At 34.1% G+C, this 144,179-nt stretch overlaps 4 protein-coding genes, 1 long non-coding RNA gene and 1 pseudogene across 5 annotated transcripts; 3 read left to right on the top strand and 3 right to left on the bottom strand.

The window, feature by feature from the left end:
- Positions 1-11,942: 11,942 nt before the first annotated feature.
- Positions 11,943-13,431, bottom strand: LOC127150394 (uncharacterized). Its single transcript, XM_051088101.1, has 2 exons — positions 12,380-13,431; positions 11,943-11,946 (listed from the first exon to the last, which is right to left on the bottom strand). The coding sequence occupies exons 1-2, from the start codon at positions 13,252-13,254 to the stop codon at positions 11,943-11,945; spliced, it is 879 nt and encodes a 292-aa protein (XP_050944058.1). The 5' UTR covers positions 13,255-13,431.
- A 22,653-nt stretch (positions 13,432-36,084) lies between these two features.
- LOC127143806 (uncharacterized) lies at positions 36,085-43,184 on the top strand (annotated as a pseudogene).
- A 19,581-nt stretch (positions 43,185-62,765) lies between these two features.
- On the bottom strand, positions 62,766-63,878 carry LOC127150395 (uncharacterized). Its single transcript, XM_051088102.1, has one exon. It carries the CDS (start codon positions 63,876-63,878, stop codon positions 62,766-62,768), a length of 1,113 nt encoding a protein of 370 aa, XP_050944059.1.
- A 31,353-nt stretch (positions 63,879-95,231) lies between these two features.
- LOC127150279 (uncharacterized) lies at positions 95,232-95,736 on the bottom strand. Its single transcript, XR_007822507.1, has 2 exons — positions 95,660-95,736; positions 95,232-95,545 (listed from the first exon to the last, which is right to left on the bottom strand). It is a non-coding gene; the product is annotated as an uncharacterized LOC127150279 (long non-coding RNA).
- Positions 95,737-115,031: 19,295 nt separating this feature from the next.
- Positions 115,032-122,850, top strand: LOC103501162 (2-oxoglutarate-dependent dioxygenase 19-like). The gene is made up of 4 exons (XM_008464663.3): positions 115,032-115,367; positions 115,535-115,770; positions 121,960-122,287; positions 122,457-122,850. Exons 1-4 carry the CDS (start codon positions 115,134-115,136, stop codon positions 122,709-122,711), a joined length of 1,053 nt encoding a protein of 350 aa, XP_008462885.2. The 5' UTR covers positions 115,032-115,133; the 3' UTR covers positions 122,712-122,850.
- Positions 122,851-129,197: 6,347 nt separating this feature from the next.
- On the top strand, positions 129,198-132,202 carry LOC127150281 (uncharacterized). Its single transcript, XM_051087686.1, has 7 exons — positions 129,198-129,390; positions 129,476-129,565; positions 129,642-129,749; positions 131,093-131,371; positions 131,460-131,540; positions 131,624-131,885; positions 131,977-132,202. The coding sequence occupies exons 1-7, from the start codon at positions 129,235-129,237 to the stop codon at positions 131,982-131,984; spliced, it is 984 nt and encodes a 327-aa protein (XP_050943643.1). The 5' UTR covers positions 129,198-129,234; the 3' UTR covers positions 131,985-132,202.
- The last annotated feature ends 11,977 nt before the right edge of the window (positions 132,203-144,179 follow it).

Here is a 144,179-nt window from a genome sequence, read left to right on the forward strand (position 1 = left end):
TGTGCACATAAGAGTAGAGACTACCATGTGTTGAGTGGTTTGCTTGGTAGAATGATGACTGAATGTGTTGAGTGGTCCATGTTCAAGTCAATCGCTGGAGCAACTAATATTGCATGAAGGTCCATGGGAATGCTGATGGTGAAGTGTAATCAACATAGTAGTTCTTGCATTGAGGAAGTTCAATATCTAGGTGTAATAGAAATAATTAGAGGCCAAAAGCGATTATTATTGTGATGTTTACCACGTAGTGGTGCGTTAAGAGGTTTTTGAAAATGAGAAAGCTTTTATTGTGTGGAGTTGTATTCTCCAAAATGTATCTCTAAATCCTTGTCACTCACTAAACTATTAGCTTATGTTTTAAGTTTTCCCTTCTTAGGTTAAGTGAAGAAGGGTCACCAGGCGAGGCGAGAAAAGGTCGTTGTGTAGTAGTAGTTAATTTACGTGTTGTGATCCTTTAAGTTGTAAGTTGTATAATTGTGTTGTAACTGAAGGATAGCATACGAATGCAGCGGAAAAAGATCGAAAGATTACTCTAATTGCATCTAAACTTATTTTACAAATTAACATGCATTAAAACAAAAAGCCCTAATTACACAAATTAGGGTTTAGGAAAAATCTTACCTTTGTAGCTTCCTGATACTCCGAAACCTCCTCACCAACACGATCCCGAACCTCCACTAAAGTTGACTCGCTAATCTCTTGATTTAGAGTCGGGTTGTGGGACCCGTTTAATGACGGAAATATGAGGAAAAGATGGAATTTGGAGGGTTGAGATGGAAAAAGTAGTTTCTAAAATTCAGAAAAACAAATTTTTTTTTTCAATTTGAAAAAGAAGCTATTTATAAAAAAATTACATGCAAAATTGCATGTTAAATTTTTTATAAAATCTCAACATCTAATTTTCCACTAACCTTTAGTAGAATTAATCACTATTCCATTTTCTCTTAGTGGGATTGGTGTCATCACCATGAGCTTCCACATAGCCCACTAAGAGTTAGTGGGATTACCCAACAAATTGTTTGATTTTTCCACTAACTTTGGTCATGGGACAAAATGGTCATTTGGTCTTTCTAGTTAAAGTCAAACTTTGACTTTTCAAGTCAAAAGTCAATATTTTGACTTTTTTTTTTACCATTTTGACCTCCTTGACTAACTTCGACCTTCCGAGCATGAATCCGCATTTATTTTCTCAAGAGTCTAATTATTTTTTAATATATTGCTGATCAAAGTTTGACTTTTCAAAGTAAAAAATCAATCATTTTGACTTTTTACAACTGACTAATTTCATCTTTTTCGAGCTTTTGAGTATGAATCCATATTGATATCTTTAATATTTAAATCCCATTTAAAAATAAAGCTCTATCAGTAATAAAAAATCTGACGGCTATATCACATATACTTGTTGGTTTCTCTCTCCTTTCATTAACTCATTCTATCATACTATTCTAAGTTTATTCCATATGAGCTAGTAGGAGAACCTAATGGACCTATAGATTATGGGTTCCAATGATCAGAGATTAACAGGCTAAACTCTTTTATAGGGGTGAGCATCGGACTGTCAGGGTCGGTTTTCTGACCAAACCGCCCCGAACCGACTACAAGTCGGCAAGGAAGTATGAAAACCGGCCTCGACCGCCGGTTCTAACCAAACCGGTCGGTCCAACCGGCGGTTGGTTCGGGTCGGTCGGTTTTTTTTTCTTTCTTTCTTTCTTTCCTTCCTTCCTTCCTTCCTTCCTTCCTTCCTGTTTCTTCTCCTCCTCCTCCTTCCTTTTCTATGTTCCTTTCTTTCTTTTTTATAAACAAACGATTTTAAAAACTAAGAATGACGATATATATTCTATATTGTCTTAAAATCATATAATTGTGATTAAAAAATAAAATCAAGTTCTATTAATTTAAATGCTTAGTTCATAGGTATTACACAAATTAATAAAATAAACAACATAAAAATAAGAATCTAAACATACTACCAAAATGAAATATATATCAAATATTATAGGGTTAGAAACATCCAAGTTCAATTCCGTTCACCACATTACTATTAATAGTCACAAATACAACCAAAGTATGAAACAAAAACACTATGATAATCTAGTCAATAGAAATATTACAAGTCTTGGATCAAAATTAGTTAATAATCGGTAATTGACAACTTATCAAAATCTGAAAGATCTTCAAGCTCCTTTTCATTCTCCATAACCACCCGAAATCCTACATAATCAATATGATGAATTTACTAAATAATTTAAGATTTCACTAAAGTTACACATTACAACTACAAAAGATATCATGTAAAGATTTGAAAATACCTTCTTCAAATTTTGAAGCCTCTTCCAATTCATGTTGAAATTGAAGATGTATTGGATCAGAATTTAGCCAATTTTGAGTACATATGAGAGCCTCCACTGTTTTAGGAGCCAATGAGCAGCGTGATGAGTCAACAACACGTCCTCCAGTACTAAAAGCCGACTCAGACGCTACAGTAGAAATTGGAATAGCCAAAATATCTCTAGCCATTTGACCAAGAACCTCAAATCGATCACTGTTCATCTTCCACCACTGTAGTATGTCAAAATCACCTTCGGTCCTAACATTGGCTTCCAACAAATAGATATCAATCTTCGATGATCCCTGTTCGAAAGGTGTAGTAGAATCATCTTCAAATTCCTCAACAATCGTGTCGTAGACAAAATCTTCACCCACATTTTCATTCGAATCAAAATCAATATTAGCATCCAAGCCTGAAACAGTTTGTGTACTAGTTGTACTAGTACTACTACATCCTTGTCTACTCCCACTTCGAGTAGTACTATACTCATGAAAGAGACGTCTACAACATTGTTCCACCACATTTCCCATGGATTCAGCAACCTCGGGACCAAAAAAATTTTTCAAACAAAAAGATACAAATCTTAATTTCTTTCGAGGATCCAACACAATAGCAACATACAACAATAAATTATTCTTTTCATTGTTTCCCCAATATTTCTCGAATTTTGCCTTCATGTTATTAGCCATTCCAACTAACAATGCATTTGCACTACCCGCATTCAAACGTATACAATTCTGAACCACTGTAATCTAATGGAAAACCAAGTTCGAAGTAGTATACAAAGAACCCGAAATCTTTAATGTGACATCATAAAATACTTTTAAAAATCGTATTAACATCCTAGCATTTGTCCAATCTTCCTTATTCGGTGACATATCATGTCTATACGAGGCATCTTCATCTTCTAATCTATCAAAAGCTTTTTCAAACTTAACAGCAGCTTCAAGCATCATATATGTGGAGTTCCATCTTGTAGGAACATCAAGACACACATAACTCTTACAAGAAATTTTTTCAAGTTCAATGCACTTTTTAAATTTCAAAAAACGAGCAGGAGAAGACCTTATAAATCGCACAGCATATCGAATCCTATCAATACAATCATTATGTTCCTTAAAAGCATCAGTTACTATAAGATTCAATATATGGGCACAACAACGAACATGCAGAAATTCCCCACCAAACAATGATCCTTTATTGAATCTCTTTAACAGATAAGCAACAGCAGTGTCATTCGAACTTGCATTATCAACCGTCAAAGTCATTACCCTCTCAATGCCCCAATCCTTCAAATTCTTTTCAATGGTTTTACCGATAGTATCACCTTTATGATTCTCAATTGGAGAAAAACTAAGTATTCTCTTATGTAATTTCCAATCAGAATCAATGAAATGGGCTATTAGAACCATGTAATTAATATTTTGTCCCGATGTCCAACAATTAGTGGTGAGAGAAACTCTATACTTATTTTTTACAAACATGTCTCTCAAACGATTCTTCTCATTAACATACAACTTAAGCACATCTCTAGCCACAGTAAATCGAGATGGAACAACAAATCTAATATGATTTCCACATGTTAATTTATCCACAAACTTCTTAAATCCCTTACCCTCCACAAACTTAAAGGGCAATTCATCAACTATTATCATCTCAACCAAAGCATCCCGACAACCATCTAAACTAAATGATTCACATACAAGTTGTGAAGAATTATCTCCAACTTTGTCTTTAGGTTTAAAAGCTAATGTCATTTGAGTTTGGTCTCTCTTTTTTTGGTAATGGTAATTTTTGCAATTTTCTAAATGATGCTTCATAGTTCCAGCCCATTACGTTTAGAATGACATGTATAAACAACTCCACAATATTTACATTTAGCACGAGGGTCATTAGGATCACCTTTAAGCCTCTCAAAGTGGTTTCAAACCATTGATTGTTTGACATTCTTCCTTATTTTTGGGGGATTTGGAACATCTTCTCTCCCATATGAATCAAGATCAACATCAATGGTTTTACGCTTGCTATCCGTATCTTCGTCCCTTACGATTTTTGAAGCTTCACAACTCCCATCACACTCTAACTCCATATCCGTTGAATCCATCTGAGACAAAGTAATTAACATGAGACAACAAAATTGATAAAATGAGGTAAGAGATGAAATTTGAAAAATTGATAAAAGTCTCACACTTTTAGGTAGCCGTTTTTTAAAACTTGTAAAATCGTTTTAAATATTTCTAAATCTTATTTAACTCTTTTATTTTTCCAAAAAAGTTATTCAAATATTCTCAAAATCTTATACATAATCTTAATTATTTTTTTTATCCTTTTAAGAAAAAATTATGTATCTTCCTTGGCATAATTGTACCTCTACAAAGTTCGATAATCCAACCAAAATTGTAGTGAGAAAGCCTCACAAAATTGATAATTTTAAGGATAAAATGTTGATTAAGATTTGAAAAAGTGTTAATCTCAAATCTTTATTCCACATCAACCTCTTTCAATCCATTTAGCAAGAAATCATAAATTTTGTGGATTGGGGTGTAAATGTAAAATTATCAGTTCTTTTAGACATTCTCGATACAATTTTGGTGTAAGATTTAGAAAGTTCTAAACAATTTTTTTGAAATGAAAAAAAAAATAAATAAAATTTAAAAAATAGTAGAATCTTGGTGCTACCAAGCATAAAAAAAGCTTGAGAAAACCAAAACAATTAATAAGATATGTCAGAAAATTAGTTGATTGGATTGAGATGGGAAGAAGGAAAACCAAAATTGTAACAAGTGAAAATAATACTGAGATAAGTATGAGTAGAATAATGAAAGAAACAGAGTGAAACAGATGGACCAAGTCATAAAACCTTCAATGAAAGAAAAATGGCGAAGAAGAGAATGACCAAAGGAGAAGGAGATGCGAAATTTGAGGTTGATGGGCAAACTAAGACTTTTATCACATCATTTTAACACTTATTGCATCTCTTACCTCAGCTGATACAAATGATACAACATATATTCAGAAAGAAAAGAAAAAGAATACCTACGGCGGGATGGGCGAGGCGTGACGACGATTGCAGACGGCAACTGAGGGGGAACGACTGACGACGATTGCGGACTGCGGCTAATGGCCAGGCGTGACGACGGCGATTGCGACGGAGAGGGGGAAAAGGAGAGAGATCTGTACGAAACGAAAACAACTTGCGAAAGAAAAGGAGAGAGATCGATTGGGCTGAGAACGAAAGAAAAAACCTAAATATAATATATATATATATATATATATATATATTTTTAAATAGTGGGTCGGTTCGGTCGGTTCACTAGATCGACCGACCGCATAGCTTGAACCGACCGAACCGAAGTCGGTTTTCAAATTACAAAACCCGAAACCCGACCGCCCATATTATTTTCTGCCCGCCCGACATCGGTTCGTTCGGTTTCGGTCGGTCGTTTCGGTTTTTCGGCCCACCATGCTCACCCCTACTCTTTTATACCGAGCTAATCAACATTCGTTAACTAATGGGTCATTCCACTAAAGTCCTGTAGTTGCACTCTCCTCACTATAGATATATTTGTGTCCATTTGATATAACCATGCTCAGTAAGTTAATCCTTCATAGGTTGTTCGTAAGCTTGGCTGGATCAAAATGTATCGTTTTACCCCTAATACTACATATTTCTCCTTAAGTCCCACTGATCTACTATTGAACAATTGGTTTAAGGTCCAACCTATAAATCGAATCTCTCTCGGGTCAATGAGAGGGTGGGTTCTCTTTGTTCAAGACTTGGATTTAGTTCTTAAGGGAACAACCTATCTACTAACCGAAAAGCGGGTAGGAGTGAATTCCGTGTAACGACCCAACTTTTCCGGACTAAGCTGAGGTCACTACCAAATATCGAAACTCGACCATTCAACATAAAATTTAAAACAGACCAGTTACGATTCATTAAAACATTAGAAACCTTACAAAAGACAGTTTCGGGCCCTATTTTAAATAAATCAAGAAAGTCACAAAATAAAAATATCAAGGCACCAGTTCAAAATCACAAGTCAAAATATTCAGACAAAATACATAGCGGAAGCGATTAAGAAAACTAGACGCGTCCATATGGCCTTCACGCATCCTTCCTGCCTCTCGTCGGTCTGCCCCTCGCTGTACCCCTACCTGAAAAGTTAAAGAAGAGAAAGGGTGAGTATTAACATACCCAGTAAGGGACCCACTACTGGGCCCGTTAGGGGACAACAGTTAACTTCCTATTCGGGGGTACCCTACATATCAGTCTAGTGCTCCCGAAGGATGCACATATCAGTCTAGTGCTCCCGAAGGATGCACATATCAGTCTAGTGCTCCCGAAGGATGCACATATCAGTCTAGTGCTCCCGAAGGACGCACATATCAGTCTAGTGCTCCCGAAGGACGCACATATCAGTCTAGTGCTCCCGAAGGACGCACATATCAGTCTAGTGCTCCCGAAGTTTAAACATCTACACCCTCAGTTGCTATATGCATTACCGATTCGCACACCAATAGGGGAAAACCCTAGGTCCAAACGACTAACCAACCAAAACCGGACTCACGGTCCATCCCCGTCCAAATTCCATGAACCACATCCAGACCGGTGTTTACTACATACTGAACCATAACTTCAAGGTCCATCAACATAAAATCTCAATCCACAATTATCAGTCATAGTATATTCACATCAGACAGCATATAATATCAGTATTTAACAGCCAACACGCATACAGTTATTCAGTACAGTCACTAACGTGTAATTCCCTGTGAATTACTACGTTTTCAGCCTGGACTCGGGGTCCAGTAGTAGGAAAACCCTTACCTGAAACTCGGTTATGCTCCTCGATCGAAATCCACGCTCGACAGATCTACCTAACGAAACACGAAAATTTTAGTTGGTGACTTTAGTAGCAGTTGTTTTAAAAAGGTTATCCGTTGACTTACCCAAGGAAAGGAAGCTTTCTCCAACCAGGTCTGCCGCGGAACCCGAGGACTTAAGCGTCAACTCTGTACTACCTTCAAGGGAGAAAAGTAGGGCCACATCTTAATCCAACATTCAAACTCGAATCAGACGAGGTAACATTAGGGAATTCATCAAAACAACCCTTACCGAAGACTCACCGTGAACCGAAGTGGAGGAAGGAAGGCTTAGGTGGCTCGGCTCGGCTCGGCTCGGCTCGGCTCGGCTCGGCTCGATTCGGCTCGCGGCTCGGCTCACTCGGCTCGCGGCTCGGCTTGGTTCGGCTCGCGGCTCGGCTTACTCGGCTCACGGCTCGGCTTGGTTCGGCTCGCGGCTCGGCTCACTCGGCTCGCGGCTCGGCTTGGTTCGACTGGCGGCTCGGCTCACTCGGCTCGCGGCTCGGCTTGGTTCGGCTCGCGGCTCGGCTCGCGGCTCGGCTCACTCGGCTCGCGGCTCGGCTTGGTTCGGCTCGCGGCTCAGCTCGCGGCTCGCTCGGCTTAGGGCTCGGCTCGGACAAGGATGGCGGCTCGGGTACGGCTCGGACTGGATACGGGTTCGGGTCGGGTTGGACGAAAACCGATTTAATCTTCACACTCCCGGCGGCGGAACGCGGCGGCGATGGCAGAGCTGTTTTGCCCGGTTTCTTTCGTCGACGACGGTAATACGACGTTTTACCACCAAGGCAGAAACGGCCGACGGCTGGCCGTGCACGCGGATCTGAGAAGAAGGGTAGTCGGGGACGGCCGTCGCTGATGCCTCCCGCCGGTGATGTGCGAACACCGAAGTGGACGGCCGACGAAACGCGCGGGCGACGTCTGAGTGCCGGATGAAGAAGCCGAAGAGGAGAAGAAGGCGAAGGAGAAGAGAAGATGGACGGCTCGGTGGCGGTGGCGCGGCGTGAGGAAGGAGAAAGCGGAAGAGAAAAGAAAAATTTCGACGGGGGGGGGGGGGGGTAGGCGGCGCGCACGGTAAGTAGGGTTTTCTTTTTTTTTTTCTTATATATATATATATATTAAATTAAATAATAATAATAATAATATTCAATAATAATAATAATAATAATAATAATAATATAATTATTAATAATAATAATTTAATAATATTAATATTAAATAAATAATAAATTAATATTATGTAATAATAATGTTATTGTTTTAAAATAATAATATTACTATAATATTAAATAATAATAATAATAATTATAATATTAATATTATAATAAATAGAATAAGTATTAATAATAATAATATAATTAATATTATATTATTATTATATCAACTTGCACATTACGTAAAACGAGGAAAATTTTACCTTAAATTTTCGGAGCGTTACATTCTTCCCTCCTTGGGGAACTTTCGTCCTCGAAAGTTTACTTCTCGAACAGTTCGGGATAACGGGATCTCATGTCGTCTTCACGCTCCCATGTAGCCTCTTCTACCCGGTGATTCCGCCATAAGACTTTAACTAGGGGAATTTGTTTATTTCTCAACGTCTTCACCTCTCTAGCAAGCACCTCAACAGGTTGTTCAACATAGCTCAAGTTTTCATCAATCTCTAGTGGCTCGTAATCCACTACGTGGGATGGATCTGACACGTACTTCCTCAACATAGAAACGTGAAACACATCATGGACTGTCGAGAGTGATGGAGGTAACGCCAAGCGATAAGCTACAGGGCCAATCCGCTCCAGAATCTCAAACGGCCCAACAAAACGGGGACTCAACTTTCCCCTCTTTTCAAAACGCAAGACACCTCTCATAGGTGCTACCTTTAAGAACACTTTATCCCCTACCTCGAACTCGAGGTCCTTCCGCCTCACATCTGCATAACTCTTCTGCCTACTCTGAGCGGTATGCATGCGTGATCTAATCTTCTGTATCGCTTCGTTAGTAGACTGAACTAACTCAGGACCCATCAACCTTTGCTCACCTACCTCATCCCAGCAAACCGGGGATCTACAACATTTGCCGTACAGGGCCTCAAACGGTGCCATGCCAATAGTAGCCTGATAGCTGTTATTATAAGCAAATTCCATCAAATGTAAGTGGGAGTCCCAGCTACCTGGAAATTCCAATGCACACGCTCGCAACATATCCTCTAAAACCTTGTTCAGACGCTCAGTCTGACCGTCAGTCTGTGGATGGAAAGCCGTACTAAAGTCCAATCTCGTGCCCATAGCAGTCTGCAAACCCTTCCAAAATTTGGAAGTGAAACGGGCATCTCTGTCAGAAACAATCGACACTGGCACTCCGTGCAATCTCACTATCTCAGACATGTACAACTGTGCCCACTTACTAGCAGTATAGGTGGATTTACTCGGAACAAAGTGCGCTGACTTAGTAAGTCTGTCCACCACAACCCAGATCACTGTAAATCCCCTCAGAGTTCTCGGTAGCCCTGTAATGAAATCCATGGACACGTTTTCCCACTTCCATTCCGGTATGCTCAAGGGTTGTAATAAACCTGCTGGTTTCTGCCTTGGTGCCTTAACCTGCTGACACACCAAGCATTTACTGACAAATTCTGCTACTTCCCTCTTCATGTTACGCCACCAATAAACCCGCTTTAGGTCCTGATACATCTTCGTACTACCTGGGTGCATAGAAAATGGGGAACTGTGCGCCTCAGCTAATAATTCTGTCTTAACCGCACTATCTGACGGAACACAGAGGCGTCTCTCAAACAACAGTCCACCATCAGAGGATAACGAGAACTCGGCCGTTTGCCCTGCCTCTGCTAGGCCACGTTTCTCAACCAGATAAGGATCGTTACTCTGAGCGTCAATGATCTTCTGCCTCAAAGTCGGCTGTACCGTCAACTGGGCTAACTGCATAGTAACTGCACCCACTGACACTGCAATCTCAGCCCGCTCAAGATCCCGATGCAATGGGGCCTGTCGGGTAATAAGTGCTGCCGAATGTGATACCTTTCTACTAAGAGCATCAGCTACCACATTCGCCTTGCCTGGATGATACAGTATCTCACAATCGTAATCCTTCACTAACTCAAGCCATCTCCGCTGTCTCATATTCAATTCTTTCTGAGTAAAGAAGTACTTCAGGCTCTTATGATCTGTGAATATCTGTATCTTTTCACCGTATAAATAATGCCTCCATATTTTCAAAGCAAAAACCACTGCTGCCAACTCTAGATCATGTGTAGGGTAGTTCTGCTCATGACTCTTCAACTGACGAGACGCATAAGCGACCACCTTACCCTGCTGCATCAAAACACAACCCAGACCCTTCTTGGAAGCATCACTATAAATCACGAAACTGCCAGAACCATCAGGTACCGTAAGAACCGGCGCGGTAACTAGCTTCTGTTTAAGGGTCTGGAAACTGTCCTCACATGCCTTGCTCCAAACAAAAGGAGCTCCCTTTCTGGTCAACTGAGTAAGAGGAGTAGCTATACGGGAAAAGTTCTCCACAAACCGTCGATAATAGCCCGCTAAACCCAGAAAGCTACGGACCTCACTGACTGTGGAAGGTCGGGTCCAACCGGTGACTGCCTCTATCTTAGCTGGATCCACAGAGACTCCAGCCTTAGAAACCACGTGACCCAGAAAGGACACCTGCTTCAGCCAAAACTCGCATTTCGAGAACTTTGCATACAACTTATTTTCCCGAAGTGTTTGCAAAACCAAACGTAAATGCTCCTCATGTTCGGCCTCCGTCTTGGAGTATATCAAAATATCGTCGATAAACACGATCACAAAAGTATCTAGGAACTCCCTAAACACTCTGTTCATCAAGTCCATAAACACTGCCGGAGCATTCGTCAAACCAAAAGACATCACAATAAACTCGTAGTGTCCATATCTGGAACGAAATGCTGTCTTCGGTACATCCTCATCCTTAATTCTCAGCTGATGGTATCCCGACCGAAGATCAATCTTAGAGAACACTGTGGCTCCCTGCAACTGGTCAAATAGATCGTCAATCCTGGGCAAGGGATATCTGTTCTTCACGGTTACCTTATTCAACTCCCTATAGTCAATGCATAGACGCATCGATCCGTCCTTCTTCTTAACGAATAAGACTGGCGCACCCCAAGGTGACACGCTCGGTCGAATGAATCCCTTATCAAGCAATTCCTGTAACTGTACCTTCAGTTCTTTCAATTCTGCGGGGGCCATTCTGTAAGGGGCTCTGGATATAGGAACCGTGCCCGGCTCCAACTCTATGGCAAACTCAACCTCTCTGTGCGGAGGCAACCCTGGAAGTTCCTCAGGAAAGACATCCGGATAGTCCCTCACTACTGGTTCTGATGACAGGGATACATCGGCCTCTCTAGTATCCACCACGCTCGCTAAGATACCCCAAGTACCCTGACTGAGCAGTTTACTGGCCCTGATGGCTGAGATTACCTGAGGCAACGACTTTGACCCTCCTCCCTTAAATTTAAAACTGGCCATCGAGGGAGGGTTAAACGTTACCTCCTTACGTGAACAATCTATACTGGCGTGGTTAACGGCCAACCAGTCCATACCCAGGATTACATCAAAGTCTAGCATATCCAGAACTATCAGCGTTACTTCAATCACATGACCTGCTATCTCAATCTGACATGCCTTCACCTTTTCCTTCGACAACATACATTCCCCGGAAGGAGTAGATACTGACAGAACATGGTGTAAGGGCTCTACCTCTAAGCGGGCATGCGCCACAAACGCGGAAGAGATAAAAGAATGCGACGAACCCGAATCAAACAAAACTAAGGCGTAATGCCCCAACACTGGGAGCGTACCTGTTACTACTGTGCCTGCCTTCTCAGCCTCGGTCCTGTTGGTAGCAAAGACTCTACCCTGATGTGGAGCACCTGCTCCCTGATTCTGCGCGATCCCCGTGACTCTCAACGGGCATCTATCAGCTGTATGACCCTCTTGTCTGCACTTAAAGCAGGTCCTGGTCCCGAATAAGCAACGGCCCAGATGGTGCTTCCCACAAGTGGTACACAACGGCTTTCCTCTGGCCGCCTCTCCTGTCTCAAAAGGTTTCTGCTGGAAGCTGCGAAACTCACCACCGGGTCTGAAATTCCGTTGTGGCACTGGAACAGGCTGCTGCTCAGCCTTCCTCTTCTGTCCAGACGTCGAACCTCTACCAGCGGTCTTAGACGAGTTGGCCCTCTCCTGTAAACTGAGATCCACTGCCAGGCGCAGTGCATCGGCATGAGTAGCAGGTCTGAAAGCTCGGACCAAACCCTGAATGTCCAGTCTGAGGCCTCTAACAAACTTGTCAGCTCTGGCCGCCTCGGTCGCTATCATCTCGGGAGCGAAGCGGGATAACATGTCAAACTCCGCATCGTACTGCTCCACGGTCATGTCACCCTGCTCTAAGTTCAGGAACTCCTGCCGCTTGGCATCTCTCAAACTGGCAGAGAAGAATTTCGCATAGAAACTCTCCTTGAACTGCTGCCACGTGATCTGACTCACATCACCACCTAGCATCCTCTCTGTGGTCTCCCACCATGCAGTACCTCTGTCAGTCAACATAAAAACAGCACACTGAACCTTCTGATCCTCAGGGCATTTCATGTAACGGAATATGGTTTCTAAGGACGATAACCACATCTGAGCCCTGGTGGGGTCCTCCAAAGACCCATCGAACGTCGTGGGATTATACTTCCTGAAATCCCTCAGATGCTTAGCCTCTGCCGACAACTGATCCGGCACAAACTGGGGCGCAACTGGTACTGGAGCCGGAGCTGGAGCAGGAACTCGTGCTGGAGCTGGCGCTGGAGCTGGCGCCGGAGTTGGCGAGGCAGGCTTCTGCTGCTCCCGCATCTGCATAATCATATCTCTAAACCTCTGCTCCATGGCGGCTAGGTCCGCATGAGTAACTGGCGCAGCCGGGTCAGGGGCTTGGGCTACAGGCTGCACCTCAGGCTGAACGCGTCCTGCTCCCCTTCCTCGGCCTCCTCGGCCACCCCTACGTGCACCTCTCCTTGGTGGCATTTTCCTAACAACCACCAAACGATTCCTTTAGTCATAAATGGTAATTGAATTTGCAGTTTAACTTAGGTAAGGTAATGCATGTAGAGTTATACATATACTTTCATGAGAGCGTACCTGACGAGCGGCAAGGATCGTTTCAGCCATAAGGACACAAAACACAGACTCACATTATAAGTCAGTCTACAGAACCTAAAACTTAGGCTCTGATACCAACTGTAACGACCCAACTTTTCCGGACTAAGCTGAGGTCACTACCAAATATCGAAACTCGACCATTCAACATAAAATTTAAAACAGACCAGTTACGATTCATTAAAACATTAGAAACCTTACAAAAGACAGTTTCGGGCCCTATTTTAAATAAATCAAGAAAGTCACAAAATAAAAATATCAAGGCACCAGTTCAAAATCACAAGTCAAAATATTCAGACAAAATACATAGCGGAAGCGATTAAGAAAACCAGACGCGTCCATATGGCCTTCACGCATCCTTCCTGCCTCTCGTCGGTCTGCCCCTCGCTGTACCCCTACCTGAAAAGTTAAAGAAGAGAAAGGGTGAGTATTAACATACCCAGTAAGGGACCCACTACTGGGCCCGTTAGGGGACAACAGTTAACTTCCTATTCGGGGGTACCCTACATATCAGTCTAGTGCTCCCGAAGGATGCACATATCAGTCTAGTGCTCCCGAAGGATGCACATATCAGTCTAGTGCTCCCGAAGGACGCACATATCAGTCTAGTGCTCCCGAAGGACGCACATATCAGTCTAGTGCTCCCGAAGGACGCACATATCAGTCTAGTGCTCCCGAAGGATGCACATATCAGTCTTGTGCTCCCGAAGGATGCACATATCCGTAAGGCACACTACCCCATAGATGAAGCTAACCGTTACCCCTCAGTCCAAACTAAACTGTCTACGTCAATCACATCCCAACGACATTCATATCACAGTCCCGCCATAGGCTTTATCAGTCAGATAGTATAAGTTTAAACATCTACACCCTCAGTTGCTATATGCATTACCGATTCGCACACCAATAGGGGAAAACCCTAGGTCCAAACGACTAACCAACCAAAACCGGACTCACGGTCCATCCCCGTCCAAATTCCATGAACCACATCCAGACCGGTGTTTACTACATACTGAACCATAACTTCAAGGTCCATCAACATAAAATCTCAATCCACAATTATCAGTCATAGTATATTCACATCAGACAGCATATAATATCAGTATTTAACAGCCAACACGCATACAGTTATTCAGTACAGTCACTAACGTGTAATTCCCTGTGAATTACTACGTTTTCAGCCTGGACTCGGGGTCCAGTAGTAGGAAAACCCTTACCTGAAACTCGGTTATGCTCCTCGATCGAAATCCACGCTCGACAGATCTACCTAACGAAACACGAAAGTTTTAGTTGGTGACTTTAGTAGCAGTTGTTTTAAAAAGGTTATCCGTTGACTTACCCAAGGAAAGGAAGCTTTCTCCAACCAGGTCTGCCGCGGAACCCGAGGACTTAAGCGTCAACTCTGTACTACCTTCAAGGGAGAAAAGTAGGGCCACATCTTAATCCAACATTCAAACTCGAATCGGACGAGGTAACATTAGGGAATTCATCAAAACAACCCTTACCGAAGACTCACCGTGAACCGAAGTGGAGGAAGGAAGGCTTAGGTGGCTCGGCTCGGCTCGGCTCGGCTCGGCTCGGTTCGGCTCGCGGCTCGGCTCACTCGGCTCGCGGCTCGGCTTGGTTCGGCTCGCGGCTCGGCTTACTCGGCTCACGGCTCGGCTTGGTTCGGCTCGCGGCTCGGCTCACTCGGCTCGCGGCTCGGCTTGGTTCGACTGGCGGCTCGACTCACTCGGCTCGCGGCTCGGCTTGGTTCGGCTCGCGGCTCGGCTTGGTTCGGCTCGCGGCTCGGCTCGCGGCTCGGCTCGCGGCTCGCTCGGCTTAGGGCTCGGCTCGGACAAGGATGGCGGCTCGGGTACGGCTCGGACTGGATACGGGTTCGGGTCGGGTCAGCTTGGAACCGGGTCGGGTTGGACGAAAACCGATTTAATCTTCACACTCCCGGCGGCGATGGCAGAGCTGTTTTGCCCGGTTTCTTTCGTCGACGACGGTAATACGACGTTTTACCACCAAGGCAGAAACGGCCGACGGCTGGCCGTGCACGCGGATCTGAGAAGAAGGGTAGTCGGGGACGGCCGTCGCTGATGCCTCCCGCCGGTGATGTGCGAACACCGAAGTGGACGGCCGACGAAACGCGCGGGCGACGTCTGAGTGCCGGATGAAGAAGCCGAAGAGGAGAAGAAGGCGAAGGAGAAGAGAAGATGGACGGCTCGGTGGCGGTGGCGCGGCGTGAGGAAGGAGAAAGCGGAAGAGAAAAGAAAAATTTCGACGGGGGGGGGGGTAGGCGGCGCGCACGGTAAGTAGGGTTTTCTTTTTTTTTTTCTTATATATATATATATATTAAATTAAATAATAATAATAATAATATTCAATAATAATAATAATAATAATAATAATATAATTATTAATAATAATAATTTAATAATATTAATATTAAATAAATAATAAATTAATATTATGTAATAATAATGTTATTGTTTTAAAATAATAATATTACTATAATATTAAATAATAATAATAATAATTATAATATTAATATTATAATAAATAGAATAAGTATTAATAATAATAATAAAATTAATATTATATTATTATTATATCAACTTGCACATTACGTAAAACGAGGAAAATTTTACCTTAAATTTTCGGAGCGTTACATTCCGTCTTGCACCCTATGTTCCCATCTATTCACCCGATCTTACCTCTGAAATGGAAGGCTTATTGGGCCAACGCTAATGAGTTGCCCTCACCTATACAGATCTAAGGATAATCTCGTGTGAACAAGAGTTCACAGTTAGCTCAAGATTAAGATTAAGTTACCTAGGTCATTAATAATCGAGATAGTCAGTTTTGAATAGTAAACGATATTGTAACGTAAAAGTGACTACTACATGGTTCTGTCTTATGTAAACCCTTTATATAGGATGCCCCCACTTTCATGTCTCTACATGAACGATTTAGGATTACCTCATTTGTACTAACTACAAAGCGGATCGATCCATAGTATCTCTGAATAAGGCGCACAACTTTTATTCATATACTATAGACTATTTGGGTTATTTACTCGAACTTAATCCATGTTTATGTTTCTACATAAAGTTCAAGTTTACTCAAAATAGCCTTGGGATCTTAGTTTATTGGATTTAAGATTATAATATTCAATTTCTCAATAACGACTTTATTGAATAGAATATGATTACAAACTACGAGTTTTAGGACATAAATTCCAATAACAAGATTGTTAATAAAAGGATTCATCTCAAAACGTCGATTCACTCAAATCTTGTCCACACCTGGTACGTAGAGGATGCGTTCCAGGTGGGGGTTGCGTTCCGGGTGGGGGTGTGACAAAAAAAGCCCAAAATTATATTAGGGACGTTTGTAAGAATAGCGTAAAAATTTATGATAATAGGGTCCATGTCACTACATTTTCTAATTTGTAAAAGTAGCAAATTTAAAAGCGGATAACCCTTTGATAGCCATCAGATATATCTAATTACTTCTCATATTTGTTATATTTGCAATATACAAAAAAGAAGTATTATGCGCTGCTTTTTTCCAAAATTATTTTGTCATCTGATGCAATTTCTCATTATATTATACTTTGAAGGTGAAATTGAAATAGTATGTCAAAATATGAATAATGAAAATTACATACGTATATATAGTATTAGATAACATAAAGTTTCATTTCAAAGCTAATTTTGAACACATCTTCCAAGAAGAGTGACTTTATTAAGTGTCTTGAATTTTTAAGGCTATTCTCTAACCTATTGACCACATTGTATATATGTGTAGACGCACATGATATCAATGTTTAAAACATGATTATATTTATGTTAAAAATTAATTAGAAAAAGAACCATATTTTGACAAAAAAAAAAACCATAAAAGGAAGTGTAAAAAATAAAACATTTCAAGATGGAATGACTAACACAAAATAGTAATAGTATCAATTAAGAAGCTAAAGTTAGAATAGAAAACGTAGACATTCCTATGAGAGAATCTAAACTAATAAACTCTACTTTGATCTATACATACAACTTTTCAATAATTAAAATTCGAAAGACACATTTTGGTGATGATTGATGAAGAATAAGTGAAAGGATTAAAAATCTCCACATTGTAGGTCAGAGCGTTTTTGAAAAATGGGTGTGGTGAGGGAAAAATGAGTGTTTTTGCCACATGCTTGTCTCCTTTTTTTTAGTGTGGGTTTGGCTTAGCATTATACATCTTCATTCATTTGTGTTCATTAATTACTTGTCGTGGTGGATATCATTTTTGTTCCTTGGTCAGTAGCTTTTTCTTGATGTCATTTGTAACGAACCAACTCTTTATACTAAGTTGAGGTCATTACTAAAAAGAAACAATAATAAGAGACACTTTCTTAAAAGGAGGAAGACTAAATTTTCATTAAAAACAGAATACTAAAACACTGATACGTAGGAGCAGAAGCAAAACTGAGTCCCCATATGGTATGTCACGAATCCTTCTCTGTCGCTCGCCAACTTTCCTCTACCCTTACCTTTGCCTGAAATATTAAACATAGAAAGAGTGAGTATAAACATATACTCAGTAAGGGACCCACTACTAGTCCCGCTAGGTGTGTTATCTTCTCATTAGAGTACTGTAAAGTGGTACCCTTAAACTAACACGTTCCCGAACACGTGCAATCTGTGATCCCATAGTAACATCTCTGGTCTTCGGTGAACACGAGGGAACACCTAAGATAAACTGGTCTTTAGTGTACCCGAAAGAAACACTAAGACAATCAGGCTGTGAGTGATCTCGTCGAATCACTCATAATCATGTTTATGTCATATTGGACTAGTGATCCCATCGGACTACACAGTCATAAAAAGGTGGGGATCCTGAGGGACACCCCCATGTGGGTACGACTCTAATAGTAAAAGTTAACAGTACACCCTATCCATAGCATGTACATAATATAACATCATCATAACATGGCGTAAGTATCGATCATATCATTCTTAGCAAAATGTAGTCGTCATCAACATACTACCAGTTATAAACATAATATCAGTTATCATCATCAATCATCAATATAATGACAGTCATTATCAATAGCATCAAGTTATGCATTTTAGCTACCATCGATGCATAATCACAATTACATGTGGTCTCTTAAATCCAGTTCGAAGGTCTTGTAGGAGAATCTCTTACCTGGAGATTTTTGCGAAACAAAGTACTCCCTAGCAGTAAAAATTCTCCAATTAATTTGATTCTAATCATAAAAAGAAAAAATAAGTATCTTACTTAATAAAATTAGCAATTGACTATCATCCAAAAATCCTCTCAAATTAATTAACTTTCTAAAAAAAAATGGGATTGAAACCAATTCAACCTTGATTGGGAAAAATCCAAGATTAATTCTTCAAGAATTAGCCAATTGAACCTTTAAAGAAACTCCAAAAAGGTTACTCAAATGGAGGTTGAAAAATTCTCTTATCCTTGATGAAAAAATTCATCACTTTAAATCCTCAAACTTTCTAAAGAGACCAATCACAACTAAAACTGGTGAGACAGTAATAACAGGGAGTTATCTTAGTGAAGGAGATACATTTTTCTTTTTCATTTTCTTTCTAACATAAGCATTCTAATGCTATTTATAGACTCAAATAATAACAATAATATTTATTATTATTATTTCCTTTTCCTTTTAGGATATATATATAATACAAAAATATACATATATCTTTATTCCCTTTATCTTTTCTCAATAAATTTCTTAAATGCATAAAATCTTAGGCATTTATAACCATTATTAATAATAATAATACTTCTTTATTATTATTATTTTTCTCTCACCAAAATCTATAATAAATATATATATTTATTTAAACTATCATTCTCTTTTCTAAATAAATATATATCTTTTTCGTCCAATCAAATCAACCATATCTCTCTTCATGGATTATCTTCTTTTCCATATAAATATAATTATATTCTGTCATATAATTAACTTCACTTTTCCATATTAATTATTTACAACCAAATAATTAATATCATATTTTACCAATTAAATCCAATTTCACCAAAACCAACTTTTTCCTCCAAAATCTCAAATTAACTTAAATCCTCAATTCATTTAATCAATCAAACTTTTTCCAATAAATCACTCATAACTTCCAACATGAATTATCTTAACCCAACCATTAAATTCTAGTTCCAATTCTTAATATAACACCCAAATAATTTAACATAATTAATAAAAACTCCTTAAAGATTTGGGATGTAACATTCTTTTTTCCCAATAATTATATTTCAATATATAATTATCAATTTTTTTAAATAAATCCAATTTCTTCTCTTTTCTTATTTACCCAATCATAACAACTTATCTTAAGAATCAATATTTATCTTTTTGTAGAATAATTAATTATCTCCCACAATAATAAATTATTATTTAGGGAAACTTACATAAATGTAACAAAACAACAAACTATTTACGACTCGTGTAACAAAGCCCATAAAGTTAGCTATTTTTTAAATATTCCAGGTTTGCCCTTCTCTTCCTCGCGATTCCTCTACGATTTCTTTCATCATCTTCCTCTTCGATTTCTTTCATCGTCTTCCTCTTCGATTTCTTTCATCGTCTTTCTTCTTTTCCTCTTCTTTTTTTTTTCTGTGATTTCTTTCCATTATCTTTCTTATTTTTCAATTATTTTTTTACGTCGTTAAATCTTTCCATCATATTTCTTCTTTTCTGATTTTGTGATTTTTTTCAACCGTTTTTCTTCTTTTTTTTTATTCTTTTTTACACCGTTTAATATTTACATCTTCTTCTTTTCTGATTCTTTTTTACGTCGTTTAATCTTTCCATTGTCTTTCTTTTTTTCTTTTTTTCTACGCGTTTACATTTGGGTAACCAAATCTAAACGACTGTGTATAAGACAAAGAATCTTGAAAAAAAATCATTTAGATTGGAGTAGCCAAATATAAACAATCGTGTAAAAAAAATAAAAGATTGTGTATAAAGAATCTTGAAAATAAATTATTTACATTGAAGTAGCCAAATGTAAACGATCATTTAAAAAAGTAAATGATCATGTAAAAAAAAAGATCGTGTATAAAAAATCTTGAAAAAAAATCATTTGGATTAGAGTAGCCAAATGTGAACGATCGTGTAAAAAAGTAAACGATCGTGTAAAGAAATCTAAACGATCGTGTACAAAAGGATTAAAAATAAAAGAAAAAATCATTTAGATTTGGGGACCCAAATCTAAACGATCGTGTAAGAAAATTAAATGATGGAATTAAAAAGATAAATTGTAGCCATATCTAAACTATCTCGTATAAATTGTAGCCATATCTAAACGCTCATGTATAAATTGTAGCCATATATAAACGATCGCGTTGTAGCCATATCTAAACGATCGCGTATAAATTTTAGCAATATCTAAACGATTGCGTATATATTGAACCATATCTAAATGATCGCGTATAAATTATAACCTAAACGAACGTCTTGTAGCCATATCTAAACGATCGCGTATAAATTTTAGTCATATCTAAACGATGGCGTATATTGAACCATATCTAAACAATCGCGTATGAATTTTAGCCATACCTAAATGATCGCAAATATATTACGTGCGCGTTATTGACGGCATGGTTGATAGGGCATTTTTGGTATTTTACACGGTGGGCCTCTGGGCTTTTTTCCGTTTTTGGAATTGTTCTATATAGTGTAAATATTTTGCCGCTTTTTTATATTTTTGAAAAGACCCCTATTATTTACCTTTACTTAAAATAATTAATTATCTTCCACAATAATTAATTATTATTTATCTTTTTCCAAAATAATTATCCTTTACAAATAATTATATTTTCTCAAAATATAATTATTTTCCTTTTTCTCCCTTAATAATTTATCTTTTCTCCAAAATACATATTATCATTTTCTTAAATAATTACATTTCAACAAATATAATTATCTTTTCCTTTAACATAATAATTATATATATATATTTCCACATATACATATAATTATCAAATCTCAAACAAACTTCCTACTCTACAATTTAATTAAATAACATACATAATTATTTAATCTAATTCAACTTCAACAACCCTAAAAGAATCAACAACTTTTCTCAAACCTCACAACATACAATTTAATCAAAATCTCAACAAGCACCACACCAAAACCTCTAATTAATTAAATATTCATCCAATAAGTATTTAATTAATTTCAATTCCCATGTAAATCAAATAATTCTCATTAAATAAATTTAAAATAATGTCCAATAAATTAAATCTAATTAAAAAAATTAAAATAATTAACTCCAAAATTATTATAATTTTTGGCGGTGTTACACCATTTGATTATATTGCAATCGTTCTTGTAGTTTTACCACTTATTATCTAGTGTGTTGTTAATATTATTGATTCTAAGTTTTTTTCTTTGAAGAAGAATGTTTACCTAGCCGGTTATTATGTATGTTACTATCAACTTTTGTTGTCTTTAATTTCTTGTTTGAATGAAATATAATCTAAATAATAATAATAATATAATTAATCCTTTGACAATGATAGGATCATTATAGATGTTCTCTAGATTCTCCTTTTTCTTTGTTGTTAAACTTTCCCTTCCATGTTGGTACTTTTTGTTTGAGTGGTCATACCTTTCAAATCTTGTGATGGGTTGCTCTACTTTTACTTCTATTATTATTTTCTAAAATTTAATATGCCATACCATAAAAAAAAAATAAAATAAAACTTATGGCAATAATTTTCTTTCTATTATAAACATTAGATAGTATATAGATGCTCCTTATCTAATTAAGCTGATGTGTCTTGTTATTGTAGATAATTAGTGTCAAAATAAAATCACTCCCTTAATTTATGTGTCAAGTAAACATGAACTCTTAGTGGTCCTATAACTGACCTTATGTTTGTCAAATTGCCTATAGATAGTGATGCATTCATGTTGGAGAGAATTCCAAATAATTTGGAGAGAGTAAGAGAATTTGAGATTTTTAATTTCTTTAAGTACTTTATATTAGTTTTCCTAATTTTCTTATTTATATTTTATATATATATATATTATATTATAATATTATAATATTATATTTTCTTAATACCCGTATTCTGGTTATCCCTTGTTTTTACAACCTTTACTTTCTAAAATTTTATAGAGTCTTTGTGTAAGATAGAAAAGATGAGAAATAACAAGAAAACATAGAAATAGTAGGAAATATTATAAATTGAAAGTAGATGTCTAAATCAATAAAGACCACGTGTCCTTAAACATGATACTCAATGTGTCACCAAATTAGACATGTTAGTGTTCTAATAATCATATCTTACCTGTCACAATTTCTATAAATAGAGGTTTTCTTGTGATCTTTGAAAATCGGAGAGTACTCCAAAAAATATGGGAGAAACTTGAGGAAATATTCAATTTCACTTTTGTTATCTTATCTTATTTTATTTATTTTTAAATTATATTTTATTGGTATTCATATTTCTATTGTACCTTGTTTTGCTTCTCAATTACACAACATGAATTTATCATCAAAATGATTGTATCATATAAATATAGTTTCACTGTAATTAACACTATAATTTCTATGATCTCACAATTCATGTGAATGTTAAGGAATGTTAATGAAAAGTTTTAATTGAAAAAATGTATTGTTATTTTATTACAAAAGAGAATTCCACATTGCTAACATTAGCTTGTGAAATCCCCTGTTGATAAACCCTTCTTTGAGTTATGAGTTTAGTACCCAAGTAGTATCCATATTTTAAAACGGATGAGGAGATAGGTAAATGTGGTTTTATTGATATCTCCACATGCACGAGCCGCCCACTCGTCTAACGAGCATAATGAGGTGAAGAATAATAATAGTATTATATATATATATCCCAACGTTGTGTTTTTGGTATCAGACTAAGGTTGGTCTCTCTCGATGACAATAACATGAACGTCGGGGAACGTATTACAATTAAATATATATTTCATTTTCCGTGATGAATTTTTTAGACACATCGAGATAAGCTTCCATATTTTCGATGTATATGAATAAGGCATCGGGAAAAATCAAATATATTATTTAATTGTCACATATTCTCCGATGCCATGCAGCAAACGTCGAGACTTTAGCTTCAATTTCCAACGTATTTAGCTACAACATCGAGGGAGAGGAAATAATTAAATAATAAGTTCCATTTTCACCAACGCACGATGCAGAACATGAGATATGGGCTATATCCAAACGCCATTAGTAATGTGTCGGGATTAATGTTCAACAATACCGATGCATTACTAATGGCGTCGGGACTAGGCCTCTTCTCTTGCCGTTTTCATTGTGCATTAGTAATGTCCTTATAAATAACTCTTTCAGTTATGTAAATCACAGAACTAAAAGAGGAAGAAAGAAAGAAAATGAGAGAGAAGCGAAGAAGAAGGGAGTTGCCCGCCGCTTACTGCCGTTCATCTTCGTTGCCGTCGTCGCTCCTAACTCCAGTAAGTACTTTAGTTTTTGTTTTAGTTTAGTTTAGGTTTAGCTTAGGTGTTAGGATTAGTTTACCTTGGTTATTTTACTTCAAATTAGTTTTATGATTTAGGGTTTGAATTAGTTTTGTGATTTAGTTTTTAAATTAGTTTTAAAATAAGTTTTATGATTTAATTTGAATTTTATGTGTTTTATGGATTTGAGAATTGAAAATTGAGGGGAGGGGAGAGGGGTTGTGTATTGAAAATTTGAATTTAAGATGGGGGAGGGGTTGAATTGAAAGCTTGAGGAGGGGCAGGTTGAATTGAAAATTAAAGGGGGTAGTATTGAATTTGAAGAAAGGGGGTGGAACGATTTTAATATTTATCTTTATGAGGGTTGTTATTGTTTTATAATTACTATAATTTGTGGTTGAGATTTGTTTTGGCTGTCTTGTAGTTATGGTAGTCTTTAGTTCAAACTTAGTTGTTTTTTCTTAGTAGTTTTGTTTGTTGGAACTGTTAGGTAGCTTGTAAATATAGAAGTAATTTGTCGTTGATTTATTATGGCTATCCTGTAGTTATGGTAGCTTATTTAGTGCAACTTAGTTCTAAACTATTAGTATTTGTAAGGGTTTGAAGCTGTGTTAGGTAGCTTGTAAAGTATGTTGGAAGGGTAGGTAGGTTGTAAAGATTGAAGTTGTTTGTGGTTAATTTGTGGTGACTATCCTGAAGTTATGGTAGTCTCTGTAGTTTAAACTTAGCTTTAATGAAAACTTTGAGAGATTGGGCATAGTTTAAACGATTAATCAAACCTATATATGTTTTAGGTCTTTAACGATGGATAAGGGTTGGATGAAACTAGGAATAAGTTCTCACTTACAAGGTTGACTAGAGGAGAGATGGAATATCTTTTACAAAAGGAACATGGCTAGTCCTTTGCACCGACTCTCACGAAGCTCTCTAGGTTTTGGTCCATTCAGACCCTTTATTTTACATGGTAAGGAGCCCTGTTATAGACTACTTTAGGTGGAAAGTTTCCATTCTTCTATTCATGTCAGTGCTGATTGCAGTCATGTCAGGTACATCAACTTCAACTATCATTCTTGTCTGCTAGTGAATCTCTAATGCATGATGATGGGTGTCGCGACGTGATCGCGACGCGGAGCGGCCGATATCCCCAATCATTTAATCTTTAATATTTAAAAGGTTTGGAGTCGCCACCAATCATATTAAAGTGTGATTGGTCACACAAAAAAATTGGTCTACGTAAATTCAGATTTAAGGTTCGAGAGTCAGTTATGTGTAGGGAAGATATTAGCACCCTACAACACCCATAAAAATGATTACCAAAATTTATCTTTTAAACTAAATTAACGTGGTTCACAAAAAAAAGTTTTTTGTTTGATATTTTTTAAATGTCCCATGGTTATCAATTCATAACTAAAAAAACTAAGTCTGAATTGATGATTATATGGGTGGCATGAGAGCCATTAGAAAAATGGAATTTAATTTTTATTTAAAAAGATATTTTTATTTACCTCAAGAATATTAAAATATCAAAATTTGATATTTTGATCTCCATCATAGGCCTTTAATGGAAAATTTCATGTATCTAAAGAATCAATGAATTCTAAAGAAAACACTAGTGTATCTCATTCTAAAATATAAAATTGTTAGATATACTTTGTTTAAAAAATAATTTATTAACTTTTAAAAATCAAGAAATTTCATGTATTTATGGAATTTTAACAATAAAATCCATAAATGAACATTACTCTTTCCCATAAATAATACAGTATAAAATAATTGGCAAATATGACAAATAATACAACCAACAATATATGTTGCCAAATAATACAAGTTGGAGATAATATCTACATATTCAAAAATAAAATATTGGAAATAATATAGTACATTAGAAATATATAATATTTGAGAAATAATGTTTGGAAAGTAAATAATATACAGTGATGAAATTCTGCCATTCAACCAATCTAATCAATCAATATCAAACATATTTAATAAACAGTAAAAACAACCAAATTAAACCCTACATTTAACAAATTTTAATCAAATGGCTTACTTTAAATCAAATTTAATGCATAGGTAATTTGATGTAACAATTTACAAATGATCTAAACCTAACAAAATTAAAGCACGCAAGCAGATTTGATGTGATAGTATTCCTAACAAAATTAAACACAGTGACAAATTTGATGTAACATTATTCTATTGGTATTCAATTGGTTTAACCTAAAGAGCCATAATTTAAAGAAAAATGGATTCGATTGGTCTAAACTTAACAAAATTAAAACACCCTAAACCTAAAAAAAATTAAAGACAGTACAGCCTAGGTAAAATTTGATGCAACAATATCCAATTGGTTTAACCCAACAAAACTAGAATATAAAACAGATAGACTCAATTGGTCTAAACCTAACAAAATTAAAACACCCTAAACCTAAAAAAAAATTACACAGAGTACAACTTAGGCAAAATTTGATGCAACAATATCCAATGAGAAATAGACTCAATTGGTCTAAACCTAACAAAATTAAAATACCCTAACCCTAAAAAAAAAAATTAAAACAGAATCTAGGTAAAATTTGATGAAGGAATAAAATCAATTTAATGAATTAAAAAAAATTAAATTTGAAGAATGGAAGAACAATATAAAAAAAACTTACCTTGGCTGAATAGTTTTTTTTGCTTTTCCCCTTTTAACTCATCTCTCCTTCTTCCAAAAAAAATCTCCCCTTCTCTATTTTTTTCTCTGTTTTTTTATAGGGCACTTAGATGGTAGCTTTTTTTTTTTTAAGATTGCAAGATCATGAGGATCGTGTTTGTGATAGTGGGAAAGTGGGAAGAATCGTGAAGAGGAGGATCGTAGAGAGGGAGGATCGTGGAGAGGGAGGGGGAAAATCGTAGGACTGGAAGTGGTTGAGAGAAAACAGGGGAAATATATGAAATTTAATTACTGTTTTCTTTTCTTTTCTTTTTTTAAATAAATTCAAATTCAAATCAACTTAATTTAATAAAAATAAAGTAATAAAATAAAGTAATAAAATAAAATAAAGTAAAGTAAATGTAAAAAATAAATGGCCAAAATATGGTATCTACAATGGGGTTCCTCGCCTAGGTATATTTAATCACCCGACTAGCTCTCTAGCATAGAGCTTGTGCACGCGCTCCTCTTGCGATTCACTATCTTTTTTTCTTCATAATCATGTGATTAAATACTGAAGAATAAGGTGAAATAGGCATGGAAACTTATGCAAGTTGTATTCGCTTATATTTATGAATTTCTGATAGAAGTTACGCGTTTTGACATATTATCCTATGTTTTGGCTCCATTGTTCTACCTAATAGGCCATAATAACTTATATCTCTACAATTTATCAAGACATGCCTACCTTTGTTGCCTAAACAACCATGCAAATAGAATGCCAAGCAACAAGATGAGGCGAAGGACTGTGATGGCGATGACGAATACTTCAACTTCATTGAGAATAGATTTGACAAATGATAACTTGTAGAAATACAAGTTATTGTGGCCTTTTATGTAAAATAGTGAAACCTTATTGCATAACAATAGAAAAAAACGTGGGAAAAAGTAAAGAGTTTGATTAACCTGTGTATCGCATAGTACAAAAGAACTTTATCCTTGTTTTATCAAGTTTTACATGTCTTATCGCTGGATTTTAGGCAAAAAAAAAGTAGATTTTGGTGATTGAACGTTATGCAAGGAGACGCGTCTAACCAACGCGATGATGATTATAACAAGCTAGGCGATCTGATGCGCTAGCAGACAAATTTGGTTTGTGTGAATGTCAGAAAATGGACAAAAGGACCTCTGCATGGAGCTAATGCAGATTTAATCAGAGGCATTAGTGGAGTATGGAATGTTCTGTCAACATCACTCTTCACCTATAAATAGAAGTCTCTACTTTAGAACAAGGTGTGCAAGAATTTTGGATAGGAGAGCAAGCTCACAATCTTCAATTCTTATTTTCTTGAGTTTTAGGTGAGAGCTTAGAATAAAAAGAGCAAGAGTTCCCCATACCATTTTTCGCTCAACAATCAGGCAAAAATCAAAGCCAAAGAGTATGAGAAATCATATTCTGAGGCTTGACAAACTTCTTTGTATACCATTTTCTGTTTTTATTGTATTACATTGTAATATGTACTCCATGGCCGAGAAGTCTAAAGTTATTTTTATAATAGTAATGCATTTCTTCTATCATTCTCCCATTTCTCTGTTGATATTCATGTCAAAGTTATTTAATTAGTTCATGAGCAACGCAAAGTGTTATTGATAATAGAGAATCTGAATATATGTTTTACAAGCATTAAAATTGATTGGGACTAACTTTCTTCACTGGCATTGCAATTTGAGGATTGTCCTCAAGAATGAAAGGAAGTTACATGTTCTAGATGAGGCTCTCCCTTATGAGGAACCTAAGGCAGGAGCGATTAAAGATTAGACGAATGCTTATAGTAAGCATTACAGTGACTGCATTTATGTCACCTGCCTCATGCTTGCATGCATGAACTCAAAGCTTTAGAAGCAGTTTGAGGAAATAATGGATGCCTTTACGATCATTGGTCAACTAAAGGCAATGTTTCAAGAGCAAGCAAGACAAGAAAGGGTCAACACCATCAAAGCTTTTGTCAACTATAAGTTGGCTAAGGGTAGTCCAGTTAGCCCTTATGTTCTCAAGATGAAGAGTTACGTTTAGCAACTCCAAAGGTTAGGTCTTAAGATTAGTTGCGAGCTTGTGATTGATTTGGTTCTCCAATCCCTATCTGATACTTTTGATCAGTTTGTAATGAGTTACAATATGCATGAGATTGAGAAGAGTTTAACGCAACTGCATGGGATGCTGAAGACTGCAAAGTTGAACATCAAGTTCAGTTCTGAGGTTTTGATGGTGCAAAAGGGGAAGAATCCCAAGAAAAGGGAACGAGACCAAGGAAAGGGTAAGGAAAAAGTTGTTGTCAAAGCATCAAAAGTTGATGCTCTTGCTGTACCTAGGTCGAGACCCAAACCTAAAGAGCCTAAGCCACCCAAGGAAGGAGAATGTTATTTTTGCAAGAAAATTGAGCATTGGAACATGAAATGTCCTATTTATTTGGAAGAACTGAAGAAAAACAAGGGAAGTATCCCTTCGACTTCAGGTATCTTTATTTTAGAAGTCAATCTATCACATCTAACCCTACATCTTGGGTATAGATACTGAATGTGGTTCCCACATTTGTTGAAATGTGCAGGGACTTAGAAGCAGTAGGACGTTTGCTTGGTGAAGTAGATCTACGAATCAGAAATGGAGCAAGAGTTACTACATTAATGGTTAGAACTTATGATTTAACTTTACCTTCTGGACTTGTTTTAGAATTAAATAATTGTTATTTTATGCCTGCTATGAGCAGAAACATTATTTATATTTTATGTTTAAATTTGGAGGGTTTTAGGTTTTTATTCAGAATAATAACCTTTCTATATTCAGAGGAGACAATTTTCATGGCAATGATTATTTAATGAATAGTATTTATTCTAAATATTGAATCATCTAATTACAAGTAGTCTATTTATAACATTAATACTAAGAAGTTTAAATTAAATGATTTGAATTTCAAAGTGTTTGTTGCTCGGAATGACACTTTATTGGAAAGAGAATTTAATTCCAAGAGAGCTAGTGGGAGTAAAATTCAACTTGAAGAAATTCAAGACTCGCAAATAAACGCTGAACCGAGTGAGATTCTTGAAGAAGTTCAACCAATCTCACAATCGATTGTCATGAATGAACCGGAGTTGGAACTAGTACCAGAATCATAAACATAAGAAATTCAAAGATCTATTAGATCTCATCATGAACCTTAGAGATATGAATTTTTTGTGATTGTGGATAAAGACGTGATGATTATTTATGATGATGAGTTCAGATTTTGAAAAGTGGCTCCAAACCATGAAGTTTGGAATGCGATCCATGTATGGTAACCAAGTATCGTCCTTGATTGATGCGTCTGAAGGTATAAAAATCATCGGATACAAATGGGTTTTCAAGAAGAAAACTGACATGGATGGAAATGTGCACACTTACAAAGTAGGCTTGGTTGTGAAAGGTTTTCGACAAACTCATGATGTGGACTATTTTGAGACTTTTCAACAGTTGTAATGCTTAAGACTATTAGAATTCTTCTTGTCATTGTTGCATACTATAATTATGAAATATGACAAATAGATGAAAAAACAACATTTTTTAATGGAAATCTCATGGAGGATGTGTACGTGACACAACCTAAGAGTTTTGTCAATCCAAAAAATGCTAAAAAAGTGTGCAAACCTCAAAGATAGTTTTTTGAATTGAAAAAGGCTTCAAGGAGCTGGAGTCTTTGTTTCGATGAAATAGTCAAAGATTTTAGATTTATAAAAAATGAAAATGATCCTTGTGTTTACGAAAAACTCAGTGGGAGCACAATTGTTTTCCTCGTGCTTTATGTCAATGGCATATTGCTCTTTTGAAATGATATACCTACCTTGTAGAATATCAAGTCTTGGTTAGGTAAATGCTTTTTAATGAAAGACTTAGGTGAGACTGCCTATATTTTAGTCATTAAGATCTATAGAGATAGATTTAGAAGATTCTAAGGCATAGTCAGAGTGCTTATATTGAAAAAAAAAATACTAAAAAGGTTTATTGCCAAAGGAACTCCTTTACATTTCTGCTCAATTATTTCTTGTATTTTTGTGAGATTTGGGATTTGTGCTTCCTATGTTTATGTGAAAGCATGAACTTGGAACAAAGACAATGAATTTTTCTTTGACAACCTCTCTTGTTTGATGTGTCTTATTATCCTTGTAGCTTCGTCATTGTTAATATCTGAAGGTTATGTGGCTTTTGGAGATGAAACTATCTGGCTCTCATTCTTGTAAAGTTTTTCTAGTCTCATAGTTTCAACAACTTCATCATTCTGAGTGGTCATTATGATTTTATTTCCACGGTTTCCCATCCCCAATAAACTTCTAGATATGGAACAATTACCAAGGTTCTTGATTGAAATATCTTGAAAAACAAGCAGAAATGTTTTATCCCTCATAAATTGTTGAACTCTAAAGCACGATTGTTTTTCAATCAAGTTATCACATGTTGCTTCACAATATAAAAAACCGTGCATCTCTTTTATCTATCTATGTAGATTAAAGAATGTTATAAGTTTGAACATAGCAATTCAATTGGTTGTCAGTGGCAAGTTACCCATTTTTTCTTTCTCATCTTTTGGTTGCACACTGTTTTGTTCCATATAAATTGAGAAATTTTCTATATCTTTTTTTTTTATTAATGATATCAATATTGGAAAGAAATGATACGTATCATAACTAGATAACTAATTCTTGTCTAATGGCGAATTTATTTTTATTATATTTGTATCGTTTGAAATGTTTTGTTCATGTTATAACTTATACTCGAAGAAAAGTGTTTCTCCCCATATTCAGGTTTATGGATTACCTATGATTGTTAAGATTTAATCCTATTTGGTTTTGTGCAGATGGATCAGAAGAGGCTCAGAAAGATTGCCAGCACCGTTCGCATTGGTGGAAAGAGTACAATGAGAAGGTAATTTGTAGTATTTATTTCCAACTCAATTTTTGTCCATTCTACCACTGAGCACTTAAGGAGATGACATGGAAGTTTGTATGGCTGCTTGAAGAATGTTAACCTGTGATGTATCATAACTACATTGACTATTTGCCGCAAATTTTATTTTTTACATTTACTTAATTTTATTTTATTACTTTATTTTACTTATTTATTTTTATTAAATTAAGTTGATTTGAATTTGAATTTATTTAAAAAAAAAAGAAAGAAAAGAAAACAGTAATTAAATTTCATATCTTTTCATTGTTTTATCTCAACCACTTCCAGTCCTACGATTTTCCCCCTCCCTCTCCACGATTCTCCCTCTCCACAATCCTCCCTCTTCACGATTCTTCCAACTTTCCCACTATCACAAACACGATCTTCATGATTTTGCAATCTTAAAAAAGAAAGCTATCATCTCAGTGCTCTATAAAAAACAGAGAAAAAAAGAGAGAATGAAAGATTTTCTTTACTAGCAGAAGGAGAGATCGGTTAAAAGAGGAAAAGCAAAAAAACTATTCAGCCAAGGTAAGTTTTTTTTAGATTGTTCTTCCATTCTTTAAATTTAATTTGTTTTTAATTCGTTAAATTGATTTTGTTGCTTCATCAAATTTTACCTAGATTGTGTTTAATTTTTTTTAAGGGTTAGAGTATTTTAATTTTGTTAGGTTTAGACGAATTGAGTCTATTTTTCATTAGCCTTTATTTTGTATTCTAATTTTGTTGGGTTAAACCAATTGGATATTGTTGCATCAAATTTTGCCTAGGCTGTACTGTCTTTAATTTTTTTTAAGGTTTAGAGTGTTTTAACTTTGTTAAGTTTAGATCAATAGAATCTATTTTTCTTTAAATTATGGCTCTTTAGCTTAAACCAATTGAATACCAATAGAATAGTGTTACATCAAATTTCTCACTGTGTTTAATTTTGTTAGGAATACTATCACATCAAATCTGCTTGTGTGCTTTAATTTTGTTAGGTTTAGGTCATTTGAAAATTGTTACATCAAATTACCTATGCTTTAAATTTGATTTAAAGTAAGCCATTTGATTAAAATTGGTTAAATGTAGGGTTTAATTTGGTTGTTTTTACTGTTTATTAAGTATGTTTGATATTGATTGATTAGATTGGTTGAATGGCAGATTACTTATGTCAACACCGTATATTAGTTACTTTCCAAATATTATTTCTCAAACATTATATATTTCTAATGGAGTATATTATTTCCAATATTTTATTTTTGAATATGTAGATATTATCTCCAACTTGTATTATTTGGCAACATATATTATTGGTTGTATTATTTATCATATTTGTCAACTATTTTATACTGTATTATTTATGGGAAAAAGTAATGTTCATTTTTGGATTTTATGGTTAAAATTCCATAAATACATGAAATTTCTCAATTTTTAAAAATTAATAAATTATTTTTAAACAAAGTATATCTAACAATTTTATATTTTAGAATGGGACGGAGTAGTGTTTTCTTTAGAATTCATTAATTCTTTAGATACATGAAATTTTCCATTAAAGGCCTATGATGGAGATCAAAATATCAAAGTTTGATATTTTATTGTTCTTGTGGTAAATAAAAAAAAACTTTTTTAAATAAAAATTAAATTCTATTTTTCTAATGGCTCTCATGCTACTCATATAATCATCAATTCAGACTTAGTTTTTAAATCATACATATTTCTTTGTTTTCAAAAAAAAAAAAAAAGGAAGAAAGAAAGGTTTAATCACAATACTGATTTGTTAGGAAAAGCTTGATTTAAATAATTATTTATTATACATTCTTTAAAGGAGAGTAGTGTTTACCTTGTAAAGGTACATGAAAATTTTTACATTTTCTAAAATTAAATAATTTTTTTTCCAAAAAATAATAATAAGGAGAGTAGTGTTTACTTTCATTACGACATTAAAGTGCATGAAAACCTTATTTACTTTTTCTTATTTTTTATTTCCTTTTTTCTTTTATTTCTTTTATTTATTATTATTATTATTACTTTTTACTTTTTACTTTTTACTTTTTACTTTACTTTAATTTTTATTTTATTAGTTTTATTAGTTTTATTTTTATTATTTTTGTTTTATTATATCCTATTTTATTTTGTGGAAAGTGAAGTGACAATTTTTTTTTTTTGTCTTTCCCTTTGTCATAATTGTGCAAAAAAGAAACAGTCTTGAAACACCAAGATGTCCAATATATCGATGCATTCATCTTTTGAGTCTAAGTTTGATGAGCCAAGTGATGTTCTTAAATGGGCTGAAGAGATGCAACAAAAATTTGGGGACGGTATAAACAATTCTTCCAAAATATCAGTACTATCCAGGTGCCAACTCTCTTCTACACAAAATGATTTAGCGAACCTAAAGATGATCTGGGAAGCATTGACACCTCAGCGTAGATTCATGTTCTCGAAGAAGTATGGACATATAGCAGAATTGATGTATATACTGGTGAATTATTTTGCTTTAAGAGCCATAATTAATTTTTGGGATCCAGCATATGGTTGTTTCACGTTTGGGTCATGTGATTTACTGCCAACCATAGAAGAATATCAAGCTATGCTTAGCATGCCTGAAAAAGAAAGAGAAATTGTTTATTTCTTTAACCCTAAGCAAACAACAAAAACAACCACAGAAATTCAAAAGTATATAAAAGTTAAGGGTGGAGAAGAGAATGTGCCCTTTGATTATCTAATAAAGATGACGCAAACATACATTGATGAAGACAAAGGTCTTACACTCTTGGCATTGTGCATTTACGGAGCGGTGATTTTTCCTAAAGCAGAGGGTTATGTTGATGGGAAAGTGATCAAATTGTTTTTTGAAATGGAACGAGGAGTCAATCCTATTATACCTATACTGGCTAAAACTTTTCGATCTCTTAACTATTGTAGAAATAAAGGGGAAGGAAAATTTAATTGTTGTGTTCCTTTATTATATATTTGGATACAAAGCCATATCAAATTTTCCGCAGAGTTTAGGTGTCCAAGGTTAGATTTCAGTAGCCCATGGAATTTAATGCGCAACACAATCAGTGAGTTTTGTATGACAGTTTGGGATCCAACATATCCAAGGAAGGAGGCTTGGTTGTCTTTCTTTGCAAAACTGACTTCTGAAAATGTCATATGGAAGGCTCAATGGATGCCTTTAAAGGCGGCGATATATAGATGCGAAGATTTTCACAGTGTGCCTTTGTTGGGACCATGGGGAGGTGTTAACTATACACCATTGTTAGTTTTGCGTCAGGTGTGGCTCAAACAGTTTATACCACCAACTCAAAATTTGCAAGAGTCTGATTTTTCATACAATCCTGAAGATTGTCAAGGAAAAAAACGTCAAGCAGTATGCGCATGGAAATCTATAAGAAAGATAAAAGACAAAGGACATTGCGAAGGAGTTACTAGTGGGTACGAGGCATGGAAGGCAAACAAAAGGAAGAATATAATAGATATCTCAAGGGAGGTAGTTGAAAGGGGAAAAGAGACAAGCTTCGCACAACCAAATCAGTGGATTGAGAAGAGCATAGAATTAGAAGAGAAAAATCGACTATTAGAGCAAGAGAACGAGAAACTTCGTAAAGAGACAAGTCAATGGATGGATCATGCGGCTTATTTGCAGAACGAACTCGAAAAGACTAAGAGTTTCTTAAAAAATCAAGAAAAGTAGCAAAGGATCTTGAGACTTTAGATAAGGAGATGAGGTGAATGAATAAAGCAAATAGGAGCTTGAAAAATGAGAAGACAACATTACAAGCAACAGTTGGGTCGCAAGATGAATATATTAAAGATTTAGAAAATGGGAAGGAATATTTTCTCGAGCTTGTCAATGATTTGAATACATCAATTGGAAAACGAGAAACACAAATAATGGATTTGGAAGCACAAAATCATTTTTTGCGTCAAACTGTTGATAGCCTACATCTGAAGATGGCCGAGCGCTCTAAAGAATATGAGATACTAAAAAATTATGTCGATTCCTTACACTATCAACTTACTGCATTTCAAAATTCAAGTAAGAGGATAACACAAGAATATGAGTCATTGAATACAGATTACGTGCAAATGAAGGTTGATTATGATCTGCAAACGAGAGATTTTCAAGTGCTAGTGGAACGTGTAGATTAGACAATCGAATTTCTCAAAATGGTGTCCAAAAGAGCAAATGGTTTTGCAGAATGGGCAACTGATTTGAGAGTCAATTTTTTCTCAATGCAACCTCATGCAGATGATCTAAATAGATTCTCGAAGATGATATGCAGAGAACTGGGACATTTTGGGCGTTTTCATTAATTGTTCATTTTGCTATTGACAATAGGAGTGATGTTCATTACGTTTTGTTTGTTTCTAGTTTCAGTTTCATTTCCTTTATTTTTTCAAACTTACATTATGTTTGTTTGATTAATTTTATTATTGTTGTTTGAATTTTATATATACTAAGATTTGCTTCTCTCTCTCTCTCTTTCCCCTCTTCTCTTTTACTTCAATTTTTTATTTTTATTCTATTTTATTTTTTTTAAAAAGGAAAATATAGCTCGTCCTACTCCAATTCGTCATCCTTACAATACTATGTATAAAACCCGAATCATGGAAGAAAAAGATAAGGACATGGACAAAATGAGACAAGAGATTGATAATCTTAGGGAACAAGTTTCAAAAATACTGGAATTGCTTTCAATGGGGAAAGGAAAAGTCGCTGTAGATACAGCACAATCAAGCAATCAAATTCAAGACACAGATGATCCCATTTTTTCTCAAGGATTCACTCCATACCACATAAATGTTCCGCAGTCTCAAACCACTTAACACTATGTTCCTACGAATCCGCTGTATGTTGTTCCACCCATTGTCCCAGGTATAGAACATTTGGAAGCTCAGGCTAAAATTCAAGACATAGGACAAAACGAGAACACTCTGGCTAAGCAAAAGTTAGATGTTTTGGAAGAAAGGTTACGAGCAATTGAAGAGACTGATGTCTATGGAAATACAGATGCAACACAATTGTGCTTGGTGCCAAGCTTGATCATTCCAGCAAAGTTTAAAGTTCCTGAATTCGATAAATATGATGGATCGACGTGTCCAAGGACTCATCTTATAATGTACTGCAGAAAGATGGCGGCGCATATTAATAATGATAAATTGCTAGTCCATTGCTTCCAGGATAGCTTGACTGGTCCAGCTAGTCGATGGTATATTCAATTAGATAATGCACACATTCACGTTTGGAAGGACTTAGCTGATGCATTTCTAAAGCAATACATTGATATGGCTCCAGATCGTTTAGACTTGCAACGGATGGAGAAGAAGAGTTCGGAAAGCTTCAAAGAATATGCTTAACGATGGAGAGATATGGTTGTCGAGGTTCAACCACCGTTAACAGACAAAGAAATGACATCTATGTTTATGAATACCTTGCGGGCTCCATTCTATGAGCGAATGATTGGTAATGCATCAACAAATTTTTCTGATATTATTGTTATTGGCGAAAGAATTGAATATGGGATAAAACACGGGAGGTTAGCAGAGGCTACAACTGAATATGGTGGAATAAAGAAAGTAACAATATCCAAGAAGAAAGAAGGAGAGGTTCATGCAATTGGTTTTCCTAATTTAGGGAAGCACAAATCAATTTTTGGTCAGAGAAAATATGAGCAAAACTTTCCGTCATATATAAGCAATGACTCTCATATCCCTTATAATAGCTATGTACCAGCTCATACCGTCTCTGAAACTCCAAAACCCGTTAACTCAAATTCTCCTCGACCATTTGTACAGGGTCAAGGTAGCAAAACCAATTCAGATACATGGCGGTTTGATCCAATTCCCATGACTTATACAGAGCTTTTACCTCAACTAATTCAAAATCGACAATTAGCTCCTATTCCAATGATTCCTATACAACCTCCTTACCCAAAATGGTATGATTCAAATGCTCGATGTGATTATCACGCTGGAGGAATGGGACACTCAACTGAAAATTGTTTGGCTTTGAAAAGAAAGGTGCAATCTCTAATTAATGCTGGATGGTTGAGCTTCAAAAAATTTGGTGAGAAACCGAATGTCAATGAAAATCCACTGCCTGATCATGAAAATCCAAAAGTGAACGCTGTGGATAGCCTTGTTGAAAAGTGCAAAAATGAAGTCCATGAGATAGTGATGCCTATGGAAGCACTTTTTGAAGGTCTTTTTAAAGCAGGATATGTTAGTTATGAATATATAGACCCCAACATAAGATATGAAGGGTATGATGAAAGCAGACATTGTATATTCCATCAAGGAGTTGCAGGCCACGTTGTCCAACAATGCCAAAAATTTAGATCCAAAGTACAACAACTTACAGATTCAAAGATACTCACGGTATATAGAGGACAAGGAAAAGATGAGATGAAAGACAGTAAAATATGTACTTTAATGGATGAAGTTTCAGATATGGAAGATTCCTTTTTACCAAGACCTTTGACAGTGTTTTATCAAGAAAGTCATAATGAGTCAACCAGCTTCTGCAATCCTAAAAAACTCACGATCCAAGTGCCGAGTCCTTTCAAATTTAAGGATCTAAAATCAGTGCCATGACAATATGATTGTCAGGTCATAACAGGTCCTTCAGTTGATAACATTACAGAATCAGTGAGATAACCTGAAGTGGAAGATGCTACAAACCAGATAACTTAACAGTCCCTTCAGATGGTTTAATACTGGAGCAAGGTAGGAAAAATGAGAAAAGAAATGTGAAAGAGCATTGCAAAGGCCAAGATGTGAAGATGCCTATCATTGCAAAAGATATAGAATACAAAAAGCTTGTCACGGTTGAGGAAGCAAATGAATTCTTGAAAATAGTAAAATAAAGTGAGTATAAGATCATAGAGCAAATGCATCATACTCCAGCTCGAATTTCTTTATTATCGTTGTTTTTGTATTCAGAGCCTCATCGCAAAGTGTTATTAGATATTTTGAACAAGGCACATGTCGGACATGACATTTCAGTGGAAAAGTTTAGTAGAATTATTGGAAACATTACATCTTCAAATTCCATAGTCTTCACAGATGATGAAATTCCTCCTGAAGGCTTAGGCCATACAAAAGCACTGCATATTCAAGCAAAGTGCAAAGACTACGTCATTGCAAGAGTTTTAATGAATAACGGATCAGCTCTCAATATAATGCCTAAATCTACACTATTGAAGCTTCCCGTGGATATGTCACACATAAAATCAAGTACTATGGTTCAGAAAACTTTCGATGGGTCACGCAGAGAAGTAATGGGTGACATTGAACTACCAGTTAAAATTGACCCATGTATTTTCAACATAGTATTTCAAGTCATGGAGATAACACCCACGTACAGTTTTTTATTAGGACGTCCTTGGATTCACTCCGGAGGAGTGGTGCCATCCACATTGCATCAAAAACTGAAATTTATTGTTGGGAGTAAGTTGATTTGCGTGATGGGAGAGGAAGATTTCTTAATAACAAAGCCAATCTCAACCCCATATGTTGAAGCGACGGAAGAAGCATTAGAGTGTTCTTTTCGCTCTTTTGAAATTGCTCATGCAACTATGATGGAAGCAACTGTAGATGAAGCGATAAAGCCGCACAAGTCTAAAGTTGAAGTTATGACCACTAGGATAATGTGAGGTGGAGGATATTCTTTGAATCAAAACTTAGAGACACTTCTAAAAACACCGAGCAATGATGGGAGGTTTGGTTTGGGCTATAAGCCATCCATATATGACAAGATTAGGCTTCAGGAGGAAAAGAAGAAAAAGCATTTGGCAAAGCTAGAGATGAGGGAGTTTGATCCAAGTATAAAACTTATACCAGAATTATATGATATTTTCAAGAGTGCTAGTATAAGTTATTCATCACACAACTCTGATTTGAAGGATGATTTGTTAACAAAGATGGAAAGTTTATCAGTTGCAGCAGTGGCACAAGAAGCATCATTTGAAGGCAACATAGTTTATGCATGTTCGCCTGATTTTGAGCTTAACAATTGGGATAGTGTAGATCTACCTAAATTTTCAAGAGATTTTCAAGAGTAATGATTAAGCTTTTATATGTTTAAATTTTTTATTTTTCGAATGGCTCTATCCAAGGCCATAGTATTTATTTGCTTTACAACATTAATGTACTGCTTTCTTGTTATTTAATGAAATTTCCACATTTCCATTTCATTCATTCTAATTTTTTCTTCTCTCTGCTTTCTTTCCTGCATTTGCAAATTAAACACAAAAGTCTAAACCCTTTCATAGACAATATTCATAAGAATGAAGATGTTAGTAATTCCAGTTTTACCCTTGATGCCTTAATATACACTATGGAATCTGACAAGAAAAGTGACGATGAAGATGATGTGGGAATATCCTCAGAATTGTTAAGAATAGTAGCAGAAGAAGATGAGGTTTTTGGTCCTCACCAAGAACTAGTTGAAGCAATCAATTTGGGTTCTCAAGAGGAGTCAAAAAAGGTAAAAATTGGCACATCATTGACCAGTGAATCACGGAAAAAATTGATCAATTTGTTACGTGAGTATTCAAATATTTTTGCTTGGAGTTATCAGGATATGCCAGGATTAAGTACGGATATTGTAGTACACTGAGTTCCTTTAAAACCAGAATGCAACCCAGTGAGACAAAAGCTACATAAAATGAAACCTGATGTACTGATTAAAATAAAGGAGGAAGTACATAAGCAATTTGAAGCAGGATTCCTCACAGTCTCCAAATATCCTGAATGGGTGGCAAACATTGTTCCAGTGCTCAAAAAAGACGAAAAAGTGAGAATGTGTGTGGATTATAGAGATTTAAATCGAGCCAGTCCAAACGATAACTTTCCTTTACCTCATATCGACATGTTGGTGGATAACACTGCAGGATACTCAACTTTCTCCTTCATTGATGGTTTTTCAGGATATAATCAGATCAAAATGGCTGAAGAAGATAGAGAAAAAACGACATTCATTACCCTTTGGGTAACATTCTGCTACAATGTAATGCCTTTTGGTTTGAAAAATGCTGAGGCAACGTATCAGTGAGCAATGGTTACACTTTTTCATGATATGATGCATAAAGAAATAGAGGTGTATGTTGATGATATGATCGCAAAATCCAAGGCAGATGAAGATCATACAACCACACTCCAAAACTTATTTGATCGGTTGACAAAATATCAATTGAAATTAAATCCATCCAAATGTACATTTGGGGCAACTTCGGGAAAGCTACTGGGATTCATCGTCAGCGAAGGAGGGATCAAAGTAGACCCAGATAAAGTATGGGCTATCATGGAAATGCCATCCCCTAAAACAGAAAAAGAAATTTGAGGTTTTCTGGGAAGATTGAACTACATATCCAGAGTTATCTCACATTTAACACGAACATGCGAACCAATCTTCAAGCTCTTACATAAAAACAACCTAGGAAAATGGAATGAGGATTGTAAAGAAGCTTTCAACAAAATTAAGCAGTATTTGCAGAGCCCACCAATATTGATACCTCCAGCTCCAGGGCGATCGTTAATCTTGTATTTAACAGTATTAGAAAGTTCCATGGGTGGTGTTTTAGGACAACATGATTTATCAGGGAAGAAGGAGCATGCCATTTATTATTTGAGCAAAAAGTTTACCGATTATGAATCTAGATACTCAATGTTAGAGCGAACTTGTTGTGCTTTGGTATGGATCGCTCATCGTTTGAGGCAATATGTTATACCACACGACATGTCTTATTTCAAAAATGGATCCAATAAAATACATTTTTGAGAAACCATCATTATCTGGAAGGATTGCAAAATGGCAAGTTTTGTTGTCAGAGCACGATATTGTTTATGTTACTAAAAAAGCAATAAAGGGAAGCGCAGTTGCTAATCATTTAGCTGCTCAACCAGTAGCAGATTACGAACCTATGAGGATTGATTTCCCGGATGAAAACATATTTCTAGTTGAAAAGAATGCTAGAGATCATGAGACATGGACTATGCTTTTCGATGGTGCCTCAAATGAGTTGGGACATGGGATTGGAGTTGTGCTAATTTCTCCAGAAGAAAAGGTTTTCCCCTTAATGGCCAAGTTATGTTTTGAATGCACTCACAATATCGCTGAATATGAAGCTTGCATTATGGGACTTCAAGTAGCATTCAATATGAGTATTAAAAAGTTGAAAGTTTTGGGTGACTCGATGTTAGTGTTACATCAAGTCAAGGAAGAATGGGAAACAAGAGATGCTAAATTGGTACCTTACAGCCAATACGTTACAAAATTGTCTCAAAATTTTGAGAAGATTTCATTTGACCATGTTCCTAGGGAAGACAACCGAATGGCGGATGCATTAGCCACTCTGGCAGTGATGTTTGATCTTAATCTTGAATTTGAACTTCGTCCAATCTAAATTACAAAGCGAGATGTGCCAGCATATTGCATGAATGTTGGAAATGATAACAAGCCATGATATTTTGACATTAAGCAATACATAAAGTGTAAAGAATATCCATATGAAGCTTCAGAGAATGACAAATGCACAATAAGGAGGTTGTCCATGAACTTTTTCTTAAGTGGTGAAGTTCTTTATAAAAGAAAACACGATATGGTGCTCCTTGGTGTGTTGATGAAGAGGAAGCAAAACAAATTATGACAGACATTCATGAAGGAATATGTGGAACACATGCTAATGGACATATGATGGCTAGACAAATACTTAGATCTGGTTATTATTGGACAACGATGGAATCAGACTGCATAAAATATGCAAGGGAATGTAAAAAGTGTTAAATTTATATGGATAAGATCCATGTAGCAGCATCTTCATTGCATATCTTGTCAGCACCATGTCCATTTTCTTTATGGGGAATGGATGTTATTGGACCCATTGATCCTAAAGCCTCAAATGGCCATCGTTTTATTCTTGTGGCCATTGATTACATTACTAAATGGATAGAGGCTGCATCTTATTGCAATGTTACAAGGGGAGTAGTGCTCAAGTTTATCAAGAAAGAGCTTATATGTCGTTATGGTCTCTCAGAGGGTATTATTACGGATAATGCCAAGAACCTTAATAACAAAATGATGGACGAACTTTGTGAGTAGTTCAAGACCAATCACCGAAATTCGACTTCATATCGCCCAAAGATGAATGGGCAGTTGAGGCAACTAACAAAAATATTAAAAGAATCATTGATAAAATGACAATAACATAGAAAGATTGGCATGAAATGCTACCGTTTGCGCTGCATGGATATCGTACGTCAATTCGTACTTCAACAGGGGCAACACCATTTTCTTTAGTTTATGATATGGAAGCTGTTTTACCTTTAGAAGTTGAGATACCTTCATTGAGAGTTCTCATGGAAGCTAAGTTAGATGAAGCTGAATGGATACGAGGTCGTTATAAGCAGTTGAATTTGTTGAAGAAAAACGGTTGACAACATTAAATCATGGGCAACTTTACCAAAGAAGACTAATGCGAGCATATAATAAGAAAGTGCATCCTCGAAGCTTTCGAGAGGGAGATTTGGTATTAAAACGAATACTTCCGTTTCGTAAGGATCATCGAGGAAAATGGACTCCTAATTATGAAGGTCCATTTGTAGGAAAAAAAGCTTTTTCAGGAGGAGCTCTACTTTTGACTAATATGGATGGCGTTGAGTTAAAAAATCCTGTGAATTCAGATTATGTTCGAAGATATTATGCATGAGGCATTTTCTTAGAGGGTTTCGTAATGTTGAAAGAAGTCAGTGGTATTTCTAGGAAACTTACATTTAGTTCTTAGAATGTTATTTCCAGATGTGTAAACTTTCTCTCACCCCTCTCTTCGTACTTCTATTCCAAGCATTGTTGTCATATTTTTTTCCATTTCTTATTGTATTTTTTGAACATATGTTTATTTGCCAATCTTTTCTTTTATCCTTTCTAAAAGATAGTAAACATTCATGATTCATTAGTCCATTATTCTACATTTTTTTAATTAGCAAGAATCTAGTACAACTTATTGTATTTGCAAACCAAGTAAAAGCTATGATTTTCTTTTGATAAGATTTAAGGAAATATAGGTGTCTACAAGTCCAGACAAATTTTGCTAGATGGGAGTTATCGTAATTGGAAGTCTACATCTTAAAGGGATTCACGTTTTGTGATGTCCAAGGACTAAACAATATTGGATCTTTACAACATAGTGCAGTCATTCGCAGTTTTGATTCAAAGAGTGGCAAATTTGACAACTTAAAAAGCTTTCATGATATATGTGTTTTATTCTATCCGGTGGCCATACTGATCAATTGTTAATAGGATTGATGAATGGAGTAATGAGCTATTTATTTCTTTGAAAATGAAAATATTTTATTTTCAAATTCAATCTTTACAAAGTCCAAAGCAGGACGAGGCCATTATTTATCAAACCTAGTCCTAGAGCTAAGGTTGACATCTTTTCGAATTTGGTTAAATCGAGCCCAGATCTGAAGCTGAGGCCGAAGCCTGTCTATCAGGTCCTTTATTTATCAAACTAGTCCTAGAGCTAAGGTTGATGTCTTTTCGAATTTGGTTAAATCAAGCCCAGATCTGAAGCTGAGGCCGAAGCCTGTCTATCAGGTTTTTTATTTATCAAACCTGGCCCTAGAGTTAGGGTTGATAATCTTTTTAGTTCCCTTTCTAAAAAATAAAATTTGGCCCAAATACTTTATCTATTTCCTTTGTCCACCTTTAAATATTTTCAGGATGGACAAAGGGGGGCAAACTGTAGATACCATATTTTGGCCATTTAGTTTTTACATTTACTTTATTTTATTTATTTATTTTTATTAAATTAAGTTGATTTGAATTTGAATTTATTTTTTAAAAGAAAAAAAGCAAAAGAAAACAGTAATTAAATTTCATATCTTTTCCCAGTTTTCTCTCAACCACTTCCAGTCCTACGATTTTCCCCCTCCCTCTCCACGATTCTCCCTCTCCACGATCCTCCCTCTCCAGGATTCTCACTCTTCACAATTCTTCCCACTTTCCCACTATCACAAACACGATCTTCATGATCTTGCAATCTTAAAAAAAAAAAAGCTACCATCTCAGTGCCCTATAAAAAACAGGGAAAAAAAGAGAGAATGTAAAATTTTCTTTATTAGCAGAAGGACAGATCAGTTAAAAGGAGAAAAGCAAAAAAACTATTCAGCCAAGGTAAGTTTTTTTTTTAGATTGTTCTTCCATTCTTCAAATTTAATTTGTTTTTAATTCGTTAAATTGATTTTGTTCCTTCATCAAATTTTACCTAGATTGTGTTTAATTTTATTTTTAGGGTTAGGGTATTTTAATTTTGTTAGGTTTAGACCAATTAAGTCTATTTCTCATTAGCCTCTGTGTTGTATTCTAATTTTTTGTTGGATTAAACCAATTGGATATTGTTGCATCAAATTTTGCCTAGGTTGTACTGTCTTTAATTTTTTTTTTTTTTAGGTTTAGAGTGTTTTAATTTTGTTAAGTTTATACCAATCGAATCTATTTTTCTTTAAATTATGGCTCTTTAGCTTAAACCAATTGAATACCAATAGAATAGTGTTACATCAAATTTCTCACTGTGTTTAATTTTGTTAGGAATACTATCACATCAAATCTGCTTGTGTGCTTTAATTTTGTTAGGTTTAGGTCATTTGAAAATTGTTACATCAAATTACCTATGCTTTAAATTTGATTTAAAGTAAGCCATTTGATTAAAATTTGTTAAATGTAGGGTTTAATTTGGTTGTTTTTACTGTTTATTAAGTTTGTTTTATATTAATTGATTAGATTGGTTGAATGGCAGGTTACTTATTTCAGCACTGTATATTATTTACTTTCCAAATATTATTTCTCAAACATTATATATTTCTAATGGAGTATATTATTTCCAATATTGTATTTTTGAATATGTAGATATTATCTCCAACTTGTATTATTTGGCAACATATATTGTTGGTTATATTATTTGTCATATTTGTCAACTATTTTATACTGTATTATTTATGGGAAAGAGTAATGTTCATTTATGGATTTTATGGTTAAAATTCCATAAATACATGAAATTTCTCAATTTTTAAAAGTTAATAAATTATTTTTAAACAAAGTATATCTAACAATTTTATATTTTAGAATGGGACTGAGTAGTGTTTTCTTTAGAATTCATTAATTCTTTAGATACATGAAATTTTCTATTAAAGGCCTATGATGAAGATCAAAATATCAAAGTTTGATATTTTATTATTCTTGAGGTAAATAAAAAAAATATTTTAAATAAAAATTAAATTCTATTTTTCTAATGGCTCTCATGTCACCCATATAATCATCAATTCAGACTTAGTTTTTTTTAGTTATTAATTGATAACCATGGGACATTTAAAAAATACAAATAAAAAACTTTGTTTTCTGAATCTCGTTAATTTAGTTTAAAGGATAAATTTTGGTAATCATTTTTATGGTGTTGTAGGGTGCTAATACCTTCACTACACACAACTGACTCCCAAACATTAAATCTGAATTTACGTAGAACAATCTTTTTTTGTGGTGACCAATCACACCTTAGTATGATTGGTGACGACCCAAACCTTTTAAATATTAAAGTTTAAATGATTGGGGATGTCGGCCGCTCCGCATCGCGATCACGTTGCGACATAATAATTATCTAAAATTCCAATTTTGCACTGTGATAAAATCGGAAGATTGTGGATGCCAATTAATGTTGTTTTGTGTATCCTAGCAAGCTCATTTTCCATTTGCTCTTTACATTTTTAGTATTTGTAGTTTTTACATTTCTTTGTATTTTTTTGGACTTTGTAGGCTATGGTGCAACTTTAGTAGTTTCTAAATTGTTTTGATATTTGTTGTTTTTCTTAATCTTATTTCAATCAGTGTAGGTGCTAAAAGCGACAAGTTCAAGGTGTGACACATTAACCTTGGGGAGGTGAGAGCATAGTAAGAATGATTTTGCTAGGATTACTTCATATGGGATTGATATGTGTGTAATTTTTGGGGATGGATTTTAGTTTTAGAAATTTGTTTGTATGCGATAGATAGTTAGACACTTTTGAAATTGTTCATTTGGGATTGACTATAATGTTAGAATTGATCATATGGGGAAAACTATATTGTTTTAGTTTAGAAATCCTACATAAGCTTGTAAGTTTGTATATTAACAATGTTGAAGAAGTGAACTCGTGAAAAATATTGGTCAAAATTTGGTTGAAAATGTATTTGTTGTTTATTTGGTTGATGAATGTGTATATGTATATATATCAGACTATTTGTTTATTTTGTTGATGAATTTTTCAGATTAGGTCAATATATTTAATATATTAAAAAAGGCATACATGACACTTAAAACATGTCAAGAATCCACCAAATTGACATGTAAAAAGAGTCAAGTATACTATCTTACTTGACATGTAAAAATAGTCAAGTATATTATCTTACTTGACAAGGAAATTATGTCAAGAAATATAAAACTTGACAGTGTTTCGATGTGAAGTAATCAGACTATACTTGACAGTTGATTACTTGACGCTTTTTTAAACGTCAAGTACAAGGCTACTTGACATTGCATCAATGTCAAGAAATCCAATATTTGTAGTAGCGATGGATGAGCATGTTGGAGTTGTTGATTGATCTTATATGACGTATATGCATGATTGATTATATGATTATGGACCGTCGACCGATTTTGCATGCTATTCTTATTCTGGACTAAGTTGACTATTACATGATTTTGGAGTGTTGGTGTCTATTTGCTTTGGCTATTAGGCTGTGTACCCTACATGTGCAGTGTCACTTGGGATCACCATCTTTCTACTGATATGACTGTGTGTGTTTAATAGAACCAGCATACTAATATGACTGGTTTGAGAAAAGACATTCTCTAAACTAGTTGAGGTTCCATGCATGTTGAAAGATGCTTGGCGAATGAAGAAAAAACAAAAGTCTGAAGGGAGGCCATTGCAGTTAAAGCACTAATAGTACACGAGGTGGTGAAAGAAGCAATGAGAATAGGAATTTTCTATTAGGAGTTCATCAGAAAGAAAACTTTAAATCTTATTCTTATGTTCCTACTAAGTCAAGAATGAATTATGGTAGAAATTTCTAGAGAGAATAAGAATTAAGGGAGATGCAATACTCTAGTTTGGTCAGAAGAAGCTTCGTAGAAAAGATAGATGGTTGTACCAAGTGCAAACCTTGGAGTAAGGTCTAGTTTTCCAAAGGTTTTGTTACAATTGTGGTAAACCATAACACTTTGTTAAGTATTGTCCTAACTTGGGTGTTCAAAATACCTAAGGAGCTGTATCGCAATCAATAAACCAACTTTATCGTCCATGTGCAATTAAAGAGGGGCCAAGTGGAGTTAAGGGACTAGGGAGACCCAAGTCACAAGGGAAGGTTTACGCCATAACTTAGATGAGGCCAAGAACAATCGTCACGTTATTATAAGTTCGTTAGTAATTTGCAACTCTCCTACCATTATGTTGATTGATTCTTTTATTTCTATATCGTTTGCTAAGTCTTTGAATCATAAAATAGAACCATTAGAGGGTGGAATGATGATTAGTACATCTTCTAGTGAAATACTTTTAATTGAATCGGTGTGTAAGAATTGTGAACTTAGAATTGAGAATGTTACTATAAGAATAGATTTGATCTTATTTGAACATGATGAGTTAAATGTGATTTTTGGGAATGGATTTTTGCACCAAATATCATGCAGTGGTAGATTGGTTCAACAAGGAGGAAGTATTGAAAGAACTCGTGAAGCTTGAAGTTAAATTTGTGGGCAATAAGAAGGTGGGGTTGGCAAGCATAATTTCGACATTAAAAGCAAAGAAGTTAATAAGAAAAGGGTATACAACCTACCTTGCTCGTGTAATGGACAATCTGACGATAAGAAAGGAACTTGAAAGTGTACCAATAGTTTGTGAACATTTCGATGTGTTTCCCAAAGAAATAAATGGATTACCCCCAAGAAGAGAAATTAAGTTTTATTGAAGTTGTACCAGGAACGACACCAATTTCTTAAACCCTTTATTGCATTGCACCAAGCGAGTTGAAGAAGCTAAAGAGTCAGATGGAAGAATTATTAGAAAAAAGGTTATATTCGACCTAGTGCCTCACCTTGGGGAGCCTCTATCTTGGTTGTAATGAAGAAAGAAGTTTCAATGAGGCTATGTATTGATTACTGGCAATTGAACACGGAAAAAATTAGAAACAAGTATTCTTTGCCGCAAATAGATGATCTTTTTGCCGAGCTTAAAGGAGCCTCAATATTCTTAAAGATAGACTTACGTTTAGGTTACCATTAACTTAGGATCAAGGAATCGGCATACATAAGACAACCTTCAGAATGCATTATGGTCTTTTATGTAAAATAATGAAGTCTTATCGCATAAGAATAGAATAAAACAAAGGGAAAAGTAGGCGATTTAATTAACATATGAATCACATTGTGCAAAAGAACCTCATCCCTATTTTAATGCGTTTTTAGTTTCTTTATCACAGGATTATAAGCAAAAGAAGTAGAGCTTGACAATAGAATGACTATGTGAGGACCGACAAGCAATCAAGCTAGGCGATTTGATGCACTTGTAGACAAATTTGGTTGGTGTGAATGTTAGAAAAAGGACAAAAGGACATCTGTGCAGCGCTGATGCAGCTTTTCAAAGGCATTAATGACTCATGGGACACTCTATCAACATCACTCGCCCCCTATAAAAAGAGCTTTTCATTTTAGAATTTAGTGTGCACATGTGGTTAGAGAGAGCTTAGAATAAGAAAGAGAGAGAGAGAGTTCATGCTTTACCATTTCCCCCCTCACAGATAGGCAAAAATCAAAGCAAAGGAGTATGAGAAATCATACTCTGTGGTCTAACACTCTTCTGTGTATTCCACTTTATCTCTTCTTCCCTTGAGTTTTAGGCGAGAGCTTAGAATAAGAAAGAGAGAGAGAGAGTTCATGCTTTACCATTTCTCCCCTCACAGATAGGCAAAAATCAAAGCAAAGGAGTATGAGAAATCATACTCTGCGGTCTAACAGTCTTCTGTGTATTCCACTTTATCTTTTCATTGTCTTGTTTTATAATATATACATCATGCTCAAGAGGCCTAAAGTTATATTTATGAAACCAATGCATTTCTTCTTTCATTCTCCCATCTTTCTTTTATTTTTCATGTTTAATTTGTTGATTAGTTTGTAAGCAAAGAAATGTGTTTTAAATACAAGAGAATCATAGTGTGTGTGTTATGAGTTTTGTTGAGTTAAAAGCGAATGTCAAAGCACTGTCTATTCGAGAGAAGAATAATGATGTTGATCGTAATCACCTAACAAGTGAGAACACGAATTTAGCTAAGCAAGTGGCAAGAAGATTGTAGAGAGACAGTCTTGTTGCCAAGTTTGTCCTTTGCATACGTTGCAAAGATGCTAACGTGTGTGGCAAAAGCACCGAGATGTTGCCCGCCTTAATCAAGGATAAATTACTATTAAACCACCTAAGATGATTTGATATGAATCATAGCTTAACTTTGTGTATTAAGATCCCGAGAGGTGAGTAAGTATTACGAAGGCGCCGAGAGGTCGCTTGCCCTAATTCAATGTTAATATATGGTTTGTATCGCCTTAAACTATTAAAGCATAATTCATTGCGATTAGACAATAAACTTTCCTTCCTCGCCATGCCTAGAACTGAGTTCACATTCCATTTTAAGTCATCGCCATGCTCACCTTGCATCGCCAAAGCACCATAGTGTGTAAATATATAGGATTAGAATATATTGTTCATAATAATACTATATAGAGTATACCATATGATTTTAGCTGCACGGAAAGACATTTAGGAGCTTAGATTCTCTGTGTTCAACCCCGGACTTACTAGGAAACCTCTATTCTCTTGCACTTGGGAGATAAAGAGGAAAACTTGTACTACATGCATATCTTTAGAAGTTAGCAACAAATTAATAGGATTGCACCTTTTATCGCATAACTCTGTTCAATTGCCTAATAGTCGCTCACTTAGAGCTTTAACATGACATATCCACGAATAGAAACATATGCATATAAAATAACAAGCAAGTTTTTGGCTCTGTCGTAGAGGAATTTAATGATTTGCCTTTTTGAACTTAATAAGTGTGCTAATATTATGGAGAAGTTCTGTTTCAATTAAAGCACGCACTTTAGCCGAAGAGTGCGGAACGAGTTTGTGAGTGAAGATGAACGACCAAAATTTTTACTCGACCTTGAAATAGAGCGAACTTTACGGAAAAATAGAAGAGAACGATAGAGGAGATAAAGAGCATACACCATGAACAACCAAAATAACCAAGACATCCTTGCCAACGAATCTTTTTCTAAAATAATATATTTTAAAGAACTAATGTCAAAAATAGGGTGGAAGCCAAACTATTGACAAAAATAGGGTAGTTTTGTGGAAGTCGTGTACCCCGTACACGACTTTGCTTGCGTGGACCCCACTTCCTTTATTTTAAAATTTAAAGATATTGAATATATATATATATAAATATATATTTTTATTTATTTAATATTTAATACGTGGGTCCCACAAGTTTTAATTTTTAAATTTAAAGATATTATATACGTGGGTCCCACCCTACCCCATCATCTTCTCCTCGCCGTCTTCCACCATCTTTTTCTCATCCCTCTCCATTCGTCGTCCTCCACCATCTTCTCATCCCTCTCCATTTTCCCACAGTGATAGGGTGGAGGACGGAGGTGATTGAGGCGAGGACAAATCGAAAAGATAGGGTGGAGGACGGCGGCGAGCGACAAGGTAGGAAATTGACTCCCGGCGAAAAATGAATCTCGTCGCTCGCCGCCATCCTCCACCCTATCATGCGTCGACCGCTGTGGGAAAATGGAGAGGGATGAGAAGAAAATGGTGGAGGACGGCGAATGGAAAGGGATGAGAAGAAGATGATGGAGGACGGCGAGGAGAAGATGATGGGGGTAGGGTAGGGCCCACGTATATAATATCTTTAAATTTAAAAATTAAAAACCTGTGGGACCCACGTATTAAAAATTAAATAAATAAAAAAAATATATATATTCAATATCTTTAAATTTTAAAATAAAGGAAGTGGGGCCCACGCAAGCAAAGTCGTGTACGGGGTACACGACTTCCACAAAACTACCCTATTTTTGTTAGTTTGGCTTCCACCCTATTTTTGACATTAGGTTTTTAAAATACATTATTTTAAAAAAAGATCCCTTGCCAACCAATGTGCCTAAAAATAAAACCTTTTCTATTTAACCTATGACCTAGACAAACCCATAAGGTCGTATGCCTCAACTAATCTTTACAATTTCAACCCTAGTATCGCCTACCCTTCATTTGGCGAGAATGCAAGGTTTGAAATCAAACTAGTCATGCTCTAGATGATTTAAAAAAGCGAAGCAGTTTGGTGGACACATACGTGATGATCCACACGATCACATTAGAAATTTTTACTTTATTTGTGCCTTATTCAATATGCCCAAAATTTCAAGGGATGAGCTGCGCTTTGTGCTTTTTCCCTTCATAAGTCGCTATAAGGCCAATGGATGAGAAAACTTTCTAGAATAAGGAGAGGCAACAACATGGGACGATTTGATTGAAAAATTCATGAAAAATTTTATACCATCCACAAAAAATGCTAGAAGAAGGCAGGACTTGATGACCTTCTGACAGAGAGATAGAGAGAATCTAATTAACGCCTGGTGAAGGTTCAGGCCACCAAGATTTAAGAGAATGGTGAAAGCATGTCCCCATCATAGCATACATGAATGTGTCTTTATGGAGCAATTTTACTTTGGGCTAAGTGAGGATACATGGCAGACTACTGATGCTGTGTTTATAGGAGGGATGCTGAGAAGTTCATATAACTAGATTAAAACAACGTTGGACGCTATGGCTAACAACAGTCAAGAATGATGAGATGATGGTTTTGGCTCGTGACAAGAGAATAGTGGAAACATAGGAAGTAGAGAAAGGATAGATGAGAGAGTGGATAAAAACACGATGGTGGCACTTCAAGGACAATTCGTCGAGATGAATAAGATGCTACAATCCATGTGTTATCAAAAGTGAATGCTGCGAGAAGTTCCGTTCACTCGGTACAACAGGTGTTTGAATTGGGTTGTGTGGGATGCAAAGTTTCTCATAACACTGACACATAGCCACTCAATATTGAAACCATCATCTATATGAAAAATGACCCTTATTCTAACATATACAATGTGGGGTAGAGTGATCACCCTAACTTCAGTCGGGGAGGTTAAGAGCAAAAAAATCAGAGGCATTAGGATGGTCGAGCAAATTATCGTGGTGAAACACCTACTTATCGCCAAAGATAATACAATGATAGACCACACATTTAGCACCTCACCATCAGCAAGCCACCACCACTACTTCACCCTCATCCTCCTCTACAGAGACCCTTCTTCGCAAATACATGCAAAGGGAATGATACTCTTCTGCAATCCCAAGCCACATCTATCAAGAATCTGGAATTACAATTAAAGTAGTTGGCCAGTGACTTCTCCCGTAGGCCAAGGGGATCCATCCCGAGTAATACTAAAACGCCAAGCCAAGCGAAGGGATCTGGAAAAGAGAAGTCTCAAGTTGTGACACTGAGAAACAGAAGGAATTTGACCATCCGCGACCCTAAAATCGAAAGTAAAAATTTCACTTCTACGTCTTTTGCCAAGTTTGGCAACTTAAGTAACAATTCCAATCTCTTAAGTTTCTCTTTAACTAATAATGTTTCTTCCTTGCAAAATAACAACGCACCAAAGAAGGAATAGGAATGTATGAGGTGAGATGAACAAAGCAGCAAAACATCTACCTAGGTGACAAGCTCGAATTCTTTGTCGCCTCTTCCATTTCTTGGTCGCTTAAAGAAGAAAGGCGACAATCAACAGTTTTACAAGTTATTAGACGTTTTGAAGCAGCTTCACATCAACATCCCATTCATTTATGCATTAGAGCAAATGTCTCTCTATGTCAAGTTCCTAAAACACATCTTGGCAAAGAAAAAAAGGTTGAATGATTGCGAAACAATAGCTCCAACTAACGCAAGCAATAAATGACGTCTTCAAGAATGGGTTACTCGAGAAGATGATAAACCGTGATAGCTTCACAGTACCTTGTTCAATACTCAGAATGGATCTTGGTCGTGCTCTATGCGACCTTAAGGCGAGCATCAACTTGATGCCTCTTTCTATGTGCAAGAAATTAGAGATATGGGAAGTTCAACCAACACATATGAGGATCCATTGCAAAGCCTTAGGGCAAAATTGAAGACATTTTGGTGAAGGTGGACAAATTTCTATTTCCCGCATATTTTGTCATTCTCTAGTCTACGAAGTTAATCAGAAGGTGGCAATCATTTTGGAGTGACCATTTCTGTCAATTGCTAGTGCCCTTATAGATGTCCACTGCTTAAGGTATTTTGTATGCGTAGGTTTCTATCGTGGATTTATTATTATGAGATCTAAGTGAGCGACTAATAGGCAACTAAATTGAGTTATGCGTTAAAAGGTGCATTCCTATTCATGTATTGCTAACTTTCTAAAGATATGCATTTTGTACAAGTTATCCTCTCCTATCGCCCAAGTGTAAGCAAAGGGAGATTTCCTGGCAAGTTAATAGTTGAACAAAGGGAATTTAAGCTCTTATTCAGTGTCGAGCACAGGGAATTTATGCTCTTGATTCTCTTATTGCACAATAAAGGATGCGATGTAAACTATACAGTAAAGTTATACATAGTATAATTATATCCTACGTATTTATACTAAGGTTCTTGGCAGTGCAAGGTGAGCATGGCAAGATAATGGAAATGGAAATTGAAGTCATGTTTAGGCATGGTAAGGAAGGAATAGTTTAATTATCTAGTTGCAAGGAATTGTGCTTTAATAATTTAAGACGATATAAAGCATCTATTAACTTCGAATTAGGGTAAATAGCCTCTCAACATCATTTTCATACTTGCTCGCCTTTCGAGATTCAAATACATAAAGTTAAGCTTTGATTTATATCTAATTATCTTGAACACATTATTAGTAATTTCTCCTTAATTAAGATGGACATCCTCTCGGTGCTTTTGCCACACACATTGGCATCTTTGCAACATGTGCAAAGAACAAACTTGACAACAAGATTGTATTGCTACAATCTTCTTGCCATTTGCTTCGCTAAATGCGTGTTCAAACTTTTCAGGTGATTACAATCAACGTCAATGTTCTTCTCTCGAATGAACAATGATTTGACATTTGCGTTTAACTCAACAAAACTCATAACGCAGACATTATGTTCTCTAGGTATTAAAAACACATTTCATTACTACAAAGTTAATCAAATAGATTGAACATGAAAAGTAATACAAAAATGGGAGAATGGATGAAGAAGTGCATTGCTTTGAATAAAATAACGTTAGGCCTCTCGACCATAAGGTAAATCTTAGAAATCAATATAATAAAAATAAAAATGAAATACAGAAGAAGGTGTTACACCTCAAAGTATGATTTCTCATACTCTTTGACTCTGATTTTTGCCAATTCGATGAGGGGGAAGATGAAAGTGACGAACTCTCTCTCTCTTTTGTTCTAAGTTGTCACCTAAAACTCAGGGGAAGAGAGAAGAGGACAATGTAGGACTTGCTCTCCGGCCAAATTTTGCACAACTTTTTATAAAGTGAAAGGCTCTATTTATAGTAGATGACTGATGTTGACAGTGATAGAGATTAAACGACTAGGACAGAAGAAAGACCGAAATTCTACCCTAATTGCAATTAATTAATAAAAAAACCCTAAATCAAAATAAGGTTAAAATTAGGATTTTTTAGGAAAAACTTACGTTCGAAGCTCCGATTGATGCTTGAACCACCACTAGGTTGGACTCATAATCGGATTGTGGACCAATTGATGATGAATAAAATTGAGAGAGAGAGAGAGAGAGAGAGAGAGAGAGAGAGAGAGAGAGAGAGAGAGAGAGAGAGAGAGAGAGAGAGAGAGAGAGAGAGAGAGAGAGAGAAGATAGAAAATAAAATGTGAAAAAAATGGGTTTTTAGTTTTTAAAATCAGTAGCCCAATTTTTGTTCTTTTGAAAAGTAACCAACCTTTTTACTTGAGGTTCTAAGAGTCCAATTTATAGAGACTTTACATGCAAGGTTGCATGTGCATGCAAATACATTGACTAACAACGCATAACCCATTAACCATTAGTGGGCTTAATGTCTTCATAATTTGCTAACACCTAACCCACTATAGTTAGTGGGTTTATCTAACAAAATGTTGGATTTTCCTACTAACTTTGGTCAAACGGTAAAATTGTCATTTGGTCAAAGTCAAACTTTAACTTCTCAAACCAAAAAGTCAACATTTTGACTTTTTACAATTTTGTCCGTCTTGACTAATTTTGACCTTTCGAGCATGAAACCACATTTATTTTCTCAATATTCAAATTACATTTGAATATATTGCCGGTTAAAGTTTGACTTTTTAAAAAAAGTCAAAAGTCAACATTTTGACTTTTACAACTTTGACTATTTTCATCTTTTTTGAGCTTCCGAGTATGAAACCACATTCATATCTTTAATATTTAAATCTCATTTAAGCATAAAGCTCTATTAGTAATCTATAATCTGATGGCTTTATCACATATACTTGTTAGTTTCTCTCTCCTCTCTTATTTGAAACAATTTGACTCATTCCATCATACTGTTCTAAGTTTATTCCATATAAGCTAGCAGGGGAACCTAATGGACCTATAGGTCATGGGCTCCAACAATCCGAGATTAACAGGCTAAACTCTTTTATACCGAGCTAATCAATATTCGTTAACTAACAGGTCATTCCACTAAGGTCTCGTAGTTGCACTCCCCTCACTATAGATATATTTGTGTCCATTTGATATAACCATGATCAGTCAGTTAATCTTTCACAGGTTTTGCGTAAGCTTGGCTGGGTCGAAAAGTTTCATTTTACCCCAAGACTACATCTTTCTCCTTAAGTCCCACTGATCCACTATTGAACAATTGGTTTAAGGTGTAACATATAAACCAAATCTCTCTCGGACCAATGAGAGGGTGGGGCCTCTTTATTCACGACTTGGATTTAGACCTTAAAGGAACAACCTATCTACTAACCCTAAAATGGGTAGGAGTGAATTTCGTCTTGCACCCTATGTTTCCAGCTATCCACCCGATTTTACCCCTGAAATGGAAGGCTTATTGGGCCAACACTAATGAGTTGTCCTCATCTATACAGATCTAAGGATAATCTCGTGTGAACAGGAGTTCACAGTTAGCTCAAGATTAAGATTAAGTTACTTAGGTCATCAATAATCGAGATAGTCAGTTTTGAACAGTAAACGACATTATAACGTAAAGTGACTATTTCATGGTTATGTCTTATGTAAAACCCTTTACATAGGATGCCCCCACTTTCATGTCTCTACATGAATGATTTAGGATTACCTCGTTTGTACTAACTACAAAGCGGACCGCATCCATAGTATCTCTGAATAAGGCGCCCAACATTTATTCATTTACTATAAACTTTATTCATCTACATAAAGTTCAAGTTTACTCAAAATAGCCTTGGGATCTTAGTTTATTGGATTTAAGAATATAGTATTCGAATTCTCAATAACAATTTTATTGAAAAGAATATGATTACAAACTACGAGTTTTATGACATAAATTCCAACAGACAGGACATCCCACACGTCATTAATGCTTCTAAAAAGTTGTATCAGCGTTGCACATACGTCTTTTTGTCCTTTTTTTGACATTCGCGCCAACCACATTTATCTGTTAGTGCCTCAAATTGCCTAGCTTGCTTGTTTGTCACCATATTAGCTCGATGCGTCTCCTCGCGTAAATGTTATATTGCTGAGCTTCACTTCTTTTGCCTAATCTTGCGATAAGAACACTAAAATGCAATAAACAGGGATGAGGTTATTTTGTATAATGCTATTCATAGATTAATCAAATCACTTACTTTTTCCCTTGTTTTCTTCTATTCTCATGGGATTAGACTTTATTATTTTACATAAAAGGGTACAGTAACTTGTATTTCTACAAGTTATCATCCACCAAGGGGAGTTGACAATGCGGTTTAATAATAAAGAAATCAAGTTCAACGTTATCAATGTGATGAAATTTCTCGTAGACCTTTTGGCTCTAAAAGATCTCTTGTCATTTTTCCTTCAAGGCAAGATTACCAATGAGGTAAAGAGTTATCTTCTAACTGACTTAGAAGTCCACTTTTAACCCATCTCCCAATCTTATTAAGATTTAAATGACCAAGTCTTAAGTGTCATAAATAGGCATTAGAAAAAACTTTTTGTATTTTATTATGAGTTTCGACTGTTCTAAACATTTCAGTATTTAAGACAAAATTTACTTGTGTTGGTCTTAACATATATAAGTTGTTTTCAAGTATAGCACTTGAATACCTTTATAGAAAACAAACGCTTCATTAATTTCAAAAAATATTTTATACATATGTTCCAAAATACAAGAGATAGATATTAAATTTCTTTTCATTTGTGATACATATAAGTGAAAGGATATTATTCGAGGTAAGTCGTTATCAAAATGATAGGTTGTTATAGATGTAAGTGTGCAAAACAAGAATTTATTCCTAGTCTAAAATAAAAGAATACAAGAATAGAGAAAGACTAGATGAAATATGAGGGTTAGAGATTACCTCAATTACCTTTCAAAGTTATCTTTTTAACCCTTCTTACATTTGTGGAAATTGAGAGTAGTATGGGGAAGAAGGGTGTCGAACCCTAGGGAGCACTTAGGATTCAAAACTTCAAGACTCACAAACAAGGTCGATTAGTAGCTTCAATATCTAAAAGAAAATTAGAAACACAAAAAAGTGGGAGTTTGTGGAAGTAATTTTTGAACTATAGTAAAGAACGAGTATTAAGGAATGATTAGTGACAACAAGTAATTCAAGTAAAGTTTTTCTTTCAAGTTTAGTAGAGGGACTTTTTCTTGGGTAATTACCATGTTTCTTATCATTGAAAAGAAAGAAGATTAATTAATCTTTTCTTGAATTTACAAGAATGGAATTTTTACAAAAAGAAAGTAACCAAATCTCTATTAAAACATGATTAATCTCAGCGACCAAAGCATGTTCAAACCGAGGCAAAATTTATCCTATTCAAGATTTGCTAAGGAATAGCCACTACCCTTAGCAAATCTTGATGCCTATTTCAAACTTGTTATGCAAGGATCAATTAGTAGAAAATTAAAGACAATCTCAATAATTAATTCAACATAACAAACCATTGTAAATCAAAATTTATCTTCAGCACTTTAAGAATTTGTAAAGAAATTTCAATGAAAAATTGATGGGAAAAACTTATTTGTTTTATTGAAATTTCAAAAGAAATTGCAAAGGGAAACAAGCAATCAAATAAAAAATTGAAAAGATATAGAAAGGAATTTAATTCTAAAAGAAAACATGGTAATTTAACCCAAGAAAAATTCTCAAAAGATTATCTTAGCCCATGAAGATTGATGAAATTCTTGAAAAAATGTTGAGGAAAGAATCCATTTATTTAACAAAAGTAATCTTTATTGGTAGAGTTTCAAAATTTTGCTATAAGAATTGAATGAGAAAGAGAGTTTTTTTTTTACTTGAAATTTATTCTCTCTCTCCCAAAAAATATGAGGGATTTTATAGAAGGAAAAATGGGAGAAAAAAGTGGAATTAGTTTTAAAAATTGCCATTTTGCAGTTAATTTTGGGGAAAATGATGAATTGGGTCACAAATGGGTTTGGATCGGGTCCTGGGTTGACCCAATTGTAGAGAAAAAAATATAATAAAGAATTGCAGCTTCTAAGATTCAAACTCACGATGGGGGAGAGGCGCGCGGACGAGGGATCGACACGTGGCAGGAGCGTGGGTCGCGAACCGGTTCGCAGATTGGGTTGTCGGGTCGGATTTTGGGTCCCGTAGAAAATGAAAGGAAAAATAGAGGCGCGCCTAGAGTTTGAACTTGTGATTTTGCGGTGGACGCGTGGCGTGATCTGGTGATGCCACATGGCACGATCTGGTTCGTCCAATTTCCCGATTTTGTCCTTGAACTTGTTTTTGACCGTTCTTCTTCATTATAACTTCGATTTAAGTGATTTCAGTGGCATTGGACTCGTATCGGGGTGAAGTTTCATATTCTACATAAAAATGACATTTTAGTGAGTAAATAGATAAAGGTTGGGAAAAAATTGTCTAATAATGTTAGGTCTAAAATAGCCCTAACTTAATACTTGTTCGTCCCAAGCAAGAAAATAAAAAATGTGCTAACATTCAGTCATTCATCATGCAAGGGATTCACACATTATTTTGCAAGAATTGAACTCAAACAATCATGCAAAAATTTTGATGATGTTTTCAAACAAATATGCAAAGGATGTTACTCATGCCTTAACAATTTAACAAAGTAATTTTTTATTATCAATTAAATATTTAAGAGAAGCAAGTAGTCAATTTGAGGTTGAGTTTTAATAAAGTTCATTTATTGAAATTATGTTTAGATAAAACATCTAAGTTTTGCTATTTTGACTCATTAGACATGCTTCGAAAGAATTAAAAAATGCCCTAGGCTTGTTTTCCCTCTACTCTGAAGTGGGAAGGATCCCTCCTTAAACTCGGCCCTCGGTAAAAACATTGAAACTAGCTAGAAAAATTCTAAGATAGAATTGTACGAATTTTATTAAGGCAAAGGATAGGCTTTTTCCGTAGGGATTCGTACCTCACTAACATCGGGTAATCCTAGCTGATCACGAAAAAAATCCTAACGTTCAACTTAATCGTACTTTTTTTTATAGAAATATTTTGCTAAAAGTATGCATTTTGCTACTTTTTTTTTTATTTTTTTATTTTTATTTTATTTTTGGTAGCCAGTTTTTTTCTTAACTCCGGCTTGGCTAACTCTAATCTTGAATTTAATCTATTAGGTTCTATGATTGACCGTTCTTTCAAGGTGACAACAAGCGAATTTAAGCATTCTATCCTTTTCTAAAGAGTACTAGGTTCGTCGTGGCTCGACAAAGGGATTTTTTCTAATTCATGAGTTAAAGGGATGAAAAGTTTAAAAATTAACCTCAATTTCATAAATGGTTCTTTATCTTATTTAAAATCAAAGCAAAAATTGCTAAGAGAGGTGTATCATACGCAATCATCATAAGAAACTTTACAAAAAAGTTAACATCCATGCATTTTCTTTTGCAAGCATTCATTCAAGCAAACAACATTCATTTCATTCATGCATTTTGAATAATACTAACAAAAAATTTTGGTCAATTTTAAAGGAAAACAAATTAGCAACATAGTTTAACAACTAGTTACCCACCCCCAATTTAAAAACTTTGCTTTGTCCTCAAAGCATATTTATGTAAAAAAATGTATGAAAATACCGAGGAACAGAAAACTCCCATGGATTTGAGGACTTTGATTTTAAAGCTTGCTTCAAAGCGAAGTGGTTGCTTCCTTTTATGATTCTTTGATTTCTTCAAGTAAAGTTGCCCTACATATTAAAAAAGGGATTTCTCTCAATTTTATTCAATTCAAAACTAATCTAGGAAAAATTAAAAAGATGGAAATTAAAGAAAAGTAAAGACAGAAAGCGATAACATTTTTTATGCCTGGCTGCTTCGGCTTTATATGTAGAGGGGTAGAGAAAGTGTTTCTATAGAACATTGTTGTACGGATTGTCCTTCGTGGAATATTTTCAGTCTATGCCCATTTACTTTGAATTTTTTTCCTCTGTCAAGACTTTTTATGGAAACTACACCAAAAGTAGAGAAATCACCCACAAAAAAATGACCAAGCCATTTAGATTTTAACTTTTCGGGCATGAGTTTAATAGAAGAATTATATAAAAGAACTTTTTGCCCTATTTCAAATTCCTTTCTTAAGATTTTTTTATCATGCAAAAGTTTAGTCTTTTCTTTGTAAATCCTAGAATTTTCATATGCTTCTAATCTTAATTCTTCTAATTCTAGCAAATCTAGAAATTTTTTCTCGCCAGCTTCTAAGAGAGATAAATTGCATTGCCTAAAAGCCCAATATGCTTTATGTTCTATTTCTATAGGGATATGACAAGGCTTATCGTACACAAGCTTGAACGGAGATGTGCCAATTGGAGTTTTATAGGCCATTCGGTATGCCCAAAGTGCATCGTTGAGGTGGAGGCTCCAATCCTTTCTTTTTGTGTTGACGATTTTCTCTATGATATTTTTTATCTCTCGATTAGAAGTTTCGGCTTGTCCGTTCGTTTGAGGATATGTATGGCGTGGAAATACGGTGCATGCAAAAAGTGGGAGATCTGCCCTTGATGTCGTCAAGAGTCCAACCAATGACTTGCTTTTTCTTCTTCAAGACTTCGATAAGTCTTTCTTCTTGTTGTTGGTTTAGTTCCCTTGAGATGATTACGAGAAACGTATTCTTTTTTCCTAAGAATATGTATTTCAAGTGTGGTGGGAGAGTTTTGAGCTCAATCCCTAGTTTCTGTGGAGAAAAGAAAAGATTATCACAATTATTTTTTTCTAAAGCATAGTCAACATTGGGTTCTAACAATTCTCTATTTTCAACCTTTTCTTGTTCAAAAATTCATCATGTATAAACAATTCATCAACTTCATCAATTCATCATGTATAGACAATTCATCAACTTCATCATGCAATTCTAATGAACATAAAGACAAGCATTTATCCGGATGTCTCATGGCTTTTGCAGTTTTAAGGAAAGGTCATCCTAATAAAATAGAGTGAGATAGTTTTAGGCATGCTTCATTCATTTCTAATATGTAAAAATCCGCCGGAAAAATTAGTTTGTCAATTTTCACAAGGACATCTTCAACTATTCCTAATGGTGAAATAAAAGATCTATCAGCTAGTTGTATGCATACATTAGTTTTTTGCAAATTATTGAGTTCTAGATCTTTAAAGACGTTGTATGGCATGACATTTATGGATGCTCCTAAGTCAAGCATTCCATGAGAAATTGGCCTATTTCCTATTACACAAGGTAGAGAAAACATACCGGGGTCATTGCATTTTTGCGAAATATTATTCTTAAGAAGAGCCGAAACATTTTGACTTACCATTAGTCTTTCTTTTGTTTTCCTCCTGTTGGTACACAACTCCTTTAGAAACTTTGCATACCTCGGGACTTGTTGGATTGCATTGAGAAGGGGCAAGTTGATTTGCTCCTTTCTAAATATCTCCAAGAGTTCTTCCTCCTTGGGTGTTTCCTTCTTTTTTGGAGTCAACCTTGAGGGAAAAAGAGGTTTATGTATGTAGGAGTAAAATCATTAAGAAGAGATTTATCATTTTTAGAATTAGATGGTGAGGGGTTTATTTCAACCTTTTCTTCCTTAGACTCATTCTTACTATTAAGAGGTAAGGGTTTGGAAGTTACCTTTTTCTCTTTGGTGGTAGGAGTGTCAAGAATCTTACCACTCCTTAGTGAAATTGCACTTACATTAGCATAGTCTGGTTGAGCCGGAAGTTTGCCTTTCCCATCCATCTTGCTTATGGCGGTGGTAAGTTGAGTCATTTGTTGTTTCATCTCTTGTTGAAAAGAAAGAGTGTTAGTTCCCAAAGCTTTGATAATATCTTCAAGATTCGTACCTTGGTTTGAAGAGGTGGATGGTGCTTGTGTATGCTTTTGGTTGTCATTCCCCCATCTTAAGTTTGGGTTGTCTCTCCACCCCGAATTGTATGTATTACTGTGGGGGTCATATCTTCGAACAATGTTTACATCCTCGATCACCTTGAGACATTTGTCATTTGGATGACCAACCAAGCCACAAACTCCACACTTGGTTACTTTAGGAGGAGTACCTTGTACAAAAGAAGTAAGAAGAGTAGTCATATTTAACATTTGTGATTTTAATTCACTTACCTCTTTTGTTAGAGAATTGTCAAGCTCCGATGCTCTACTCCCAAAGCTTTGAGAATTTTCAACCATTCTTGAAATGAGCTCCCGTGCTTCGGTGGGTGTCTTGTCGGCTAGAGCTCCTCCTGCCACCACATCTATCGTATTCCTATCAAAAGACAAAAGACCGGAGTGAAAATATTGAATTAAAGAAGGGTCGGAAATATGATGGTGTGGAAAGCTAGCACAAAGCTCTTTGAATCTTTTCCAGTATTTCGAGAGGGATTCTCCAAAGGCTTGTCTTATCCCATAAATTTCTTTCCTAATATTGTTTGCTCTAGAGGCGGGGAAAAATTTCTCTAAGAATTTCTTTTTTAGACTACCCCAAGTGGTTATGGAACCCGGTTCTACGTAGTAGAGCCATCTCTTTGCTACATCCGTAAGGGAAAAAGGAAAGGCTCGTAAATTTAGTTGTTCTTTCGAGATACCGTGAGGCCTCATGGAATCACAAACCATATGAAAATCCTTAAGATGTTTGTGTAGGTCCTCTCCGGAACTTCCTTTAAAGATGGACAAAAGATGGATAAGTCTCGGTTTTAATTCAAAAGGTTGAGTGGTGGGGGTATGACTATACAAAGAGGTCTTTGGTCTTCATCGGGCTCGGCAAGCTCTCTAAGGGTCTTTTCTCTAACTTCACCCATATTCCCTCTACCAAGGTTTGGATCTAAAGAAGAATATAGGCTAGGTTTTGAACCTCTTAAAGGTTCTTGGTTAGAAAGATTGGGGATGCTATTCTCTTCTTTCCTTTCTCTTCTAATTCTACGAACCTCCCTATTTAAATCTTCAAAGTAAGAAAATTCTAAATTTGAAGAATGGGTCATGCAAGAAAGGAGAAGAGAGAACACAAAAAATTCTACACGATCTTTTTATGCCTATATTTTTTTTATTACAAAATGAATATAAGAATCAAGAAACTTTAAAAGAAAGTTTGAAATCAAAAGTCTTGAAAACCACACCGTGCTCCCCAGCAACGACGCCATTTTTGAAAGGATATTATTCGAGGTAAGTCGTTATCAAAATGATAGGTTGTTATAGATGTAAGTGTGACAAAACAAGAATTTATTCCTAGTTTAAAATAAAAGAATACAAGAATAGAGAAAGACTAGATGAAATATGAGGGTTAGGGATTACCTCAATTACCTTTCAAAGTTATCTTTTTAACCCTTCTTACCTTTGTGGAAATTGAGAGTAGTATGAGGAAGAAGGGTGTCGAACCCTAGAGAGCACTTAGGATTCAAAACTTCAAGACTCACAAACAAGGTCGATTAGTAGCTTCAAGATCTAAAAGAAAATTAGAAACACAAAAAAGTGGGAGTTTGTGGAAGTAATTTTTGAACTATAGTAAAGAACGAGTATTAAGGAATGATTAGTGACAACAAGTAATTCAAGTAAAGTTTTTCTTTCAAGTTTAGTAGAAAGACTTTTTCTTGGGTAATTACCATGTTTCTTATCATTGAAAAAGAAAGAAGACTAATTAATCTTTTCTTGAATTTACAAGAATGAAATTTTTACAAAAAGAAAGTAACCAAATCTCTATTAAAACATGATTAATCTAAGCGACCAAAGCATGTTCAAACTGAGGCAAAATTTATCCTATTCAAGATTTGCTAAGGAGGGGATAACCACTACCCTTAGCAAATCTTGATGCCCATTTCAAACTTGTTATGCAAGAATCAATTAGTAGAAAATTAAAGACAATCTCAACAATTAATTCAACATAACAAACCATTGCAAATCAAAACTTAAGTTCAACACTTTAAGAATCTATAAAGAAATTTCAATGAAAAATTGATGGGAAAAACGTATTTGTTTTATTGAAATTTCAAAAGAAATTGCAAAGGAGAACAAGCAATCAAATAAAAAATTGAAAAGATATAGAAAAGAATTTAATTCTCAAAGAAAACATGGTAATTTATCCAAGTAAAAGTCTCAAAAGATTACCTTAGCCCATGAAGATTGATGAAATTTTTGAAAAAATGTTGAGGAAAGAATCCACTTATTTAACAAAAATAATCTTTATTGATAGAGTTTCAAGAATTTGCTACAAGAATTGAATGTGAAAGGGAGTTTTTTTTTACTTAAAATTTCTTCTCTCTCCCAAAAAATATGAGGGATTTTATAGAAGGGAAAATGAGAGAAAAAATTGGAATTAGTTTTCAAAACTGCCATTTTGTAGTAAATTTTTGGGAAAATGATGAACTGGGTCAAAAATGGGTTTGGATCGGGTCTTGGGTTGGCCCAATTGAAGAGAAAAAAATAAAAAAAGAATTGCAGCTGCTAAGATTCGAACTCACGATAGGGGAGAGGTGCACGTGGACGAGGGAGCGAAACGTGGCGGGGCGTGGGTCACGAATCGGTTCACGGATCGGGTTGTCGGGTCATATTTCGGGTCGCGCGAAAAATGAAAGGAACATAGAAGCGCGCCTGGGGTTCGAACTCGTGACTTCGCGGCTGACGCATGGCGTGATCTTGTGATTGGACGTGGCACGATTTGGTTCGTCCAATTTTCCGGTTTTGCCTTGATAGTTCTTCTTCGTTATAACTCCGATTTAAGTGATTTCAGTGGTGTTGGACTCGTATCGGGGTGAAGTTTCATATTGCATAAAATTGACATTTCAATGAGTAAATGGATAAAGGTTGGGAAAAATTAGTCTAATAATGTTAGGTCTAAAATATCCCTAACAATAAGACATTCTTAAGTATGTTATATCTATCTCCAAAATACAACTTTAAATCTCTCTCTGTTTCAGCTGAGACCATCTCTTCTATTCAAACCTTGAGAGTGCGTCTTCTCAACGTCTTTTCCAAGAACTATTTTTTTGAAATGAGAAGCAAATGTGGTTAGTGGCTCCTGAATCTAATATCTAGGTTGAATTTTCATATTCCACTAAACATGTTTCAACAACTAGTAAATCATATTTACCTTGCGTTTCCTTTTCTGTTTTTTTCTCTACAAGGCACTTTGTGCAATTCCTTAACCAGTGTCCGTTCTGGTAGTAGTGGTAACACTTACCTTTCTTTACAACTTTCTTTCCCTTGTTCTATTTGGGAGTCTTCCCCTTTTCCTTCTTCTTTATTTGAGAATTAGGTTTTGAGGATCAAACTTTGGTTTTAAAGGACAATCCTCTTGAAAACTTCCTTTTTGTGATAGCAACATTTGCTTTCACTTGCTTCTCTTTACCCATGATAAGGTTCTAGAATCGCTAGAGCTCGTTCAAAAGGGTTGTTAGATTAAACTCTATCTTGTTCAGAGACACATTTGTTTGAAATGGTATGAAGCTCCTTAAAAGAGACTCTAAGATAAAGCTAACCTGATTAGTCTCTTTGATGGCACCACCATTTACTTCGACGATGTTGAAGTACATCATGTCTAGGACATGTTCTCTAATAAAGGTCCCCTCCCTCATACGTTTAGTATAAATGTATTTGATTGTCTCGTGTCTTAGAGACCATTCTGGTTGCCCAAACATTTCCCTTAATGAATCCATAATCTAAACTCGAGATTTTCCTTGGATTTGTTTGCTATTGACATATTTTAGGAAGTTGAATTTAAGTTGTTGAAGAAGAAAATGCAAAGGTTTTGGTTCAAATTGTGTTAATCAATTTCGAATTTTTTCAAAAAAAAATAAAATAAAAGAAAAAATAAAAAAAAAGGTGGAATTGTCTATTGATGTAAAAAGAAAGAAAGAAAAGAAAAGTTAATTAAAAAAAATGAGAATAAAGAAAGAGGGAGAGAATGGGATGAAAAAGAATTTAAGTGCCAACATGTTCTTTGTTTTCTCTCCACCACCAAACCATGTCTCCATCAATTTTTTACAAAACTTTTAGAGGGATCTTGAGGTAAAGTCTGAGGAAGAAGAAGAAGAGGAAAGAGTTGTGAACTAAGATGAAAGAGATAAATAAAAACATGAACGGATAGACAACCATGACAGAAGCTTAGTGTTCACAGACATCCTTTGATCTTTTAGTAGATTTGCACTGCTCAAAAGGAATTAAAAGGTGAAGTTTTTTTTTTTTTGAAATTTTATTCAATTTCTAACAAGTTTTATGATGGAAGCATGAGCAAATTCTGATTTTAGATTAGTGTTTCTTAAAGAGGCATTTAGGTTACAGTTTGGTGTATGAAATTGTGAAGCCTCTAGATTTTCAAGTTTGTCAGATAGTACAGAGAGAGTTAGGAGCTATATTTGGTACGGTTGAAAAGATTAAAAAAATTTCTACAACTTGTATGAAGATTCTGTGATCTAAAAATGATTGGAAGTAAGATTAATTTCAGAAGCAAGTCATGGGATAGCAAAAGACTGATTTTGGATTCTCTCTGTTTCGAGATATTTTTGTAGCAATATATTGAGAATCTCATTCTCTTTCCTTCAATTAAGTCATAGAGGATTTAAAAATGAAGAGTTTGATATAAAGTAAATTAATTTTAGTAAAGTATTGTGAAAGTTATGAATGTTTGAAATTAAGCTGTTAAATCTGAAAAATTCTAGGGAAATAGGTGAAATACTCTTTTATGTCTAAGTTTGGAATTGTTGAATGTCATGTTTTGTGCGTAATCTTAAGTTAGTATAAAGATACAAGAATATATAAGGTTTTGACACTCAGTTTTGGTTTGTTTGACAAGCCAAGATAAAATAGTCCGAGTCTACACTTTAGGGAACTAGCCCAAGGCTGTGAGTGACAAAACAAATTTCTAAATTGTTATCTATGATTATATTTCTATGAATAATACATGATTTATATGAACAGTTTCAAGCATAAGTTCAAGCTTAAGTTCAATGATGAAATTTATATATGAGCATGTTATTATCGATTTTCTAAAAAGTAGCGAAACAATATCATTTTAAGCAAGTATTGTTTTTAGATTTTCAATTTTCCACGAACAATCTGAGTTAGCTTGAGTTTTACGAAAGATAAAGATAGCAAGAATGTTAAAATGTTTTCGTATGATTTTTTGATGTTTTTGTTAACTACATGACTGGGACTTTGAGCCCGAGGCTATATTGTGCGGTGTGCACATAGGTTAGATTCTGTTGTTGATGTTGAGTTTATTTCATAACAACGATGCTGTCGTGAGTGTTGGAAGGGACTCACTACGACAAAGACGATAAGAGTGTTGGACGAGTCCCACTATATCGTAGAGCTAGTAAACGTTGGGTGTACTGGACGTGTCCTACACAACATAGAATTGTCATGTTAGTTAGAATGTTTTGATATACTTGATATGCCTTGCTTGATTTCAATGACATACATGTTAAGTAATTGAGAAAGCTGTTATTATTATTATGTTTATATTTATGGCTTGATTAAACACATTTATATGTATAAAATTTTCACATACTCCGATCTTTAAATTTACAGTTTTAAACTGAGTCACGAACTAAGCTTTATAGCTTACCTTTCCAAAATGTTTTTCTCACCTTCCAAGTAGAGATCGAGCTTCCGGTGCCTAATAGTCTGCCTTAGTCTGTTGAAGCTCCTAAATCGATTGCCAGTACATGGTTAGAGTTGTGCATAGAGTCTATTTTGTTTTGTTGTATATGCCTTTGTAAGATATAGATAGTGTACAATTTGTGTAAGCTCTAGGTGTTGGAGATGCATAAACATTTGTTGGTTATGTTTTTGGCTATGGTGTCTCCATCAGGTTTACTTGCTAAATCAGTTATTTCAGGGTTTCACTTCATGTAGGTCTATGATTGGTCTAGGTTCTACTGTGTTGTGTTGCATGTAAAATAGATTAGCATGTTTATCAGGTTCAAGAGTTCAGCAGAGTCGACAGATATCGTTAGAGGAGAATGATGTCAATCGACTTCACGCTGTTTTTCAAGCTAAGCTAGCAGGTAATCTAAGAGGGGGTGTGATATATAATCTCTTTAGACGTGGCTAAGGATTCATGTTTCTTTGTCAAGACATCAGATATACTGGCAAAAATATACACACGGGCTTTTTCATTAGCTTTTACCCATTGATTATATGCTTCCCGACTAGTTCGGTTAGCATTAGAGGTAGGAGTTTGATGAAATTCCTCAGTTAAGACAAATCTCGAATCGTCAACCACTAGTATGGTGTTAAGATTTGATTTTCATGCCGCATAATTATCACCATTAAGTTTTTTCGAAAGCTAAAAGTTGAACTATTGAGCTATTCATGTTGAAAAGATAAAACATATTCTTTTTAGAACAAAAAAACTATAATCATAAAGAAGCCAACCTAATTTAGCAATTACTAATAATGTACCCATCATTATTTGTATTTTGCAACGATATTTCAAAGGTTTAGAATAACCTCCACCGAAGGGTAGTAGATTATTCTTCCTTTAAACCAGGACAATGTTGACTAGATGCTAACTCTAGAATAATTGCATATTCTTTATAACACTTAGTTATCTATACTTTGGTCGAGAATGTAATAACAATTTAATAATTCTTGTAAGTGTAACCCACCATTTGCGGATCTCATAGATCAGAATCAACATGCTCCAAAAAGTGGAAAGTCAATATGAAAACCGATCTAAAAAAACCTATCGAAATTTGAAGTTCGCAGTGTTTCGAATCCTATAACACAACCCTCTGAAGGGAACGTTGCTCCAAGACATATAAGCAGGTGCATTATAGGAATCTCACTGTGTGACCTAATGGAAAAAGCTATGGGATTTGTTGTCACATATCCCTGACCTACTTACTATGAACTACTTCCCCTATTCACCATGATATTTATCCATGCAAACACTCTTTGAAGGGAATCTGCTCCTATGCACGACCCAAAGCTTTACATGGACCTCACGGTGTGAACTCTTAGGGACTCTAGATCTAAAAGTACACTACTTCTCTCAAGTTGAAGTGTTCTACAACGATTTTAAGAGTAATTTATTAGTTTAGGATTATATTTAGAATAACTTAAACAAATCCAAAGTCTAAGTGAAACATCCGAGCATAACCATTATACCGGATTTCAACCTACAATGTCTAGGTGATAAACCAGTTTTATTATCTCACATCTCTCACGCATGCTCATAAAACTAGGTTAACTAGGCTCAAGAAATGATTACGATCTCCAGGTAGCAGGTGTTCCGTAAACTGTAAACTTAAGAACCTCAAACCTTACTCATGTTATGTGACTTGTTGAGAAGATCGAATCAGGTGAGACTCTTGTAATCAGTTTTACAAGATATCGACCTAATTTTATGAAAAATTGGTTGATAAGTTTGACATAGGTGAGCATGCAACTTATCTTTGTTATACATTTTTTAAAGTCTACTTGATTTTATAACACTTCAAAAATTAAAGACTAACCTATAACATACATTCAACAACCATCTATAAAGAAATTAGTCAATATAGATTTCAATTTATTTAACTTTTAATTAAATCATATTTAATTAAACTAAATAAATTAATAATTAATTAGTTAATAATATTAAATCATTTTTAATCAAAATTAATTTAGCTAACTAAACAATTAACGAATCATATTAATTAATTAACATGCATACTATACATTATAACAAATATAACATTCTTTCAATATATGAACATGTTAACATATTGTGAGATTTTAAATCTATATGACATACTTTATGCACATACAATTTAAAAGTAATTAAAACATACATCACATGTATAATTTAATTGAAAAGCACCATAAAATGGAATGATTTTGGCTCCTAAATTAAGATAAAATAAAAAATTATTACAATAATAATTTAGTGTAGTAGAAAAGTACTCCCGACCAGCTTAAACTAGCTGAAAAACCACCAAAAAAACATGCAGAACCAACCTATAAAACCCTTGAACCGGCCCAAACCCAACCATTGGGTTTGAACCAACCCAAGTCAACCTAGTCAACCACCAAGCACGGGTCAACAAAATGGGTCAAAAATGGATAGGGCGCGACGGGTCACAAAGTGAAAACATAGATCGGGTCGAACGGGTACCAGGTCAATGCTCGGGTGCAAGCCAGGTCGACAAGAACAACAATAGGTAGTGCGCAACCAGCAAGGACACGCGGCGGACACTGGATGCGTGTAAGGAACCAGGTCGCGGGCTTAAACAGGTTTAAAGTGCTTATTCGAGTCTGTCCTTTGATTTCTTCAAATTTTTCTTTTTCTTTCTCCCGGTTATTGCAATTACAACCTAGTATCAACTCTATTGAATGTAATAAATAATACAAACCCTCAATAAAATTATTTAAGCCACAAAACCCAAACCATGTGCATGCAAGCCCCTAGGCCAACAACACATAACCCACTAACCATTAGTGAGCTTAATGTCTTCATATTGTGCTAATACCTAGTCCACTATAGTTAGTGGGATTATCCAACAAAGTATTGGACTTTTCCACAAACTTTGGTCAAAGGGTAAAATTGTCATTTGGTCAAACTCAAACTTTGACTTTTCAAACCAAAAAGTCAATATTTTGACTTTTTACAATTTTTTCCGTCTTGACTAATTTCCACCTCCCAAGCATGAATCCACATTCATTTTGTTATGATTCAAATCATCTTTGAATATATTGCCAGTAAAAGTTTGATTTTTCAAAGTCAAACAGTAAACATTTTGACTTTTTACAACTTTGACTGCTACCAATATTTTTGAGCTTTCCAGATGAATCCAAATTCATATTTTTCATATTTAAATCTCATTTAAACATAAATCTTTATCTCTAATCTAAAATCGGAAGGCTATATAATGTATACTTGTCGGTTTCTCTCTCCTCGCCTAATTCGAACAATTTGACTCATTCCATCATATTGTTCTAAGTTTATTCAACATGAGCTAGTAGAGGAACCTAATGAACCTATGGATCATGGACTCCAACGATCTGAGATTAACTGGTTAGCTCTTTTAAACCGAGCTAATCAACATTCATTAACTAACATATCATTCCACTAAAGTCTCGTAGTTGCACTCGCCTCACTATAGATATATTTGCGTTCATTTAATATAACTATGATCAGTAAGTTAATCATTTACAGGTTTTTCGTAAACTCGACTGGGTCAAAATATCGTTTTACCCCAGAGACTACATCTTGCTTCTTATGTTCCACTGATCCACTATTGAACAATTGGTTTATAGTTCAACATATAAATCGAATCCCTTTCGGGCCAACGAGAGGGTGGGGCCCCTTATTCAAGACTTGGATTTAGTCTCTAAGGGAACAACCTATCTACTAACCCTAAAGCAGGTATGAGTGAATTTCGTCTTGCACCTTATTTCCCCTGCTATCCACTTGATCTTACCTCTAAAATGGGAGTCTTATTAGGCCAATGTTAATGAGCTATCCTCACCTATGCAGATCTAACGATAATCTCATGTGAATAGGAGATCATAGTTAGCTCAAGATTAAAGTTAAGTTACCTAGGTCATCAATAATCGAGATAGTAAGTTTTAAACAGTAAACGACGTTATAACGTAAAAGTTACTATTTCATGGATTCAGTCTTATGTAAACACTTTACATAGAATGCATTCACTATCATGTCTTTACATGAATGATTTAGGATCTCCTCGTTTGTACTAACTACAAAGCAGGCCGCATCCATAGTTTCTCTGAATAAGGCGCCCAACCTTTATTCATACTATAAACTATTTAGGCTATATACTTGAACTTGATCCATGTTTATGTCTCTACAAAAGTTCAAGTTTACTCAAAAATAGTCTCGGGACTTGGTTTATTTGATTTAAAATTATAGTATTCAATATCTAAATAATGAGTTTATTGAATAGAATATGATTAAAACTACTAATTTTAGGACATAAATTCCAACAACATGTTCTTTTCACAACATACTATAAAAATAAGTGTGTTTCAAATAGAAATATGAATTCAAATTGAAAGATCATTCCGCTAGGTTAGGCGATTTACATGTTCGAAACTCATCGACAACTATTCATAGGAACCATTTTCTTTCAAAATCATTTCATCATATAATCACATGCCATAGAAAAGCATTTTCACATATCGCATTGTAAAGTCATTATTTAGTGTAAATCATGTCGCATAAGAAATTTATTCTTTTGTACTTTCCTCAGCTCAAGTATCAACACACTCTTATTACTGAGTTGCAGTTTTGTGAAGTAATCTTAACATATACAGTAATTTACATCAATTCTAGTACGCATAATGTGTCTTTCAATGCTAGAACACACAGCAAGCAGAGGGCATCTTATACCAGAACATACAACAAGTATAACACATCTCATACCAGAACACACAACAAGTAAGAGACATATTATGCTAGAACACACAATAAGAATAGAGCTTCCTACACCAAAACACAAAGCAATGTTTGAGGTATCTCATTGCAGGGTACTAAAATCAATTCACAATAGCAATCCAATTTTCATTTTCAAATCTGATTTATTTGTAGTCAGATCCATTTTTTAGAATTTGAAAAAAAATTATATAATACAAATCATTGAACTTACGAAGTCAAAAGAGAGATATATAAAAGAATTCATAATGGAAATTTATTTATTTCAGAAACACTTTAAAGAAAACCACTCACAGTCAGATAACCTCCTCCTTGAGCTTTTAGCTAACTTTTTGGGGGAATCCTAAGCTCGTGTAGCTCCCAAAATTCTTTACAAATTTCTTCTACTCTTTTTCATTAAACACAAGGTTAAAAAATAAGCTCTCAAATTAGTTGAACTTCTCCTCCTTTATAGACTTTTTCGGTGAAGCTTCCTATGTCAAAAGGATTATTTCAACCCAACGGTGAGAATCATTCAGTATCAAAACGTCATGTGGCCACTGCCAATACCTCATCCTCATCAAAGTGGGCAGCAAAGTCAGTTCAAACATCGACCTTATTATGTAATGAGGAAGTTAACTATTTCTTTGTGAAGGAAGCTCATATTGCCGCCCATCTTAACACATAGCTCTTTTCTTATTGCATGGCTAGAACACGTTTGTTTCGCAACACATCTAGTGCCAAATCTCATCCCACGTAATCTCAAAGCATCCAATTTCTAGCGTGTGTGATCTTAACGCCTAGTTTCAGGACGTGATCAAGTCTCACAATTTATGAATTTTATGTGTTTATAAGCTTTGTGTGTGTTTTTAAAAAAAGTCATGTTCATTTGTTGATTTGGGTGAAGTTACAACACTTTGTATAGGTAAAAAATTACATTGCAAGAAATCTTCAATGTGGCATATAAGTACCATTCATTTTCTATGATTTTGCAAGTTTTCGAAAAATTCGTAGACTGTAGAAATGCTTTAATTATGTGTCATGTATTTCATTCTAATGCTTTAATTATGTAATGGATTCTTGTAAAGCCATTACCAAAATTTCTTTAACAATGTAATTTAACTTTTCATTATAAATATATAGATTATTTACAGATATATTGGTATTCAGTTCTTTAAATTGTATGAGAAATGACTGGAACAACACGTCTCACGAAAATCCATAATTGGAGTTTTTGCAGTAGAAAAATGTTGAATTATGTAATTGCAGAACAAAAGTGTTATGAGAGTGTATATGTAGATGATACAAAAAATCATGATTAACGAAAACGTTACCGTAATTAATCAATTTGGATCTCAACAATGACAATTTCTTTGTGTCGATATCTAGTTAATAGTGACAGGTGGTAAATGTCAAGACAAAGTGATCATAGACATGAACATTAATTCAATGTTGTTTATGCAATAGAACGATACTTTTTTGGATGTGTCATTAAATGTCCTATCTTTACTGGAGTATCAAGGACGCAAAATATGTGTCACGGAAACCATTTATAACACATATTTCGCGTCGTTAAATCTCAGTTTTCTAGTAGTGGCTTCTAAAAACACGATTTCACCAAAATGTTATTGATTGCTTAAAGTTGAGATATAATTCCATTTTTTATCAATCAGGCTTTAGTACTAAAATTTTTGTAATGTCTATATAGACTCAATTGATTTGGACTTTAGTCTAATCTCCTTGAACACTTGAAAGAAAAGACGTAACTTTAAGATTCTTATACACTAAATATTCATTATTTAAATTGATGATGCACTTACGGACTTTTACATTTATTTGACCACTTAGGTCAAAATCCAAGTCAAACTTATTCTTGAACAAGATCAACAACTTCATATTGTTTAAAACTACTTGTAATACCTTAATTTTTTTCGGTTAATAGATAAATTAATATTTCATAATTAACAATCAAATTAATCAAGTAATATATTACAGGACTTTACCATATAAGTCTCAACAGATGGATGGTTACTATTAGACATTATCTTGAAGTATACATGGATGAAGAGAAAAAGTTGAAAGCATTTATTGAGAAGAAATGTTTGAAAGTTAGTTTCACGACAAACAGATGGACCTCAATTCAAAAGGTTAATTATATGGTTCTCATAGCACACTTTATAGATGATAATTGGATTTTGCAAATAACGGAATTCAATTTTTTTTGTGCTATTCACACCTATTGCGTCTCCGCATGCACCTCTCTCCGATATAGCCGTATTATGACTTTATGCTTTCTTTCCGCCATACTTTAGTCTAAATCATGAAGGAGAAACCATTGGAAAAAAATTGGAATTTTTTTGTTGGATTGGGGGATAGATCCATAATGTTCTGAGTGCGACAGTACATAGTGGTAGCTCCAATTATGTGGGTCATTGATTATTTGAGAAGAAAATTAGAACAAATGGAATGAGACCAATGATTCAATTGTTAAAATTTAATGTGGAATTCAATACGTACCATCTTCACTATCTAGACTAGCTACTTTAATTTTATAAATTGAGTGACAAATGAGGAAATAGCTATTAGATGAAATTCCACATATGTTACGTTAAGCATTACTCAAAAGTTTCAGAAAGCGTTTGAAATACTAGTGGTGGAGGATGAACAATCTGCTATAGATTTCTTTTCTTTTTCTTTTTCTTTTTCTTTTTTTTTTGTGGAAAGGACAAGAAGAAAAGAAGTGGACCTATATACTATGAGTGACGATTGGGATAATGCACATGCTTTAATCAAGTTCTTGAAATTATTTCATGATGTTATTGTGCAATTTTCTGCTTCATTATCTATCTCATCAAACCTATTATTTTTCCATGAAATTTGTTTAATTCAATAACAAATTCAATATTATGCAATGTGTGATAATTATTCTTTGTTGTATGTCACGCGAAAAGAAGAATGGCAGCAAAATTTGACAAATATTAAAATGACAATGATAGGGTAAACTTTCTCTTGTATGCTGTTGTGGTTTTAGACTTTTGTTATAAGTTGAAATTTGTGATAATTAGGAATTTATATGGCGAAAAGATTGAAAATGAAATTTGAAAGAAATTGAAGGGATTGGTATCGTGTGAAAGCGTGTGTTTCCGTTTTGGCCCCATTTTTGTTACAGGAAATTCATACAAAACATAAATATAAATACAGATTAAGCATTTTTTCTACGATGAAGAGAAGAGGAATGACTTTTGCAAGAACCTCTTGTTGGAAATTAATAAGCTAAATGCATTATAGATAATACATTCTTAGATACATTTCTAATTTTAAGATTTCTAGATAAATGTAATTGTTCAAGTACATGAATGGTATGTAGGTATGTACTTCATTTATTTTGTTTCTTTTAGGAAGTGTCTCTTGAGTATTATATAAACAGTTCATTTTCTGAAGAAAAAAAAAAAAAACAAATCAATGGCAGCAAGTTGAAGTTTATAAAGAAAGTGAGTTTCAAGAGAACAATAATTTCTTGAGTTTTGTAAGAGAACAAATTTCTTCTCTTAAAATTTGTGAGATTTAGAGTGAATTTAGACTGGGCTCATCAACGATTCCAACAAAATGGTATCGGAGCAGAAGATTGAAAGATGTCATCTAACATTTTGCAGCCTCAACTTCTCCACTTTGAGGGGAAAAAACTATAGTTGATGGAGGCAACAAATGAAGGTTCTTTATGAATCTCAATAGCTTTGGGATATTATCAACGAAGGATATTTGGAGCCCAAAAGTGAGAATGGTCTTTCACCACAATAACTCCATGAGCTGAGAGATGCTAGAAAAAAAATATAAGAAGACATTGTTTTTCATCTACCAAGCTGTGGTTGAAAATATTTTTGAAAGAATATAAGGAGTCTCTACTGCTAAAGTAGCATCGAATGCATTGGTATAATTTGTACAAAGGAGAAGAAAAAATAAAATTGGTCCGTTTGCAAACACTTCGAGTTGGATTTGATATATTCCATTTGACTGAAATATGTTGAAACTATTAAAGAATTTTTCAACTATCTTCTCTTAATTTATTAATCAAATTGAGATCAAATGGAGAAACAATTGAAGATCAAAGGTGGTTGAAAAGATCCTTAAAAGCATGACTAGAAGATATAAGCATATTATTGTAGCAATTGAAGAATCCAAAGATTTGTCAACTCTTTCTATCGATAGTTTAATGGGATCTCTTTAATCTCTTAAGCTCATATTGAAGTTGTTTGATTCTAGTTCCTTCAGAAGAAGCTTTTCATATGCAATCCTCCTCTAGAGGAGGATCTAGTGGAAGAAGAGGTGGACATGGCAGTAGAGACAATGGACGATCAAACGTCGTAAACAAATACATAGTCAGAAAGCAGAGACAATCGATCTTCTTCAAATAGAGGAAGAGGAAGAAGTTCAAATAGAGGAAGAGGCAGAAGTGGCGGTCGTGGAGATTTTTCTCACATATACAATGTTTCAATTGTAGACGTTATGGATGAGCAACAGAATCCACTCTAATACATGAGCAACAGGATAAAGATTAAGGTCTTCTTTTCCTTGGACTCAATGTCGAAGAAACAAGCATTTACGAAATACTAGTAACAACAAGTGCTCTGCACGTCTGATGTCAAGGTTTTATTAGAAATTTAAAATATACATTTGTTTTAAAAAATTGTAATATATTTTTATATTTATAAACTACTTTTATTTTTATAACTTGTTTAGAGTTAAAAAAAATATCATAGAAATTGTGCTAATAAATTATTTGTTTAATAGACATATTAAATATTTTAACATACACAATAAATCAAACATTTTTAATGATATTTTCATATATTATATTTTTCATTATGTTCTTATTAAACTATATTTTTTCATAAAATATTTTCTATATAGTACAAATGCAATATTTTTTACATAGTAATAATACAAAGTAAAGTAAATTATTAGAACAATAAATTTTTAAATGGAAAAAAAATTGTGGAAAGTATGTGTGTATGTGTTTTTATTTATTTTTTTATTTTTTTTCATATTGCTAATATTTTTTTTATACTAATAGTCATAAGTTATTAATTATCTTCTTTTTTTGAAGACAATCCATAATTATGAAATACAATAAAAATAAATTATAGAATCATCTCTTCATCTTCACGTGAGAAAACAAGTGCAAAGACAATTTCCAAATCAAACCGCTATATATAGTCAAAATGCAATTACTATCAATAGCAATTAATTGACATCGCCATAACAAAAATCTTGTACTCACTATTTGTTGAATACGAAATTTTAAATAAGTTCCCGATGTTACTCTAATGATTATTGTGTATACTTACCTTAATCAACAATACTCTGATACGAAAATCTCTATTACTAATTTTTCTAGCTAGTGACTTTTGGTGTCTTATTCCTTTATTTTGGATTTTGTCTCAATGGATTGGTTTCTAGTGACTTGATGCTCGAATGGTGTGGCTTCTAATATTTTGATCATATTTCTATATCGTTGTTCGTTATGGCAGGTTGAGAGAATGATATTTTTCAAATAGCATAATGAGTTTTATATAGTGAATTAAATTTGTAAAATGAGAAAAGACCTTAGATACAAAAATTTATTTATTTATTATTGGTGTGAATTGTCTAATTAATGTTAGTTAGTGGATGCTTTTGTAACAAAAAAAAAATTAATGAAAATCATTGTCTAAAATAATGAATGACAATTTGGAGAGTTAAAAGGCTTTTAGAATTTTAAAAAAATAAAGTGTAACATATAATTAATGTATTTAGTAGTAATTTGTTTTAAATGTAATTAATTTTTAGATATTAATTGTTAATTAATTTAATAAGTCATTTGAGTTTACAATTTTCTTTTGAGTTTTTATTTAACACATTTTTAAATTGACAAAATTACAACTAATGTTATAATTGGAATCACTAAAATGAAAGGGGCAAAGTTGGGATAAAAAGTTTGTCCCTATAAGCCCTTTTATATATAGTATAGATGGAATCTTGATAGTGGTTGTAGTAATCATATAACATGAATAAAGGATATTTTTATATCTTTAGATGAATCTCATCAAAAAATAGTGAATACTAGTGACAACAAGATACTTGAAGTCAAAGTGTTGAGATTTTGTCTAAAAGATATTATAAGATTATATTTTAAAGATAGGATAATTAGTTTCTAAAAGATAAAAAGATTCTCCTTTATTTTTGGAATCTTGCATTAATATCCTTATGAAAATAGAAATACATATATATGTGAGGAGTTGAGAAAAGAGGCTTGGCAATTGAACGGTTGTGAATAAGACTTTACTGTGGATGACTGAATGTAAGATTGATTACAAAAGCTTCAAGTACAGAAAAAGTAGTGCGATCTTTTATCCTTGGCATCAGTATGTTGATCTAAGATGATTATTATGATAAGTAAGGCATACATACTAGTGATTCGAGTGATCACAGAAAACTTTAGAAGAAGATGAAGATATTATCGAAGAGATTCACTCATGCATTTAAGGGGAGCCTGAAGTCAGACATCATTTTATTAAGGAACTTATTGAAGATAAAATTATTACTTTGGAACATGTTCGTTCGAATTTACAATTAGCAGATATTTTTACTAAACTCCTTGATGCGAATTCTTTTGAGCATTTACGCGCAGGATTAGGAGCTTGTAAGATTTAACTCATTAATTATCTAAAAAGATCGTGGAAATTATCATGATTCAAAGTTAATGGATCTTCTTAGCGTCGTAATAGGAATAAATAGTGATCATTACGGCTTCTGAGTGCTACATGATTTTTTTAAAAAAAAAAAACAAACAAAAGAGCAGGGCTTTCAAGGTGTTTAAATTGATCGTTCATCTTTAGACTATGTTCTTCCTTCCTTGTGTTGACTATTGCTTTTCTTCAATTTGTGTCAACAATGTGAACACCAGGAGAGGTAACTTTCAGGCTAAATTGTCTGAAGATGTTCATGAAGTTCCAGCTTCAAAGTCTACCATACATGGTGTACGAATGCAAGGTTGTTGCTTCAAGAGCACTCCGCCACAAAGTCTACCATCAGAAAAATCTCAGGTACATGCTTCTGAAAGTTCTCATGTGCCTGAGCATGAAGCATGTTGTTGCTGAAAGTACTGCAAAAGGTGTTGAAACTGCACCAAGTGTCTTTGAGACTCACATTCCAGAGATGGATACGGATGAGCAAGATGATGTTCTGCTGGCTAGACTGTTGAAGAAAGATTTTATTTCTAATGTCACTCATGCAAAATCAGCTAATCCTGTCATATCAGCTCGTTCTCAGAAAAGTTCTTCTTTTGAAAATGTGTTTATTTCCTACACCTGGTCTTCACCATGCGTCCAGTGAAGAACCTGGTCGATCGCATCATTCACCACTGGTTAGGTCATCGGTTTCGAATGACGTTACTGCTTCTAATCTGCATTCAGAACCTGCATCTGTTCCTGTTGGTGAATTTACTAAGACTAAAGGAAGGATTGATGTTCCTGATGATGAGACCCCTGTTAATGATGAAAATGTTAAACCTGCTAACACTGGTATAACCAATACTGTTGAACTAGATGTTCATAATGATTTTCAACTGGGACTCAACAATCCCCTCACGTATCTAGGCCAACAAGGAAGAAATTTCAACAGAATCGGTATAACATTACCACCAAGATTAGAAAAAAGAAGATTCCCCCGAACATTCCATCTGTCCCCATAGATGGAATATCTTTTCACCTTGAAGAAAATGTTCAACGATGGAAATATGTTGTGCAGCGAAGGATTGCTGATGAGGTAAATGTTTCATATAAACATCATTCTTGCTTAAGTGTCATGAGTCTTATTGAGAAGGCTGGTCTTTCCAAGATGATATCAAATGTTGGGTCGGTTTATCCTCAGTTAGTTAGGGAATTCATTGTAAATCTGCCGTCTGATTTTAATGATCCTAGTAATCCTGATTATCAGACAGTTCATATTAGGGGTTTAAAATTCAAGATTTTTCTCCTACTGTAAATAATAGGTTTCTAGGTAGTAATGTTGAACCTGAATGCTCCCCGTCTAACCCATCTAATGAAGTTTTGAAGTCTGCATTATCTGGAGGGACACTATCTTCTTGGCTTGTTAATGGAATCCCTATAGTTGCTCTCAGTGTTAAATATGTAATTCTTCATAAGATTGGTATTGCCAATTGGTTTCCGTCTTCACATGCTTCCAGTGTGTCCATTGCTTTGAGAACATTTATGTATCAAATATGCAATGACGTCATTGTGGATACAAACTCTTTTATATATAATCAGATTCTAAGGCATGTGGAAACGTTTAGGGTTAAAATACCTATTGATGTACCATAGTTTTTCTCGGGTCTACTACTCCATCTGAATGCTACTATATTAACAACGTCTGATGCGCCTGAACCTGAACCAAAGACCTTATCCCTGAGTTACAGACTCTTTCAGGGTAGTCATGTGCCAAATATAGACCATGACATGCATCCTTCACGAGCTCCTCACATGTTTGACACAAATGATTGGGAGGAGAGTGCTGAAAGCTTCGTTGTTAATCAAGAATTAGCTTCCAGAATCATTAATACACTTATAGCTGAGTCTCGAGCTCTCTACTTCCATTAATCTGTTACCTGAACGAGGGTTAGAGGTTGATTCACTCATTTGTCACTTGAAAACATTGGTTCCTTCTACTAGTATGGGAGAGCATGGTCCTAAGTGATATTTCTTTTTGGTCCAAAGGGGGAGTAGTGACAAAGCTAGATGGTGGTTGATGGTTGGATGTATCTTAAGCAGGAGTGCTGTTTTGTTTTGTTCTGTTTTGTTTTTTGCTTTCTCTAAAGTGTGTTTTTAAGTCTATGTTTGAAGTTGTTGTTGCTTTGTTAGTTTTTGTTTGAACTATTGCAAGTTAGTACGTTGTTTTAAAGCTTCTATCTTGATGTTTATGGTGTTAGTTATGTTGGTGATGTGTGTGTTCATCTGATTGTATAAGATGCTCTTGATGATGATTGTGTTGATATGCTATGCTGTTATATCTTCGATAGCTATCTGATCCATAAGACGTTTCTAAGAAGCGTTGACTTTAACCATAAAAGAAATCTCCTCTTTTAGACAAACGATGGAGTTTTTTGGGATTTTGTCTAAAAGATATTATGAGATTATTTTTTTAACGATAAGATAATTAGTTTCTAAAAGATAAAAAGATTATCCTTTATTTTAGGAATCTTGCATTAATCTCCTTATGAAAATAGAAATATAAATATATAGGGCATACATATATGTGTGAGGAGTTCAGAAAAAAGGGTTGGCAATTGAACGATTGCGAATAAGACTTCACTGTGGAAGACTGAATGTAAGATTGATTACATAAGCTTCAAGTACAGAAAAGATAGTGCTATCTTTTATCCTTGGCATCAATATGTTGATCGAAGATATTGTTGAAGAGATTTACTCATGCATTCAGGGAGAGCCTGAAGTCAGACATCATTGAGAAGGTTTACTCATGTATTCAAGGAGAACCTGAAGTCTAAAGCTAATATGCATGTTAGACAATCATACAGTTGAATAGGGATCATATGTTGTATTGATGTATATTGACTAAGTGTGAATCATATTAATATTACTCATTAGGGTTGGGTGTAACTCCCCAGATATAGGCAACATTGGTCGAACTGGGTTACCAAAGTTCCTTGTGTTATTCTCTTTTGTTGTCCCTCTAGCTATTACAACAGTTATTTACTTTAGAATTAACTAAATGTTTATTTGATATTTATCTCACACTGTTTTTCACAAAGGAAAAGAAGATATTTTTTTCTAGCTCTAAAATATCTTTTATACCATGACCAATGCCCCAGTTGGTCCTATACATGTGACCCGCTATCAGGAAAAAAATTGCAATAGCTAAATGATGGTGTGCAATATCGGTTAACCATAGACCTACAAAGAAGGGGAACAAAAAGAATTACTGATGTGTATTATGTTTCAGGTCTCAAACACAATCTTTTAAGTGTTAGACAACTTCTTCGAAGAGGACATGATGTTATCTTTAAAGATAATATATGCGAGATTAGAACCAAGAATGGAGATCTCATAACGAAGGTTCACATGACTCAAAACGAAATGTTTCCAGTTAAAATATTCTATGAGAAACTTGTTTGTTCTGAGACTTTAGTAAATGACTTTTAATGGTTGTCGCATTATCGACTTGGACACCTGAGTTTTGACACTTTGTCTCACATGTGTCAACAACATATGGTGAGAGGAATGTCAAATATTAAAAAGGAAGATCAACTTTATGAAGCATGTGTTTTTGGAAAGCATGATCGAAATTAATTTCCAACTGGAGGTTCTTAAAGAGCATTAAAACCTCTCGAGCTTGTCCATACAGACTTATATGGACCTATGAGAACTACTATACATGGAGCTGACCGTTATTTAATTCACACATTTATTAATGACTATTGCAGGAAAAGGAGGATTTATCTACTAAGATAAATAAGCGCTACTTTCAAATGTATCAAGACATTCAAAGCAATAGTGGAAAATGAAAGTAACTTAAAATTGAAATCATTTTGTTTAGATCGCAGAAGAGAATATATTGTTTTTTAAGATTTCTTGAAGGAAAATATAATCCAGCATCAGAATATAGTTCGAAGAACTCCTCAATAAAATGAAGTTGTAAAGAGGAAAAACATAATGATAATAGAACTTGCAAGAAGTATGTTGAAGGCCAAAAAGCTTCCAAATCAATTTTGGGGAGATATAATAACTTGTGTTGTTTATCTCCTAAATCGAGCTTCAACTAAAAGTGTGCAAGGTATTACTCCTCAAGAAGCATGAAGCAGATTGAAACCAATTGTTAGCCACCTAAGAGTGTTTGGGTGCATTGCTTACTCTCATATTTCGTAAGAGAAAAGAGGTAAGCTAGATGATAAATCAGAAAAATGCACTTTTGTTGGGTACAGTGAGAACTTCAAGCCTTACAAATTATACAACCCTATAAATAAGAAAGTTATTATTAGTCGAGATGTCAAGTTGGATGAAGCAAAATTCGGGCAATGGGATACACCAAATAAAGGTCATAACCATTACTTGTTGACATGGTGGGCAAAGAAGATGCTCGAGACTTAGATTTCAAAGAGACTCAACCACTAACTTCATCTTCTTCATCACACTCCACAAGTTATGAAGTGTTGGTATTTGTGTCCTAAAACTCGTACTTTGTTATTTGATTCAATAAAATTTATTATTGAATGCTATAATCTTAAAACCAATAAATTAAGGTCCCGAGGTTATTTTACTGAATTTGTCAAATACACTTGAACTTTATGTAGAGACATAAACATGGATTAAGTTCAAGTTAATAGCCCAAATAGTCTACAGTGTATGAATAAGGTTGGCCGCCTTATTCTAGAAAAACACGATGGATGCAGTCCGCTCCGTAGTTAGTACAAACGATGTCATCCTGAATCTTTCATGTAGAGACATGGAAGTGGGGGCATCCTATGTAAATGGTTTGCATAAGACTGGAACCACGAAATAGTCACTTTTAGTTATAACACCGTAAACTATAAACTGATTATTTCAATTATGATGACCTAGGTAACTTGATCTTAATTCTGAGCTAACTATGAACTTCTGTTCATTCGGTAGTATTCTTAGATCTGCATAGCTGAGGGCAGTTCATCATCGCTGGCCCAATAAGCCTTCCATTTCAGGGATAAGACCGAGTGGATAGCTAGGGACATAGGGTGCAAGACGGAATTCACTCCTACCCATTTCTGGGATAGTAGATAGGTTGTTCCCTTAAGAACTGAATCCAAGTCTTGAACAAGGGGCCCCACCTTCTCATTGACCCGAGAAGGATTCAGGTTTATAGGTTAGACCTTAAACCAATTGTTCAATAGTGGATCAGTGGGTCTTAAGGAGCAAGATATAATCTTGGAGGTAAAACGGTATTTTGACCCAGCCAAGATTACGAACAACCTGTGAAGGTCAACTTACTCATCATGGTTATATCAGGTGAACAGAAATATATCTATAGTGAGGGGAGTGCAACTAAGAGTCTTTAGTGGAATGACTCTTTAGTTAATGAATGTTGATAAGCTTGGTCTAAAAGAGTTTAGTTAGTTAATCTCGACTCGTTGAAGCCCATGATCTATAGGTCCATTAGGTTCCCCTACTACTCATATGGATTCAACTAAGAACAAGTATGTTGAAGTAACTCGAATTGTTCGAACTAAGAAAAGAGAGACAAACCAACAAATATATATAAGATATAAGTCAACAGAAATAAACTTTAAGCTTTGTGTTTAAATACGATTTAAATAAATATGAATAAAGATTCATATTTAAAAGCTTGAAAAATTTTGAAACAGTCAAAGTTGTAAAAATCAACATGCTGACTTTTAATTTTGAACTTTGACCGGATTTATATTTAAATATGATTTGAATTTTGGAAAAATGAATGCAGATTCATACTCTGGAGGTTAGAATTAATCAAGATGGGTAAAATAGCAAAAAGTCAATAGTTGACTTTTAACTAAGAAAAGTCAAAGTTTGATTTTGACCTAATTGGTCAAATAACCAAATTGCCCCTTTGACTAATTACTTAATTAATTAAAAGTTAATGGACAATGTGGCAGCCTATTGTGAAAATAAAAACCACTAATTCCATTTAGAGTTAATGGATTAATTAGGTGTGTTCAGATTATACGAAATATTTTGCATGCAATTTGCATGTAAATTTCATATATAAACTTCTCATTACAGAATGAGAAAGGATGATGTTTTTTGATGAAAAAATCACGTAAACGATACACCTCCTTCTTTTCTCTCTAAGTTTTACTTCACAAAACCGAGTCCCACAACTCCGTTCTTGGCCTGGGATTGGTAGGTCAACTTAGTGGTTGTGCTTACTCATGATTTTCAGGCAAAGAAGAAGCTTTGGATCAAAGAAGAAGTTCAGAACTATAAAAGGTAAGTTCATCGTTTACCTTTTATGCTCTTCGTTTAGGTCTATCGCATAGCATATGCATGTTGATTTCTAAATCATTTAGATGCATATAGAGTAAAGCATGATCCTTATTATTCCGCTGCAGCATGCCTCTTGATGTGTATTCCATCATGAAGAAACTACTCCAAGGAAGACAAGAAATATTCAAGAGATTCATAATACTTCGAGAAGGATACTAGATGATAAACATATTGATTTTGCTTTATTTGCAGATGTTGATCCTATATACTTTGAAGAAGCAATTCAAGATGACAAATGGAAAGATGCAATGGATCAAAAGATTGATGCAATCAGAAGAAACGAGACATGAGAGTTAGTCAAATTACAAGAAAATAGAAAAGCACTTGAAGTCAATTGGATTTATAGAACAAAGATGAAGCAAAATGGAGAAGTGAAGAAATACAAGGTTAGACTTGTCATAAAAGTTTACAAACAAAAGTTTGGTATGAATTATGAAGAAGTTTTTGTACCAGTAACTTGCTTGAAGACTTTTCATTTGTTGCTAGCTCTTGCAGCAAAAAATGATCGGAAAGTTCATCAAATGGATGTAAAAAGACAACATTCCTAAATGGGTATTTAGAGGACGAAAAATATGTTGAGCAGCCCCTCGGTTATGCCAATATTAGAGAAGAAAGTAAGGTGTGTCGATTGAACAAAGCATTGTATGGGCTAAAGCAAGCACAAAGAGTCTTATACAGTCGCATCGACAATTTTTTCTTCAAGGATGGTTTCAGAAGATGTCCATATGAACATGCTCTCTACACCAAAGAAGAAATAAATGGTAATTTCTTGATAGTTTTTTTATATATTGATGATTTATTTTTTACGGAAAATTAAAACATGATGGTTGAAGAATTCAAAGAGAGCGTGAAAAAGGAATTTGAGATGACTAATATGAGTTTACTTCATTACTTTTTTGGCATTGAAGTTAAAAAAGGTGATAATGAGATTGCAATTTTTCAAAAGAAGTATGTAAAAGATTTGTTGATAAAGTTCAAAATAGAGAATGCTTATCCTACTAGTACTCCTATGGAATTGAGTTTAAAGTTAAGCAAGCATGATGTTAGTGAAGCTTTTCATGCCATCATTTATAGAAGTCTTGTTGAAAGTTTATATTATTTAACTACAACTAGACCTAACCTTATGTTTTCAATTAGTTTATTGAGTAGATTTATGACATCACTAAAGAGAAGTCATTAGGAATGTAGAAAGAGAGTTCTTAAATATATATTATTGGAACTGCTGAATATCATAGAATCCACTATAAAAAGAACGTAGATAATATTCTTGTTAGCTACAGTGATAGTGATTGGGGAGGAAATATTGATAATTTCAAAAGTACTTCTGGGTATGTATTTAATATTGGTTTTGGAGTAGTATCATGGGCATCAAAGAAGCAGGATGTTGTAGTATTATCAATAACAAAAGCTGAATACATTTCTTTGTCAATAGCTAGTTGTCAAGCACTTTGGCTAAGAAAAGTACTAAATGAAATGAAGTGTCCTTAAGAGAAATGAATCATCATGTTCTGTGACAATCAATCATCTATTTTACTTTCAAAGAATCCAGTTTTCATGGAAGAAGCAAACACATGAAGATCAAGTATCGTTTCATCAAAGAATTAATCGAAGATGGAGAAGTATATATCAAGTATTGCAAGACACAAGATCAAAAGCTTCCAATACTTCAAAAGATATTCTCATAAATCTTTTAGACAAAATCTCCAACAAACTCCCCCTTTTGTCTAAAAGAACTTTCTTTTCTGGTTCAACACAAAGCTTCCACAAAAACAATTGTTGAGACTAATAGATGATAACAGGACATATCCACCTTCTCATATTCAAAATTTCGCACACCACAAATGATTAACTAAACTGATTCATCATTTCAAAAGAAAAATAGCTTACACATAACAAGAGACAGAAGTTTTAGTAGGAACTACTTTTGCCTCAAAACAACAAGAAGAGCTTCCAACTAATCAGCAAAAGACCAATGCAATGGATACATTCAAAAGAAATACAAGCAACCAAAACAACCAACCAACCTACATTATCCACCCAAACATTTCAACCTGCACCATGCTGCTACTACCATGGCCACTGTGTTGAAGATTTTGTCTAAAAGATTTATGAGAATATCTTTTAAATTAATGGATTAATTAATTTTAAAAAAATAAGATATTTAAAGATAAAAGATTCTCCATTATATTAGGAATCTTACTAATTATCTTTAAAAAAAAGGGATTTATACATATAAATATTATCTATATAAATAGGACATTGATATACTTGATTCGTGTGGATAAGAAAGAAAAAGAGAATTATCTATGGCTGAAGATTTTTTAAGAACGATTCGCAGAAGTTGCTGGAACTAAAAAAAAGGTATTATGATCTTTTGACTATAAGATCGACATGTTGATCTAAGTTGTGTTTGTCGATGAGTAACGTAAAAGATGAGACAATGGTATGTGTGGTTACTGCGATATTTAGTAGAGTATAAAGATATCGTCTGAGATATTCACGCATGCGTTCAGGGGGAGCCTGAAGTCAGACATCATGAAGAAAAATGATTCATGCGTTCAGGGGGAGCCTGAAGTCTAAAGCCGAGACACATGCTACTAAGTCATATAATTGAACAGAGTTTATATGTTGTATTGATGTATCTTGACTAAAGTGAATATTAATAAAAATTACTCATCAGGGTTGTGCGCAGCCCCCCAGACATAGGCAACATTGACCGAACTGGGTTACCAAAGTTTCGTGTGTTATTTACTTCTGTTGTCCCTCAAGCTGTTACAAAAGTTATTAGCTTTAGTATTAACTGAGGGTTTAATTGATTATCTCTCACATTGTTTTTTCCAAGTTGCAGACATATTCATAAAAGCATTAAAGGCAGACTCATTATTGAAAATGAAAGAGAAGCTTGGAGTCAGGGAACTGGCGGCATGCAAGTTAGAAATTAATAAGCTAGATGCATTATGGATAACACATTCCTAGATACATTTCTAATTTTAAGATATATGCATTTCTAGATACATGTAATTGTTAAAGTACATGAATGGTATATATATGAATATACTTCATTTATTTTATTTCTTTTGGGAAGTGTCTCTTGAATACTATATAAAGAGTTCATTTCTTTCATTTGTATGCAAGAGAATAGAATCAAATGAATGGAAACAAAATTGAAGTTTATAAAGAAAGTGAGTTTCAAGAGAACAATATTCTTTTCTTGTGGGTTCTTGAGTTTTAAAAGTTCGTGAGATTTAGTGTGGATTTAGAATGGGCTCATCAACACTTCCAATACTTCTCGATGTCTTCGAAATGATATAACACGAACACAATTCACAAGCAAAACTCCACCCTAGTAGATATATATTTCCTTTTGTCGTCTTGGAACAAAATAGAAGGTAGAGAACATTTATATGTTCTTTTATCGAAGTAAATTTTGGGAGCGTCTGGATCTTTTTGGTATCTTTTAATGGAAAAAAAAACAAAAAACAAAAAACCACATACATCTATGATCAACCAAAGATGCATATCATATTTCCCTTGTAAATAATATGAAAAGGAAGTTATCACTTTCCTTAGAAACATCCCTCTCCTATTTAATTTAGTTAAAAAAAACATTCACTTGTTTTCATTAAATATGATATATTAGATATGCACATTTCAATCATAATCAAATTCACACATCCGTCCTGTTCTTTTGTAGGATCCTATTCATATTAATTTAATATTTGAATCTTTTTCGAATATTAATAATCTCATATTATAAAATACTTTTATACACTTGATATACTACTATTATATACACTTAATAGCCTAATACACTTAACGAAGAAAATCCAATTTCCACATAAGCATACAGTTGTCGGGCAATGCAAAAATTGATTTTAAATATACAAATTAAAAACAGCATGCATGCTAAACATATTTTTAGCTAAGAATGATCATTCAACTAACCTAAGCATGCTCGTGAGCGAAGATGGACAAAAGGAGAAGTGAAAGTCGAAATAAACTTTGTTTAAATGTTTGTAATTGATTACTAATCTTGAAATCCACGCTCCTTTTTTACGCCGTTATTGACATAGAAAGCGGCGCATGACCATGGATTTTTTTAGAGCCTTACTAGACGTTTATCCGATAAGTCTTGTATTTCTTTACTGCAATGTGTTAGCAATTTTAAATTCATTTGAATTGGTCTAGCCTTTGTCGAGATATTCGGTTGTTTGAATTCTTTAAAATATGGAATATTGACTATGTACTTTTTTCTTTCCCAAAATGCATTTGGTAAACTTGAACAAATTCTTTTTCAATTTTGAATTGAATTTCTTTTACTCTTTTTGGAATTGAAGGATCTTTTAAATTTGCTTCAACTCTTTTGTAATCAATTTCTTCTTTTAGAAAACAAATTTGTTTTTGTTTTCTTTTTATTTGTTCACTTTTTAATACATTGATTTCTTAATGCTTGTGATGTAAAATTGAAGATAGGAATTCAAAAATTAGTTCTTCCTCAAATTTCTTTGTTACTATTCCCTTTTCAGTAATTGTTAAAGGGTATAGTTGAGCAATAAAAGATGTTCCAAGAATTAACTATTGACGAAGATCTTTAACTCAAAGAAAATATGTTTTGAAACAATGTTTTTTGTTACAGACATGTACTTTTGTAAGTTTGAACTTGATATTTAAACTTTTACCGTTTGCTCCCGTGAGAACCTATGTGGTTTTTTCAAAAAAAATTGTGAGAATTAAATCTTCTTGAATATAATTTTGAGTGCACCTAAATCTATTGGTGCTTTTAAAGTGATTTTGAAATCTTCTATTTTTAATGTAATTAATATATATTTTAAACTTGTAAATTTCAAAATTCACGTAATCCTCTCCCCATCACGAACAAACATGTTCTTTCGTCACGAATAATGACAACACCAAGTGGATCCTCCTTGCTATTCTCTTGGATTCTAAAGGAGTTAGAATTAGTGTGGGCTCTAACTTGTGAGAATAAGGAGTGAGGATAAGAGAATTTTGAGAATAAAGAATAGAGAGGGACGAGTAGAGAGGAATCGATGTGGAGGCTAGATAATTTAAGTTAGAGATGTGAATGTTTTTGTTCTCAATCAATGCCTCTTTTCAAATGAATGCTTACAACCTTAAAAGGATATGTATTATTGTATTTATAGCTCCTCTCATCCAAACCCCTAACCCATATTCATTCCACATTTTTCCAAAATGGTCAGTAAACTATATATTAATTAACCAATCTTCGTACGTGTATTAAATCACATTTAATACAAAATAATTGATACATACAAATATCTCATATTTACATGCAAAAATTCCTTAATTCCTTAATGTTGCAATTCCAAATGAATCTAATTCATAAGAATTTAATGTTTAAATTAATATTTTAACATTATTCAAATATATATCTTATGGATTATATATCATATTGATATATCCAAATTCAATAGATTTTATATTAATCATATTAATAAAAAAATTCCCTTAATCAATTTGAAAAATCGAATTATAGTTCTCTATAATTATTTTGTAGTGAGCTAACAGGGATCTAATTAACCTACAAATTGAAAGCTTCAATTATAAGAGATTAATTGATTTAACCCATCAACAACAAGTTGACCCTTCCCAATTGCTCATAACTACAAACCTCTGGTAATGCCCCAAGCCTAGGGTTCAAGCCAAAATTTGGAATTCGGATCCCGATATTCTCCTTCATCTTCGATAACCTGACAACGTCATTTTTAATTTTCTTGAAAGGCTTAAAAGAGTGAAAGTCGTCCCCACAAACCAACACAAGTCCTTTCAGCATGTTTTGTCTTCAATCACATGCATCCTAGGAAAATTTTCAAGTCACCCAACATAGAATTGTTCTAAGCTAAACACGTTTAACTTTAGAATTCCTATGATCGAGGCACCGAAAAGGAAGGTGCATCCTCTCCTAAACTCAGAGCCTTACACCTTTGTAGTTACATCTAACTGATCTATAAATACCATTGATTTCACAAATGAACAAATAAAATGAACAAATAACATATAGTCTGACTATAAACTAACACCTCCTGGGCCAATGAGAGATTTGAGACCACCAATTATCTATTATCCCAAGAAATGTGAAGGAAAGAATTCCATTTTGTATAGTTGTGTTCCTAGTTCTTTGCTCGTTACTCAAACAAATCTTCAAAATGATAGGCTTGTTGAGTCGAATATTGATAGCACCATAAAAGTATTATGTTTTATAGGTTAAAATGCTTGAAAATAATCATAACTTATGTATAAAATCCCTTATTTTGTAGAAAATATTCATCAAGGCAGAAGCAAAGAAGCCAAACGATGCAAAAATGAATCAATTACGAGCTAAAATGAGAAAACATCTTAATTAGAAAATTGCCCCTCAGAGTGTTGCCCTCAGCATTGCAGTGAGAAGCTCAACGCCATTTTCCTGAGAGGTCAGAAACAAGGTAGCACCAAAGCGTTACAAACTTTGGCGTACACACATCTGGGCAGCTCATTATTAAACCATATTTTCTTTGTATTTTTCCATAATTAGGAGATAGAAATCATTTTGGGATTAGGGCACACTATCACATTATAAATGTTTTTCCAAAATTCTTAAATAAAATTCTCTCAACCTTTCTTGGAAAATTTCTTTCAAGTTCATCCTTATTCTTGAAGCTGCCATAAGAGTGGTGAAGAACTAAAAGGTAGTTTTTTGGAAATGAGTTTTTAGTTTAATCTAATTTCTTTAGAATTAAGGTTTTCATTGTTGAATAGTTTCAATATTTAGTTGAATTTCAATCTTGATTTTGCATGATTTTCTTGTTATGAACGATTTCATCCATCACGAGAGCATGAATCTTTGTTTAATGTCTAAAGGTGTTCATACTAAGCATAATCTTTAAATAAAGATCGTAATTTGGTTATTCTTGAATTGATTTTAAGCATATTTTCCTTTTAATCATTTCTGGTATGATTCAAATAAATTTAATGATATATAGGCTTTCCTTGCTTTTCAAGGTGAGACCCTAAAACCTTAAACCTTCAAGTAAGCTTAAATAATATATGGAAACCGCAAATGAAAATGCATGGAAACCGTTTAGTATGAATTTGATTACAAATAATGTTCATTGAATTAGGGAAGTTAATTTCATGAACTAATTAGCTGTGGATCGATGTTAGTTGCAATTTGTGATTCATTTAATGACGTAAAGATTAACTAAAACCACCCATTCACATTTCTTATAATCGTCGAGAGAAAAACCTTCCATCTTTTCCGTCCCAATTTCATTAAAAAAAAGAAAAAAAAAAAAACATTACTTTCTTGTTCTTTAATTTTCTAGCAAAATTGTTAGAAAAACCCTCTTCTACTTTTAATTCTTGATTAAAAATATTTTCTTTAACAAAAATCCATTGGATTCAATCTTAAACTTACTATTTATTATGTTTTTATTAGTTGATCGTTCAAAATTTGGGCTTATAAATATATCTTGTCGGATGATTTGAGTGATTTTACATCTTTTAATTAATGACATCCCTCGAAACACCACATTCCCAGTAGCTATCTAGCCGATTGTCATCTATATAGATAAAAATACTATCATGATCATCATAAATAGGAGTTCACAACTCACTTCGATTTAAGATCGTCAAGTCTCTTGTGATCATCTCATTGAAATTATACTATGGTTCGGTCAAGCAACGGTGTTATACTGAGAAACCAATTATTTTGCAATTCGGTCAATGTCGATCAACAACTATTACTGTCCATTATACAATATCTTCACATGAACAATATGGTCCACATTGTTTTTAACATTTTATGTGATAATTATAAAATGAGTTGTGTCCTAGTATTGCTACGATAAAACACCCTACCTATATCCATTTACTATAGAAAGACATTCTGTCTAAATATCAAATAAAATATCTCTTATTTTATTAGATAAATAATTTGTATTATAAAAGTACAAACAACAAGATACAAGAGATTTAGGACAACTAATTCCATAACATTTGTCCCAAAGATCAGTATCTCATACCATGATTGACTTGTTGGGTTAGATTCCAAAAAAAGGGTTATGAGAATACATACATACATATATATATATATATATATATATATATATATATATATATATTTATTTATTTTTTTTTTGTATTTATTTTTTGGATTTTTTAAAATATAACAAATTGGCATAATATTTACACATATAGAATAATTTCAAAAATAGAAAAACACAACAGGCCCACAATGGAAAATACCAAAAATACCCCATTCAACATGCGATTAATTGACAACTCGTGCACATAATTCAAATTTTGTACACGATCATGTACCAAGATCTTTTATATTTGGTATATGATCTTAAACCAAATAACACTTTGAACAAAAAATAATACAAGATTTATGATTGATTGAAAACAAAGATCAAGATTTCAAAAAAAAAATAGAAAAGAAAACTTGGAAAAGAAGAGGAGACGAAAGAAGAAAAGGAAAAGAAAAATTATAGAAGAAGAAGAGAAGAAAGAAGATGAAAAGGAAGGGCAAACGTGAAATATTTAAAAAATTGGCCGACTTCATGAACTTTTTGATTTTGTTACATGGACAGTAAATATTTTGGCATTTCATTATATTTAGAGAAAGATGCACCTGGGAGAAAATTTTAGAGATCCTTCCTATTCCGAGAACTAATAGAGGGTCAAGTAAGACTACCTGGATTCCTGACAGCAACAAATCTTTCTCCATCGCCTCTGCCAAAAATTTCATTTCTCGTCAGTTCGACCAAACCCCTGGGGACCCTCGAGCAAAGCTTCTAGAAATCATATGGAAATCCAACATTCCAATGAAGATAAAATTCTTCATGTGGTGCCTGATACAAAGAAGGATAAACACTATGGAGGTTATTCAGCAAAGAATGCCAAATATTCTTCTTCAACCTAACTGGTGCGTTCTGTGCAACAAAGACAGTGAATCGGGAAATCACCTTTTCCTTCGCTGTGAAGCTGTGAAGCCCTTGTGGTCCTGGCTCCTTCGATCCCTCAACTTCGCACTTGATACCGACGACTTTGAGGCTTTGTTCTCCTTCATCCTCTCTTTAAACCGCTCCCTCCCGAAACACAAGGTCATTTTTTGTGGGCTTATAGCTATTCTTTGGGGTACTTGGTCTGAAAGAATCAACAGAATTTTTGGCACTTTTAGCTATCAAAAAACAATTGCTAATATGTGGGAAGAATGCAAAATCCTCATAGGTAATTGGTGCAGTAGGGATCCTTATTTTAAAAACTATTCAGCTGCTACAATTGCTCTAAATCTTAACGTCTTTTGTAATTAGATCTTGGGCTTTTCTCTAGCCCTTCATCAATAAAATTTCGTGTCTAGTTTGGTCTTAGGCGCAGTCCTAAGTCCCAACTAGCTGTTTCCTTTCAAAAAAAAAACATTATTTTATTACATCAAAGTTGATCTTATACAACTATTACGCTCCATATTTCATCTTTGATGTATTTTAATTTATTTTATATTTTCATGTTCATCTTCTCCTTCCTTATATATCTTCTTTTCTTGAGTATTCTGTTTATCTTAAGGTCGTTTCGATTGCATATATTGTTTTATGAGTGTAGATATCATAGATCTAAGATAATTAATGTTTCTGTTTGGATATGCAATATAAGTAACGTCTAGAAAAAATTTTTGTTCAGTTCAACAAACGGTAAAAAAAACAAAACCAAATAATTACTTAACTAAATGATTAATTAAAACTTAACATAAATTAATTTATTGTTATATTTATTGGTAGTTTAGTTAATAAAATAATACCAAATAAAGATAATTAAATTAATTACTAATAATAATTGAATTAATATAAATTAATTACAATATTTTTAAATTAAGGAAAATGGTAAAAAAATATAACATTTAACAAAATATTTGCGCTTCGTAGAAAAATCAAGTATAATAAATTTTATCATTGGGTGGTTTTGTTCTATATATGAAGTATAAATAATTTGTCAATTCTTTTCTAGTTTTTTTTTTAAATCTTTAACTAACAATAAATAATTTATGGGTCTTTTCAAAAATATAAAAAAGCGGCAAATTATTTACATTGTATAGAACAATTCCGAAAATGGAAAAAGCCCAGAGGCCCACCGTGTAAAATACCAAAAATGCCCTATCAACAATGCGTGTAATATATTTGGTAATGTGATTTGGTACACGATCGTTTAATTAATTGGGTACATGATCGTTTAGATTTGTCTACCCCAAATCTAAACCATTTTTTTCAAAATTTGGTATACGATCATTTAGAGTTGGCTATACGTTCGTTTAGATTTGGCTACACGATCCTTTAGATTTGTGGTTCCAAATCTAAAAATAAATTTCAAAATTTGGTATACGATTGTTTAGATTTCGCTACACGATCGTTTACATTTGGCTACACGATCGTTTACATTTGGCTACACGATCGTTTAAATTTGGCTACACAATCGTTTATATTTGGGGTTCCAAATCTACATTTTTTTTTTCAAAATTTGGTATAAACGATTTTTTTCAATATTCTTTATACACGATCTTTTAATTTTGGTTACCCTAATTTAAATGCCTAACCAATTTTTTCAAGATTCTTTATATACCATCTATTTAAAAAAGAAAAGAAGAAAGACTACAATAGTGAATGAAAAAAAAAAACAGAAAAAGAAGAAACATGAATAAAAAGAAAACCAAATCTAAAAAAAAAAGAAAGATGAAAGAAATCGCATGAAGAGTACAGAGGAAGAAGACAATAAAAAATTGTAGGGAGGAGAAAAAGATAGAAGAGCAAACCTGGAATATTTAAAAAAAATGGCTAAATTTATGGGTTTTGTTACTCGGGTCGTAAATATTTTTTTGTTATATCAAGGAAAGTTTCTCAATAACTTATACTAAATAGTTAAAATATGGTAGAATAGTAATGGTAAAACATATCAGTTGAAAATTATTAACTCTCACCAATATATTAACATCTAGTAATTAATTAAAATTAATAGTAATTTATAAATCGTATTAATTTATAAACTAATTAAAATATATTTTTGTTTGTTCATGTTTAGGACATAAAAATCTATTCTTTTTATAGGATATTACAAAACCCATATCATATGGGTTTTATAGTTTCCTAAAAGGTTTTAATATATGGATGAACAAAAACATGTGAAAGAAAAAGCATGCAACTTCTTATTTAAAAAATATGTGTAGCAAAAAGTGATAAAATTAAAGAGAGAAGTTACCTTAGGGTGAGATTTTATGGTTTGTGATGGGCGAGAACCCTTCGCCACGAAGTTCATTGAGTTCTTCTATTATTGTTGTTGTTGAGTTGCTTTCCCACAATGTGTGTTTGAGATGGGAGGGAAAACAGACACCCATCCCTTTCACCTTTTTAAATTTACCTTTTTGCTCTTTACATTTGTATCGTCCCATCCACCTGAGTCTTCAAACTAACTTTTCTTTTTTTGCCTTTTCCTTTTCTAATTTATACTTTATATTTGTTTATTTCCTTCTACAATATCTTCTTCATCTTTAATAATTTATGTTCATTTATTATATGTTTCTGTCCACTTATTCACTATATCCCATTTTTATTGTTATTTTAATTTATCTCTTTATTGAAATACTAATCATTTGTTAATGTAAATTCCCGTTAACCAAACTTTTCCATTGAACAAATCTGCTAAATTGTTCGTTGATAAGATTATAAACCAATATGGAACTCCAATGTCCATAGTTTCAAATCGTGACTCGCATATTACTTTCAACTTTTGGCCAACGTTGCAAGAATCATTAGAAACCAAGTTGCATTTTAGCATTGCGTTCCATCTTCAAACAGATGGTTAATATGAAAGAACCATTCAAAATGCAAGCTTGCATTCTACAATTCAAAGGAAGTTGGGGTGAACATTTGTCATTGATTGAATTTGCTTACAACAACAGCTACCATTCTAACATTAGAATGACTCCTTTTGAGGAGTTGTATCGGAAGACGTTGTAGAATCCAATTTGTTGGAAGAAGTAGGTGAGAGGAAGCTTTAAAAGCCAAAGTTAGTCTAGGCGGCGATAGAAAGCATAAAAGTGATAAGAGAAAATTTGAAAATTAGTTGCGATATGCAAAAGAGTTATGTACACCGGAGAGCCCCTCAACTTTATTGTCTTTATATAATATATGTAAAAAAAACTAATTACTTTTTAATAATTATAGACAGTTTAATGGTTATTCGGTTTGTCAACCCCCTCCCACCCAATAAATAATAATTATACACTCTTTCCCACCTATTCAACTTCATTCATTTTATTAGTTTTTTATTTTCATAAAACTTCAACTTTTTTTTGTTAGCTTTTAAGTTTTTTCAACCCGTAGCTTTCTAAAATTTTTAACTTTTTTTGCATCTTCTTCAACATCTTCTTCTTGTGAGATAAATTTTTATTTATTTTATTTTTATTTTTATTTTTAAGTTTGTTATTTTATTTATATCCATTAATTTTAATATTTAAAACCATTCTTATTTTTTGTTTTAGCTTTAAAAATTTCTTCTTCAACTTCTTCTTGGCTAGCTTCTTGTTTGACTTTATCTCCTAATATACGGGATAAACTATGTAACTTATTTTCTTCTTTTCAAGTTTGTTATTTTATTTTTATGCATTTGGTTTTCATATATATTTCAAGTCATTCTTATTTTTTATATTAGTTCATTTGTTTTATACTTATTGTATTAATTCTTGAAATAATTTATGGATCTTCAGTAAACTTGTTGGGTTGTTTAAGTTATGATATTGTTGTTATATGTCAATATCTTTTTTATTTAATTCTCATTACAATGTTATGTTATTGTAGTTTTAATTGAAAATTTAAAGGGAGAAATATTTTAAAAGAAAATTGACGAGATCATCATTCTTTTGAGGAAAAGTACTAATAGTTAAGAGAGGTCCATCACTGAAGTAAAATTAGAAGATTTATCAGCATATCCTGGTCTAAGAATTAGAATTTTTGCTTAAAATTGTAATATTCGAGAAGAAGTTCATAGAGCATATCTACAAAAAAGGATCATGCCAACCTCGAAATCATACTTTTCCGTTGAAGAAATTTGGGTACAGTCAAGAAGATTTAATCCATTTGGTTTACTGAATATCCTAATTGGTTGGAATATAGTATTTCAAAAGATGCTGCCTATTTTTTATGTTGTTATTTATTCAAACTAGAAGTTGGAGAACAATCAGGACGTGACCATTTTGTTATGAAGGATTTTCAAATTAGAAGAAAAAAAGATAGCAAACTCATGTTAGAGGATCAAATAGTGCACATAACCAAGATTGGGGCAAATGTGAAGCTCTTTTAAATCAAAAACAACAAATTGCAACATTTTTTAACAAGATGTTTGATAAAGCAAGAATTGACTATCGGATTCGATTAGGTGCAACAATTGCTTGTGCTCAATTTTTGTTACAAAGTCTTCCATTTCGTGGGCATGATGAAAATGAAGAGTCAAAAATCAAGGTAACTTTCTTGAACTCCTACGATGGTTATGCAACCATAATAAAGATATATTGAAGCCGTTTCTTTGAGAAATGGTCCTAAAAACTTAAAATAGGTTGCACTAGACATCCAAAAAAATATTGTGAATTGATTTGCAGTAGAAATTGTCAATGAAATTCTACGAGATATTGATGATAAGTTGTTTTCAATTTTGATTGACGAGTCGAAGGATATATCCTCAAAGGATCAAATGTCAATTGTGTTGAGATATGTAGACAAAGAGTATGTGATTGAACAATTTTTCGGTATTGTACATGTTACCAATACAAGTTATTTATCACTTAAAGAAGCTATTAATGGATTCTTTTCTATACATGGATTAAGCATGGTGAGTTTGGGAGGACAAGGTTATGATGGAGCAAGCGATATGCGAGGAGAATTTAATAGATTGCAAACATTAATTTTGAGAGAAAATGAATGTGCATTTTACATTCATTATTTTTCTCACCATCTTCAATTAGCTTTGTTAACAGAATGGTCCCACCTCTTTTATTTCTGCATATTATTTTACTTAACAAATTGGTTAAGATATTGGTTAAGATTCTTTCCTTAAAAGATGGCTTAAAGTAGTTAAGATCTTAACCTATATATTGGTCACGTCCTAAGGAAGAGTGTGTGCGTGAAAATTAAGAAAAAAAATACCTAGCACATAAAGTTCTTTAGAGTGGCTTCTTAGAAGAAAAAGAAGAAAATTGATAAAAGAAAACTTCCAGTCAATTGAAGTTAAAGTTGAATACATTCTTAATTAGTGCTGCAATTAAGGGGGAGTTTCGTCCCAACCCTTGATTAGTTATGAACTTTATGTTATGTCATAATTGAGTTCTGTTGAAACAGTTCTAGTACAGTACAGTAACAAAAGTGTCTAAGTGTTGTTACTTCAGTCATAACTATGTATTCAACACTAAGTGTATTTGTGATTAATACAATCTTCTATTCTGGGTAAACTGTCCCCAGATGTAGATGTATCTTCATCGAACTGGGTTACCAAATGTTGGTGTCTTATTTGATTCTTTTCTTGTTATTGTAGTCTAGAACTTTATATTCAACTATGGAAACAACTGTAATATATCACCAAATCTGTCCATATTTCAAGCTTTGATAGCTATTGCAAAAAATCATGTAGAGATCGATCGCTAGTCTTTTTCTTTTAGTTGTAAATGTGGTGAATGTTATTGGTGCATCAGGAAAATGTCGAGATATGTTAAGAGAGAAATATAGTGCCAACACTTTTAAAGCTTTGAATAATGGTGAAATGTCAAGTGGAAGAGGATTAAATCAAGAAACAATGATTAAACAACCAGGAGATACACAGTAGGGATCACACTACAACACTTTGGTCTGATGTATTTCAGTGTTCTCATCAATTTGTGAGGTACTTGAAACAATCATAGATAATGGATCAAATTTTGAACAAAAATATGAAGCAAAGGTTCTAATGAATTTAATCCAATAATTTGACTTTGTTTTCCATGTGCATCTTATGAAAGATATCTTGAGAATCACAAATGATTTATCTCAAGCGCTGCTGTTCACACGAGATTTCCGAAGAAATTTGATTCGTGGAGTTGAACTTGTGTTGATGTTGTATTTACGTTGAGTTGATGTGATGTGGTCCGATCTCTAGAATTTGATCCTCTGATTCTCTCTTGACTTGATGCTTATGCTTGATTTGAGGAAGCGAAGCACGCGATGTTCTTGAAGTTGAAGTCTTGGAAGAAATCTTTTATCTTCAAAGGAGCTTCAACCTTCAAGGGTGTTCTTGAAGTTGGAGACATGGAAGAAAGCTTGTATCTTCAAAAGAGCTCCAATCTTCGAAGGTGTTCTTGAAGTTGGAGGCTTCTATCTCTTGGGAGAATTCTCTCTAGACCTTCTGGAGTAAAAAATTTTCAACCCTCACAAATGAAGAGAACTCATCTATTTATAGAGTTCCCTGTTGGGCTTTTATGAACTTGAGTCTGTTCTGGTCCATGGACCATACCTATGGGCTCAATCACATGGATTTGGATCATATTTTATTTTAGACTAAATTGAGCTTATTTTTGGGCTCAATTGAATTTAGCCTAACTAAATAATATTTAATTGAACCAAAATAATTAATTTGACCCAATTGTCATAATAAAAACACGTGACATCATTATAATTGTCCAATTTGTCTTTAAATTTAATTTGGGACACATGCCAATTTTTAGTTAATCCCAAATATAATTATTTTAGTAAATGATGTGGCAATTTGTGATTGGTTCCAAAATTTCTTATTCAACAAATGTCCCCTTTTGAGATTTATGCACGTGTATGAGTGGGTCAATCTTGAAAAGATAAATTTAAAGTCCAAATATGAGCATTTTTTTTTATCAATTTGACATATCCAATTAATCAAACTATGAATTTAGTACATGAGTTTGATTTAAATTTGAAATAATAGTTGGGATATGACCAAATCCTTAATTTAGAAAAATTTAAGGTTTTATCCAGAATTTACTTTAATTTGAGGATAAAAATTTAAGTTTGATGATGGTTTGATTTGATTTTAATAATTTGGAATGACCAATTTTAACATAAGATACTTGAATTTTAATTTCATTTTAGAAATTAAAATATTAGAATATGTTTGAATATTTTAAAAGTGGAATCCGAGATTTTATTCCAAAATAAAATATCATAAGATAATTGGATTTTAATTTTATTTATTATTAAAAAGAAAATTAAAACCTTTCCAAATCCTATTAGGAATTGGATTTTAATTTTATTTATTATTAAAAAGGAAATTAAAACCTTTCCAAATCCTATTAGGAATTGGACTTGTTAGCCTTATAAATAGACTCATACCATGATCATTCTTTTCTCATCAAGGAGAACAAAGGTATGAAAGAAAAAAAGAAAAAAATTCTCTTCTCCTTTTTTTTTTTGTTTTTTTAATAATAATAATTTTTTTTAACTCTCCATCTTTTTTTTAGGAACTAGAGTTTTTGTCAAAAGGTAAGGATTTATTATTTTTTATTGTTTTTTTTAAATCATTTGTAGAAGTAACTCCGCCATCAACGATCCAACTTCTATCGGGGGACGATCGGGCTTTTGCCGTCAGATCCACCCCCTGGTCGGAGCGATTGGGCACATTCGTCCTTTGGATGGGTGATACTGCCGTCAGCGATCCAACTTCTATCGGGGGACGATCGGGCTTTTGCCGGCAGATCCACTCTGGTAGGAGCGATCGGGCACCATCGTCATTTGGAGAGGTGATACTGTCGTCAGCGATCCAACTTCTATCGGGGGACGATCGGGCTTTTGTCGTCAGATCCACCCCCTGGTAGGAGCGATCGGACACCATCGTCATTTGGAGAGGTGATACTGCCGTCAGCGATCCAACTTTTATCGGGGGACGATCGGGCTTTTGCCGTCAGATCCACCCCCTGGTGGGAGCGATCGGGCACCTTCGTCCTTTGGAGAGGTGGTACTGCCATCAGCGATCCAACTTCTATCGGGGGACGATCGGGCTTTTGCTGTCAGATCCATCCCCTGGTCGGAGCGATCGGGCACCTTCGTCGTTTGGAAAGGTGGAGGCAAAATTGTACCATCGACGTCTTCTTGGAGAAGCAATGGTAAAGCTGCACCGTTGTCGTCCTCTCAAGGCTACAACATATTAGAAATGAGGTAGAGTTTTTTTCTTAATTTTATTTATTATTATTTTTTTTTTGTGTTGTCATTTCTTTTAAAGGAGGAAAAGCCACCTCTACACCAATGAAGCCTAAGGTCTTCAAACTTGCTTGAAAATGCAATGATGAAGTCTTTTTTTTATTTAATTTATTATTATTATTATTATTATTATTATTATTATTTGCTTGAAGAAGACAATACTTTTAAATTTAAATTGAAGAAGAATCCGTTGAGCTTGAATATGAGAATACATCGATGAAACCTTCGATCTTGTACATGAAAAAAAAATAACAGTGCAATCCTTAAAGTCGGTGGAGCACTGGTGAAGTCTTCAGTCTTGCATTTGAATGATTCTTTATGAATTTTTTTGAACTCGAATTTGAAGAAACATCAACAAAGCCTCAAAATTTGATTTTGAGGATAATCTTCTGTGAACTTAAATTTTAAGAAACATTAACAAATCCCCTGAATTTGATTATGAGGAACTTCTAAACTTGGCGATGGAGTGCTGAACTTCAAAAGAATGATGCCACCTTATAAGTATCAACATCTTGCTCCTAGTGCCACACTTTTTTTGTTTTTTTTTTTAATTTTGTTATATTGCCCCCAGTAAGGCATCTTCAACTTTAAGTTGATATTCTTTGATGAGAACGAAAACTATCAATTGCTAATGTCATGCTTTATGTGATCATGACACTACTCTTGCTTTCCATTCTTCTCAACTGAGTTCTTTTTTTTTTTTTTTTACTAGACTGAACTTAAAGTTTCCCTTAAGCTGCCTACGTACCCTTTATAATACAGGGATCACGTCATAACGTAGTTCAAAAGTTTTTTTTTTTTACTGGACTGAACTTAAGGTTTCCATTAAGTTGCTTACGTACCCTTTATAATATAGGGATCAAGTCATAACGTAGTTCAATTGTTTTTTTTTTCTACCATTCACCTTTTAACCTCTTGTGGGCTAGGAGCACCATGCAGTGTAGGCTCTTACGATAAGGAGATTTGCATATTTAGCAACTTTTATTTTCATCAAGAATTATCTCATCTCCTTTGTTTATTGGATTGGTGAAGATAATGAATCTTGGTTTCACGGTCAAGGAACCTTCGTATTTATGTCAACAGACAATTTCCTCTTCATGTATGATGGGACACGATTGTGAATCTTATCGTCATCATTTTCTTCATGAAATGGTTTTGCCTTTAAAGATTTCATCTCTCTTTGTTGTTGATCGTTTATATTCTTTAGACGATCAAAAGCAGATGTTGAAGGTCAATGTTTCTTCGATGTGGAGATGCTTAGCCTTTTGAAAGCTGAAGTTCGAGCGTAAGTAGACGTTGGACATTGGTTTTCTTCTTTTTTTCGTGGTCATACTCAATCTTTGAAAGACTGAAGATCGAGTAGTTAAAGGCTTGATACGACCAAAGACAGAAGTCTTTTGCTTAATTTCATTTGAATTGTCCATTTCTTCATAAGAATCATAATTGTTGTCGACCTCTACTATGCTGGTAGTATGACATGCAGTGACTTCTAGTATTTCTTCTGGATGATCCTCAAGGAAACTTCTTGGGAGGAATTCTGCCAAAGTTATCGACCGTCGAGGTTGGAGGAAGTCCTCGTCTTTTCCTTTGATGGGTTTAGGCTTCCACATCTTCTTGTTCCTTCTTCCCTTCTTTTTATGGGAGATGTTTCCTTTTGAATGCTTTTGATGGAAATGTGACTTCGTTTGAACAGAACTTGTTTATCTCTCTTTTTTATGAGCCACGACTATCCATTCTTCGCCCTCATCCTCAATTGGCTCTTCTTTGTTTTGAGAGTTTGACATCATGATCTTTTGTTGGAATCGAACAAGTATAGGTTCAAAAGTCCTAAATTGAATCAAACTTTCCCTTTGATCATAAAGCAGTATTGATGGCGAAACACTTGAAGGCATATTGACTGCAACATGATTGGTTTGAGCTAGTTCATCAATATCCAGGTCAATCTTATTTTCACGAGCCAACTTTAGAATTAGCTCCTTCAACACGAAGCACTTTTCAACAGGGTGACTAATGACCCGATGATACTTGCAGTAGTTAGGATCATCTACTTTTCCTGCATGCTCCGGTCGTTTACATTCTGGCAACTGAATAAGTTGCTTCTCTATTAATTCCTCCAACATGTCTGCAACATCAGAGTCAGAAAATAGATAAACTTTTTTCAGTCTTTCTCTAAGAGTTGGACGTCGCTTTTCATCGCTATCATGATTTCTTTCATGTTTTATTTATTTTCTTTTAGAGAAAGATTTCAATGGAGTCTTTTGAACAAGCATAGACTCGTTTAGGACATTATTTGCAATCTTTTTAGTGTCATTGATTTCATTCTTGTCACTCCTTGTTCTTTGAACCAAGAAATCTTTTGCTCCTCTGTTGGCTATACTCAACTCCATATCATGGGTGCGTGTTGCCAATTCTTCAAATGTGCGAGGTTTTATTCCCTGTAAAATATAGAGAAGTTCCCAGTGCATACCTTGGGTGCACATCTCTATTGCAGACAGTTCTGTGAGCTTGTCTTTGCAATCCAGGCTTAGAGCTCTCCATCGGTTTATATAGTCGATGACTGGCTCTCTCTTCCGCTGTTCTATATTTGTTAACTCCATCATGACGACACGCCTAGTGCTATAAAAGCGGTTGAGAAACTCTATTTTCAGTTGCTCCCAGCTATCAATTACTTCTGGCTCTAGATCAGTATACCACTCGAAAGCATTTCCTTTTAAGCTTCGAACGAACTGCCTGACTAGTTGGTCTCCTCTTGATCCTGCATTTTCGCATGTTTCGACAAAGTGAGCGATATGCTGCTTTGGGTTGCCCTTTCCATCGAATTGCTGGAATTTTGGAGGTTGGTACCCAAGTGGCATTCTCAAGTTGTTGATTCTCTTAGTGTACGGCTTAGAATACATGAAAGAAGTTTGTGGTGGTGCTCCATACTAAGCTCTAATGGAATTCGCGATCATATCCTGTAGTTGCTGAACTGAGGGAGAAGCAACAGAGACTGATTTTTGTTGTGGTTGGTTTTCCTGCACTACATTCTTCTCTTTATCAGTAGCTTTGACAACAAGAGTTTGACTTGACTCAGCAGTTTCACAAGCCTTCATTTGATTTTTTAAGGCGGCAATTTCATGATCTCGCTCCTCAACAACTTTCATTAGGAAATTTATTTTTCTCTCCATCTCTACCATGGTTGCCTCAGCTGTTACATCTACCATCATGACAGACACTTCTTCAAGGTGTGATTCTTTGTCTGATAGATTAGAAAGAGGCGTAGAGTTGTTGAACAAAGGATTATCTTTGATGATGATCCCGCCTTTAGGAGATTCTATCAGTTGTTCCAAACTTTTCTTCTTGAGGAAAAAACCTTGTTCTTGTTCTTGCATGCTTCTCTTCAAGTGACTTTGGGTGACAAGTCCAATGTAAGAGTCACTTGCAACAGAAGATTTTGATGCAGCCTTATTTGTTGCCATTGACTTTCTTGTAGTTGGATGACGAGAGAGAGATGAGAGGTAGACAGGTCCCACTGGGCGTGGCAATTTGTTCACACGAGATTTCTGAAGAAATTTGATTTGTGGAGTTGAACTTGTGTTGATGTTTTATTTACATTGAGTTGATGCGATGTGGTCCGATCTCTAGAATTTGATCCTCTGATTCTCTCTCGACTGGATGCTTATGCTTGATTTGAGGAAGCGAAGCACGTGATGTTCTTGAAGTTGGAGTCTTGGAAGAAATCTTGTATTTTCAAAAGAGCTTCAACCTTCGAGAGTGTTCTTGAAGTTGGAGACTTGGAAGAAAGCTTGTATCTTCAAAGGAGCTTCAATCTTCAAAGGTGTTCTTGAAGTTTGAGACTTGGAAGAAAACTTGGATCTTCAAAGGTGTTCTTGTAGTTGGAGACTTGGAAGAAAGTTTGTAGCTTCGAAGAAGCTTCAATCTTCGAGGGTGTTCTTGAAGTTGAAGATTTAGAAGAAAGCTTGTATCTTTAGAGGAGCTTCAATCTTCGAAAGTGTTCTTGAAGTTGGAGGCTTTTATCTCTTGGGAGAATTCTCTCTAGACCTTCTGGAGTCAAAGATTTCCAGCCCTCACAAATGAAGTGAACTCATCTATTTATAAAGTTCCCTGGTGGGTTTTTATGAACTTGAGCCTATTATGGTCCATGGACCATATCCATGGGCTCAATCACATGGATTTGGGTCATATTTTATTTTAGGCTAAATTAAGCTTATCTTTGGGCTCAATTGAATTTTAGCCTAACTAAATAATATTTAATTGAACTAAAATAATTAATTTGACCCAATTGTCATAAAAAGACCCGTGACATCATTAGAATTGTCCAATTTGTCTTTAAATTTAATTTGGGATACATGCCAATTTTTAGTTAATCCCAAATATAATTATTTTAGTAAATGATGTGGCAATTTGTGATTGATTCCAAAATTTCTTATTCAACAACTGCAGAGAAAAGATCAAGATATTGTGAATGCAATGAATTTGGTTAAGATTTGTAAAGGACATTTTCTGCTATGAGCATTATAAAGACTCAGTTGCACAATTAAATGGGATACAAATGGATGAATGATTGTCTTGTAATATATATTCAGAGAGGTTTATTTGATAAGATAGATAATGAAGCTATTATGTATCAATTTCAAAATATGAAATCTCGTAGGGGACAATTGTTATGTACGAAAGTCAATAAATTTATTAATTTTTAGAACCACTAACTTATAAATTATTTTAACTAAACTATAAAGCCCCCTGTCAATAAATTTTCTAGACCAGCCACTGGTTATGTAGATAACTGTGGCAAGACGTTAGAATTCGAGGTTGGAGACCAAGTTTTTCTCAAATTGTCTCTTTAAAAAGGTATGATCAGATTTGGAAGAAAAGAATTGTTAAGTCCAAGATATATAGAACATTATGAAATCCTAAAATGTGTGGGACCGGTGGCTTATAAATTATAAGATTGCCCATAGAGTTGCCGAGGATCCTTAATGACTTTCATGTTTCAATGTTGCGAAAGTATGTTCCAGATTTCTCGCATATACTCAAAGAGTGGCCCCTAGAAGTGAAAGAAAACATGACCTATGAAGAAAGACCTTTGCATGTGTTAGATAGAAAGGAGCAGGTAATCAAAACAAAGGTAATCTCCAAGATCAAGGTTTTGTGGAATAACCATGGCATTGAGGAAACCAATTGAAAAAGTGAAGAGCTAATAAAAGCTAAGTGCCCACAACTCTTCGCAGAAACTTACTGAATTCTGGGGACGAAATTCCAAAATGAGGTAATAGTTGTGAGATTCCGTGCGTCTGCCTTAAGCAATAATATCCATGCAACAAGATTGACCTATGTGATGAGACCATTATGTGGCAGAAGAGATTGCAAAGTAAGTTGCATTTTCGATTTAAGCTACGCGACGAGAAAGGGCTATGGGATGAATTGCTATACAATATGAGCTTTCTTCATCGAGAAGTAATGATGTCACCTATATGTAAGAAAGGTTAGAAATTAATTTGACTTTACCGCCCAATCAAAATTCAAGATAAGGAAGTGGCATGACAAGTGGTGTTCTGACATTGGACCATTCTTACTATTGGGAAGAAGTGATCATTTAGGTATGAGAGACTTCACCGGAGAGACTTATATATAGGTAAAGTCTGGTCATTTTGAAGTTGTTTTTACCTTGAGCTTACTTAAGAAAGAATTGAGAAAGTTTCAAGATTTTCAGAGATTTCTCACGAGCTTGAATCTAGCAAGAAAACGCAAGGAAGTTCTTTACTAAAGAGTTAGACGAAGAAGCTAGTTGATTGTGAGTGGTACTTCTCTAAAATTGTTTTCATAAACAAAAGGATTTCTCATGTGCTTAAATCCTTAAATGTATTTCTATGAAAATTCTTAGTTATATGATTTCTTTTATGCCTTCCCATCTCATAAAATATATGTGATTTATAAATGAATGAGTTTTAACATGAATTGAAATGAGATGGTCTTGTGTACCCTATGCAATGAGATTTCCTCGCATTTTGCTGTGTGTTCTGGTGTGAGATGTTTTATCCTTGTTGTGTGATCTGGGATAAGTTGCTCTCTACTATTCTTGTGTGATATGGAATAAAATACCTCATGCTTGTCTGATCTGGTATGGGATGTCGTTTGCTTGCTGTATGATCTGGAATTGGAAGCGTTATGCATAATTGAACTGATGGAAACTTGTTGAATGTATTGAGACTACTCCATATAGCTGCAACTTGACAAAAGAGTATGATAAACATTTCAGCTGAGGAAATGGTATAAACATGTAATTAACTATGCAGAAGGATCTTGCATTATGATAATATGATGAGTTTGATAAAATGTATTGTGTGTGATATGAGCTTTTATGCATGATTTGCAGGAAAATGATTTCCATGCAATCTATGAATGTTTAATGATGAGATTTGAATGGTGTTGAATTGTCTAATACATTGAAATGATTGGTTTTAGACTCAATGTTTTACTATTGAAACTCATATTAATTGTATTGTATGATTTGGCGAAATAGTTTGTAACTCGTTAAGGCAGATTTAATTTATCAAAGCTGTTCATAAAAGACTTCACTCACTAGACAGTTTCGTTTAATCTTTCAAATGTTTTTTTTATTTCTTCTATCTTCAAGATAGCGAAGAACATCCACTGTTGAACTTGCAGTCTTGATCGTCTATTGTGTCATACGTGTAACAAAACGTTTTGGTAGTGGTCACCGTCAACTTGCGTAGCATGTAGAAGCTACGCGAGAAGACTCAAATTGTTGCTTTGGAGTTTGTATTTAGTTCCTCGAAGGAATCTTGTACTAAGTGTTAAATGTACTCTGTTGCTAGAACATCAACGAAGTCTTATAATTTCAATTGAATTCTCATTTTGCATTTAAACTGTTGGTGGCGTTGATTCTGCTTACTAGGCATTTTGCTTGTTATCTTACGGAAAGACTTGCATAGAATGACTAGGCAGTCACGTCTCCACTTGGTTGCATAGAGTGACATTTGGGACGGGGCATCACAAAAGATTAAGCAAAAGTACAAGAAAGAAGTATAATACCCTTTAACGATAATGCTCAATCTCACCATTTAAAAGATTTATTAGAAAGAAATAGTAGAATAGTGAATGAAAGGATTCGAACCCACTAGTATTTCGTTCACAGGGAATTCAATTCAAGAAATAAAGAAAAGAAAAGGATTGATTACCTAAGATTCAAGAATCAAGGTTATACATGGAATTTGGGGAGGGGTATGATGTCAACAAGAAAAGTAAAGAAAACAATAATATGTTTTTGTAAATTTTAAAGATTTAAATGTAGCATAATAAGAGATATTTATTCTTCAAATAGTAAAGGATGGGAATTGGGTGTTTTAACAAATTTTTTATCATTGAACAAAAAGATACATTGCTAATGAGATCAATCCTCAACCAATGGTTCAAGAACAAATTTTCCTACCCGAATGAACTAAGACAAGCATTAAAATTCATCCCAACTTTAATGAACGTGTTTTCATCTTAGCGGTTTTTACATCCTTGATAAAGCGAACAATATATGTCTCTATCTAAAGGAAGATTGTTTTGAGTATTTTCAAATTGACAATTAAAGATAATTCAATAGGCGATAATTATGTTAAGGATTTATTCTAAAAAATCTCATTAAACAATCCTGCTTTAATTTTATGCTTAGCGCCTCTAATGTTAAGATTTAATTTGTGCTTTCTTGGGTAAATAATTCAACAAAGTAATGAATTCTTTATTAAAAGCAAGATAGTTAACAAACCAAACATCATTCAAGAAAAGCAATTTAGACATGCATTCTCAGAGAATTCTATTAAAAACAACTAATTCCCAAGAAGATTACCTTTTGTTACCTATGATCTTCAAAATCGCCTCAAAGATTGGAGCAAAAAAGATAGCCATTATTGTAAAAATCTTGAGAGAATTTTATTGAATTGTGGGGAGAGTTTACAATTGATTTGGTAGTACTTTTTATGAAAATATAAAAAATGAGTGCTTAATCAAGTTTAATTACAAATGAAAAATGAGCTTAAATAAACCAAAAGGTTAATGAAAACAGGGAGAGACGCGTGCAAGGTGCACATTTTTTCGTCAAAAGTTCGAAGCGTCGCGTCAGTCATTGATTTTATTTGTTCTTCTTCAAATGCAATGCTTCGGTGTTGTGGTGCTTGGGTGGTGCCCGACTTTTAATTATTTGCGAAAATGCCCCTTAATCTTGTTTTGACCAATTCTTGCTCGTTTTAGCTTTGTTTTAAGCAATTTTCATCGCCGCGTTCGACTCGTTGCGATGTCTAGATCGATATTTCTATAAAATTAGAGATTTAGTGAATAAGTGAGGACATACGGGAAAAGTTAAGCTACACATGTAAGTCAAATATAGCCCTAACAATGAGTTTAACAAGGCAAGCATAAATAACTCGTCAGCATGCCATGTCAGCAAATACTCGTGAACTAGGTCTGCAATTTAATTTTGATCGAACTCGTGGACCAAGTCCATGATTTTAACCTAACTCGTGGACAAACTCCATAAACTATTTAAACTATACTCGTGGACCAGTTCCACAATTACAGTACCATAAAGAAAAAAGTACACTTAATTGTAAATAGTCTATTAAGAATTTTGTAACACTTGTCAACTAAAGTCATATTTATAAAGTCAACACCAAACGCATTTAAAATGTAACAATAAAGGCTAAGTTGATTAATACAACAAAAAGTTATGTGTCACACGGTGGTGTTCTTCTTGCATGTCTTCCAGGATGGTCTTCTTGCATGTTTTGTTGACGCCTACAATAAACACGTCTTCTATCAGTGTCATGAATATCAAGTTGACGTATTTGTTAAATGATTTCTTCAACATTGACATGGTCACACATTGAACCAAATTTTGGTATATTGTGTTGCTCTGAATACGTTTGTACATTTTGGACAAAATTATTTTGTATAAAGAACGTGACCAATGTAAAATAATATTATAGAAAGCAAATTTTAAAAAAATAATAATAGAATAACATTATTACCATTCAATAGTAATAAGTGCCATGACATGTGATATATCTTCTACTAATTGAGTCGTACCAACGAAAGGTAGTCATTTGATATAACTGGACCATCTTCTACTTCTCCTTTTGCACATTTCTCACAATGTGCTAGCCACAATGATAAATAAATAGTCGACGTGCATTTCGTTGCTAGTCTTGGTCATGTTTACCATGAAGATTTATTTTATGTAGTTTGTTGTCCATATAAAACATTTGTGGCACCGTTTAATATTTGACGCACTACAAATTATCTTAATATACTTGATTTGGTTTATGCCAATCTACAATATGAAAGTATATTAGAGGATTCACCGTCAACCAAATGTCTTATCCACTAAAGGCAGTAATCAGACAATATAGACATAATATCATGTGTATATATGGCATCCAATTCATCTAAAATTAAAAAATAATAATCCTATTATTTAACACCTTACACATGTAGGATCATAAAATATATATACTCGCATGTATTAATTAGTCGATCAAAAGATAATATGTGCACTAGTAACATATTTGTCGAATGTTCAGATGCAATTAAAATACCACTCTATCTATACATCCACGTAATGCAATTAAATATTTTATAGGTTTAAAAAAATATTGAAGATATAAATTAAAAAATATCGACGTCGAGTGACCAAATATAGTCTGAAGAAGGCAACTGAATTAGTGGTGCCCATTGTTGCACTACTGAAGTTGTTGCATGATTGACTCAACATAGCTCTCTATATAGCCATGCAAGACATTCACTTAGCACAAATATCTACCTCCACCTGCTCAAATTAAAAGACCCAAACAGTGGAACAAACGTTAGGTGCACTAACGTGTTTGACTTGTCAACAAATAAGAATCTTCCAATGAATTGTATGATGTATGCCCTTGCATTCTGTTGTATGGTGATCTCATCAGCATCAAGAGACAACTCAGCAAAGTATGTGGCTAATTAACCAAGGGATTCACAACCTCGACCCTTTTAGTTTTGGAGAAGTGTGAGTTTCTGGTCTTCATCGTTCTACAATAAAAATTAAGATTAGATGCCAATCTAATTGGATGAACCCAATTTGTACAACCCATGATAAAACTGACTTGTTGTAAATATGGTATAATTCGTTGGTCTAACATTATTGTACAATCAACTATCTATTTCCTTCTATGACACCCTAAAACAACAGTAGACATTAACTGTGAATGGTTAGTTGGTTATTGATATAATTGTATTGTGTTAGACAAACCATGATCCATAATAATGGACATTAGAAGATTATAGAAAAGAAAATAAGCATACAATCCATATTACAAGTAACATCATCACTAATAAAATACACGACGATCCAAATTATTAAAAGAATTACATTACACGATATATTAAAAAAATACATTACAAATCCATTATCATAAAAAAAACAAAAAAAAAAAAGGAAAATTAAACACATAAACAAACTATATAAAAAACATAATTATCACAATTGTAGATAAAACAAAACTGAATTTACACTACAAACAGACAAACACAAATCTCAAATAAAAAACGACAAAACGCATATTAAGATTTATAAAATAAAATCGAGAGATACCCATGAAAGATGATAAAGAAATCTAAATTTATATATTTCAAGTGTGAAAGTATTGTTAAAAACAAACTCATAATGCACAGCGACAGATAGTGGATAGCTGGTGGTGACCGACGAGAGCTAGCGGCAGCTGACAACATCAACGATGGATGGCAGAAAGAGAGTTTATGCATAGGTAGCGCATGCAATTGCACAGTTTGACTGGCTTGCATGGTGGCCATCAAATACCGAAGTCGTGGACCAGATTCAGGATTCATTAAAACTCGTAGACTTGGCCCACAATTGCAAGGACAACATGGACCACTTCCACGATTACGCAACCTATTTGTTCATTCTTTTGCTTCAATTCTATATTTATGCCATTATGTATTAAAATAGTATTATTTTTTTAAAAAAATTATTTAAAACCATACCTTCTAAATAATAACGTCCTCTAATCTATAAAGGATCGTGTCAGTGCGAAATAATAATTGGAAAAAAAAGGTGAGTCATCTACATCCTTCAAAGTATTGTTGAAACTAACAGGTTATATATATATATATATTCAAAAGGAACCTTGTGTGTACTCCAATATTAGCGATGGCCAGCGTTAAATCCATTGCTGATACACCCAACTTAACCTCCATTCCTTCTTCTTTTATCTTTGCTACCGATGACAGCTTTGACGATGTCACTGCTGATGCTTCCCCGCAAGGTGCAGAAGATTCGATTCCCATCATTGATTTATCTCTTCTCATCAATGGTACTCCCCAACAACGAGCCAAAGTCGTCAATGAGCTTGGGAAGGCCTGCGAGGATTGGGGGTTCTTCATGGTACGTGCGTGTAAAACTAGAGTTTTCTTTCTTTCTTTTTTTTTTTTTTTTTTTTTTTTTCTCTTTCTTTCTAATACTATGTTAAATTATTATTTAAATTTCGTTTTCTCAAACGTAGTTTAAATTAATAAAGAAAAAAAAAAGTGTTAAAGAGGTGTTCTGTATAGGTGGTGAATCATGGAGTGGAGGAGAAGTTGATGAAGGAATTAATGGAAATTTGCATAGAATTTTTTGAACTAAAGGAGGAAGAGAAGAGAGAGTATGAAACAAAGCATGTGCTTGACCCAATCAGATATGGCACCAGCTTCAATCCTAAGGTGGAGAAGGCCTTCTTTTGGAGAGATTATTTGAAAATCAAGGTTCATCCCAAGTTTCATGCCCCAACTAAACCAACAAGATTAAGGTTTTTCCTAATGCTTCTTTTACTTAATTTTCTTTCTATTTGGGGTAAGAAACTTACCTTTTCATAAAGTAGAATTAAATAGCATGCATACATATTATCTTTTTATATAAAAACACACACACACACACAGAAAAAGGGACCTAATTAAGCATTAAGAAAAAAAATTCTAATCCAACGCAATCGACTTAAAATGGTAATTACGTATAAACTTCATATACAATTTTTCAATTTATTTAATAATTAACTTCCTATTATGGTTTGGATAAAAAATTTCTACAAAAGAACAAAGATTAGATGCAGCCAAAGGATTCATCCCTCCGTGACGACAAAAAATGCATCCATCTTATGTTGTTTACATCTCTCCGTAGATGTAATTTTTTTTTCTATGGTAATTAAAAGAAGTGGAAGGCGATGTTATGTTCATCCAAAGTTTTTTTCAGGGCAAACAAGCTTTATCCACTCCAAATCTTATCACCATGTCTGACATATATTTCAGAAAGTAAGAGTATGTTCACACCTATATTTTGGGAGTCCAAATAAAAGAATCTACCTCCCTACTAATCATTTTGTTTCTTTAAAATTATGATTATACACGCTAGCTGGTTTAACCTACAATTTTTTGTCATTGTTATCTATTTTTAGGATGATTCAAAGATTAAGCCAAATTTTAATAATTTTATAAAAATTATTTATAGATTTTGACTAAATATTTGACTATGGCACATAACAAAGATGCTAATCATCCTAAAAATTTGAGGAAAAATAGGTTTAATATTAAAAAACCAAATAAAATAAAATAAAATAGTTACCAAACCACACCTAATCTTTAATCTTTACGATTTGATAAAACCTCCTGAATAGACTTTGTATGATAAAATTTTATAAATAAAGAATAAATTATGAAGTAAGTAGCTTTCTAATTCCCATCACAAAGATCAAACATAATGACTAAGTTTTGACTTTATTATATCGATTAAAATTCAAAATTTAATCTCAAACAAACGACAAGGAAGAAATCAAAATGTGATTGGACAAATATTAAATAGTTTTGTTATTTGTTAGATTCTTAAATCATTCGTTAATCCGAAAACTTAAATCGATGAACGAAGATAAATTTAATACAATATTTAACACTCCCTCGATAATGTTCAAACATCAGCAAAGGAGTGGAAACATGAAAGTAGAGGTCGAAAAGCTTCTAGTAATGGACAAAGGTAAATCGATGACGAGAAAAACACTCGCATCATTGAGATTAATTAGATATTAATCAATTTATATTATTAACTAGAGAAATTATGAGATGGTAATATATGACTAGTCTAATAATTATCAGTCATTAAAAGCTACTTCTAAATTTAATTTCAGAAAGCAAAAGTTGGAATCAAAATGAAAGTTACATGTTGTTGATTTATGTAAAAAAAGGTAGGATAGATTCTTTTGTCCTGATAAAGAATTGAGATAGTTTCAAAAAGATTCTTTATTCAAGAAAAGACACACAGATCATGAAGCAAAGGTTTTATTATCGGTGGATGGGGGATCGGTTTTGGGATCGAATAGGCGCTGACATCAGTTTTTCGTAAGTCGGATCTCATCGGTTAACGTCGGTGTCACGGCCGACTTCGAATGGTTCGACCATCTTGTCGGCAGGAAATCTCTGTGATGAACTAAACAAAAAGAAAAAAGATCAAGCGAAAAAAGAAAGAGAAAAAAAAAAGGGAGAGAGAAGGAATACGAGAAAAGAAAGCCATAATGTTTACTTAAGGAACTAAAAGAGAACAAAAGCAAAAAGAAACTAAGTCGAAAAAGAAAAAAAAAATAAAAATAAAAAGAAGAAGAAGAAGACAAACAAAAGAGAGGGTATAGAAGAAAGATGACCAATGGATTTGAGGAAATAAGATTGAGAGAAGAGGGGAATGGAGAGGATGAAAGAGAATGAAAAGATTGGGAATGGAAAGACGTGGAAGGAAAGATTTATTCCAAAGTTAGGGAGAAAACCTTTTTCTCGCTGTCGGTATGTATGTATTTGAAGGCCAGATGTTGTGGATTATATTCAAACGTTTTATATTACAAAAATTTATGAACATAGTCTTTCTCACGTATAGAAATGAAAAATTAAAATGAATTTTGTTTCAAGAATATTTCGAACATTATATATATTTACTAGAAAACAAAAACTTACTTGACAATTTGCTTCCCCAATTTTTAAGATGCATTTATAATATTTTAAAACTTAAGCAAGTTAATTTTATTTAAGTTTTACAGAGTTGAAGTTGGACGGAAGTACAGCATTTGTAACATGCTTATGTTTTTTAAAAATTATTACTTAAAAGTGTTTTCATACGGTTTCATTTATGTCACACCTAATATATATAACTTATGATTAAATTTTTTATTTTTTGCCCACAAAATAAACAATAACTAAATCTTTTTAGGAGAAATATGATCCATGATAAAAGTTTTTTAAAAATATTTACAAAACATATCCAAATTTAATGTTGTTAATAGATATTCATATACTTCTATTCGTATCTATCAATATCACTAGTAGACATTGATAGAAGTTTATCCGTGTCTATTAATGTCTACTATTGATAAATATACAATTATGTTATATTTTGTAACTATTGATAGAAGTTTATATTAAATATACAAACAAAATAGACATCAAACTCAAATATCTTAGTGACCAAAAGTACATTTTGCTCCTGAGAAACTAAAACTTGTTTGTTTATTAAAAATAAAAATCATATATTCTTGGTACCTGATTTTATTTTCTATTTTTTTAAACAAAATGTATTTTTTAAAGTTTTTTTTTTTATCATTTTTTTCAAAAAGAAAATGAAAAAGTAAATATTATAATAATCTTTGTTTGGGGCTGGAAAAGGATTATGATAATCCTTATTTAGACGAAGGATTAGGATAGTGGTTTGTTCGAGATCTTGTCTTTTTTCTAAGACAGGTAACCGATCATTGGTTTGCCATACACCAAAATTGACATTCGACCTTTCGTATAAAAATCAATTGTGAACGTTTTGGGATGGGTATGCAGAACCCTTAAAAGCAAACATCACTCCTACCATATTTCACTATTTTTCTTTTTCTATAGGTCATTGCAAGAAAACTCTAAAATTGAAATGCATTTTGGTCCGCGACTAACTTGTGTGTGTATATAATGCGTATATTTCTTTTCTTTAAAGGAAAGTGTATGTATATGAGTGCATGTATGAGGTATTTTTATTTAAGAATGAATACATCTTAATGTTTAAATTTAGTGTTTAGGAAAAAGAAAAAAACTAACCCATGTTGAAACAAAAAAATAATGGTTACCTATATCTTTTTAATTACAAATTTGTTGCATTTTATTATTTTTAAATAAATTATTATATTATTTTAAATTCAAAAATGACATTTTCAAATATAGCAAAGTTTAAAATTTATCGGTGTCTATCATTGATAATATCTGTTTATCGATGTATTTCATTGATAGAATTTTGTTTAATTATTATTGTCTATCATTGATAAAATCTGTTTATCAATTTCTATAATCGGTAGAATCTAAAATTTTACTATGTTTTATAAATATTTTCAACAATTTTATCATTTACCATTATTTTTCAATTCAAAACTTGAATTTGAATGCAGTTTGTCTTTCTACAGAAACATCCTTTAAAATTGTCATAATGTTTTCATAACAAACAAAAATTTAGAGGTGAAAGTAATGTTTATAAGCTTAATTTTAGAGGTAAAAGTAATGTTTATAAGCTTAATTTTAAAAAATAAAAACAAAAATTTAAACAATTACTAAAGGAGACCTTAAATTTTTTGTTAGAATTTTTTTTATTTTCTCATAATGTTTTTACAATATTAGTTTCATTTTTCCTAACTAAATATTTGAATCAGTCACCACGTTCACAAACATTAAATTTTTAATACGAAAACTAATTATAATAAAAAATGAGTAATATATATATATATATATGGGGCAAAACTTATAATATTTACTGTCCGTATAATAAAGTAAAAAAAAAAACCATGAAGCCCGTATAATTTTGGTTAAATTTTTCATAAATTCAAGATTTTCCCTTCTAAAATTTCTACCTATGTCTCTCGGATAGAAACATATAGCAATCCATCTATGTCTATCTCAAATGTATTTATTTATACTTATTACTTTTCTCTTACTTAACTTATTTAGAAAGTTTTATTATCTACCATTAGTGAATTGTTGATGAAGATATATATCTTTGTCTATCTGTAAATGTATATCTATTCCTATCTCTTGTTATTTGTCTTTTATAATGAATTGTGGATAAAGATAGACGGAAATAGAGCTCTAGATATATATCTTTGTCTATCTCTCTTTTTATTTGTCTTTTATAACGAATTGTGTATAGAGATAGAAATAGGTAGAAGTATATTTCTTTCTATCACTATCATATAGTTAATTTACTTTCTTACTTAATCATGTTTTCATTTTCCACAATACAATATAATGTCTATTCTTACAGTTATATATTCAATTGAGAAAATGGAATTAGATAGATATAGATAGTGGTCTATCATTGTCTATTCGGAATAGATAACATTCAAATATATTGGTTGAATTAGCACTGTATTAAATTAAGATTATTTGTTAAAATGAAATCAAATAGACAGTGATAGTGTTCTATGTTAGTCTATCCTAGATTTCAAGTGATAGTATTCTACCGATGTCTATTTAGATAGACAGGGATAGAGGTTTATCAGTATCTATCTAAAATAGGATTCTAATAGCATGCAAATATGCATGTGTTGAATTAGCATTGTATTATACTAGAATTATTTGTTAGAATGGAATAAGATGGACAATGATAGAGTTCTATCTCTGTCTATCCCAGAGGAAAGAAGAAGAACAAATGAAAACGAAAAAACGTGAAGGTTAATCACGTGCAATTGCAAGGACATTTTTGTAATTATACATATGATTCAGTTTGGGTTTTTAATTGAGCTTCTAAAATGTTATAGAGAATGTAATTAATTTATTAAATTGTTAGATCTTTGAGAAAAAGACCCATAAAAAGATAGCCTGACATTTTAGAACATAATTTTGATTGTTAAATACTAGATCGAGCAGTTTCTCATGAAAAACAAAACTAGAGCTATATTTTAACATAGTAATGAATCAACGATGTCAACCAGTTTTCTATCCAAATAATCATGTTCATGAAGCACATAAAAGTTTTGGTTTTCCGCGCACTCTAACTATTTAAGAGATATGTATACGTGTATTTTTCTTTTTGAAGTATGATGTGTATACATGTATTGAATTAAGTGAAAGAAAATAGATGAACAAACTAAACATACTACATTCAATATTTAATTAAATCACACTAATTTCTTTTGTTAGGAAAAAAAAAACAGCATGGATTACGCTTTTATCTCATACTAAACCTTGAAAGTGAAGGAAGATAAAGTTACAAAAGAAATTTGGAATAGGATTTAGATCATGAACAATGGAGAAGTTGGGGAGAATTTGAGGGACTTTCTAAGCTTTGTGGGAGTTTTATAAAAAAGGGATAGTTGCAAATTTAGCAATTATATTCAAAATAATTAAGTATATAACAACATTTTAAAAAAATTGCAAATATAGCAAAATCTGTCAAAATCTATCAATGATAAGAGTCTATCATCGATAGATCATGTAGCAAATATTGGTCTATCACTGATAAACCATAAGAGTCTATCAACGATAGAAGTGTATCACTGATAGATTTTGCTATATTTGCAATTTTTTTAAAATATTGCTACATACTTAATAATTATTCTAAAAATTGCTACCTATTATAATTACTATAAAAAAATAAAGAGTCCGACGGAAATGTAGAAAGAAGAAAGACTTTTGCAAAATATAAAAATGTATAAATGGTGGTTAGCTTCCCAGTTAAATTTTATGTTTGAGTGAGTTTTGTGTTTAAGTAATGTTAAATCACTTTTAGTTACGGTTTAATTTAGTTATGTGGAAACCAATCTGCACTTAGTTTTATAGAGACAGAAGGAGGGAACTATAAAATCTTTGTTGAAATATCGAGATGTCAGAGCACCTCGACACCTCAACGAGGGGGGAACTGTCATCCTTCTGAAAGTCGAAAGGGTTTCTTTCTTTTTTTTTTTTTTTTTTTTTTTTTTTTTGATCTATTATTGTTTTTGCAGAGGGATCTTGGAAGAGTATTGCACAAGAGTTAGAGAAACGACAAGAGAATTAGTGAGAGGAATATCAGAGAGCTTGGGATTGGAAGGGTGTTTTTTGGAGAAAGCAACCGATCTAGAGTCAAGCTTAATACTATTTGCGGCAAATTTGTATCCACCATGTCCACAGCCAGAGCTTGCAAGGGGTTTACCATCTCATTCTGATTTATGCCTTCTCACTATTCTTATTACAAACGAAATTGCTGGCCTTCAAATCTTACATCATGATAAGTGGTTCAATGTCAATCCCATTCCCAACTCATTAATTATTAATGTTGGTGATCAACTTGAGGTACACACCCCACTTGTATCATATATTCCTTTTTTTGTTTACATTTTAGATCGAATATAGATTATTCAAAATGCTGTTAATCATTTATTTCATAGTTGATCGTTCTATTCCTTCGTAATAGAAGTTTGAATTTTCTTTTTTTTTTTTCTTTTCATTGGGGGTGTTGTAGATCTTGAGCAATGGGAAGTACAAGAGCGTTTTGCACCGAGCAAAGGTGAATGATAAGGCCACAAGGATTTCAATAGGCATGGCAGTTGGGCCATCACATGAAACGGTGGTTGGTCCTGCACCTCAATTGATAAATGAGCACACCAATAATCCTCCCATGTTTAAGAGCATCAAATACAAAGATTATATGGAAATTATGCAATCTAACCAACTTCAAGGGAAATCTATATTGGATCGCTTTCGTTTGCACCGTTGAACCTATTTCAATATAATTGTAATCTACCTTGGATTGTAATCACAACCTTAATTATTGTGCATGCTTTGAAATTCCATTTTTTTTATCAATAGTATGTGGTGATGTCAAAATTTGAATGGGTAAAACTGTACTTGATATTGATCATGTGAGTGTTGATGCGGACGACCATGAATTTGTTATTTATGGAAGGAATGTGACCTATAAGGTGAAAAAGATATACAATAACTGATGCAGTGCTTGCTACACAGATTTTGATGTTAAAGTAAGTACATAAATCTTTGTCCTAAGAGTAGAGAGTTTAAGTATTGAACTATATGCTTTTCTCTCCCTTCATCCTTTGGGTCGGCTCGCCAATGGGACACAATTTATCTGTGGGTTTCTTCAGGTGTCAAGGTTGAGCATGGTGGCATCGACTAATTAAGGTCATGCCATATCTTCCCCTTCTTGGACATATCTTGTCTGGGATTTCCTCCTTTTAACTCAAACCTCATTTGTCTTTACCTCCGCTACTAGAAAAATGGATTTTAAGAACCCTACAAATTAAGATACTGTATCATTAAGAATAAAAAAGGGGTGGACTGGAGTAAAATGTGTCGTTGAAAATAAAAACTGCGGAATTTTTCTTGACATAATTTTGCTTTTCTTGACATAATTTTTGCATCGTTAATTAATGACGTAATTTTTGTGTCATTACAAAATTTCCCAAATAAATAAACCTAATTCCTAAATTTTAAAAAAATTTCCCTTTTCTTTGTACGTGCTCAGCCCTCGAAAAACCATTCATTTACACTCCCATCAGTCGTCTTTAAGACTCTCGAAAAACCCTCGCATCATCTTGCACCGTTGTCATCTTCGTTCGCCATCTTTCGCCGTCCGATGCTTCTCCTCGTTCCCTCATCCATCTAGTTCTTCTTGCGAAAGAAAGCTTGCTATTGTCTTTGATTCATGCTTGAATTCAATTTTCATATGAGTTTTGATTCTCAATCGAGAAAGAAAGCTTTCAATAGGAGTTATATAGATATAGAATGACCGATCTGTTTTTATTGGAGCCCACCTACAATGAAGAATAGGATCCATGTAACTCTGCCAAGTTGAGAATTTATCTGTGAAGTGAATTAGAATTTTTTTTATAGAAGTTGCTAACTTGTGGAGGACCGTCGGAGGTTCGAATATGGCTTTCTAATACCATAGCTAGTGTGATATCGATTAGTCTCCAACATCAGCGGAACTTGTTTATGATATTACTAAGACAGAATCCATTGAAGTGGGCATTTGCTTTGCAATTACTGCAAATGTTTTTGAAAGAGGTCACGGGAGGCAAGGGATTCTCATTGCTAAGAGAAGCTACATAATGTAAAAGTTTTTCGAAGGTGACTGTTCTGTTTGTTTACTCATTGTCAAATTTAGCGACTTAAAGGAAAGAAAACGTAATTTGGGAATTTTGAAAAAGACAATGGCCAACAAGATTCTTGGTCATGGCTGCCTGTGTGCTAGCTTAATCGGTCATCGAACTTGAAAACTATATAAACCCATTGCCACTCCCCATTTTCTTATTCCTTCAAATTATCAACAATCACAAAACACAGCCATGACGCTTGGAACTTTGGAGGTCAAATTGGTAAACAGAAAGGACTTGGAGGCACAAATTTTTTTTAGTATTAATTGTTTTGCCTTCATTCTCATACCCTCTTCTTTGCACAAATTGTACGTATCCTTTCTTTTAATACTTGTGGCTACTTCACATTCTTTTTAATTTTCCATTTTTTGGAGGGTTTTCTTTTATCACTAGTTTACATGTAAGAAGAAGAATTCATTTTTTCTTCTTGTAGACTTGTTAGATTAATTACTATTGAAAGTAATAAATACGAAACCGGTTTACGTGGAAACCCGAGAACTGGGAGAAAAACCAGATGTTTTTAGTTTTATTATTTTCTAATATGAATACAATAGGTGCAAAGGGAGAGAATAAATAGAGTACAATAGGAGTAAGAAAGGAAAATATCTAGGAAATATTTAGGAAATAAAATCTTATATATTATTCTTTTCAAAAATAATTCTAACACTCCCCCTCAAGTTGGGACGTAAATATCAATGAGGCCCAACTTGCTAACACAAAAGTCGAAGTTTGTTCTGAGAAGCCCCTTGGTGAGAACATCAGTAACGTTGGCTCAAAGAGATGTACGGAATACATATGCTCCTACTGTCAAGTATTTCTTTGATGAAATGCCAATCAATCTCAACATATTTAGTTATATCATGCTTAACTGGGTTGTTAGCAATATTAATAACAGCTTTATTATCACAAAAAAGCTTCAATGGAGTCTTACATTCCTGATGAAGATCAAACAGGACTTTCTGGAGCCAAATTTCCTCACATATTCCCAAACTCATAGCTCTATATTCAGCCTTAGCACTGCTTCTGGACACAACATTTTGTTTCTTACTCCTCCAAGTTACAAGATTACCCAAAACAAAGAGATACAATAACCGGAGGTAGACTTTTTGTCAACAACAGATCCTGTCCAATCCGAGTCAGTATATGCCTCAATGGTCTTTTTGTCTGTCTTTCTAAACATCAACCCTTTGCCAGCACTACAACAAACTGGGCTTTTAATAGCCCTTGAAGATAGCCCAATTTAAATTGGGCTATTGAAAAGAAAAAATGAAAAAGAAAAAGAAAAATTATATTTTGCTTTGCACGCCCAAATTCAATTTCACGCCCAAATTGAAATTTCACGCCCAAATCTCTTTTGCTCTGCGCGCGATAGGGTTTTCGTTTCAATCCATTTCTCATCTTTTTTGCTTTCATCTGTGCTTCAATCTGTGCTTTCATCTGTGCTTCAATCTGTGCTTTCATCTGTGCTTCAATCACGCCCAAATTTCACGACGACGCTTTCATCTGTGCTTCAATCGATTTCAACCGACGACGACATCGCTTTCATCTGCGTCTGTTGTCTCTCTGTTCGTCGTCATTGTCTCTGCCCGTCGTCTCTCTATTGTTGATTATCGTCTCTGCTCGTCGTCTCTCTATTGTCGATTATCGTCATTGTCTCTACCCGTCGTCATTAGCTTTGCAATGAACTGCTGCTGAAAAGGTATATATATCATTGCCTTAATGAGAACAGTTTGACATGAAATGTGTTAGAAGAAATTATTGTTTTTACTTATTATTCTTTTCAATTGGAAGATACATAGGTAACTTTTCAAGTCAATTCCTAAGCTTTCAGTCTTCTGCATAATCAAAGGAGTTATTAGTTTGTTCTTTGTATTTCACCTCTTATGAACAATAATGAGTTCTGAATCTTAAACTGCTTATTCTGGTTTACAATCTTTGAAATTTTGCCATTCCTAGCCGAGTGCATTTAATGTCTCAGGAACGATTTAGACGGAATTCTCATGTCTGATTGAAGCGTTTGATATCTATCTGCACAATTGTCATTTTAGCATCTTTTTCTGCTACTTTATTTCACGCCTTTTCTCATATCTGCTATAGAATGTGCTTGTTTTGTGAGCTTGTATACTTGCTTGAGGTCGTAGACGAATCAATTTCTGCTGTGTGATATATTATTTGGTTATAGTACAGCTCCTGAGTTCTCCCTTTGTGGCATTTGAGTTCTTTGGCAATTGTTTACATTTTACAAGCATCCGTTTGCAGCTTGCATTTGAAACCAATGCTGAGAAGAACAAGAACCTTTGAAGATATCTCTATTTTCTCATATGCATGTTTTTAATGAACGTTCTTAATTCTGTTTAGCTTTGAACATCTTATATTGGTTGATTTGATATGTGCTAGCTAGAATTTTTTTTGATAATGAATATGAGTGATGACAAAACATGATAAAAAATTTACGAAGATAAGATGAGAGTAGGGTATAGAAATAATCGTAGTTGACTGGATGAAGTGTTATTGTTAGATTAACCTAAATTGCAACATATTTTAAAGTTAAATCAAATACTTTTTTTAATGAAAAAGACTTAATCAACCATGGGTATTAGGCAACACTAAAAAAGAAAAATCCAATGCCAAGAAACCATTCCAACATAATTGTGTTAGAGGAAAAAATAAAAGCATCCATTTATAAGGTCCCAATTTTCAAAAGCTATGAATAGAAAAAGAAGAAGAAAAAAAAAGTTGCCAAAATAAAGGTGAGTCAAACAAAGCCAAAAAGAAAAGGAAAAGGAAGTTGATTTGCAAACAAAATAAATTTAATTAGAAAGGTATATATAGTTCTTAAATGCTAAATCAATCTTCAATAAATTCTATATATAAATACAAAAACATACCTTATCTAACCTACCTAAGAATTGTACCATCAATTTTAAATTATTTTTCATTGTACCTCCATTTCTATCTTTTCTAAATTTTCATATTACTCGCTTTTTATTGAAGTGATTGAACTTCTCAAATATAGATGTCCGTTTAAAAAATGGTAGTTACAACTTTTTAATTTTTAGTTTATCTATGTGTTTGGTAACCTCATTAAGTTCAATGATATCGATGCACTTGCACACAAAATTACTAGAATTGTTTTTGTGATTTGTCGGGTGGCTTGGATTGTAACTAAATATAATTAGTTCGTGGTTTTGTTGGGTTCGTGGAAGGATGAGTGTGAAATCATATGGATTTGGTATCATTGTTTGGTTAATAAAATTGTTTGTAGGGTTGGTGACTTCAAGTGTAAGTTTGTAGTTTTGTGTGTGTTCGTGGGGGGTAGGTGAGGGATCATATAAATATGACATTACAGCTTTACATAGTGCGGTTTAGATCAAACAAGTTGTTCTTTAACTTATTTTACTAGTTCATTTTCTTTATTTGGTGGTTTCGCTAACTCTTTGAAAACAAAGAAAAAACAGTCTCGTTATTCGTCAGCAAAGACCAAAAATTAGAGTTTGATTGGGTTAAAATTTGTGTTGGATCAAGTTATAAAAGGACCTTGTCTTAACAGGATTACCTATATATCCTGACCAACCATGATTACCCAACCTAGTCAAGTAGTTTCTTAACAGGACTTTGCCTTGCCTTTTGCTTCCCATGCAAATGGGATTACCTTGTCTCAAAATAATCAAAATATTTATGTTGTGACGATTAATTAATAAGAGTACTATCTATGTTCCTTTTCATTTCTTCTTTGACTTCTTTTCATATTCTCTTTTCTCAAGTAGTGCTTGTTGACCAAGTCATTGACGATTGAATTGGTCATTCAATTAAATGCACCAACATCTCAAAAATGTTCAACAAAGATTGGGTACATTTAAATCGGTATGAAATTAACCAACTTTTAATATTGAGCTAACCTTTAATGCATATTTAACTAAATTAACTTTATTTAATAGTGCTACTAATGAATATATGGAAGGAGCATGGAATTTTCTGCAAGAAGTGAAGAAAAGGAAGCCAAATGCCAACAAATTTTTATGTCCATGTAAAGATTGTAGAAACATGGCACATTGTGATTTTCAAATCATATATGAGCACTTGGTCATTAAGGGAATGGACCCTACATATAACTTTTGGTACCATCATGGGGAAGTATGTGAAGGAGATGAAATGGAGAATGAAGTTGATGATAGTTTTATGTGTGAAGCAACAAACTTCTATGAGAGCACATATATGGGAAAAGAGGACATCATTCATGACAATTCTACATCAAGGAAGGAAAACAAATTTTCGCAAAAGGTGGAAGAGGCAAATACACCATTGTATGGTGGTTGTAAGAAGTATACAAAGATGTCAGCAGTTGTAGCATTGTACAAACTGAAAACTTTTAATGGTTGGTCAGATACAAGCTTCACTAGCCTTTTGGGGCTTTTGCATGACATGCTCCCAATGGACAAGGTCTAAAAGAAGGAAGCTTATTGGTGATAGTTTGCTTCTTCCAAATGAGGAAAACATGGAAAGTTCTCCCATTGATGTCCACCCCAATACTTTATCACCGAAGCCTACTGACAAGATAGTTGAAGGTAATCCTATATTAGACTCACCAGCTGCTCGAACAAGATTAGCAATTCGTAGGCAAGCAACAACTTTGGCTAATGAGAAAGCAGTTGAAGATCATGTTGAAGATCATATTGAAGAACCTCAATTGGAAACGACAACTTTGCCTAATGAGAAGGCAGTTGAAGATCATGTTGTCGATGAAGAACCTCCATTTGAAACGATGACTTTGCGAAAAAAGACAAGAGGACCTACAAAAATGAAGACAATAGCCGTTGAAAAACAATCAAGAGTGGACATTGTTTTCAATGAATATGGACAACCCATTGGTAATGAATCGGTAGGATTGGCTTCTTTTCTTGGACCACTAGTGAGGGAGGTTGTACCAGTGAATCTTGAGAATTGGCTAAAACTACCAACAAGATTGAAAGTAGTGTTATGGAAATCTATCCAGGTATTAAGTTACTTTATTTTTCTCTAATAAGTTCATTACTTTATTAAGTTACATTAATTTTCATTTCTAACTCTTTTATACTTCAGTCAAGGTACAATGTGGAAGATTGGCAAAAAAAGTTTTTCTTCCAAAAGATGGGTAGATTATGGAGGGCTGGAAAATCTCGTTTAGTAAAACAAATTCGAGATGCCCCAACAAAGGATGCAATTTTGAAGCTAATGCCTGATAATTTACAATCTGTAGATGATTGGATGGATTTTGTGAGTGAGAAGACTAGTGCAACCTTCAAGGTACGTAAATCTCTACTTCAAAACATATACACTTACATTTGAATTATTAATTTGTGTGAAGTTTGAATGTCTTTTATTTGAGTAGTTGAAAAGTGAAAAGTACAAAGCCATGAAGAAAAAACAACTCCCACATACATGTAGTAGAAAAGGGTATGCTCGCTTGGCCGAAGAGATGGTAAAGTTTGTTACTATACTTTAATTTTGCATTTGTATCGTATATGTGGTTTCATTGTATAAATCTCATTTTGTAGAGAAAAAGTAGTTCGGATCCATCTTTGGTCACAAGGGTTGCATTATGGACTAAAGCTCACAAAAGGAAGGATGGACAACCGGTGAATTCACAAGTTGCTGAGACACTTGTATGTCTTCTTTGCAATTTCTGTTCGTATTCTTAGACTTGATTATCGTTATTGAATCTTTTGGTATCTTAATTATATATGTTGTTGGGTCTTTCTGTGTGCAGGAATCTTTAGCTTTTCTAATGATTTTTGATATTCAACCAAAAATCATATGTATTCATATAAACTTTATTCAAATTTTCCACAAACAATCATAACTCTCAATACACATATACACTGTGATTTTCTAACAATGTCAAATAACAAATTCAAGAAAAAGTAATACTCAAAACATTATCTTCCAAACCATCCCATAAACATTTCAAAAATAGTAGAAATTTCTCATCAACTCAAAATATTATTTCAATTTCTGCTGTGTCAAATAACATTTCAATCAAATTCTTCCTATCTTGAAACCCAAGCTTAAGAATATCATTGCTTCTAAATGAACACCCACCTATCTTGAAACCCAAGCTTAATGAAGATCTTGAAAATCCATCCACTACTATTGATCTAAAACTTCCATTGCTTCTAAATGAACACCCACTGCAGCTTTATAGGAAGAGAAGTATTGAAGATGAAGAGATTATCAAATGAAATAAGTAGAGAAATCAGTCCAAGAGATTATCAAATAAGCAATAATGGATTTGACTAACTCAGAAAGTTGGCTGAAGAGAAGAAAACTCATAAACTTTAAAGGATGAAGAAAGAGAAAATAAATAAAAAAGACAGACTTTACATTCCAATTTCAGTTTCTTTCTTTCTCTCTTTCTTCAACTACGAAATCCAATCAATTTTTGGTCTTCCTTCACATTATTTTATTAAAAAAGACAGACTTTACATTCCAACTCATAAACTTTAAAGGATGAAGAAAGAGAAAATAAACCTTTTGTTTGCATATTGACGTGCAGATTTAGACATTTGTGTTCACCTATAATTATAGTTTATCCATCTAGTAATTAAATCCTCTTCTTGTTGTGAAAACATTCCTCTCTTCAAATCAGGTCTCAAGTAGTTTATCCATCTTAGCCTACAACTTTTCCCACATCTTTCCAAACCTACAACACACCACCAATCAAACAGTATTAAAGAATTGTTGAACATCACTTTGACTAAGTGTAATGTTAGATATGTGTTTATATATTGCTAGAAGTGTATATATATTATTACAAAACAATAGGTAAAAGTTACAAAACAGTAGGTAAAAGTTACAAAACAGCAAGCCAAAATACCTACAGTCCACTAAGAATTATGTTACAGTAGCTTACATCTTTAATAAAACAGCAGCTTAAAACAGTAGCTAAAAGTTACAGCAGCTTAGATCTTTAAGAATTGTTAAGGTCTGTTTGTTTATATATTGCTAGGAGCGTATTGAACAAACTGAGGCTGAGACGACAGTTTCAACAACAAACGTGGTTGATGATGCTTTAAGTAAAGTTCTTGGCCCCGATCGTGGTCATGTAAGAGGATTTGGGTTTGGTGTGACTCGTTCAAAACTATCTCTTTTGTCTCACCAAGATCACAAGTATAAGGTTCTTGAAAAAGAATATTTGAAGATGAAGGAAGAAATGGTAGAAATGAAAACAATGAAAGATGAAATGATCGAAATGAAAGCACTTATGTTATCTTATTTAAAGAAACAGGTATTTCTTTTTTTCTTTTACTAACTTAGATTCTTTTTTTTCTCGTAGTAGTTAACTATATTTTTGGTTTCATATGTGATTATCATAGACTGAACCAAGTGAGGAACTTTCAAATGCTACTGCAAGTGTGCTTAAGCGACTAAATATTCCTCCAATGCCTTCTCCATCGGTAAATTTATTTGTAATAGGATGAAAATTGTTTATGATGTCATTATCTTCTTATTCTAGTATCTCATATTTGTCTTTTCACAGAGTATCAATAACAACAGTCAAACTAAGTGCAAGTTATTAGATTGGTATGGCTCGGGAGAGATTGTTGCTGAAGGAAGATGGTCTTCTAATGATCCAACTGCTATGGTCCATCATATTCCTATTGGTCCACATGCAATTAGAGTATGGATTGATGTAGCAAAGAAACCAAACGCATATTTGTGGAGGCCAACATCAGAAATGACATGTATTGAAGAAGCTTTGGGAAGTACAGTTGCATGGCCATCTGATAAAGTGATCATTAGTATGTTGTCTAATTCTAATATTTTTTGTCTACATTTTTTAAAGATTTTCTATACTTGTTTAATTAATATATGTTTTACAAATTTATGTAGGTGAATGAAATGGAGTCGTCTTCACCAGAGGACTAAAGATTGTACACTTATGACGAACTTTGCTTGTAGACTTATGATGAACTTTATTTGTATTTTGAAGGTTAATTTGTGCGGTTCATACATTATTTACTAATATGTGTATTTTGATTGGTAATGTGTATGGTTGGTACATTTAGAATGACTACATTGTTTGGTAATTTTAGTACATTATGAATGGTTTTATAAATTTTTGAGAAAAATGTTACCTATATTTTGATTGGAAACGATTAAATAGCATTATTACTGAAAATCATAGCTATAAATACTATACTGTCGAAAAAGGCTATTATAGTTAAAAATTATAGTTATAAACAATATACTATAGCATCGACAAAATGCTATTATAACTGAAAATTATAGTTATAAATACTATATTATAGCTTCGAAAAAAGGCTATTATAGCTGAAAATTATAGTCATAAATACTATATTATAGCATCGAAAAAAGGCTATTATAGCTGAAAATTATAGTTATAAATACTATACTATAGCGTCGAGAAAGCGCTATTACATATTAAAGATAGCACATTATTTAAGCTATATTAACTTATTATAGCTCTAACGAAAAACGCTATCAAATGTTTTTATAGCAACGTATATAAGCTATATCTTCAAACTCTACGATAGCACTAGTTATAGCTTCGAGAAAACGCTATAAAAAGACCCAGACTTTTAATAACATGGGCTGTCAGGACTCTCGAAAAACGCTATAAAAAGTCTATTATAGCGTTTTTCGTTAGCTATCATTTATGTTATTTCTTGTAGTGCAGGTGTCGTTTTTAAGTATCTCAGAATTCTTTTGACAGCTTCCATATGTTCCTCATAGGGAGCTTGCATAAACTGGCTGACAACACTAACATCAAAGGAAATATCAGGACGAGTATGAGATAAGTAAATCAATTTACCCACAAGGCGCTGATATTGTTCCTTATCAACTAAAACTCGATCATCAGAGTTTCTTAGTTTACAGTTGAATTCAATAGGAGTGTCAGCGGGACGACATCCCACATACCTGTCTCGGTTAGCAGATCAAGGGTGTATTTTCTCTGAGACACGAAGATGCCTTCTTTAGATCTGGCCACCTCCATTTCAAGGAAATATTTCAGATTTCCCAAATCCTTGATTTCAAATTCATTACCCATTCTCTGCTTAAGTTGACTAATTTATGCCTGATCATCTCCAGACAAAACGATGTCATCCACATAAACTATCAGAACTGCAATCTTCCCTGTCTCGGAAACTTTTGTAAATAAAGTGTGATCAGAGTGTCCCTGACTGTATCCTTGGGACTTGACAAAAATAGTAAATCTGTCAAACCATGCTCTAGGTGAATGTTTCAGACCATATAAGGATTTCTGGAGTTTACAAACCTGTTGACCAAACTGTGCTTCAAAAGGCGGAGGGCTCATGTAGACCTCCTCTACTAGATCTCCATTTAGAAAAGCATTTTTAACATCTAGCTGATATAGAATCTCTGTTTACAGCAACAGAAAGAAGGACTCTGACAGTATTCAACTTAGCAATAGGAGAAAATGTTTCTGAAAAATCAACACCATAGGTTTGAGTAAATCCTTTTGCAACTAACCTTGTCTTGTGTCTGTCAAGAGTTCTATCTGCTTTGTATTTGAGAGTGAACACCCATTTGCATCCCACGGGCTTGTGTCCCTTGGGTAGGGCACAGATCTCCCAAGTGTTATTTTTTTCAAGAGCTTTCATCTCTTCTATAACAGCATTCTTCCATTCAGGGCACTCTAAAGCAATATAAATATTTTTCCGTATTGTGGTAGAGTCAAGGCTGGCAGTAAAAGCTCTGAAGTGTGGTGATAGATTCTCGTATGACACATAATTAGATATAGAGTGCTTTGTACAAGACTTAGTACCTTTTCTCAGTGCAATAGGAAGATCAAGAGAATGATCATACTCATCATGTTTCCTTGTATGGCCCTATTCAGCTTCATCGTCACTGGTTTCTATTCTAACCTCAGTCTCATCACCATGGTTCTTTTCTTCCATATTTTCAAGCACAGTAGCATCAGACCTGTCATTCTCACTCATCGTATTATTAGTACAAGGTTCTGTAGGGTTTTCCATACCTTGGTCTCGTGGAGGTTCGAAGTCTCGGACTGGAGTCAGCGGTTGATTAGTAGAGGACTCGACTTCCTTTCTGAGATTCCTTCTGTAATATGTTTTCCAAGGAACTTGGTTTGTAGGTAGGATTATAGGGTGAGGATCAATGTCAGACACGGTACTAGGAGTAGGTTCGATAAATTCAAAGGTGCTGTTAGACTTTTCACTCACACTCTCCCCCTGAAAATGGCTAACGGGAAAATAGGGTCGGTCCTCATAGAAAGTAACATCCATAGTGACAAAGTATTTCCTGGACGGCGGGTGAAAACATTTATAACCACGCTGGTGAGGGGGATACCCAACAAACACACAAGCCTGAGCCCGAGAGGTAAATTTGGTCTGATTAGGGCCAAAACTATGGACATAAGCGGTACACCTAAACACACAAAGAGGAACCTCTGAAACCAGATGTAACGCCCAGCTTTTCTTTTCGTTTTTCTTTTATTTTATTTTTTTTTTTTTTTATTTCTTTTGTCTTGCTGGAATTAATAGGGGGAAACCCTTATTAAACTAAGGTTGGAATTTATTCTATTTTTTTTTTATTTATTAAAGGAGGATTTAATCAATTAATTAGTAGCAACTAATTTATAAGCTTGGAAAGGGTCAAGGGTGTTTCATTGAAGAGAGAGAGAAGAGAGATACTTTTGGAAATAAATAATAAAATAATAGAAAGGAAATTAGTTTCTCTCTTATTTAAAGAGCCTTGGAACCCGTGCTAATTTAATTCAAAAAAAAGAGAGAAGAAAAGAGAAGGAGAGGAAACCCTAACTCCCAACCACGCCGCCGCCGCCGCCTGTCGTCCGCCTCAGGCCGCCGCGCCAGTCTCCCAGCCGTCGAGGGTCGGTTCACGCCAAGCCGCCGCACGCCGAGCAAACCGAAGCCACGCAGCCGTAAGCCGACGCCCTCGCCGAATCGAAGCCCCGAGCCGCGACGTCTCAGTCGGGAGTCGAAGCCGCAGCCGTGCCGCTCGTCTGCCGGGAAGCGGAAAAGCCGAAGCCGTCTCCCTCAGCCAGCCGTAGTACCGCGCCGCTTCTGAAAGCCGAAGCCGGAACTCGCCGCGCCGCTTCGATCGGAGGAGGATAGCTCAGCCACGCCGCACCGCTGAGATCCGACGCAGCGCAGCCGGATCGTTCGTCAGCCAGCCGCCGCGCCGACGGGAATCCAGCAGCTAAGCCTCGCGCGCCGCCAGCCGTCGAACCCGAACCCGGAGCCGCTCCGCATCCGCGCGCCCTAACCCGAAGCCGATTTCGCGTGTGAAGCCGCGCCGCGCGCTTCTGCGTAGCCGAGCCGCACGCGTGAACCCCTGTGTCAAAGCCGAGCCGCGCCTGCGCCAAGCCGAGCCGGTCCCTGTCCTCTTCCAGCCGAGCCGCCAAGACCAATTTGGCTCCATCCACCTACATTTTGGTAACTTAATTAATTATTGTGGCATTTTCCCAGTAAGACTCCCTGGTCCGGACGTAAATTAAATTATTTTAGGACTAAGTTAAGTTATTTTTCCTAAGGGCGTCTTGGACCGAGTGACCGGTGCGGCGAGAGACTCTCTTCAGTAGGGACTCATCCACTGCAACCTTTTCTGGGGTAAGTTATTTCAACGTAGTCTTAACCGTTAATCGTTGGTGACCTAATTACGGACTTTGGCGTTATTAAATATTTAGGATCCCGTTGCTTGGAAAGCACACGTGTCTTGCGGTTAGGACTCGTCGGGTGAATCTCCAGGTAAGAGATTCCACTACTGGCTTCATGTTTAGAAGTGTGAGACTATGTATGCTCCAATTTCTCTCATGTTATGAATTAAACAGTACAATGCCTGAAATAAATGTTAGCATGATATAACTGATGATGTGATTAGACTTTAGCCCGTCATGTTTGGCGAGAGCTGTTGTGGCCATGCGGCGAATGTCGAGATGGAGAGTGTAGAGATGATTTATGTGATATGTTTCATACTGATGCCATGTGTATGTATACTGCAAGTAGGGTACCTGTTAGCTTAGTCTGTTAGAGTCGTACCTGCATGGGTGTCCTACGGGATCACCACCTATTGAGGACTGTGTGGTCCGACGGGACACCAGTCTAGCATGAGATAGATATGACTCGAGTGACTCGACGGGGTCCTCGCATCCCGACTGTCCTAGGTGTCCCCCGGGGCACCGAAGACCAGAGCTACGTTCCTACGGGAGCGCATGTTGCACGTGTTCGGGAACGTGCCAGAGATTGGGTACCAGTTTCAGGACTCTGACAGGAAGCTAACAGGCACCTAGTGGGACCAGTAGTGGGTCCCTTACTGAGTATTTTTTTTTACTCACTCTCTTCATTTTATGTTTTCAGGTAGAGGACGAGGCAAGGGCAAGGGCAAGCTGGCGAGCGACCCGAAGTGACCGTGGAGGGCCATAGGGACTACTGCTTCCGCTTATCCTTATTTTAGATTTTCGTAATTGAGTTTGAAACCTTTTCATTACTTGCCATCTTTTATGTAGATAGGGCCCGAGTAGGACATCAGAACGCATTTACACTTTTTGCATGGCTATCTTGTTTAACTTTTTCACAAATGGAATTTCTTAAACCGTATGCTTTTTAATAAATTTTATGACTTAAACCACTGGTTCTATATTGAGTAATGACTTCGATTCAGTATAAGGAGTTGGGTCGTTACACCAGACGAGTAGAGGGGTAGGACTCCTTAAGGCATTCCAAGGGAGTTTGAATGTGGAGGATACGAGAAGGCATTCTAATGATTAAATGAGCTGCTGTAAGAATAGCATCTCCCCACAGGTATGAAGGAAGGGAAGTGGAAAGCATAAGGGAACGGGCTACTTCCAGAATGTGGCAATTTTTTCGCTCGGCCACTCCATTTTGTTGAGTAGTGTAAGCGCACGAGTTTTGGTGAACAATCCCTTTAGAGGCTACAAATTCACTAAGGTTATGGTTTTAGAATTCCCGACCGTTGTCACTCCGAAGAATAGAAATTTTTTATGGAATTTTGTTTCAATGGTGTGATAGAAGTTTTGGAAACTAGTAGAAACCTCAGATTTTTTGGTGATAAGGTAGACCCAGGTAAGACGGGTATGATCATCAATGAAGGTTACAAACCACCTTTTCCCAGATGATGTAGTGACCTTGGAGGGACCCCAAAACATCACTATGGATAAGGGTAAACGGTTGTATGGGTTTATATGGTTGTGAGGGAAAAGAAACATGATGTTGTTTTGCTCGAATGCACACATCACAAGATAACAAGGAGACATCTATTTTAAGAAAGAGATGGGAAAACAAATATTTCATATACGTAAAGTTCGGGTGACCTAATCGAAAATGCCACAACATAAAGTGATGTTCATAGGTGCTAAAATAGGAAGACAGTAAACTAGTAGTGGAGATACTACTACCGGAAGTATCATCATTAAGGATGTAAAGTCCGCTGCTATGCCGGGCAGTGCCAATCGTCCTCCCTGAATTCAAGTTCTAAAAGCAAACAGACTCAGGTAAGAAAGTAGCTTTACAGTGCAGCTCACAGGTGATCTTACTGATAGATAACAGATTGTAAGAAAGCTTAGGCACATGCAAAACATTCTGGAGGGAGAAACCGTCAAAGAGGACTATTTGTCCTTTTCCAGCAATCGGAGCTAAAGAGCCAGCGGCTATCCGAATTTTCTCATTACCGGTACAGGGGGTATAAGTGACAAAATGCTCTGAGAAACATGTCAAGTGATTTGTGGCCCTCGAGTCCAAAATCCAAGGATTCGTTCCATCAACACTAATAAGGCCAAAGGACTGAGACATACCTGATTGAGCAATGACGCTTAGAGTAGGAGAGTTGGTCTGACTAGTAGTAGGCCCAATGGGCTGAGAGGTGCTAGCAGTCTCCCTAACATTGGTACGCTCTAAGTTCTGTTGCTCCTTGGAGGAGCATTTGTTACCTCTTGGGGGCCGACCGTGGAGTTTCCAACACCGATTCTTGGTATGCCGTTGTTTCTTGCAGTGCTCACAAACGAGAATTGGTTTCTCATTATCATGGGTCAAGGATTAAGCACTAAAGGCAACAGAGTTAGTTATATAATTTGAAGGTACGTTAGAAAGCAAAATTACCGGGTTCTTGGAATAGATCGGTAGATCAGTCTGTGCCAAGGATGTACTAACTTCAAAGACAGCTCTCTTATAGGTATGATTAATCTCGAGACCATGAACATATGGCTGTCCATAACCGGATGGTGCCGATGGCTCGCCCACTTCAATCCATAATCTGTTATTGTGTTGGTCAGCCCCGTTCCTATAGCAAAAAGGTTGTTGTAAAGGGTCGACGGACAGATTTGCATTGCTGTACAGATTTGACAGTTTTGAAGGTTGTTGTCCAGTGACGATGGGCGGCGCGTGCGGTGGCGGATTATCGGAAGGGTGAGACGGTTGGACAGGCGACGATGCGTAGAAGCGGATGGGATGGGCGGTGAGATTAACAGGCGACGACGCGTGAATTGGTTCCTGGTCGGAAAGTTGTGCGGACGCGGCGGGGGTTGGCCTATTGGATAGATCGGCAGCGTCTGAATCCGGTGGAGTAGTTTTTCCATGGTGGTGTCCACAGCGGCGGCCGTGGCGAAGGTGGCAGCGGCGGTGGCTGTTTTGGTCCGGGTGATTCCTAAAATTTTTTCTAGGGTTTCGTTGTTGCTTCACCTTGATACCATATTGAAAGCAATAAACACGAAACCGATTTACGTGAAAACTCGAGAACCAGGAGAAAAACCACGATGTTTTTAGTTTTATTATTTTCTGATATAAATACAATAGGTACAAAGGGGGAGAATAAATAGAGTACAATAGGAGTAAGAAAGGAAAATATATAGGAAATATTTAGGAAATAAAATCTTATATATTATTCTTTTCAAAAATAATTCTAACAATTACGTTACAATCTCTTGTTTCTTTATATTGTTGAATCAAGCTGTTTGATCAGGATAAATTAGTATGGAATTAAGTTTGTGAATTGTGTTTAAGCTAAATATGAATAATGACTATGCTGTGATACCTTCTTATCGAACAATTGATTTTTTTCTTATATGGTAGGTAGAATCGACCCTAAGTTAGTCTTCTCTCTTTTTTGTTTCCAATCTCATAAATGATGAACTATTTTATATATGGTGTTTCTTTTTTAGATTATCTCTTACATATTCATTAACATTTGGTCCTTAATCAGAATCTCACAAGAGGAGTTACACTTTGAAGGCATCAATTTTGTTAATTTTCTATGACTTTCCATGGCTTGATTAATTCTTAGACAATTCTTTCTATATAAAAGTACAATAAGATGACCAAGTTTGACCATTGGATTTTAACAACCTTCTTGATGTCTTATCATCAATCTTTTATCAATGATTTCTTGATATGTTTTACGTCCCTCTTCGGCTTTTCCTCCGAAATATAGATGCAACCGAAAAAATTCTTCCATGCCTGAATTGAATTGTTTTTATAAAGAGGAAGATTTTAATTTTCTTTGCACACTTCCTTCTTCAGCTCTGGAGCCATTCTTTAACTACTGCTTCTCAATTCGTTTTGGAACATCAAATTCCTTTTAGCCTGTGGCTTTCTCTAGCACTTGTTTTAGGTAACTCAACAACATCTCTTCTCCATCTTCACTTGATTTGTATCACAAATTTCCTAAACAACATCCACATTTATTATGTTACCTTCTTCAGTATGCTTTTTTCTAATAATGCAATAATACATGTATTCAAGATCAATTATTTGGACCTCATCTCTAAGTTTATTCTCCATTACCCTATTTTATTTAATTGTTTCACCATTACATATGGGCATAACTAGCTTCGTATGTGATTAATGTCAGTTTTATACAGACCTGTTTGTTTCTGTGGTTGTATTTCTTCTTAGGAACTAGTAAGTCCACGTTGATTACATGTGCTAATTCCACGTTGGATACAACTATGTATTTCTATTCTGAAAGCAATGTGGATTTACAACTATTTTAACTACTACCATTTGCAACTTAAGCTAATATATATGTTTTGGTTTTCTTAAATTTTTGAAAATGCTCTTATAACTAAAAATAGATTAGATCGAAAAGAACTTGTTTTTGGAATTTGGAAATCGTCTTTTATTTTAACCTTACTTCTTTTGAAAAGTTCATTTGTGTGTTTATTTAGAAGTTGAAATATGCTTGACATGTACTTAATGAATGTTGATTAAGGTTCATTTTTGGTAAATTTTTAGGTACTTAGAAGATTCCATAGACCATGAGATCAGTGAAGTCCACTTATGTGTTTAGTTTGATTAGATTAGGTCACACATACATGTATTACAATAAATTTATCTTTTCGATTATTGTAAAACCTTTACCAAAAATGTAATTTACATTTTTTATTATCAATATAAAGATCTTTCTAAGCATATGTGCGTAATGTTGAATCACATATTTCATTTTTTTTACAGTAATAAAATGTTGAAATAAGTAAATATATGACAGAAAAATGTGTTGTAAATTGAAAAAATAATAACACTAAACAAGTGTCAAAATATAAATATTTATTAAATAAGGAACAATGTCGCGAGAGCACATTTCTTGACAAAAATTATGTGTAACAGAACATTTAAACATGAATGAAATAAGTGTCGTCAATAACAAAAAAATGACATTTTTTTTTATGTCGAGTTATAAATAAATGTGACAAATATAAAGTGTTACTATAAGGATATTAATGACAATATATTGATGTCGAGTTATAGATAACAGTGATACATTTAAAGCATTAATGTAAAGGTATTGATGACAATATATTGGTGTCGAGTTATAGATAATGGTGTATTTATTGCGTCAAGATAAAGGTATTAATGACACAATTTTAGTGTCATCTAAGCATATTTAACGACACTTTCTGAAGTGTCGTTAAATAGCTTTTCTTGACAAGGATTTCAATGACGGAAAAATTGTGTCGTTGAAACTCTTTATGACGCAAATTTTGCGTTGTTAAAACCCAAAGTTCTAGTAATGCTTTATTTATCTCTTAACGTTGTTTATGTCCTTTAATCCAAAATTAGGACCCACCTTCATGTTTGAGAACATGGAACATGACTTGGTCGTTTTGAGGTCAAACCTTTATGTCATCTATCCTTGGAGTATGTTTTCTTACGTTCATCACATCCCTCTTAGGATTTTACCTTATTTCATAACGTATTTGCTCTGTTATTCTTGGTATGATCATATTGAGCTTGATTGTCTTGAATTGTTTCTTTAATCACATATCAGATGGAGGATTTGAGGGATTTTCTAAGCTTTTAATTTTATCAGGCCTTTGATCCTCATGACCAACTTGTCTAAATCTTCAACACATTCAGTTTCTGAGTTTTTATAACTCATGCATGTTTTTTACGGTGGGCTTCGACATTCAATTCAAATCCTACCAAGTGAAAACTTGATGGAAAGCAATACATGCGCAGTGTAATTACGTATCAAATCTTAGTCTAATTGAAAGAATAGACTAGTTATATGCAATAACAGACTCGCTATATGCAATAACAAGCTCGACAAATGGAAGAAATGAGGAAGATGATAGAAGACCTTTCCCGTGATTACAGAGAACCTTGATTTCATTGAGGTACGTAATTTTCAACTTTTACGTTCTTTAATTTCATATTATTGATGATATATATTTAAACTTGATTTCGTGTCATTGTAGGTTCGAAGGCATGGGGAACTTTCATTTCATGGGTCACCGACGTAGATTATGTGTTTAATTTATATGTTTTTAGGGTTTAGGTTTTTCGTTTTCATTACGTATGTAATTTTTGAACTACGAATGTGTACTTCATGAATTATTTTTAATACAAATTTTATTTGGTATTTCATTATATTTACATTTATTGTTTTTAGTATTTGAATATATTTTAAATCGAATTCGATTTCAATTTGAAAAAAAAATAATAAATTAAATTAAATAAAAGAAATTAAAAAATATTATAATAAGGATTTCTTGTTGCACATTATGCGTTGCAAATGGTCGTTATGACGACGCGACATTGGTAGAAGGTCTATCGACCTAGCGTCGGTGGTTAATGTACCAATGAACTTAACAACATCGGCAGTAACCTGTTTGTGAAACAGCTGCCAGACGTCGGTAATTTCCCAATGTCGACGTGTTGACCATATCGACGAACATTGCGTCGACAGTAACCCTTTGTCGACACCGGTCCGTAGCGCGTCAGGAGAGCCTCTCACGACGTTCTTGTTGACGTCCATTTCTGCATGTCGCTGTAGCTTTTTCCGACTCATTCCTGACTTCTGCCGATACATCTCTACGTCTGCAGACTCTCTTCTTCTTGTAGTGAAATTTGAAACTTTTTTTACATAGAAGTCTACATAACACGAATACACATCTATTAACTCAACGACATTAGATGTGCAATTAGAATTTCTTGATGAGGAACCCGAAATAGAAAAATTCGATGAATAATATATGACATTGTCAACAACAATAGAAACATCATTAGAGGAGGAATCAGAAAGAAGGGACAACAGCCACAACATATCTTTGTCTTTGACAATAGTAATTGTAGCCACCTAATTTTGTCCAACATTATTTAAAATCAATTTAACTGTTAGATTAATTTTTTCCATAATTTGGTTTATTTTAAATTTTGTGATTAACCACCTTTTTCTAAAAAAAATGTTATTTAACTACTTTTTATGTTTTGTAGATAGTTTGGTAAAAGTAACTAAACTATTTAGTTAGGGTAACTAAGGTAGGTGGATAAATACCAAATATGATAGCTTTTTTTAATTTGATTTTAGTTATTAAAGGCTCCAAGCCATTGATATGAATGCTAAACTTGGTATTATTTTCAAATGCAAAAAAATCCCACCATTTTGAATTTTAGCCATTTGAATAAATGATTTTGACTATAAATAATCTCTTCTTCTTCATACACACAACACAAGATAGAGAGAAGGCCACAAATAAAAAAAATAAAAATAAAAAAACCTAGAAATTTTTACTACCTTCACATCCTCTCTTCTTCATCTAATTCTCTAACTTCCATCGTACCTCCTACTTTTTTTAACCTTTATACATTCTTCAAAAAAAAAAAATATATACACACACATATATATATATATACAACATCCATTTTATACATTGTAGCAACCCCTAAATCTTCATCTTTCTCCCTACAATGCCAAGAATCCAACACACAAAAAATACTTTAACTTAGTTGGAGGTGTATAGTAGGGTTTTGGTTCCAATGATCCACACCTCAACAACAAATGAGTTTAGTGTGTTGAGATTTCAACTTTTATTTCTTTTCTTTTTCCTCTTCTTCTTTTTATTATTTTGTTTATTTTCCTTCAAAGTTCTTTATTTTTCATTACTCTTACTATTTTAATTATTTTATTTATCTTTCTCAATCTTCCATAAAAAAAATGCAAAAAGAAAAATACTAAATGATTAAATATTTGCTTATTATTATTGTTCTTATTTCTCTACTTTTATTTCTCTTATAATTATTTATTTATTATCTTGTGAGCTTCTCTTTTATAGTTATTTATTTATTTATTACATATTTCTTCATACCTTGTTGTTATCTATTTTTTATTTATTATTATGTCTTTCCTTTATTAATTTATTCTTAAGTTTTATTTTCTAGATATTGTTTCTTTGCATTTTTTATATATAATTACCATTTTTATTTATTTAATTTTTTTATAGCATTTATTATTACTTCACTAGTATTTTCTCATATTGATTATTGCTTCTTTAATATTTTTGTCATCTTGATTATTGCTTCTTTAATATGTTCTTGTCTTTTATATGTTATTTAATATTTTGTTTTTCCCCTCATTTGAGGTCAATTTAATATGTTATTGCTAATAATTTTTAAGTTTGTTACATTTTAAATTATTTTTCTTTAAAAAAATCCGATGATGGAATCTAGAAAATTTGGGAGTCCAATTTCTTAGAATTCTTGAGGTGAGGGATCACATCTTTGGGAGTCGAATATTTGATCCCAAGAAAAAGATGGTTTTAATTAATGTTTTAAAGAAAT

The sequence above is a fragment of the Cucumis melo genome, chromosome 7 (assembly GCF_025177605.1).
Source record: "Cucumis melo cultivar AY chromosome 7, USDA_Cmelo_AY_1.0, whole genome shotgun sequence".
Lineage (NCBI taxonomy): Eukaryota > Viridiplantae > Streptophyta > Magnoliopsida > Cucurbitales > Cucurbitaceae > Cucumis > Cucumis melo.

Bases quoted from the DNA above. Each gene is read 5' to 3' on its own strand.
- LOC127150394 (XM_051088101.1), bottom strand. From the start codon at position 13,254: ATGCCACCAAGGAGAGGTGCACGTAGGGGTGGCCGAGGAGGCCGAGGA.
- LOC103501162 (XM_008464663.3), top strand. From the start codon at position 115,134: ATGGCCAGCGTTAAATCCATTGCTGATACACCCAACTTAACCTCCATT. The intron at 115,368-115,534 runs GTACGTGCGTGT...TGTTCTGTATAG, and splicing joins AGGATTGGGGGTTCTTCATG to GTGGTGAATCATGGAGTGGA. The intron at 122,288-122,456 runs GTACACACCCCA...GGGGTGTTGTAG, and splicing joins ATGTTGGTGATCAACTTGAG to ATCTTGAGCAATGGGAAGTA.
- LOC127150395 (XM_051088102.1), bottom strand. From the start codon at position 63,878: ATGAGGCCTCACGGTATCTCGAAAGAACAACTAAATTTACGAGCCTTT.
- LOC127150281 (XM_051087686.1), top strand. From the start codon at position 129,235: ATGGGTAGATTATGGAGGGCTGGAAAATCTCGTTTAGTAAAACAAATT. The intron at 131,372-131,459 runs GTATTTCTTTTT...TGATTATCATAG, and splicing joins TATCTTATTTAAAGAAACAG to ACTGAACCAAGTGAGGAACT. The intron at 131,541-131,623 runs GTAAATTTATTT...GTCTTTTCACAG, and splicing joins CTCCAATGCCTTCTCCATCG to AGTATCAATAACAACAGTCA.